The following is a 106,095-nucleotide window of genomic DNA, read 5'->3' as shown; positions in this document are numbered from 1 at the left end:
TACTTATTTACTTATTTCTTTACGTTTTTGAGATATAATTGACATATAACATAATATTAGTTTCAAGTGTGCAACATAATGATGCGATATTTGTATATATTGCAAAATGATCACAATAATCTAGTTAACATCTGTCACCATATATAGAAAATTTTCTTCTTGTCATGAGGACTTTTAAGATGTACTCTCTTAGTGACTTTCAAATGTACAATACAATTTTGTTAACTATAGTTACCATGCTGTACATTACATCCCCATGACTTACTATTTTATAAAAGGAAGTTTGTACCTTTTGACCCCCTTCATGCATTTCCTCCACCCCCCAACTCCTGGCAGCCACCAGTCTGTTCTCTGTTTCTATGAACTTGTTTTTTTTTTTGATTCCACATATAAGTGAGATTATACACTATTTGTCTGTCTTTGTCTTATTTCACTTAATAATGCCCTCAGGGTCCATCCATGTTGTTGCAAATAGCAAGATAACGTGTTTTTTTATGGCTGAGTAGTATTCATTGTATATATATATACTGCATCTTCTTTATCCATTCATTTATTGATGGGCACTTAGGTTGTTTCCATGTCTTGGCTATTGTAAATAATGCTGCAATGAACGTGAGGGTGCAGATAATCTTTTCAAGACAGTGATTTGGTTTCCTTCAGATACATAACCAGAAGTAGAATTGCTGGATCATATGGTAGTTCTATTTTTAACTTTTTGAGGAACCTTCATACTGTTTTCCGTAGTGACTGCACGAATTTACAGTCCCCACAAATGGTGTACAAGGGTTCCCTTTTCTCTACATCCTCACCAACACTTGTTTTTTGTTGTCTTTTTGATAATAGCGATTCTGACAGGTGTGAGGTGATATCTATTGTGGTTTTAATTTGCATTTCCCTGGTGATTAGTGATGTTGAGCATCTTTGCATGTACCTGTTGGCTATTTAGATATCTTCTTTGGAAAACTATCTGTTCAGATCTTGAGGCCATTTTAAAAATCAGGTTGTTTTTCTGCTGTTGATGAGTTCTTTATATATTTTGGACGTTAACCCCTTTTCTTCCATTCAGCAGCTTACCTTTTCATTTTATTGATGGTTTCCTTTGCTGTACAGAAGCTTTTTAGTTTGATGTAGTCCCACTTATTTATTTTTGCTTTTGTTGCGTTTGCTTTTGGTGTCAGATCCAAAAAATCACTGGCAAGAATGATGTTAAGGAGCTTACTGTCTATATTTTCTTTGAGGAGTTTTATGGTTTCAGGTCTTACATTCAAGTGTTTAACCTATTTTGAGTTAATTTTTGTGTATGGTGTAAGATAGTAGTCCAGTGTCATTCTTTTGCATGTTGGCTGTCCAGTTATCCCAGCAACATTTATTGAAGAGACTGTCCTTTCTCCATTGTATATTCTTCTTTCCTTTCTTGTAAATTAATTGTTGTAAATTTATTTATATGCATGGGTTTATTTCTGGGCTCTCTATTCTGTTTTATTGATCTGTGTGTCTGTTTTTATGACAATACCATTCTGTTTTGATTACTATAGCTTTGTAATATAGTTTGATATCAGGGAGTATTTTGCCTCCTGCTATGCTCTTCTTTCTCAATACTTTTGGCTATTTGGAATCTTTTGTGGTTCCATACAAATTTTAGAATTGTTTGTTTTATTTCTGTGAAAAATGCCATTGGGATTTTGATAGGGATTGCATTGAATCTTTAGATTGCTTTGGGTCATATGGACATTTTAACAATATTAATTCTTCTAAGCAATGATAATTTAATATCTTTCCATCTATGTTATCTTCAGTTTATTTCATTAATGTCTTATAGTTTTCACTGGACAGGTCTTTCACCTCTTTGGTTATATTTATTCCTAGGTATTTTATTCTTTTGATGCAATTGTAAATGGGGTTGTTTTCTTAATTTTTCTTCCTGCTAGTTCTTTATTAGTGTATAGAAATGCAACAGATTTTTCCATGTTGAAATTGTACCCCACAAGTTTACTGAATTTGTTTAGTAGTTTAACAGTTTTTTAATGGAGTCTTTAGGGTTTCCTATATATAATATCATGTCATCTGCGAATAGTGACAGTTTTACTTCTTCCTTTCTAATTTGGGTGTCTTTTATTTCTTTTCCTTGCCTAATTGCTCTGGTTTGGACTTCCAATACTATGTTGAGTTTAAATTTATGGTGTTAAAATTACCTGTTGGTTATCTAAGTAATTCATGAAAATAGCATTCTCCTTTTAACAAATAGAAACATGGTAGATAAGGCTAAAAAGTCTCCTATAACCACACCCTGTAACCTGTGCTTCCAACAATCCTGGTCCTTACCACTCTCCTCAGAGGTTATCAGGCTGATGTGTTTTCTGCCAATCTTATTTCTGTGTATGTACCTATCTGTGTATGTTCCTGTAGAAAATCATAGAATTGTGTGTGAGTGTGTTTTGTATATTCAACTTTTATTTATTAAAGATATATTTTGGAATCTCCCCTTATTATTTTGTATGAATATACTTCATTCTTCTATTTCTGAGGTTTCACCTTTGAGTTTAATATTTACTGTAATTTTCTGGTAGGTATAATTTATAGAGTTTAAAAAGTTCTCTTCTATTTTTGATTTGTCAAGAATTTTTGTCTTAAGTTTTAAATGAATGATGAATATCAAATGCTTTTCTTTGCTATTTATTGAGATGATCACATGACTTTTCTCTGTTTTCCTATTAATAGAGTGAATTATAATGACACACTATCAAATGTTGCACCATCCTTGGATTCCTGAGATAACCCTACTCAATTGTGAGTAACACTTTGGTCATACCCTATCGGTTTTTATATGCTTTTGTTGTCATCCCATGTTTATTTTGAAGTATTTTAAAATTTTTGGTTTCATGGCTTGTTTGTAGTTTTATTTCAAGTTTTGGTATTAGGCTTATGCTGACCTCCTAAAATGAGTTAAGAAGTGTTTCCTTCTCTTCTACTTTCTAAAAAAAATTTTTTTTAATATAAGATTGGTGTTATTCCTATATTAAATATTGATAGAATTCTCTGGTGAAACTGTGGGTTTCTAGTTTTCTTTGATAATGAATTCAATTTCTTTTAAAGATGTAGGGTTATTCAGAATTTGTTTCATCTTGTTTCAAGTTTAGTCATGGAATTTTGTTCATTTCATCTAAGTTGTCAAATTTGGTAGCATAAAATTGTTCATAAATATAATCTTACTGTCCTTTTAATGTCTATATGATCTGTAGTGATAATTCATTCCTGATTTTGGTGATATGTTTTCTTTTTTCTTTTATCATTGTAACTGGAAGTTTGTGGATCTTTTCAAAGAAACAGCTTTTGACTTTATTAATTTTCTCTGTTGTTTGTCTATTTTCTATTTTGGCCATTTCTCTTTGTTATTATTTTATATGTCCTACTTACTTTGGGTTTATTTTGCCCTTTTTCTAGCTTCTTAAAGTAGAACCTTAACATCACTGATATTAATCGAGTTTAATATTTACTGTAATTCTCTTCTTTTCTAATATATGTATTTAAAGTTAAAAATTTCCTTCCAAGCATTATGTTTGCTGAATCTTGGGAATTTTGATATATTGTATTTTCATTAGCATTCAGTATAAAATATTTTTTAAATTTCCTTGTGATTTTTTGATCTATGAATTATTTAGAAGTGTTTTTTATTTTATTTATTATTTTCTTAATAACTATGTTTTATTATTTATTTATTTATTTTTGGCTACGTTGGGTCTTCATTGCTGTGCTCAGGCTTTCTATACTTGTGGTGAGTGGGGGCTACTCTTCATAGTGGTGCGCAGGCTTCTCATTGTGGTGGCTTCTCATGTTGCAGAGCATGGGTTCTAGGTGCACGGCCTTCAATAGTTGTGGCACACGGGCTCAGTAGTTGTGGCTCGGTTCTAGAGCACAGGCTCAGTAGTTGTGGCGCACAGGCTTAGTTGCTCTGCAGCATGTGGGATCTTCCTGAACCAGGGCTCGAGCCCATGTCCCCTGCATTGGCAGGCGGATTCTTTTTTTTTTTTTTAACATCTTTATTGGAGTATAATTACTTTACAATGGTATGTTAGTTTCTGCTGTATAACAAAGTGAATCAGCTATACATATACATACATCCTCATATCCCCTCCCTCTTCCGTCTCCCTCCCACCCTCCCTGTCCCACCCCTCTAGGTGGACACAAAGCACCGAGCTGATCTCCCTGTGCTATGCGGCTGCTTCCCCCTAGCTATCTATTTTACATTTGGTAGTGTATATATGTCCATGCCACTCTCTCACTTCATCCCAGGTTACCCTTCCCCCTCCCCGTATCCTCAAGTCCATTCTCTATGTCTCCGTCTTTATTCCTGTTGGCAGGCGGATTCTTAACCACTGCACCACCAGGGAAGTCCCTAGAAGTGTTTTTAATTTCCAAATATTTTGGGTTTTCCTAGATATCTTGTTGTAATTGGTTCTTAATTCTGTTGTGGTCAGAGAACAAGTATGTTTTCAGTTCTTTTAAATTTATTGACTTGTTTTATGTCCCAGGATATGCTCTCTCTTGATGAACATACCAAATGCAGTTGAAAAGGGTGTATATTTTGTAGTTGTTTTGCCTTTAATGATTTACATAAAATTTTAAATACAAATAAATGAGAAACAACAGACAGGCAGACAATTTTCTAATATATAATATACAACAAGCAAAAGGTTAGTATTGGTAGGTATAGAGATGTGCTGCTGTCCAAAATTGCCTTCTTTGCTGATTCTTTACCCCTACTTCCTATTGTTTCCAGTCTCTTGAAATACTCTACCCAACTAAAGATATGTGTGCTGTATTTTTTCATTTAAAGGCCATTTATGCTATTAATCACAAAAATGCCATGTAGGATAGATAAACTTTATTATTAATATCCTTAAAATCCACAAATAGTGTCCCTAAATGGATTGTAACTTCCAGAGTTCAAAATGAGATTTCAACAAATAATTTAATGAACACCTACTGCATCCCAGGCTCTAGTGTAGGAGACAGATATTAAACACATAAATAATATCAGATAGCGATTAGTGCCCTGAAGAAAATGAGGTAGGGTACTGAGAAGGGAGTGGGGTGGATAATTTTGTGTGTGTCTTCTGTTTCCTCCTGGGACTTCACCCTCTTAAGGGTCACTTGGGGTGGGAATAGGGGTAGCAGCACTAGATAGGGTGGCGCCATGTGTGACTGAGACCTAAATGACAAGGAGGCACCAAACTTGGGAAGATCTATGGGGAGAGTCTCTGGATAGGAAATGCAAAGGCACTGAGGTGGGGAAGAGCTTGATATATTCAAGCAAGGAAAAGAGGGCCACGTGGCTGGAACATGGTAGTAAAGGAGAGGGGAAAGGTGATGTCAGGGAAGTGGCCAAATCATGGAGGGCCTTGCAGGTTTGGGTGAGGATTTAGCATTCTTAGTGTGCGTGGGAAGTCATTGGAGGGTTATGAGCAGAGAAGTAACATGATTTGATTCTTGTTTTTAAAAGATCACTTTGAGTGTTTTATGGACAATTAGATGGGCAGTTACCACACAAGGAAGGTTAATTAGGAGGCTAGTACAGTAGTTTAGGTGACAGATAATGATAGCTTGGACTAGAGTGGTAGCTGTGGAGATGGAGAGAGTGGGTGGATTAGGATTATATTTTGGAGGAGCTGGCCAGACTTGATGATAGATTGGATGTGGGAGGGTGAAGTTTTAAAATACCTGTGAGAAATGACAAGTAACTAGTTGAATATCCGTATCTGGAGCTTTGAAATGAAGCCATAGCTGGAGATAAAATTCAGAGTCTTCAGCCAGAGGACATGAAGAAAAAGGAGATGGCAAAAACGTAGATGGATCAGTGACCATGAGTTTTACAAGATGCAGGCCCATGGTGACTTGATTAAAAGCAGTTTTGGTGAAAAGTTTGAGTGTGTTGGGGAGAAAATATGAGGTGAGGAAGGAGAAACAAATGTACACAACTCTTTTAGTAAGTTTTACTGAAAGAGAGGCAGAGAAATAGGGCCAAAGGTGAAGGGAAATTTTGTAAGATGAAAGATCCTATAGCATATTTGTGTGCTGGTGAGAATGATCCAACAGAAAGAAAGAAATTTATATAGATGTATGAGTAATTTCCAGAATAAAGTTTTTGAAAAGGTGGGAGTGGATTTAGAGCATAAGTGGAGAGGTTGTCCTCTGACAGGAGCAGGGATACATCTTCAACTGTAGTAAGAGGGAAGGCGGAGAATGTGTACTCAGTGGATACTAGGGGATTTGGTTGGAGAAAGTTGAGGGCTAAATCTGATGGCTTCTAGTTTCTCACTGACCTATGAGGCAAGATCTTCAACTGAGAATAGTTATAGGGGAATATTGGAGGTTTGAGATGAGAAGGTAAGATTTAAAATAGCCCAGAATTGGAAAGCCAGTCTTGTAGGGAAATGCAGGAGGGAACTGCTGAACTACTTTGAGTGAACCCACCAATGTTTATCTGCTCCTGGGCAAGCAAGGAAGGGTCCTCTTCCCACCCTTAGAGGAGGGCGTTAAGGTTTTTTCTCTGTGGAAAGTGATGAAAAGACTGAGTTTATGTTGACAAACGAGCAGATATTCAAACATTTTATGAATTCTTGGCAGTATTTATCCGCTTAATATTCTTTATGGGCAAGATCAGTAAATAACTAAGAGCTTTGACTTTGTTCAAGAAAGAACTGTTTTTCAAACTATAAACTGGAGGACAGGCTTACTTTGCATGAATCATGATTTCACAGTTCTCTGCTGTAAGAGAGTGGATGTTTAAAGTTAGTGGGTATTCTGGAGGCTATTTGAATAGGTACATCATCTAATGTGGGTAACATAACTGGCAAATATTTATTCATTGATAACTGTGTGCCTAGGTACAGCTTCAAAAGATTATGGTGTAGTTGGAAAAACATATAATTTAGAAAAAATTAAATATTACTATAGAATTTGAATATGAGTTACTGAAGTAAGGAGTGCCTCAAAGAGAAATAGGTAGAAGAGAGGTGGAAAGGAAGGGATAGCATAAATCAGCAGTTCTCAAAGTGTAGCCTAAGGACGCTGGGGGTCCCTACGATCTTTTTAGAGATTGGCAAGGTCAAAGCTATTTTCATAACAGTACTAAAAGGTTATTTGTCTTTATTTCCATTCTCTCACAAGGGTACAGTGGCATTTTCTAGGGGTTACATGATATGTGGTAAGACAGATTGAATGCAGAAGCATATATGAGAATCTGGCTGTCTCTTATTAAGCCAGAAATAAAATAGATTTGCAAAAATATTAAAATGCCATTCTTTTCACTATTTGGGGGGGTTAGCTATTTTTCATAAAGATAAGTTACCTATATTAACATGTAATAGATTTTTAAATTGTTATTTTTAATGAATTAATAAGTAAATATTTAAAAATTTATCAGTTTTAATATGATACAGTAAATATCAATAGATATAACCCACATAAACAAAAGCTCCTTGGGGATTCTCATAATTTTTAAAGGTATAATGGGGTCTGAAGACAAAAATGTTTGAGAATTGAGTGTTAGAGCCACATACTGTGATGCAAAATTTTGAGAAGGAAAGTTTGTGACAAGGCATTTCATTAACTTTGGATATTGAAGTTAATGTCAATTCTATGAATTACAGTAGTATATTGCCTATTGATAAAATTAGACGCAATGTATTTCAAAGTTATTTTGTGCTTTAGGGTCTAAAATACTGCATGAGGGACTTCCCTGGTGGTGCAGTGGTTAAGAATCTGCCTGCCAAATTCAGGGGACACGGGTTCGAGACCTGGTCCGGGAAGATCCCACGTGCTGCGGAGCAACTAAGGCCGTGTGCCACAACTACTGAGCTTGCGATCTAGAGCCCGCAAGCCACAACTACTGAGCCTGCGCGCCTAGAGCCTGTGCTCCGCAACAAGAGAAGCCACCACAATGAGAAGCCCGTGCACTGCAACAAGAGTAGCCCCCACTCGCCGCAACTAGAGAAAGCCCGCGCACAGCAACGAAGACCCAACGCAGATAAAAATAAATAAATAAATAAATTTATAAAATACTGCATGAAATACTTACCTGGCAGGGCAGATACCATGATCTCAAAGGTGGTTTTTCCAGGGCGAGGCTTATCCATTGTACTCCGGATATGTTGACTCCTGCGATTTCCCCAAATGTGGAAAACTCGACTGCATAATTTGTGGTAGTGGGGGACTGTGTTCATGCTCTCCGCTGAAAAAAAAAAAGTAAAAGTAAAAGAAAATAACATACTGCCTAAAAAGGAGAAGAAAAAAATTGTCTCTGCTAGTCTGAATTAGCAAAACTCACCTCTGCCTCCAGCCACTTTACTGCCATCTAGTGGAAAATGATTATAATAAACATACAAATATTTAGGAATGATGCCCCAGAGAGCTGTGTATTAGTACACAGTTCGTTATGGCAGTTTTGAATATATCAACTGGAAGATTCTATGCCATTGGCTCTCAGCTGCTTCTCAGACCAGAGTATGAGATCAAAACGTTTGAGAACCATTGGCATGAGCAAAACTGCAGAGGTGGGAATGAATACTGTGGGTTCAGAGAACAAGAGTGTAACAATCTGAGTAGAGCAAAAATTTGCATTAGGAATAGTAGGAAATAAAATTTTTAGGCAGAGTAAGATCAGACCATTAGGAAATCTTGAGGTAAGCGGTAGGTAGTCATTGAAGGTTCTTAAGCAGAGCACTAGCATGTAGGAATAGTTTGGGAAGCTCAAGACGAACAGTGGTTGGCAAGATGGATGGGTGAATGGCTGGATGGGTGGGTGGGTGGCAATTCAAGAGCAAGGTGGTCTTGAGAACAGGAAACCAGGAAAAAGGCATCAGGTGTCTTTTTAGAGCCTCTCCTTGGTTGTAACTGTTACTCTTGTCTGAAGGGGATAGGAGAATAAGAATGTCCTGTTCTTATTCTTAAACTGAGTCTAAGTTTTTGATTGGAACAATGGAGTTATCAGTGAATTGCCTTAGTTTTTTCAGTTTTCTAAGAGGAACACTGAGCTAACTGCTTATTCCTGAGAAAGAGGTGATGTAAACTCTGATTTTCAGATATTTGGCAAAGTCAGTACACTGTTAAGATCATCCTTTAATTAAAGAAAACTTTTACTCTGCTGCCCTCTTCTGGATGTTGTGTAATTCCGTAAATAATTCTTTCACTGGTGGTCAATTAGTGTAGGCTGAATTGCCACTGAAATACAGGAGCCCAGCTGCAGGAAAAAAAAAAAGAAAAAAAAAGGAAATCAAAGTAAAATACAAAAAAATAAATGACAACAAACCAAAGAATATACAAACATAAATATTTTCCCAATTTTTTATTTTGTAAATTTCTAACCTACAGAAAAGTTCAGTGAACAGCCATATATCTTTTATGTAGGTTCACCAGTTGTTAACATTTTGTAACAATTCCTCTCTCTCTCTCTCTCTCTCCACACACACATATATAAGAATGACATTTTCTACATAATCACATTACCATTGTATCTTTAAAAGTGAACAGTAATTCAATATCATGAATATAGCCCATATTTAAATTTCTCTAATTTCAAAAATACCTTTTATAACTGTTCTTTTATTATTTGTTTTTTAAACTGGGTCAAAGTTAATCTAGTCTAATTTAATCTACCTCTGCTTTTATTTGTTTTTCATGACCTAAAACTTTTATGAATACTGAAATTGAATCAGTAATTTAAAAACTCCCAATAAACAAAAGACCAAATGGCTTCACAAGTGAATTCTACCAAAAGTTTAGAGAAGAGTTAACACCTATCCTTCTAACACTATTCTAAAAAATTGCAGAGGAAGGAACACTTTTGAACTCATTCTATGAGGACACCATCTCCCTGATATCAAAGCCAGACAAAGATACCACAAAAAAGAAAATTACAGGCCAATATTACTGATGAACATAGATGCAAATATGCTCACAATATCACTGGCAAACCAAATTCAACAATACATTAAAAGGATCATACACCATGGTCAAGTGGGATTTATCCCAGGAATGCAAGGATTTTTCAGTATCCATAGATCAGTCAATGTGATACACCACATTAACAAATTGAAGAATAAAAGCCATATGATCATCTCATATGGAGATGATCATAGATGCAGAAAAAGCTTTGGATAAAATTCAACATCCATTTATGATAAAAACTCTCCAGAAAGTGGGCATACAGGGAACATACCTCGACATGATAAAGGCCATATATGACACACCCAGAGCTAACATCGTAGTCAATGGTGAAAATCTGAAAGCATTTCCTCTAAGATCAGAACAAGACAAGAATGCCCACTCTCGCCACTTTTGTACTAGCCACAGCAATCAGAGAATAAAAAGAAATAAAAGGAACCCAAATTGGAGAAGAAGAAGTAAAACTGTCACTGTTTGCAGATGACATGATACTATACATAGAAAATCCTAAAGATGCTACCAGGAAACTACTAGAACTCATATCAATGAAATCGGTAAAGTTGAAGGAAATTAATATACAGAAATCTGTTAGTTTCTACACACTAACAACATAATATGAGAGAAATTAAAGAAACAATCCCATTTACCACTGCATCAAAAAGAATAAAATACCTAGAAATAAACCTACCTACAGATATACAAGAGTCATACTTGGAAAACTATAAGACACTGATGAGGGACTTCCCTGGTGGTCCAGTGGTTAAGACTCTGTGCTCCCAATGCAGGGGGCCTGGGTTCAATCCCTGGTCAGGGAACTAGATCCCACATGCATGCCGTAACTAAGAGCCTACATGCCACAACTAAAGAGTCCACATGCTGCAACAAAAATCCCACATGCTTCAACTAAGACCTGGTGCAGCCAAAAAAAAAGAAAGACACTGATGAAAGAAATTGAAGATGACACAAACAGATGGAAAGATATAGCATGTTCTTGGACTGGAAGATTCAACATTGTGAAAATGACTATACTACCCAAAGCAATCTACAGATTCAGTGCAATCCCTATCAAAATACTAATGGCATTTTTCACAGAACTAGAACAAATAATTTTAAAATTTGTATGGAAACACAAAAGACCCCCAATAGCCAAAACAATCTTGAGAAAGAAGAATGGAGCTGGAGGAACCACACTCCCTGACTTCAGACTATACTGTAAATTACTACAAAGCTATAGTAATCAAAACAGTATGGTACACAGGGAGATCAGCTTGGTGCTTTGTGACCACCAAGAGGGGTGGGATAGGGAGGGTGGGAGGGAGACACAAGAGGGAGGAGATATGGGGATGTATGTATATGTATAGCTGATTCACTTTGTTATACAACAGAAACTAACACAGCATTGTAAAGCAATTATACTCTAATAAAGATGTTAAAAAAAAAACCAGTATGGTATTGGCACAAAAACAGACACATAGATCAGTGGAACAGGATAGAGAATGCCCAGAAATAAACCACGCACTTATGGTCAATTAATCTATGACAAAAGAGGCAAGAATATACAATGAAGAAAGGACAGTCTCTTCAATAATTTGTGCTGGGAAAACTGGACAGCTACATGTAAAAGAATGAAATTAGAACATTCACTAACACCGCATACAAAAATTAACTCAAAATGGATTAAAGACGTAAATGTAAGACCAGATACTATAAAGCTCCTAGAGGAAAACATAGGCAGAACACGCTTTGACATAAATTGCAGCAATATTTTTTTTTGGATCTGTCTCCTAGATTAATGGAAACAAAAGCAAAAATAAATGGGACCTAATTAAACTTAAAAGCTTTTGCATAGCAAAGGAAACCATACACAAAACAGAAAGACAACCTACAGAATGGGAGAAAATATTTGCAAATGAAGAGACCAAAAAGGGATTAATTTCTAAAATATATAAACAACTCATACAGCTTAATATCAAAAACAAAAAAACCAACCCAATCAAAAAAATGGGCAGAAGACCTAAATAGGCATTTCTCCAAAGAAGACATACAGATGGCCAACAGGCACGTGTAAAGATGCTCAGTATCAAAAAAAAAAAAAAAAAAAAAAAGATGCTCAGTATCACTAATTATTAGAGAAATGCAAATCAAAACTACAGTGAGGTATCACCTCACACCAGTCAGAATGGCCATCATCAAAAAGTCTACAAACAACAAATGCTGGAGAGGGTGTGGAGAAAAGGGAACCCTCTCATACTGTTGGTGGGAATGTAAATTGATACAGCCACGGTGGAGAACAGGCACTTTTCAAACTGCTGCTTTTCATGGGTCCCCAGGGCAAGTGAGTCTGCACATGAGCCCTTTAAGAGAAATGTCTCAGTTCTGTACAGCCCTTTGGGTCCCCTGGACGTGAGCTCTGTTGGTTTCCCAAGCCAGACCTTTTGGGGGCTCATCTCTCCACTGCAGGTCCCAAGGGTCGGGGCACCCGATGTGCGGCACAAACCCCTCACTCCTCAGGGAGAAGCTCTGCATTTTTGACATCCCTCCTGACTGTGGGTCGCTGCACTGAGGGTGGGGTTTTAGTGAGATCACTTCTCTGCCTCTGCCTCAATGTGGCCCTTTTATCATTTGTCGTGAAGGAGCTGGTCAGCTAGTTTTCAGGTCTTTTCCAGAGGGAAATATTCCATATGTAGTTGTAGATTTGGTGTACCTGTGGGAGGAGGTGAGTTCAGGATCTTCTTACATGGCCATCCTGGACCACCTGTGGCCTGTAGTTTTCTTTTTTGTAGTGTCCGATTCTGTCTTTGATATCAGGGTAACACTGGGCTCATAAAATGAGCTTGGGAGTGTTCCCTCCTCTTCAGTTTTTTTGAAGAGTTTGAAAAGGATTGGCGTTAATTCTTTAAATGTTTGATGGAACTCACCAGCAAAACCATCTGGTCCTGGGCTTTTCCTTTTCTTTCTTTTTTTTTTTTTAAGAAGATGTTGGGGGTAGGAGTTTAGTAATTTATTTATTTATTTTTGCTGTGTTGGGTCTTCGTTTCTGTGCGAGGGCTTTCTTTAGTTGTGGCAAGTGGGGGCCACTCTTCATGGCAGTGCGCGGGCCTCTGACTGTCGCGGCCTCTCTTGTTGTGGAGCACAGGCTCCAGACGTGCAGGCTCAGTAGTTGTGGCTCACGGACCTAGTTGCTCCGCAGCATGTGGGATCCTCCCAGACCAGGGCTCGAACCCGTGTCCCCTGCATTAGCAGGCAGATTCTCAATCACTGTGCCACCAGGGAAGCCCCCCTGGGCTTTTCTTTGTTGAGAGGTTTTTGTTTACTGATTCAGTTTCCTTACTTGTTATTGGTCTGTTCAGATTTTCTCTTTCTTCATGATTCAGTGTTGTTAGGGACATTGTATTCTGCCCTGATGCTGACATCACTCTCCCCTCACATTTCCTTTTTTTTTTTTTTTTTTTGCGGTACCGGGCCTCTCACCGTTGTGGCCTCTCCCGTTGCAGAGCACAGGCTCCGGATGCGCAGGCTCAGTGGCCATGGCTCACGGGCCCAGCCGCTCCGCGGCATGTGGGGTCTTCCCAGACCGGGGCACGAACCTGTGTCCCCTGCATTGGCAGGCAGACTCTCAACCGCTGCGCCACCAGGGAAGCCCTCCCCTCACACTTTCTTATCTAGATAATACAGTTGTCTTCGGACTTTCTTTCTGCCTCTGGTACCACCCCTTTGATTCCTTCTTCAAGATACTGCTGGAGTGATCTTTATAAAATGCAAATATAGTTGTGCTACTCCCTGCCAAAGATTTTTCAATATTTCCCCATACCTCATTATTCCTCCTCCTTTTCTTTCTTTACCTTTCATCCTAGTTACAACTCTTATCCTCTGAGTATGTCTACGTAGATGTTGTGAGATCTCATTAAGCAAATTGACTTTAAGGGAAAATAGCACTCAGTTATCTCAAAAATAAACTCCAATATGAATTTCAGCATTGTGGGAAAGGAACTTTGGGGCATGAAGACTTTGCCTCTTATGTCATCAGCTTAGCCTAGTTTTATCTCTACAGGTTTGGCAAAGTTCTGAACTGAGGGCCATGGGGCATGGGCCACAGTAATACCAGGTTGATCTCAAGTGATGAGACCGGTTTCAGTTGTGGATGAAGTTCTTTAGTCACAGATCATGCAGAGTACCTACTGTAAAATGAAACTCACAGACTAGCTATACTGTGATGGCATATTTGTTTGTTTTTCTAAGATTTTACTTATTTGTTTTTGGCTGTGTTGGGTCTTAGTTGCAGCATGCGGGATCTTCATTGAGGCATGCTGGATCTTTTATTGTAGCGTGCGGGCTCTTCCTTGTGGCATGCGGGCTTCTCTCTAGTTGTGGTGTGTGGGTTTTCTCTTTTCTAGCTGTGGCGTGCAGTTTCCAGAGCACGTGGGCTCTGTAGTTTGCGGCATGCAGGCTCTCTAGTTGAGGCGTGTGGGCTCAGTAGTTGTGGTCCACGGGCTTAGTTGCCCCGCGGCATGTGGGATCTTAGTTCCCAGACCAGGGATCAAACCCATGTCCCCTGCATTGTAAGGTGGATTCTTTACCAGTGGACCACTGGGAAGTCCTGCATATTTGAATGCTATATACATAGTTTGCTACATGATAATTAGGCTTTAGCAGTAAGCATTTCACATTAGTGCATAAAACTAATTAATTTTCTCTTCATAGGTTAGTTCTCTAGCATCTATAATCAGCATCTCCATTTCCCCCTTATCTCATATATCTCAGAAGACAAAAGTCCTGGATCCAGTTTCCTAAAGCTGAGATTTCACTCTGATTTTCTACTTCATTTTTTGTTTTATAAGCCTGGACCCAGGTCAGAAGTCAAAAAGCAGCTAGTCACACGCCAGATCAAGCATATGAGTTTTGTTTAGCCTACTGTTCCTTATAAAATTTAAAATTAGTTTCCAATGTGTAAACAACAAGAAATTGCATGTAAAATCCAGATCTCTCCAGCTTCTTTTGAAAATTCAGAGGCTTTGGAAACACTGGGCTTTTTTTTTTTCATTCCAACATGGTAACCATGGACCCCGCTTGGACATGAATTTGGCATGAACTCTCAGGTTAGCCAAAAGCTCTGCTAAGGACACTTCTAGGTCCACAGGCATTTGAGTCTGTGACTTTTGGGTCACTCATTCATTCATAAAATACATATTGTGCATCCACTGTGCCTGGTACTGTTCTTAGCCATTTACATAGGTTCTCTTACTTCTTACAAAGCTGTTGTGGGGTTACACGGCTAGCAAGTGGCAGAGCCAGACTTGACCCAGGTGATGTCTCAGGCTCTGTGGTCACGAAGTCCATCATCATCACCTACTTTAAAAGACCCATCCTTTCCTACCTTACGTCTCAATTCAACATGCGATTTTTGCTTATAGCAGAAATTTTTAAAATGACAAACCTAAAAATTGTCATGACATGGAAATATGGCAGTTTGCATACGTTTGTCACTGTGTTCTCCAGTGACTGCAGTATTTCATGCATTTTGTTTTATAACAAGTGAATTACTGTATCAGTTCACAAATGCATTCATTGGCATTTCCATGTGGGCATGATACCCCAACATTTTTCTAGATTCCATCTAACCTGCAGATTTGGTCATTTTGTAAAACTGTTAATATCATTGAAGTAAAATCAAGGAACAGAATTAATTTATTAATTCCTCTGAAACAGAAAGCTTTTCTCAAAGTTAATATTTTCCTGAAATGACTGAAGTGTGCCCTTTAGGGAAAATATCCAGAGCCTATTTAAAAGGTGTACATTTTAAATCACGTTATACAGAAAGTTTAAAACAATGTAGAGACACAAGATAGCTTCTGAACTCACAGTTTTCAGTGACATTACCTATCTTGCAGGGTGATCATGTGAGAAACAACTACTGAGCAGAAATACGAAGGATGAAAGTAGAAAACAGTAACACGCAACCACAAGGTACAATCTAAGACTAAAACTCTGGGGTAGGCCAAGTGAGTTCCCTGGTACAGCCTGAATTGCAGAATGATTGAAATTGCCTTATTTCCTCATTTGTGAAATGGAGTATAATCACTGTTGTAAAGTATGCCTGACAAATAGTAGCTGTTGAATAAATCTTTATTCCTATTCCCAACAGTTTAACATAAGAGGATGGTTTTTATGCTTTTTTTATGTCTGATATAAAAAGAGTTGTATGAACAGGATCAATTAAGTTTAATCTGTGCTGTCTGGGAACAGTAGTAGTATTTATGTGCAAGTATATAACATGTCAAACCACATAAGATTTTTTTAAAAAAGGTATAATTTTCAGTTAATTTTTTTTTTTAAAGAACAATTTTAAATAAAGCTTTCCTTTATTTTGTCAAAAAGCCCTTCAGTGTTGATAGTGGGGTAGGCTGTGCAGTATGTGAGGCCAGGAGTTACGGGGGAAATCCCTGAATCTTCTGCTCCATTTCGTTGTGAACCTAAAACTGCCCTAAAAAATAAAGTATACATACGTGTGTGTCTGGCTTTAGGTAAGCTGGAACAAGGGCAGTCCAGCAGGGGTTGGGGCCCATGCAGAGAAGGCAGCCGACTGAGGTGGCAGCCTAACGGGGATCAGGAGATGGGTTACATGGGTGGGTGGAGAGCTTGAGCAAGTCAGTCAACATATTGAGGCAAATGGGAGCCAGGTTTCTTACTGTCCAGAAAAGGAGTTACAAATATGGAAAGAGGGAAAGCTTGAATGAACCTGGATGGTGGTATATTGAAATGGAAAGGTTAGTGTGAACTCATGGTTTATGTGTGTGTATGGGTAGGTATATATATATATATATGTATTCTGCATACGTATGCAAAAAAACATATATTCTAGCTTTGTCTACCAAGAGGGCCTGGGAGCAGTGATACCCAGGAGTAATGAGTGTATCTAGCACCCAGTTTTTAAATACCAGTCAGGGCTCTTTGGAAAAATGGCTGATCCCAGGGATGAACCAAACTCACGAGATGGGTCTGAAAGTATAGAAGTGTTCAAAGAATAATGGTGGCTTGTCAGTCCATAGAGAAGCTAGCTCTGAGAGGCTCCCAATGGCTAAATGTGACAATTTGAGGAAATATGTGATGACAGTAATGGATTTTATCTCACTGAATAGGAATCCACAAACCCATTTTGATATATATGAATAACAAAGAAGAGAAAGGTCTTCCTTATAGAAAAATGCCCATTAACAGAATACAGAAGGAGTGCAGGAACCAGAAAACCAGTGTCTGGCAACCATCAGAGTAATAATTCAGGCAAGAAAGTTAAGAGCAGAGAGCTAAAGTTGGATGAATAACAAGCTATTTATGTAGCCTCAAAGTGTCACCTCCACAAAATATTTAATATAAAGGTAGATATTAATTATAAAGGGAAAGAGTAACTTTACAGTGGCAAAGCCTTCTCAGATGATCACAGTTTGTATCACCAGCAATGGGACAAACTGACCTTGTATACCTCCGGATAGGAGACACTGAAAAGAACACTGCCTGCACCATCATCTCTGAGATATTCCTGTCACAAATGCATACTCTGAATTGAATCATGAGGAATCACCAAATGCAAATTGAGGGACTTCTATAAAACAGTAAATTAAGGTCGTCAGGGTCAAGGAAGGCATAAGGAATGGTTCTGGATTGAATGGGGCTCAAGAAACATAGCCAAGAGCAAAGCTGATCTTGGTTTGGATCCTTTTGCTATAAAGGATATAACTGGGCTGCTGGCAAAATCTGAATGGGGCTTTTGGGTGAATGGTATATATGGGAGCACTTTGTGGTATTCTTAGGACTTTTTTGTCAGTATGAAATTATTTCAAAATAAATAAAAATAACAACCTTTGTTCAAAAACTTTTATTTACTATAAAGACAAAACACCAAAATAGGTACAAATACTATAAAAGTGGTTCAATGGGGTAAAAATTTTAATTAAAATATCTTGATATATTTAAAATAACAAAGGATACATTTAAGCCAAATTATCTTAACCCAGAGATTTTTTTTGTAACATTTGCTTACACAGTAAGGTGCTAATAGCCCTTAAGCCCTGGAAGTCTTAGGAATCATAGTCATACAGCAAATATAATTTCATTGTGAAAGTGAACTTTGGTAGAAGAAAAATCTATAGGACACCTGAGGTAGTAGAAACTGGAATAAACAGCAGTAGACGTTATTTACAACTTGAGTACCAAATAACATTAAGAACACAAAAATAATTACACATTACAATTTTCAGTCCAGCTTTGATCCAAAGAAAATAAGAATATTACATCACATTTGCATTGAAAACAAAACAAAAAACAAAACACCACAATTACCAGCAAGCTGAGGGAACTGCAAACAAACTCAAACAATGGATTTCTGACATCTAGAGGCAGTCTGAGTTTGAAATGTGGTGGGCATGGTGATCTACAAAGTAATACTGATTAGCTGAGGTTCCTCAGTTTATACAGTTTACATCTCTGTCAGACACAGTATTAATCTGACCAATGATCTTCCAGTACATAAAATGGCAAGAGTGCATCCTTTAAAGCTTGCACATGAGAGACTTGGAAACAATCTTATTAGAACTGTGAAAATTCTAAGTAGTCAAAAAAAAAAGAAAGAAAATACAACACATTTAGAGCTACCAAACTTCACATTTCTGTACTATGTTTAACTCTTCAAATATTGCCAATCTTCCAACCAAAGGAATGTAAAATTTCACTAAGAAACACATTCATATAAAAAAACTGCCTTTTAAAAATTATATGCAATATATCCCTGTAAACTTATCTTGTAACTTATTTTACTTCCAATTTGTGTTGTACATTTAAAATGTACTCTATATAGCTTATTTAGCTTATCCTGAGTCTTTGAGAATAACCAATTTTATTTAACTCTGCAACAATTCAACTGGCTTCTGAAGAGTTAAAACTTAACATCTCAAAAAGCTGTATTAAATACTTAATCAGTACTTAATTTAAAAGACTCACAGAAAAAAGGGTAAAAGAGCTGCCATTTTCCTTCAGGATTCCATGCATCTGAATTCAGTTTAGACAAAAACCATTAGATAACTGTGCAAAATCCAAGGAATTAGTGTGTAAATGAAATTGTTTCACTTATCTTTCTGAACACATTTTCCAAGTTCAAAGCAAATTTATTGTTTAGAAACACTCATTCCTAGTTGAGTAAGTTAATTTTTCTTTATCTATCTATCAGCCAGGCCTACTGTAAAGAGATAATGCATGGTAGAAGGAAAACAGCAGTTAACGTTGTTATCAGTGGTGATGATGCATGATGGATAATTACATACAGAGTAAGACTTAAATGGTGTGAAGTTTCCTACAAAAGAAACCGATACATTAAAAAAATTCAAATACATTTCAAGGTCATCTTGATCTTGGTTGTGAGCTGCATCAGAGAGAACAGTTGATTTTCACTTAATTTATATTTAACCTGCATAAGAAGAGCAGTGACTGACTCAATGAAGGTAGTATTTTATCATATTCCAATTTTAAAAACAAACAAAATTGCATCTATATTTTAAAAAACTCTTGCAATAGCAAGATATTTAATAAACTCTGGTTCACATCTAGTTCTTTTTTTTTTTTTCTGGTTTGAAAAGATCACCTTTCCCTGAATATTAAACATAAATGAAGGTGAAATGAAAATATAGAACCATAATTTCCAAAAACGAAATGAATGGGCCAACAGTAAAATGCACAATGAACCACAATTGTCCAGGCATTTAAAAAGATAAAGGTCAATTGTGGGTCATAAAGAAGTTATCAACTTTTAAAAATATATTTATTTACTGCTACTTATAGCATATTCTGACCTAAAAGAGGCAGATACTGATTTTTATAGCCAGTGACCAAAAAAAAAAACAACAAAAAAACCAACTGCAGAACCCCCTGCTTGTGATCACAATATGAAATGGAAGAATAACTGAAACATTAAAACAGATCCTGAGCCCCTCAGCTGCTAATATTGCTGAAAAAGTGCTCCAAAAAATTATGCTTCTGTTAATTAATCATGCAAACTTCATTGCCTTCCTGTTTACCTAGGGCCAGTTCTTTGAAAGGCACAGTTTACAGTTTCTGCACAAATTGTGGACTTTTGCATACTAAGCTTAGGTACAAATCATGATTTGTCAATCACATACTTAGGTAAGGGTTCCCCACTGATCTTGTTCATAGCTGTTCAGTGGCATGAAGGCCAGCAGATTATCAATGTGGTTCCCCACAAAAGTTTTTTCTCTTGTTGAGCATCCTGTCTCCATTACAGTTTATTTGTATAATTGGCTACCATGTAGTACGGAAGACTGGATGCTTCAGTAGCTCTCTTGATGGAGGTCTGTCCTGAGGTTGAAGTTCTAAACAGCGAAGAGCCACATCTCGTAAACCAGGAGACAAATGTGAAGGGATTGATGGAGCAGTAGTTGCACTGGCAATCTGTAAGAGAAAACACTAGGGTTAAAGTTCTCCACAACTGGAGCTTCTGATACCGAAGTACACGTGCATATATTTCATAACCTCTATATATGCATCCTATACATAGAAGAACTAAAAGTGGGTGGACTTTTTGCTAACACGGTGTCTATGGAAAAACTCATGAATTTGACCAAATACATGCTGATCAGATGGAGCTACAGTTCTCTTTATTGTCTCAAATGAACAAGGCGAAGTGCATCACAATGATGAGGCAGGTGAAATAGTCACTCAGATCAATTCTGCTTTCCTCATACTCTCCAAAATGGTTTGTCCTCTTTCCTTCATTGCACATTTTCTGTTTTTTCAGCACAGAGAGCTATTCAGAGTAAGTAAGACTAAACCTGGCCAGTCAATTTAGTATATCAGAAACACAACTGCACTGATTTTTTATTTTCAGGTGACTGAGGAAGTTATATAAGCATGGGGAGACCTGGAGGAGATTACGGCAGGGGAGAGGTGCTGGGGATCAGCTCGGAGGACTAATACTACCCACTCTGCACAGACTGTGTGTTTTAAGTGCTTTACTCTCAGGCCCAGAGGTAATTCTGTTTATCCTCATAATATGATGTAATATAAATAATTCATCAAGGAGGTGCTATTATTACACCCATTTTATAAACAAGAAAACGGACAGTAGACAGAATAAGTCACATGGCTGTTAAAGGATGGAACCAGGGTTTGGGCCCAGGTCTGTATAACTACAAAGCCCAAGCTTTTACATGAGCACATGTGCAACTCAAATGCTAAAAATCTCAAACATTACATTATTCTCTGGTGGAAGTGGAGAGAATGGATTTGGAAGTTGTCAGAAAGGTAGAACAGCCTTGGCCTCTGACTTAGGTGTGAATTTTTTAAATACAGGAAATAACAGATTAAAAAATTTGTGACAGTACAATACATAAAGAGCTTCAAGTATTTTAATTTATAAGTTTGGTGTGCGTGTGTGTGTGTGTGTGTATATATATATATATATATATACATATACATATATATATGTACATATTAAACCCAGGAGCAATGATTCAGTATTTGCTAATTCAGTGTTCTCAGTGACTTGATAGAGCATGATTACCGTGAATAATGAGAACTGACTGTTCATGCTGCCAACATTCACCACACCATATCAATTCCTGGAGATATATACACATACATTTATTTCAAAGAAGATATGCCTTCACGTTAGATTGATAGGGAAGGAGAACCCATGAAAATTTGCCTTCTGCCAATTTTAGCAGAAAGAAGTAATTTTTATCTCATGATTACCTTAAATATCAAAGCAAGATGATTGGAGTGTTTTTCTGCATTCCAAGGTGGTTTAGCACAAGCCATTTCTATAATAGCACAGCCAACACTCCATACATCACAGCTCCTACCATACTGCTGACCTCTTAGGACCTAAAATAAAGCAGAGAGTTAATTTGGAAATATGACTCATTAGAAAAAGAGAAAGCCATTCTGTAGTTATGGATTCTGGTTTTTTTACTTCAGAGCAAAACAATGTACAAAGAACAATTCCACAGACTACCTGATGTCTCATTTATTTCATTAACACGCTCAATCTCCTATGTGGGACAAAAATATTTTGGAGAATTGTGAGGTTCTGAAGGAGAGGCATATCATAGTATTTCAAAGCCGCCTCAGTACGCGCAGTAAACTACAGAGCAAGAGGACAACCAATTATCACTACATATGAACGTGAAGAGTTCTGAACATAACAGAAGAGGCCGAGTTCAGAATAGCAATTATGCACCTTGGGTTTACTAGAAAACAACTACTATAAATTACTGAATAATTCTGTGTTAGAAATAGGTTTTAATAGATTTGCTTAAAGGCTACGGAAAGGCAGGGATTAAGGGTCTGAAATCAAGGATATCATTAAGACCTTAGTCTTAGGGCCGTGGACTTCTAATTAGTAGTCACACAGTGGATAACACTGCAAAATTATTTGGTGTAATGCTGTCACACAGAACTCCAAAATATTTTTTTTCATCACACTCAAAGCTGCTTCTCACCTCAGGTGCCATAAATGCAATTGTCCCCAATAATTGTCCCTGAAACTCTCCTGCACCAGTTCCTTTTGATGCCAACCTGGCTGCAGCTCCAAAATCAGCAATTCTCAGTCTCTGACCTGTGCTGTCAATTAGCAAATTGGCACCTGTCAACAAAACACAGAGACCTTATATGTTAAAAACAAAAGAACAGATTAAAAACTCAGTAAAATACTACTAATGAAATAGGATAATGACAAAAGAAAGTAGACTGTGTGTCAGAGAAATCTACTCTTCCTCTCAATTCACTTCATTCGTAAAGGCACATAGGTCTCTGCAGTGTAAAAAAAATCCAAAGCCTCAGAGGGAAAATCAGACAAAGCATCAAGGCATAAGGAACAAAAGCAGAGATTTCGTAAAACTTTTAAATAGTAAGTGTTAAACCTTTAATATAATGATTCTTAGCAAAATCTTTACTCAAAGTTCCAATTTTAGTGTAGTTTACACTTTGAGACAAAGCTCTGTTGAAACATACTGACCTAGCCCAATTCAGACTTTATACTGTAATTTCATAATTATAGCTTAAAAAAATTAATGTTATAAAATTACTTGAATGTGTTATATCAAATCCTAAAGGCATTCATGTCAGAAAACCAAAGTTGCTCTCTTTTTTTGGCCACGCAGCTTGCAGGATCTTAGTTCCCTGACCAGGGATCGAACCTGCACCCTGGCAGTGAAAGCACAGAGTCCTAACCTAGACTACCAGGGAATTCCCCGAAGTTGCTCTTTAATAAACTAAACTGCAAAAGATTAGAGAGGATTTTTCTTAAAAGGAGTTTACAGTATCCCAGTTATTTTAAATAAAGCCAGGAACAGGAACCTTTGGGGAGGCAGTAAGTACATCATGAGACCAAGACAGGGGAATCAGAGACCTGGATTCAGTACTTGGTTTGCCATCAATTAGCAGTAAGACTGTGGAAGAAGTCTCAGCCTAAGGAAGGCAGAATATATTACCCTGAAAAGTTCCTTTCACTTCCGATAATTCTAGTGATCTGAGTTACTCAGGAGAAACAATCCCATAGTTGATTTCAAGTTAGAAACTATCAACAAAGGTCTAAGTTTTAAAATTACATTTGTTTTCTGCTTATTGATAATAAGATAATAATTAAAAGAATTCCTACCTTTGACATCTCTGTGAATGATCTGGTTTTCATGGAGATATGAAAGGCCACGAAGTAATTGTTCAGTATAGTTAATAACTACTGATTCCTTGAAGGCTCCATATTTACTGAGCAAATGAGCCACAGATCCCCCTAAACATGTAATAATAATAATTTGTCATAAACTTAAGCCAAAATTAAAATTGTTCATTACACTTTGGTTACATAAGCTTGCACTGCATGAGCTCACATTCACATTTGAAATATTAAATTTATCATCTGCTTCAGAAGTGAAACTGGTTTAAAAACTAACACATTCCAGTAATCTTAAAACCTATCAATTAGGAGACATTTTCATGGAACCCTCATTAACTGGTTTTCTGGAAGGTCAAGATTTCAGAAAGCTTTAAAAGTTAACAATTTTGGATGGAACTCTTCCTCTTATGTACAATTCACCTCTCTGTCTTTTTGACCAAGATATACAAAATCTCTTTCTTAATGATGTAAGTAAACAGTGGTAACATGTTATTTAACAGAAGTTTTGTAAAAAGAATGGGAGGAGCCAGAAGACCCAGAGTTAGGCTTCATATCCTACTGTTTACCAGCTCTGACCTAGGACAAGTCACAAACTCAATAAGCCTCATCTAAAATTGTTTATAATAGTCAACCTATGTACAACCATCAACCCAGGTAACAACCAACATCAGAGAATGTACTAAAGAACTGATTTGTAAATAGAAATACACTCTTCAAACACAAAAAAATAAGAAACCAAGTGCTTGTGTATTCATTACGTCCCAAGTCATTTATTTTACTGTATATACGGTATAATACAAAATAAAACTCAGTCTCTATTTGTTCAAGTAGATGACAAGGTTCAACTTTACGCTTCAGTGCTAGTTTACCTGTTAGTTTTTAAAGCTATATCTTAACTAATTTTATTTTTATATTGTTATGTTAAAATATTTCCTAAATCTGTCCTATTAATGATGGCCAACTGGACAAATATGGATCTTACCATGGCAGGTTTAAAAAAATTATTCCTATAAAACAATGGTACACAATCATTTTAAAAGACACACTGAAAAAGTTTAAAAGTTAGAGGTAATGAATATTTATTTATATTTAAATGAAAGACAAACTATTTACAGTTCATACTACTATGTTGTATGTTGAGGCAATTTACTTTTAGGAATCTAAACTATTTAATAAAAATAAGTGTTCATTAAACGGTTTTTCCTAAATTTAATATCAAGCAAAAGTTAAATCTATGTATCACTATTTGTAATTTAAAACATGAACATACCTGCCATCCATTCAATGAAGAGATTATAATTGCTCTTCTCACATGTGGCTCCCAACATCCTAATGATGTTTGGATGATTCAGATGGCTCATCATTCTTATCTCCTCCCTTAATGCTTCTACTACTTCTTCTTGCTCAGAAGATGTATTTCTGACATACGTCACCTATTTCAGTAAACATGTTTACAAACTTTTGAATTCCGATGAGTTTCTATTTATAATTTTCACTAAAAATCTAATCTAAAATGGACAAACCCAAATTAACTTATATATCAATAGTAGAATGCATTTATGCTCATGGATGCAATGTAGATACTTTATAAAAAAACCAAATCAAACTCTTTTAAAATAATAAGAATCTAACAAGCAGCAGTAAAATATCGGGAGATGAAAGAAGACTGAGACATAACCAATCTTTCCAAACTGTCTGAAGGCAGACTAAAAAAATGAGAAAAGCCCAATCATAAGAACCAACATGACTTAAACATGAAAACTTTACTATGGCCTCGCCATGAGGCTTGTGGGATCTTAGTTCCCCGACCAGGGACTGAACCCGGGCCCCAGCAGTGAGAGCGCCGAGTCCTAACCACTGGACCACAAGGGAGTTCCCAACTATTGTCATATCTTGATAAGCATGCTCATTATAAAAAGTAAACCACAGAAATCCCAAGATGACATTGCACCAGTAACTTTGCTGAAGTAACTTTGCTAATAAAATATAAAAAAGTGCAAACAAAAACTGCAACCTTTATAGGGCCCATCCTGATGTTTCATCTTGATGAACCATGACAATAATCACGCTTCAACTTTCAAATAGAACTCACGATACCTTTGGTGCTGTGGCAACATCTACTTTAAAATTTAGGTTTCTCAGGACTTCCCTGGTGGTCCAGTCGTAAGGAATCTGCCTTCCAATGCAGGGGACGTGGGTTTGATCTGTGGTCGGGGAACTAAGCCCTCACGCCACAACTACTGAGCCTGCATGCCTCAACGAGAGAGGCTGCGTGCCACAACTAGAGACAGAAAACCTGCAAGCCACAACTAGAGAGAGGCCCACGTGCCGCAATTAAGATCCCGCATGCCGCAACTAAGAACCAACGCAGCAAAAAAATTAATAATAAATAAATAGAATAAATACTTAAAAAAAAGAAATTTAGGTTTCTGAAAACTTTAAAAACTAAAATATATACATATGGGGATATATCCTTTATTTGCTCATTTTTCACTTTTATAATTGTAATCATTTATATGCTCACTAGATATTTACCTGTTTAACAGCCATTAAAGTTCCAGTTCCCACATCTTGAGCCTGATAACAAGAAGAAAATGCTCCAAGGCCTATCTGCTGACCTTTCAGCCATTCAGTGTCTTCTCTATAAGGTTGTTTTGCTTTGGTATGTCCTGGTAGAGTCTCTGGTGTCTGCATATTAAATGAGAGCAATCCTTTTACTGTTAAGTTAAAAGAGTAAGAGTTTGTGAAATCAGCCTGGCAAAATATTACTCTTGTTCAGTCTGGCTTCCCCAAATCACCTATAAACTTGACCTCAGAGTGGACAGTGTTGGTGACCAATGTCAAACGCATAAGTGATCACCACTGTAGAATCAACCAGAAGGGCCTCTGAAATAGGCAATGAGTATTTCTGTTCAAATAATGATACAAAAATTGTTGTATAATTAATTCTATGTGAAAACTCTGCTTCTAACAGTTAACTCATATTAAAAGCTGTATTTCTGAATTAGTTTTATTTTAGCACGGCCCGAGGAAACTCTCTAACCTCTTAAAGACTATACTTACATCTTGTTGAATGATGATGATGTCTTCTCCATTTTCAACCTGTAGTTGAGGAACTAGGGGGAGGGCATCCTGAGATGCTGACATTGCCATGGCAATCGCTAAAGCTTCTTCTTCTTCAGCTTCCATTTTTTCTTTGCACTTCTGATTATGATTCATATCATCTTTGTAGGTATCATCATTTTCATCCTTTTCAGGAGACAGCACAGCAACTTCTGACTTAAAAGTTACTGTTGTGTCACTTGAAGGCATAGATGCTTCAAGAAGGTCCTCAATACTGGAGTTGAGCTCTGTATTGACATCTAATCTGCATTTCTCCTCTACTGGGGTGAACACTGTCTCGTCACTAGGTATAACAGCATTACTGCTATTGCTGCTGCTGCCAAAGCCGTCATCACGTTTGGAACTACTGTTCAAATCAAGTGTCATGCTATTTTTTAAGGCATCTCCCTGTTTACTTGTATTACTTGGGGTAGGTCGAGATGGCTTTGGCCTGTGTATATTACTGGAGGGCAGGGGTCTTGACTGAGTAAAGATTGGGGAAAGTTTATCTGAGTCTTTGTTTTCACAACAGTTTCTCTGGAACTGTAGAGAAAACTTGCGCTGTGTTTGAGGAGATGCAGAAGGTATTTTGCAGGGAACAAACCCCTGAGGTCTGTGCTTAGAGACATCTGTTACGGTGCCAGGTGGTACAGATGGGGCAGATGAAGAAGGGCTTGACAAGGCTGGGAACATTAGTTGGGAATGATGAGATAAAGGAGAAGAGTTCAAACACTGACTGTGGGGTCTGCCTTTTGTTTGAACCATTGGCTTTGGCTGCTCCATTGTTGTTGAACTAGGAAGTCCTACTGAAATGCTGGCCAGTCGGTCAGAAATGTCCTCTGAACTGGCACTCAATTTTGAAGCACACAATCCTTTTCCAGTTTTCTCTAAATGGTCTGTGCGCTCAAAGGAACTGTTCTCTGTGGCTTCTGGACAGCTGTTAGGGACTGATGCCTTCAAAAAGCTGTCATGTCGACCATCCAAAGTGTCTTCTATGCCCAGCTGGATGGCCTCAGCAATTTCCACCTCATCTGCAATAGCCATCAAACGACGACGCATCCTGGTAAAATGAGTAGAACTGGAAACATTCAGCATTTCTAACAGTTTTGAAAATACATGGGGTACTGCAGTAACCATTCTTGCAGAACTCAAATATATCCTCCTGGAGAGTTTACCAACCATTGAGTGGGAATTATCAATGGACTGCAAAGCAAAGGTTAAGAGGGACAGCAGCTTCTTATACCTGAAAGAAAAAACACATTCAATTATGAAACAAATTAAAATTACTGCAAAATATATACAAATAAAATGGTACTAATTCACAACTTTTACATTTAAAAAAATCAGTATAAAGGATCTAAAAATTTTTAATTAAATAGCCTAGACTTCAGGTGTTCGCCAATCAAATATTAAGGTATCAGTAACCTACATGTATGCTGTAATTTGAGTCTTTCATTCATCTAAAATGTGTCCTTCTTGGATGGGTGTGGCGGGGGGGCAGTGGGATGGGGTAGCTAAAAGGAGGAAAGAAGTGTATTTTCAGAAGAAAAATTACCTGACTTCAACAGGCTCAGCTTGTGAAACATCAGTACTGACAGTATGAGGGTAAAATTCAGCAGGAAATTCCAACAGCAGTCTATCTATGAGACAAAGGCGGCCCAGGAGTTCTTGCCAGTTGTTTGATTCAGTTTGGTTTCCAAGAATACAATTTAAGACATAATCAACACCACCAATACCAATGGATCCTACAGAAAGGAAAGTAAAAATAAATGAAAAACAGTGATATTAAAATCTAAAACAAAACATGATCAAATGGTTTAAGGTTAACAAAAATACTTGAATTATATTAATTTCAAGAATCTCCCTTTTAGATTAATTCCTATTTCTAATGTTAGCTGAGTCAATTTACAAAATTATTTCAAAATCCTGTAACTGCCCTATTAGAGATTATGAGATTAGACCGTCTAAGGAAAATGATAAAACATACTATATTAATTTTAAGTAAAAAGTTATTACCAGCTTTAAGTATTTCTCTGCCAACGGCCAACTCTCCTGCTTGGCCTTTGCACAATTCCAATAGCGTTGATATAGACAGCTGACTTGTGCGACTAAAAATGAAAGGAAGCAACATCAGATTTTAATCTTGGACAAAATACGTATTAAAAGGAGAGTAGTAATGTAATGCCTTGTGAAAAGGTGGGAAAAAATGTTTTTAGGAGTGTTTGCTTCTCAACCACTAAAACTGCATTAATGATGTCACTATAAGTAATAATATTTATTATTAGGTCTAATTCCATAAATTTTACCTTATCTTCTGTGTTAAGCACAGAATCTTCACTACTGGCTCTTATAAACAGCAAGTATTAAATATGAAACCAGATAAAAGGCTTATTTTCATTATCATATCTTGTTAAAATAAGAAAGAAAAGACTAAGACATTTTGATTTCTGAATTTTCATTAAGTTCTCTTGAATTAAAAACAAAGTCTTCCCATGCAAAACCTTTATATTCTCTTTATATAGCCAGAATGACTTCTAAATATCATAACATCTCTTTACCATATTTCTTATGATGTTCAGTCATTCAAGTGACCAAGTAAACAACCTAACTTTAGAATTTCAGAAAGTGGACAACAAAACAAATGCCATAAAAGCACTGAAATTCTTAGGGGAAAAAACCCTATTATAATATTAAGAAATGAAATGATTTTTCTATGCATTTTTCAAATTACTTGTTAATTTTTTTCAGATATTTATAGTATTCTCTCTAAGCAACAAGAAAACCTCTAATACTTACAATCTGTAGGCTTGTGTAGAGAAACAATGGAGACAAAAGACATACTTTATGAGATGAGAAACAAGTCAAAGTTAAGTGCTTAATTTCTGAGATCCTCTACAGACTACATCATGTGACTTAGGGAGGAAGACAAAATTGGACTAGAAGAGCTCCAAAAGGAGGTAATGGCAGAGGCAAACCAAGGAAGAGTCAGTGCTTCTTACCACCTGAGATCTGCTGGGACACGAAGAGATGAGAACTGCCAAAAAAGTGTTTACTGTGGCTATGCTCATTATATGAAAAGTGGTCTTTTCCTCCCACTTTATGGAAAGGGAAAAAATAAAAGAGAGAGAGAGAACCAGCGGTCTAATAAAAGCATAGCTTGTGCTCATTTTCCCTATCACCATACCCTCATTTCTCTACCTCCAGTTAGGGCTGTTCTCGTTCCTTGCTGATTTTTAAGGATATTGCAGGGATATATGGAATTGTTGTTGTTGTTATCTGACACAACTATCACAGAGTAAAATTCCATCACAAAGAAAATAATGGAATGGGGTTTTTGTTTTTTTGGTCCTGATAATGCAAAGCATGTATAATGATTTTATTGGTTCCTATCCTGTGTAACTCATTCTCTAAAATGAGTAATATCTCATATATCACCTGCTGTTCTTATCAACTGGACTTCAGTTTTAAGAATATTACTTTAAAATAAAAGAGAATCAATCACCATACAATAATGTGGAGGTCCACGCACTTTGTTAGCCTGGTTTTTACTTGCCATTAGCTCTTCCTAGTCCTTAAGAGCTTTAAATGTTACATGTTAATTTCAAATCTCACATTATAAAACAGTATTCAAAGCCTCATTTAGTAAGTATGTATCAAATACTCACTAGGTTTGAGGCTCTGTGCTAGGCTTTCAGGACAAGGCGGTTTGAAGCAGTTCATTTATAGGGCCTTACCTATTGACGTCTGCACACTTGACTAGGATGGTGTCTACAACTGGCCGGAGAAGTCTCTGCAGTTTGATTCTTTCTGCCAAACTATGGCAAGGAGTATATACTAGCATGGCTCTCAACGTTTTCTGGGGGAAAAAAACTGAAGGTCAGTTTAACTACATTTAAAAAGCATCAGAGACAATGGCCTAATCTGAGACAATTTGAGAAATAAAATAATGATAGGAACAGATTATAACCCATAAATAAAATAAGAATCCATGAGTTGATACTGATACAAATAAAAAATTGGATAAATAAATAGATAAGGTAGAAAGAAACTCTCAACTATTTCTGTAATTTTTAAAAGTCTGAATTAATTTCAGAATAAAAAGTTATTTTAAAAAGAAAATGAGGAAAGGAGCCAACTTGAAAGAGCTCCCAATGGCTAAATATGGAATAACTTGGGCACAAAGTAAATGATGATAGTACTGAATTATAACCCATAGAATAAAATAAATACCCATGAGTCTATGGTGATAGAAATAAAAAAACTGAATAAATACATAAATGGGAGAGAAGAGACAGCTCTTCGTTATAGACAAATTCCAATTAACTAATAACGGAGGAATATGGGAAATGGAAGATCACCATTAGAACACCACAGTAGTCATTGCTGTAGGCAAGATCCACTGACAAATGCTAAAATCTGTGAATAGAAACAGGATATTTGCATAGTCTCAAAGTATCTCCCGCAAGACATTTATTAATAGTAATTTTACAGTACCCAGTAGACAGCACCTTAAGCAAGTGATGAAGGATGGCATCACCAATAATAAGACACACTGACATGATATACCCCCTGATAACAATGCACTGAGAAGGGCACATCACCTCTGGTGTTCTTGCGAAAAATGCATAATGTAACCATGAGAAAATACCAGATAAACCCAAATTGAGGAACATTCTTCAAAATAACTGGCCAATACACTTCAAAAGTGTCAAGGTCTACAAAAGACAAGTAAAGACTGAGGGATTGTCACAGATGGGAAAATTAGGGGGGCATGATAACTAAGTGCAATGTGAGATTCTGGATTGGATCCTAAAAGAGGAAAAAGACATTAATGGAAAAATGGGTGAAATATGAATAAAGTCTGTAGTTTAGCTGAAAAGGACACTGTTGGGACAGTTTGGGGATATCTGAATATGGACTTTATAGTCCATAATAATATTGTAATTAATGCTAAATTTTCAGAGTTTGCTGATTGCATGGTGATTATACAGAAGAATGTTATTTATTCTTAAGAGATACATGCTAAAGTATTTGAAGTGAAATGTCATGATGCCTGCACATAACTTTCAAATTGTTCAGCAAAAAATTATATATGGGGAGGGAGGGGAAGGGAAAACAAAGAAGGGCAAGAGGGAGGGGAGAAAGGGAAGGGAGAGCTCTAAGGGCAGGAACCATGTCTGCCCTCACTGTGCCTGGCACACTAAACAACCGTAGAGGAATCAGAATACAGTATCATTCAGAGTCCCTGCACTCTAGGAGCTCATGAACACATTGGGAAACCATGTGAAGTGATAATAAACAACCAGATAGTAAGGCATAAACAACCAGATAGTAAGGCATTATACTGAACAGTCAAATATGTCTGAAGGTTTGTGTTGGAAAATAGTAAGAAGAAAGGGGTAAAAAGTTGAGCCAAGAACACTGGTCTTTTTTCTATATTATGCTGGTCTTTATTCTACAGTATGCTGGTCTTTATTCTATAGTATTCTATAGTATGTTGGTCCCTCAAGATGCTATATAAAAAAAAAGACCACGGTTAAGATAAATTTGGTAAATAATGCATCTTATGCCATGATGAGATTCCCAATGTATATTAACTTATGAAGGTTCCTAGAAGACTTTCAGTGAACAGACCCATTTAACCTCATGTAATTTAGTATTCACCAATTTTAACTGAACACAGAACTCTTTCTTCAGGGAAGAAAGGGAAGGAACTTTTCATAATCCAGCCAAACTTCCACAGAATATGCCTTAGGAAATGCTGTTGAAGAAACAGAAACCTCTATAGGTTTCTGAGCTGGGGAATAAAGTGGCATTTAAGGAATAATGATGACAATTATATTCAATGTTCTCACAATGTACTAGACATTACAGTTAGAGGTATCTACACAATCTCATTTCAAACCTAAGAGGTACATATTTTCATTATTTTATAGGTGAAAAAGATGAAGTTTAAGAGTCCTAAAAAGTCACACTGCTAGCAAACTGGAGAACCAGAATTCAAATCAAAGTCCCTCTGATTTTGACCATATATCCAGATTGCCTAGGCTAGGCCCAGTTTAGCAGATTATCCAGTATCCCAGTTGGGATGATAAATTATGAGGTCACTCAATTTTGACTCCAAACTAATGTTCATAAACACTATACTATACTACCTTTCAAAAAGAAGATTTGCTAGGCATAGTTGTTACAGGATGGATTAGAAAAAGATTAAGAGTGGAAGCAGAGAAATGAAATGAGTTTTAAAAACAGACCAGGGACTTCCCTGGTGGCACAGTGGTTAAGAATCCTCCTGCCAATGCAGGGGACACAGGTTTGATTCCTGGTCTGGGAAGATCCCACATGCCGTGGAGCAACTAATCCTGTGTGCCACAATTACTGACTCTATGCTGTAGAGCCCGCGAACCACAACTACTGAGCCTGTGTGCTGCAACTACTGAAGCCTGCACGCCTAAAGCCCATGCTCTGCAACAAGAAGCCCGCACACTGCAACTAGAGAGAGTGTGTGTGTGTAGCAACGCAGATCCAACGCAGCCAAAAACAAATAAATAAATAAATTTTAAAAATGAAGTGGAAGAATTTAAAAAAAAAACCAGACCAGAGGGCTTCCCTGGTGGCACAGTGGTTGAGAATCTGCCTGCTAATGCAGGGAACATGGGTTTCAGCCCTGGTCTGGGAGGATCCCACATGCCACGGAGCAACTAGGCCCGTGAGCCACAACTACTGAGCCTGTGCTCCACAACAAGAGAGGCCGCGATAGGGAGAGGCCCACGCACCGCAATGAAGAGTGGCCCCCGCTTGCCACAACTAGAGAAAGCCCTCGCACAGAAACGAAGACCCAACACAGCAAAAATAAATTAATTAATAAACTCCTACCCCCAAAATAAAAAATAAAAATAAAAACAGACCAGATAAGAATTATTCTAAAGCAGTGGTCCTAAGAAGAACTACAATCCTGCAGCCTGTTGAACAAAAACCACATTCACAGAAAGACAGACAAGATGAAAAGGCAGAGGGCTATGTACCAGATGAAGGAACAAGATAAAACGCCAGAAAAACAACTAAATGAAGTGGAGATAGGCAACCTTCCAGAAAAAGAATTCAGAATAATGACAGTGAAGATGATCCAGAACCTCAGCAAAACAATGGAGGCAAAGATCGAGAAGATGCAAGGAATGTTTAACAAAGACCTAGAAGAATTAAAGAACAAACAGAGATGAACAATACAATAACTGAAATGAAAAATACACTAGAAAGAATCAGTAGCATGATAAATGAGGCAGAAGAACGGATAAGTGATCTGGAAGACAGAATGGTGGAATTCACTGCTTCAGAACAGTATAAAGAAAAAAGAATGAAAAGAAATGAAGACAGCCTAAGAGACCTCTGGGACAATATTAAACGTAACAACATTTGCATTATAGGGGTCCCAGAAGGAGAAGAGAGAGAGAAAGGACCCGAGAAAATACCTGAAGAGATTATAGTCGAAAACTTCCCTAATATGGGAAAGGAAATAGCCACCCAAGTCCAGGAAGCGCAGAGAGTCCCATACAGGATAAACCCAAGGAGAAACACGCCGAGACACATAGTAATCAAATTGGCAAAAATTAAAGACAAAGAAAAATTACTGAAAGCAGCAAGGGAAAAACAACAAATAACATACAAGGGAACTCCCATAAAATTAACAGCTGACTTCTCAGCAGAAACTCTGTAAGCCAGAAGGGAGTGGTATGACATATTTAAAGTGATGAAAGGGAAGAACCTACAACCAAGATTACTCTACCTGGCAATATTCGATGGAGAAATCAAAAGCTTTACAGACAAGAAAAAGCTAAGAGAATTCAGCACCACCAAACCAGCTTTACAACAAATGCTAAAGGAACTTCTCTAAGTGGGAGACACAAGAGAAGAAAAGGACCTACAAAAACAAGCCCAAAACAATTAAGAAAATGGTCATAGGGACATACATATTGATAATTACCTTAAACGTGAATGAATTAAATGCTCCAACCAAAAGACACAGGCTCGCTGATGGATACAAAAAACAAGACCCATATATATGCTGTCTACAAGAGACCCACTTCAGACCTAGGGACACATACAGACTGAAAGTAAGGGGATGGAAAAAGATATTCCATGCAAATGGAAACCAAAAGAAAGCTGAAGTAGCAATACTCGTATGAGATAAAGTAGACTTTAAAATAAAGAATGTTACAAGAGACAAGGAAGGACACTACATAATGATCAAGGGATCAATCCAAGAAGAAGATGTAACAATTATAAATATATATGCTCCCAACATAGGAGTACCTCAATACATAAGGCAACTGCTAACTGCTATAAAAGAGGAAATCAACAGTAACACAGTAATAGTAGGGGACTTTAACACCTCACTTACACCAAAGGACAGATCATCCAAACAGAAAATTCCTAAGGAAACACAAGCTTTAAATGACACAATAGACCAGATAGATTTAATTGATATTTATAGGACATTCCATCCCAAAACAGCAGATTACACGTTCTTCTCAAGTGCACACAGAACATTCTCCAGGATAGATCACAAATCAGCCTCAGTAAATTTAAGAAAACTGAAATCATATCAAGCATATTTTCTGAACATAACACTATGAGATTAGAAATCAATTACAGGGAAAAAAAACATAAAAAACACAAACACGTGGAGGCTAAATAATACGTTACTAAATAACCAAGAGATCACTGAAGAAATCAAAGAGGAAATCAAAAAATACCTAGAGACAAATGACAATGAAAACATGACGATCCAAAACCTATGGGATGCAGCGAAAGCTGTTCTGAGAGAAAAGTTTATAGCAATACCAGCCTACCTCAAGAAATAAGAAAAATCTCAAATAAACAATCTAACCTTACACCTAAAGGAACTAGAGAAAGAAGAACAAACAAAACCCAAAGTTAGCAGAAGGAAAGAAATCATAAAGATCAGAGAAAAAATAAATGAAATAGAAACAAAGAAAATAACAGCAAAGATCAATAAAACTAAAAGCTCGTTCTTTGGGAAGATAAACAAAATTGATAAACCATTAGCCAGACTCATTAAGAAAAAAAGGGAGAGGACTCAAATCAATAAAATTAGAAATGAAAAAGGAGAAGTTACAACAGACACTGCAGAAATACAAAGCATCCTAAGAGACTACTACAAGCAAATCTATGCCAATAAAATGGACAACCTGGAAGAAATGGACAAATTCTTAGAAAGGTATAACCTTCCAAGACTGAACCAGAAAGAAATAGAAAATATGAACAGACCAATCACAAGTAGTGAAATTGAAACTGTGATTAAAAATCTTCCAACAAAGTCCAGAGCCAGATGGCTTCACAGGTGAATTCTACCAAACATTTAGAGAAGAGCTAACACCCATCCTTCTCAAACTCTTCCAAAAAACAGCAGAGGAAGGAACACTCCCAAACTCATTCTATGAGGCCACCATCACCCTGATACCAAAACCAGACAAAGACACTAGAAAAAAAGAAAATTATAGACCAATATCACTGATGAATATAGATGCAAAAATCCTCAACAAAATACTAGCAAACAGAATCCAACAACACATTAAAAGGATCATACACCATGATCAACTGGGATTTATCCCAGGGATGCAAGGATTCTTCAATATATGAAAATCAATCATGTGATACACCATTAACAAATTGAAGAATAAAAACCATATGATCATCTCAATAGATGTAGAAAAAGCTTTTGACAAAATTCAACAACAATTTATAATAAAAAACTCTCCAGAAAGTGGGCATAGAGGGAACCTACCTCAATATAATAAAGGGCATATATGACAAACCCACAGCAAACATCATTCTCAATGGTGAAAACCTGAAAGCATTTCCTCTAAGATCAGGAACAAGACAAGGATGTCCACTCTCACTACTATTATTCAACATAGTTTTGGAAGTCATAGTTGTGGCAATCAGAGAAGAAAAAGAAATAAAAGGAATACAAATTGGAAAAGAAGAAGTAAAACTGTCACTGTTTGCAGATGACATGATACTATACATAGAGAATCCTAAAGATGCCACCAGAAAACTACTAGAGCTAATCAATGAATCTGGTAAAGTTGCAGGATACAAAATTAATGCACAGAAATCTTACACTAATGAGGAAAAATATGAAAGAGAAATTAAGGAAACACTCCCATCTACCACTGCAACAAAAAGAATAAAATACCTAGGAATAAACCTACCTAGGGAGACAAAGGACCTGTATGCAGAAAACTGTAAGACACTGTTGAAAGAAATTAAAGATGATACAAACAGATGGAGAGATATACCATGTTCTTGGATTGGAAGAATCAATATGGTGAAAATGACTCTACTACCCAGAGCAATCTACAGATTCAATACAATCCCTATCAAATTACCAATGGCATTTTTTACAGAACTAGAACAAAACATCGTAAAATTTGTATGGAGACACAAAAGATCCCGAATAGCCAAAGCAGTCTTGAGGGAAAAAAAAGGAGCTGGAGGAATCAGACTCCCTGCCTTCAGACTATACTACAAAGCTACAATAATCAAGAAAGTATGGTACTGGCAGAAAACAGAGATACAGATCAATGGAACAGGATAGAAAGCCCAGAGATAAACCCACACACCTATGGTCAACTAATCTATGAGAAAGGAGGCAAGGATATACAATGGAGAAAAGACAGTCTTTTCAATAAGTGGTGCTGGGTAAACTGGACAGCTACATGTAAAAGAATGAAATTAGAACACTCCTTAACACCATACACAAAAATAAACTCAAAATGGATTAGACACCTAAATGTAAGACTGGACACTATAAAACTCTTAGCTGAAAACGTAGGAAGAACACTCTTTGACATAAGTCACAGCGAGATCTTTTTTGATCCGCCTCCTAGAGTAATGGAAATAAAAAAAAAATAAACAAATGGGACCTACTGAAACTTAAAAGCTTTTGCAAAGCAAAAGAAACTACAAACAAGACGAAAAGACAACCCTCAGAATGAGAGAAAATATTTGCAAATGAATCAATGGACAAAGGATTAATCTAGAAAATATGTAAACAGCTCATGCAGCTCAATATTATAAAAACAAACAACCCAATCAACAAGTGGGCAGAAAACCTAAATAGACATTTCTCCAAAGAAGACATACAGATGGCCAAGAAGCACATGAAAAGCTGCTCAACATCACTAATTATTAGAGAAATGCAAATCAAAACTACAATGACGTATCATCTCACACCAGTTAGAATGGGCATCATCAGAAAATCTACAAACAACAAATGCTGGAGAGGGTGTGTAGAAAAGGGAACCCTCTTGCACTGCTGGTGGGAATGTCAATTGATACAGCCACTATGGAGAACAGTATGGAGGTTCCTTAAAGAACAAATATAGAATTACCATGTGACCCAGCAATCCCACTACTGGGCATATACCCAGATAAAACCATTAATTCAAAAAGACACATGCACCCCAATGTTCACTGCAGCACTGTTTACAATAGCCAGGTCATGGAAGCAACCTAAATGCGCATTGACAGACGAATGGATAAAGAAAATGTGGTACATATACACAATGGAATATTACTCAGCCATAAAAAGGAACAAAATTGGGTCATTTGTAGAGATGTGGATGAATCTAGAAACTGTCATACAGAGTGAAGTCAGAAAGAGAAAAACAAATATCATATATTATCGTATATATGTGGAATCTAGAAAAATGGTACAGATGCACCGGTTTGCAGGGCAGAAATTGAGACACAGATATAGAGAAGAAATATATGGACACCAAGGGTGGAAAGTGGCAGGGGGGCGGGGTGGTGGTGGTGGTGGGATGAATTGGGAGATTGGGATTGACATGTTTACACTGATGTGGATAAAATTATAAAATTGATGACTAATAAGAACCTGCTGTAAAAATAAATAAATAAATAAAGCAGTGGTCCTGAACTGGGGGCAGTTTTGGCCCTCAGGGGACATTCAGCAATGCCTGGAGACATTATTGGTTGTTATGACTAACGGGAGGATAGGGTGGCCATTGGCATCTAGTGGGTATAGTCCAAGGATGCTACTAAACGTCCTATAATGCGTAAGACAGCACCCCTGCCCCCAACAGATAATTATGTGTCAATGTCAGTAAGTGCTGAGGTTGAGAAACCCTGTTGTAAAGATATATATACTCGTAATGGAGAAAGTCAAATTTTAGCATACAAAATTACAAACAGAACAGCCTCCTTGTCATTCCATCTCACTCATGAAAGACAACTTCTAACAGGTTAAACTAGAAAAACAACTCAGTAATCTATGTCATGGAATCCTCTTTTGTGAAAAGGTTTCTGAATTTCCATACAACATTCATTAAAAATCAGTTCTTTTTTTTATATTTATTTATTTTATTTTTGGCTGTGTCAGGTCTTAGTTGCGGCGCGCGGGATCTTTCGTTGAGGCACGTGGGATCTTTCGTTGCAGTGCTCGGGTTTCTCTCTAGTTGTGGCATGTGGGTTTTCTCTCTCTAGCTGTGGTTCACGGGCTCCAGGGTGTGTCAGCTGTTGTTTGCAGCACATGGGCTCTCTTGTTGAGGCCTGTGAGCTCAGTAGTTGTGGCACGCAGGCTTAGTTGCCCCACGGCATATGGGCTCTTAGTTCCCTGACCAGGGATCAAACCTGTGTCCCCTACACTGCAAGGCGGATTCTTTACCACTGGACCACCAGGGAAGTCCCCCAAATCAGTTCTTCTTAATGTCTAATATCAAATTAATAAAAAATAAATGTCTAATATCAAATTTAAAAAAAATCAAAGTAACTGGTTACTTTGCTATCCCATAAAGAATCTTTAATTTGGTCATGTGTAATGTAAGGCAAACGTGAAGGTATGAATAGCAAGCTATTGCTTTTTTTTGGTTGCGTTGGGTCTTCATTGCTGTGTGTGGGCTTTCTCTAGTTGTGGCGAGCAGGGGCTTCATTGCAGTGGCTTCTCTTCTTGCAGGGCACAGGCTCTAGACACTCAGGCTCAGTAGTTGTGGCACGTAGGCTCAGCAGTTGTGGCTCGAGGGCTTAGCTGTTCTGCGGCATGTGGGATCTTCCCGGCCCAGGGATCGAACCCGTGTCCCCTGCACTGGTAGGTGATTCTTAACCACTGCGCCATGAGGGAAGTCCTACTATTGCTCTTTTAGAGTAGAGGAAAGTAAACAGCATATAAGAAATCTTGACCAGGTTAAAACGAGTAAAATCCAAGTGAAGAGATTAAATGGAAGACTGCAATTTCCTGGGATTATGGAATAAAAAAAAATTTTGGATTTTCCAAAATTAAATTAGGTAAAGTAGTTTTACTGAATCTTAAAAATGATATCTGCCAACCGTCAAAAAAAAAAAAAAAAAACCCAAGAAACCCATAACGCTATGGTTGTAGAATAAAGCTACTTACTAAAGCAGCAACGTACACTTTGTAGACAGGGTCGGCACAGACCATTGACAAAACGTTGCAGCATGCCTCCACCACATCTCCTGAGACACTGGTCTGGGAAGACCCACTGGCAGCTCCAGCACTTGGGCTGCTCCCGCCGTTGCTCCCGGAATTTCCAGTGCTCTCCCCATTTGCCAACAGCAGAGCCCCACTAACATCATGGGAAAGACGTCTGAGAGCCATCTCTCTTACATTCCAGTTTCTAGAAAATAAGCAGCCAACGAGTTCCATTCCAAATACCTATAATCAGACAAACAAAATGAATTCAATGTGAAGAAAAACTGAAGTGTTTTGAATTAAGTATGATTTTTGGTTACTAAAGGAAAATTGGACATTTCTTAAGTCTTCACCATACTATACAATTTTCATCTGTGTCCGTAAGAACATACTCAAGTTTAACTGATAATTAGCAAAACTCCTTAACATTTATTAGCTCAAGTAAAACTAAGAGTGAACACCATTAAATAATCAGATGGATATATATGCATTTCTGTACTCCGGCGCTTACCACAAAACAAAATAAACATATCTGTGAAGAACCTCAAATTTGTATTTGTGTTAAGGTAGTTTACAGAAAAAAAACTGAAGATTAAAAAAAGCCAAATCAAGAAAGGCACTGGGGCAGGTGTTCAAGAGATAAGAGTATTTCTCCTACCAATGATAGTAGTAAGTCAAAGGCTCTTATTTGGTTAATTAGAAAAAATATAATGAATGGAGTGGAAAAATCAAGACTAAAGAAAAACACTGTGTTCAAATCAGCAAAGGATAATGAAATACTTAAAGTGCATGTGATTATAGTCATCATTATCACATCTGCAAAGCCAGAGAATCCCTAAAGAAAAGAAAGGGTGCATGGTCTTGACATTATGGACCAGTTAGCCAAAAGTAAACTTAATATCTAAGATAATGTATCATTTGAAAAAGTTCTAAATATTAGGGATGAATAAACACATTTTTGGGGAAAATAAATCATGACTTTTTTATGTGTTCTGTTTTAAAGTGATAGTAAAGGAGAATAAATCAATTAGAGTATAGTGAATTTGTTGTATGCCTGGCACTGTTAAACAGCATATCAATAAGTCTTAATTATGTCTTATATGATATTCCTAATTTAAAAAACTAGGAATATATAGCCTAGGCCAACCTAAAGCTTAAGCAAAACAAACCTGAACCACTGCCTTGAAAAAATGGCATCCAGTAGCTCAGTATCAAATTGAGAGTTTTCTTGAGGACTCATGAAGGGGCAGGTGAGGGCCTATGTTAAATACCATTAATGAACTAGATAAAATAAATAATATATTTATTAAGTTTGTAAATTTTATTAGATTCCTATTAGGCTGTTAACATGCTAAGAAAAGAATTCAAAATCTGCAGGACTATAATGGTCACAAAAAGAAAAAGGAGATAAATCCTTCTGATGTATAAGCTTAATGAGTTATTGTGTCTGTTAACGAATTTAATAGAATTTACCAGATTATCAAAAACATTTTACTTCACTATAATCTGGAGATGTTGTCTGCTTTTGGATTCTACATATGGATTAAGCAGATAACAACAAAGAAAATCATTAGAATCCAACCAACCAACCGAAATTCCGATTAACTAAGGATGAAAAAGTATTTAAGCAGAAGAGAAAGTAAAGGAATGGAAACTGTCCTTACAAATAAAAATTACTAATACAAGGTAAATACCACATTCTTTTCTTACTCATCCACTCAGCAATTACTGAGTACCTAACATATGCCATGAGAATATGAATAGGAGAAACTGAGTTTAAATAGCAACAAATAAGAAAATGACAAATTCTTGGCAGGATTAAACATTGGAGCAACTTAGCATTAAATGGTTCTAGTGTCTATCCTTGAATAACCTTTTATGTCTGTTAGTTTAGAAAGATGTTTCTAGAGATGGGAGGTGAGATTACAAAGAAATTTTGAAGTTTAAGCTCTATAATAAGTGGCATAGTATTAACATCAAAGGTAAAATTAAAATTTTCAGTGGAATACGAGTCATGATGGAGGCAAGCAAAAGTACTTTCTTAAATTATAAACAACTGGGGAGACAACTACATTAATTAGTCTATAAATGTTTCTTTGAGAAATGAAGAATCAGAACTACTTACCTGAATCCATGGCTCAGCTAAATCTTTATAAGCAGGAGGGATCTGCTGAGTTCCATAATGAGTAAGATTAAAATTGCTCTCTTGATTCCTTCGTTGTGATCCAGCCAAGGGATGCTGCTGTGTGGTTTGCTGCTGTGCAGCTCGCAGGGAAGAAGGGGAATCCACAGGGCTTGACAACTCGTGGCTAAATGAAAAATTAACAAAGCTTGCTAAAAATAATTAACAGATTTGAATAACACTTTGAGAGCATTTTTATTATTAAACATACCCAAATCATTAAGTCATAATTGTTACCTGTAGAAATCATGGGATCTCCACTTAGACCTACAAAGGGGACATATTAAAGGTTCTCTGTTTCTTCTACATTCTTCTGCCCCTGAAAAATTATGGAAAAAAACTTAGAAAAGTATAAATGTTTACCATTAAGTATTTATGTAATAATTGTTCACAATGGCTAGTATAGGATTTATATGGAAGGAACCTCAAAACGTTATATGTTTACCTAAACGCAGGCAAACACGGAAGGTTAAATTATTCTGATGCTTGTAATTGTTGCAAATGCTATTTTATTAAACAAGCTATATATAACATGTACTTTGTTTACTGTTTTTCAAAACATTCTGCCCACTTGATAACCTGGTAATGTTATTCCAAAACTTGCTTTGGCGTTACCCTCTCTGGAAGGCCTGCCCAGACCTTCTTCCACCTCCTTCCCTCCATGTGCACCTTCCAGATCAGAACTGTTTCTAATTCTGTGCACGCCTTCCATTACCATGCGTCACACTTTATAACATTTCTTTGCTCATCCCTAAGAGATCCTAAACTCCTACTTGTTGAAAACTTCTTACAGGGCCTAGGTATACTTCTTTTCTTCTCTCACCAGTCTCGCTGAAGGCCACGTTAAAATCCTAAATAATATAGTTAGCTGATAGAGTAACCATGTTGAGTAAGCACAGAGAGAAAAAGAGCCACATACAAATTGACATGCAATGGTGGTGCAGCTTGTTCCTGCAGCCATCTTCACACACTGTAAGACTTTCTTCATCAAGCATGCCCAACAAGCAAATAGGACACATCTGTTCCTCTTCATCTTTTATACTATAAAGAAGGGGAAACAAAAGCATTAACCACAAAAGAACAGAATTAATGCCATATGCTAAAAACAATTGTGGCTTCTTTAGACTATGAAAAAATTAATTAGAAATTCTTGTTTAGGAGCGTCTTGTATATGAACTATTTGAGAAATATTTCTCTTATTCATATACAGTAATTTTGAATCAGACTCATACCACCACGTATTTATAGGTTGTGGATATGGTTTAACCTTTCCTTGCTATGAATATAATTCAATATATGAACTACAACCTTAGAGAAATATGTATCCCCCAAATTCTGTTATTGTACCTTTTGAATAAACAAACTGCTATAAGATTTGACTATGTACAAACATACTACATGCCAACAGTTTCAAGATTTCAAGTATTAGAAGGACTGTAGAACTCATCTATTCCACATCCTTAAGTATGAAGACCCATCTCAGACAATTTTGGTGCATGTATAGTCCAACTTTCCTAGAAACAAGTATGTCACATTTTTAATGCACACAACCTTTCAACTAGACTTCTAGGAAATAAAGAGACATAATAAAGATATATGTGTGAGAATGTTCACTGCAGAACTATTTAGCATAAGGAAAAAAATCAACCAAAGGAACATCAAAAGAAGGTTAAAAAAATGGTACACCCAGACACTATGAAGCCTTTGAAAAGGATCAGAGATCCATAAATGATGACAAAGAAAAATATCCATAATATACCATATGGTGAAAAAAAGCAGATAACCTGACAGAATTCAAACTTGTATAGAATGGTTCCATTTATGGCAAAATTGTAACTTTATTATGTGTATCTGAATTATACTGTATATATTTGACTATTCCTATTACATACAAAGTGAATATAAAATCAGTAAGAAAAATATTAACAACTCAACAGTGAAACAAGCAAAGAAGATAAAAAGGTAGTTGAAATAAAAAAGACCAATAGCCAATAAATGTGAAAACAGAAGTACAAAATACATGTTAAATTAATAAAGCTCTATCTTATTTTATTTGTCTTTGTGGGGGGAATGGGATAATCTGATTGACAAAAATTAAGTAGGTTGATAACGGCATAGGAAAACAGGCTCTCATATACACGAATGGTGGGAGTAAAAAAAACCCTGAAATTTTTAGAAAGGAATTTGCTAGTATTTCTTACAATACTAAATGTATATATCCATGACCTAAAAAAAACCTGTTTTCTAGAATTCTATCCTTCAGAAATATTTTAAGTAAACAAAAAAATATAAAATTTATTGCATTTAATAGGCCAACAAAAAATTAGGTGTACTAAATGTCCATTAATTATGGCAATGGCAAAATATATTGTGTCACATCCATACAATCTTATATAGCTGAAGTAGTGTATTTTTTTGTATTGAGGAAAATGTTCTTGATATATAAAGTAAAAATTTTTTTTAATTTAAAAAGCAAGTTGCAGATCAAAATATATGTCATGACTATATTGCTTAACAATAGGAAAGATGAGAGAAGTATTGGGGTGTGCGTGTGTCTGCATACCCAGAATGCAGAGAAGAGTTTTGTATTCCTTGCTTTATATAATTTTAAAAGATGTATTAAAAACTGTTAACAGTAGTCATTTTGTGTGCAGCCGAGACTGGAGTGGGAGGAGGCTTGTTTCTATTTTACAGATTTTTGTTTGAACCTTCATGATGTGATGAACAGCTTGTAAAATCAATAACAATAGTTCCATATATATGCTGTCTACAAGAGACCCACTTCAGACCTAGAGACACATACAGACTGAAAGAAAGGGGATGGAAAAAGATATTCCATGCAAATGGAAACGAAAAGAAAGCTGGAGTAGCAATTCTCATATCAGACAAAATAGACTTTAAAATAAAGACTATTAGAAGAGACAAAGAAGGACACTACATAATGATCAAGGGATCGATCCAAGAAGAAGATATAACAGTTGTAAATATTTATGCACCCAACATTGGAGCACCTCAATACATAAGGCAAATACTAACAGCCATAAAAGGGGAAATCGACAGTAACACATTCATAGTAGGGGACTTTAACACCCCACTTTCACCCATGGACAGATCATCCAAAATGAAAATAAATAAGGAAACACAAGCTTTAAATGATACATTAGACAAGATGGACTTAATTGATATTTATAGGACACTCCATCCAAAAACAACAGAATACACATTTTTCTCAAGTGCTCATGGAACATTCTCCAGGACAGATCATATCTTGGGTCACAAATCAAGCCTTGGTAAATTTAAGAAAATTGAAATTGTATCAAGTATCTTTTCCGACCACAACGCCATGAGACTAGATATCAATTACAGGAAAAGATCTGTAAAAAATACAAACACATGGAGGCTAAACAATACACTACTTAATAATGAAGTGATCACTGAAGAAATCAAAGAGGAAATAAAAAAATACCTAGAAACAAATGACAATGGAGACACAACGACCCAAAACCTATGGGATGCAGCAAAAGCAGTTCTAAGAAGGAAGTTTATAGCAATACAAGCTTAAGAAACAGGAAACATCTCGAATAAACAACCTAACCTTGCACCTAAAGCAATTAGAGAAAGAACAAAAAAAACCCAAAGTTAGCAGAAGGAAAGAAATCATAAAAATCAGATCAGAAATAAATGAAAAAGAAACGATAGCAAAGACCAATAAAACTAAAAGCTGGTTCTTTGAGAAGATAAACAAAATAGATAAACCATTAGCCAGACTCATCAAGAAAAAAAGGGAGAAGACTCAAATCAATAGAATTAGAAATGAAAAAGGAGAAGTAACAACTGACACTGCAGAAATACAAAAGATCATGAGAGATTACTACAAGCAACTCTATGCCAATAAAATGGACAACCTGGAAGAAATGGACAAATTCTTAGAAATGCACAACCTGCCAAGACTGAATCAGGAAGAAACAGAAAATATGAACAGACCAATCACAAGCACTGAAATTGAAATCTTCCAACAAGCAAACCCCAGGACCAGATGGCTTCACAGGAGAATTCTATCAAACATTTAGAGAAGAGCTAACACCTATCCTTCTCAAACTCTTCCAAAATATAGCAGAGGGAGGAACACTCCCAAATTCATTCTATGAGGCCACCATCACCTTGATACCAAAACCAAACAAGGATGTCACAAAGAAAGAAAACTACAGGCCAACATCACTGATGAACAAAGATGCAAAAATCCTCAACAAAATACTAGCAAACAGAATCCAACAGCACATTAAAAGGATCATACACCATGATCAAGTGGGGTTTATTCCAGGAATGAAAGGATTCTTCAATACACACAAATCAATCAATCTGATAAACCATATTAACAAATTGAAGGAGACAAAAGACCATATGATCATCTCAACAGATGCAGAGAAAGCTTTTGACAAAATTCAACACCCATTTATGATAAAAACCCTGCTGAAAGTAGGCATAGCGGGAACTTTCCTCAACATAATAAAGGCCATATATGACAAACCCACAGCCAACATCATCCTCAATGGTGAAACACTGAAAGCATTTCCACTAAGATCAGGAACAAGACAAGGTTGCCCACTCTCACCACTCTTATTCAACACAGTTTTGGAAGTATTAGCCACAGCAATCAGAGAAGAAAAGGAAATAAAAGGAATCCAAATCAGAAAAGAAGAAGTAAAGCTGTCACTGTTTGCAGATGACATGATACTATACATAGAGAATCCTAAAGATGCTACCAGAAAACCACTAGAGCTAATCAATGAATTTGGTAAAGTTGCAGGATACAAAATTAATGCACAGAAATCTCTGGCATTCCTATACACTAATGATGAAAAATCTAAAAGTGAAATCAAGAAAACCCATTTACCACTGCAACAAAAAGAATATAATATCTAGGAATAAACCTACCTAAGGAGACAAAAGACCTGTATGCAGAAAATTATAAGACACTGATGAAAGAAATTAAACATGATACAAATAGATGGAGAGATATACCATGTCTTGGATTGGAAGAATCAACATTGTGAAAATGACTCTACTACCCAAAGCAATCTACAGATTCAATGCAATCCCTATCAAACTACCACTGGCATTTTTCACAGAACTAGAACAAAAAATTTCACAATTTGTATGGAAACACAAAAGACCCCAAATAGCCAAAGCAATCTTGAGAACGAAAAACAGAGCTGGAGGACTCAGGCCCCCTGACTTCAGACTATACTACAAAGCTACAGTAGTCAAAACAGTATGGTACTGGCACAAAAACAGAAAGATCAATGTAACAGGATAGAAAACACAGAGATAAACCCACGCACATATGGTCACCTTATCTTTGATAAAGGAGGCAGGAATGTACAGTGGAGAAAGGACAGCCTCTTCAATAAGTGGTGCTGGGAAAACTACACAGGTACATGTAAAGTATGAGATTAGATCACTCCCTAACACCATACACAAAAATAAGCTCAAAATGGATTAAAGACCTAAATGTAAGGCCAGAAACTATCAAACTCTTAGAGGAAAACATAGGCAGAACACTCTATGACATAAATCACAGCAAGATCCTTTTTGACCCACCTCCTAGAGAAATGGAAATAAAAACAAAAATAAACAAATGGGACCTAATGAAACTTCAAAGCTTTTGCACAGCAAAGGAAACCATAAACAAGACCAAAAGACAACCCTCGGAATGGGAGAAAATATTTGCAAATGAAGCAACTGACAAAGGATTAATTTCCAAAATTTACAAGCAGCTCATGCAGCTCAATAACCAAAAAACAAACAACCGAATCCAAAAATGGGCAGAAGACCTAAACAGACGTTTCTCCAAAGAAGATATAGAGACTGCCAACAAACACATGAAAGAATGCTCAACATAATTAATCATTAGAGAAATGCCAATCAAAACTACAATGAGATATCATCTCACACCAGTCAGAATGGCCATCATCAAAAAATCTAGAAACAATAAATGCTGGAGAGGGTGTGCAGAAAAGGGAACACTCTTGCACTGCTGGTGGGAATGTGAATTGGTACAGCCACTATGGAGAACAGTATGGAGGTTCCTTAAAAAACTAAAAAATAGAGCTACCATATGACCCAGCAATCCCACTACTGGGCATATACCCTGAGAAAACCATAATTCAAAAAGAGTCATGTACCAAAATGTTCATTGCAGCTCTATTTACAATAGCCCAGAGGTGGAAACAACCTAAGTGCCCATCATCAGATGAATGGATAAAGAAGATGTGGCACATATACACAATGGAATATTACTCAGCCATAAAAAGAAACGAAATTGAGCTGTTTGTAATGAGGTGGATAGACCTAGAGTCTGTCATACAGAGTGAAGTAAGTCAGAAAGAGAAAGACAAATACCGTATGCTAATACATATATATGGAATTTAAGGAAAAAAAAAATGTCATGAAGAACGTAGGGGTAAGACAGGAATAAAGACACAGACCTACTAGAGAACGGACTTGAGGATATGGGGAGGGGGAAGGGTGAGCTGTGACAAAGCGAGAGAGAGGCATGGACATATATACACTACCAAACGTAAGGTAGATAGCTACTGGGAAGCAGCTGCATAGCACAGGGAGATCAGCTCGGTGCTTTGTGACCGCCTGGAGGGGTGGGATAGGGAGGGTGGGAGGGAGGGAGACGCAAGAGGGAAGAGATATGGGAACATATGTATATGTATAACTGATTCACTTTGTTATAAAGCAGAAACTAACACACCACTGTAAAGCAATTATACCCCAATAAAGATGTTAGAAAAAGAAAAAAAATAAAATAACAATATTTCCATTACAACATAAAGACAAGATTCTGGGGTATTATAAGTAAGCTGCCCAAGATCACAGAACAGTTCGTGGCAAATCTATCATTTGGCTTTAACCTGAGGAGAATATCCCATAACCTACTTATCCCTACAAATTCGTGCTTCTACTAAGCTCAGGCTTTCCCCTGGGCTCAATATTACACTTCTACTATCTTAAGCTATAATTCCTGAAAAACAGGTCTGAGTGACTGACAGCAAATAACAGTTCCCCAAAAAACTTCCCTGAAAGCTGAACAAATATGTCATCAATGTCACGATGTGTGATTCCTGAGCTGAAGCACACTTACTAGTCTCTCTCCCTCCCATTTATCTATCCTGTCTCTCTATCTCTTTTCATAATTATGGAGCTATGAGGAGGCGGGAAAAGCTATTAAAATATGCATGTATTAATGACAAAAATTAACGAAACACTGCAGAAATGATTTACACAACAATCTAAAATAAAAATACTAATGGCAAAGATGACCCAAGATCAAATAATTTTTCAAATAATTACACCAAAATTAGCTTATTCAAAAGACTTAAATACAGGAAAAATAAAGTTCCACAATTTAGTCAAATTGTAAGTGCAACTTATTTCTTAAATGCTTTTCTGACTTAAAAATATTCCATTCTGGGGTATTTTCTGCCTTTTTTCCAAGTACATATTTTGTAAACATTATTCAGATCATTTATCTATATACATGTACAATTTCATGTTAAGAGATTTATCGTAAAAATTCTACTTACTAAACTCTTCAAGTGGTGGCATAATTTTTCATTGATTAGACAGATCCTAACTTCTTAAGCACCCACTTATTGCTGGACATTTGGGTTGTTTCCACATTTTAAGAAACCGTTAGAAACCTCTTTGTGCCCTCTTTTTTGACATTTCAGATTTTCTTTCTAGCAGTTTCTTCAGAAGTAAAATCACTTAAGTAGAGAGCAGGGATTAGTGAACTAAAGGGGGATCAAATTAGTCAACCTTCTGTAAGTAAAGATTTATTGGAACACAGCCACACCAATTCATTCACATATTGTCTACGGCTACTTCAGCTACAAGGGCAGAGCTGAATAGTTGTGACAGAGACCCAATGACCCTCAAAGCCCAAAGTATTTAAAGTATAAAAATGTCACCTGTCATAATACCACCCACTAATAACCATTAATTTTTTTATTCATTTCAATATTTATGTACCTATAATACCTTTTATATATAAAAAATGGGTTCATGCATGACAGTATTATAATCTGGATTTTATTTCATGCCACTCAGTATTCTTCAAAAGCATAATTCTAATGGCTGCATGAAATACTCATAATATAGGTATATTTTAACCATTCATTTGCTGGATATTTAAGTTGTTCCCAATTTTTCACCATAGTACTGTGAGAAACAGCCATATATGTAAGTCTTGTACATTTCTCAAATTAAAATTTTTTTCTTAAAAAAAAAATACATTTACTGGATCAATGACTATAAACGTTTTAAAAAGTCACATTTATTTTTTTCCAGAAAGGCTATACCACTACATACAGTAAAGCATCTTATAAGAACTGAACTGTCGCATTACAAAGGATCTACTAATTCTGTAAATAAATCTGATATATATTTTTTTTTTAAATGAGCATTTCCTTAGTTATTAGGTTGCCTGAACAGTTTTCATGTTTGTCAGCACCCTGAAATTGTTCTTTTGTGGAAATTCTCTTCACGTCCTTTGCCCATTTATGTCCTGGACCATAGGTTTCTGTTTGCAGCTTTTATTTCGTTGGTAAGGTTTTGTTAATTATTTTTTATATGCATATTCAATCTGTCCCAATTCTGTTTTTCATTGTTTCTTATATACCATTTAAAATTAATATACTGCAATAAGATCTCCAGATAATTTTTTTTATTAATTTTAGTCTTAAAATATTTATTTTAGACATAAAAATTTGTGATTACATGTAACAGTAACCTACTTACCTACACAGTATAATCTTAGGAAGATTACAACTTCTTTGGTTTCCCCCCTTGGATACAAAAAATTCAAATGAATCAATAAAACCCCCAAATTATGGCCAGCCCATATTGAAAGGGTACTTTTTTTCATCTTAGAGAGAGAGACTTTCTATTTTAACTTTGGCCACCTGGTTTTAAGCAGTTATTATTTTTTTCCAAAATAAAAAGCTACAGAAATATCAATCAAAAGGAGAAAGGCTCTAGAAGTTTGGGTAAGGAAGCTTGAGAAGTAAAGCTAATTTTTTCATTTATTTAGAAGAGATAACAGGTAAGAGAAAGAGCCCTGAACTAGAAATCAGGATACTCAGGTTCCAGTTCTGCCTTTGTTCAAATGACCTCTTCTGGCTTTATTTATCACTGAACCATGTAAACTGGAAAATCTCTAATGTCCAAAAAAACTCATAAAATTCTCATTCTAAAATCAATTCATTTAATATAAAATAATAAAATTCAAACATTTACTTTTTCCATAGATGAAAAAACTTCTCTCTCAATTCTTTACTTCATCATGCCCTTGTCCTGATATCATCACTTTCTATTCCTCATGAATTTTGAAGTAGTTACAATACTTAAAAGATTGATGGGATGAGAATGAGACTTAAAAGCACTTACACCAGTGCTTCTCAGACTGAGGTTCCTGGGAACACACAGGGGGTGCCCTCGTAAGAGAAGCAGCACTCCTTTCTGGAGTAATTTTTAAGAACCTCATTTTTTCATTAAAGCAATAAAGAAATCTTGGAAAAGAAAGAAAACTGACATGACTTTTTATGATAATACTCTTAATTTTTTCACACCTGTCATATTGGGCTACATCTTAGATCCTTCATGAGTATTCTTATCAGCAACTAAGCAATGGGAAAGTTTGAGAAGCACTGCAGATTTTAATTAACAACTATGATTAACAACTACTGTATCTCTTAATTACAGCTTATTAGTCTCTTTGTTCAGAAGAGCCTGCTTATGTTCTCACATGTAAAATAGGCTGTAATGAGGATTCCCTGAGAGTATCTATATGAGAGAAGTACTGATGTCATGAAATTTAAACATCCTATATTTGAAAGTGATTCTGGATAACCACTTTGCCTTGTACATAATTTATTTATATCAAAAAATTATAGACATATTCTTTATATAGTGCCTCAGGTTCATTATCTGCAAAAGTGATAAAGCCTACCTAATGAGACCAACATATAAGGTGTTTGGCACAAAGTAATGATTGATAAACAGTAGCCACTTTTTTTATACCTGCCACCTGATTTTTCTTGTGAAATGGACATTTATTATATTCTGATATTTAAGGTGCCGTTTTCAACACTGTAGTTTTCAGGACAAAATATCCAAATATATATAGATGACCTTTACTATTTTTTACCCTTGATTTTACCTTGAAAGCCAAGATTCAATAATTATATCATTTTAGAGCAACTTAACAAGTATATATATAAAAATTATCCCTAAAATTAAAAAGTAACACTGGATTAATGCTTTTAATTCCTTAAAAAGTACTAACCTGTTTTCTGAACTAGATGTAGAAGTGCTAGATGATGACAATGTATGAGAATTTGACATGCGTGAAACAAACTTCTGGATGGTGTTACGAGATGGAGCTTTGATCCTTGAGCTACGCCTACTGTGATATTTCTGGAACAAACTCTCAACCTAACATTGAAAAAAGACAGTAACAATGACATTTGTGCCATAATATACATATGAAGAGTTCTAGAGATTGAATTATTTGCCTTTTATTTTCTAAGTTTTTCACAAAGCCAATTTAAGGGCTTCAAAAATAAGAATACATATAGCTTACTAAGGATAGTATTTTTACAGCAGGTCAGTGTTTACTTTTTTTTAGTCTAGAAGAAAAAACTAATTAGTCAATAGACTATAAGAGAACTATTTACAAACATCAAGTAATCCTTACATACCTTCACACCTTTAAAATGACCACTGTCTATTTAAATTTAAAGCTCATGGAAAAATGTCAGGAATATCATAAAAATCTGTTGACAATTTTACTATAAAGCATTTATTAAAAAATTACCTCAAAATTCTTTAAAGTTTTCCTCCATAACATTGGGTCTGAAGGTTCTAGCTGAAACACTCGGAGCATAACAAATAGTAGATGAATACAAAATGTTCCACGCCCACAGCTGCAGTTCTAAAGAGTTTAAAAAAACACAAACCTATAGTTTAGTAAACCTGTGTTCTATTAGAACTCCTAAGTTGATCACTTTTAAATATTTCCAAGTTTATTATACTAAACTTTCTATAATTTTCTTCATTATCCTTATATAATAAGATATATAAGGATACGCAAGAAAAGCCTACAGCTATCTCCATGAATTAATCTCTTATTTTTGGTTTCTTAAAAAGACCAAATTTGTATTCTGAAGTACATTAAATCATAGTAAAACCCTTCATAAACACATTAAGTAAAAGTGTTTATTAGTTCCCAAAATATAATTTGAATTCTCTTTAGTTTACTAAAGAGAATTACACAACTGATCTAAATTTAAGAATGTTACAGTGCATAGAGTTAGTACCACATCCTAATAAAAAGTAAAATGGTGACAATTCCTACCTGAGGCCCAATAAACACCCGGTATTTATTGTCTGGGCTGTCTCCTCCAATCAGGAAGGAGTTGGGCCCTATTTGCTGCAGTAAGTACAGCCTGGCCCGCATCACTTTGTTTACACGGCGGTTTGTTTCCTCAGGGCTGTATGGTGAGAAGCCATCTGGTGAAGGGGCTCTTCGAGGTGGCGTGATTCTCCCGCTCTGAAACTTCACAACATTTAAAAATTAGGGGACTCCCCCGGTGGCACAGTGGTTAAGAATCCACCTGCCAATGCAGGGGACACGGGTTCGAGCCCTGGTCTGGGAAGATCCCACATGCCGCAGAGCAACTAAGCCCGTGCACCACAACTACTGAGCCTGAGCTCTAGAGCTCGCGAGCCACAACTACTGAGCCCACGTGCCACAACTACTGAAGCCAACGCGCCTAAAGCCTGTGCTCCGTAACAAGAGAAGCCACCGCAATGAGAGGCCTGCGCACCACAAAGAAGAGTAACTCCCGCTGGCCGCAACTAGAGAAAACCCACACACAGCAACAAAGACCCAATGCAGCCAAAAATAAAATAAAATAAATAAATTTTTTAAAAAATTAAGAAATGCTTTAAAAAAATAAAAATTAGGTAAATTGCTCACTTCTCCATTAGAAAAAAGTTACCTAAAAAAGGTCATAGCCGACACCATTTTCATATTCTGAAAAAATGCCTAATATATAATATGATGGGACAAAATGTATTTTGCAAATGCATTTGTTTGATATACTCGTTATGAGTAAACTTCTCAAATCTGTCATCCCTGTAACTAATAATAAATCTTTGGCCTAGAGAGACAACCATGTGGTAATTTTACGAATTACCACATAAGTACTTGACTTCTTTGAAAAGTATTATGTAAATCAAAATAAAAAGCACAGAAAATTCGCCTTATAAGCAGGTAAAATGATTTGTTTCTAGTGATAAAAATTAAGCATCCAATTTCCTGGTTTCCACTTAAGGGATTACTAAATGCTCTTTTGTGACTGGTAATTTACAAACAGCTCCATGGAATTCCCCCCACGGTACACTCTGTAGAGAACTAGTGGCAAGTGACTCTTCCCAGATTAAGACATCTCACTGGAGGCTGATAAAAACTCTCCTGTGGTGAGGGTGATATATGTCGCTCTCACTCCACTTCACTGATTCCCCTAGAACTTGGTCTTTCCATCAGTGCCCTCTGGAAATTCTAGTTCTTTTTGATGCCTAACTAAATAGTTAAAAGGTAATAAAAGTTGGCGAGAAAACAAAGCAATTGGAAGCCTCATACAGTGCTGGTGGGAATGTAAAATGGTGTAGTAAAATGGTGTAGCTGCTTTGTGAAACATATGATCTAGCAATCCCACTCCTAGGTATATACCCAAGAAAAATGAAAAGATATGTCCACACAAAACTGTGTACAGAAATGTTCACAGTAGCATTATTCATAATAGCCAGAAGTGGAAACAAAATGCCCATCAACTGATAAGTGAATAAACAAAATATGTATATCCATACAATAGAATATTATTCTACAATTAAAAATGAATGGAGTTATACCACGGATGAACCTTGAAAACATGATGCGAAATGCAAAAAACCAGTCACAAAAGACCATACATATTATATGATTCCATTTATATAAAATGTCCAGAATAGGCAAATTATATATAGTCAGAAAGTAGATTAGTGGTTGCCTAAGGCTGGGGAGAGACTGCTAATTAGCCTCGGGTTTCTTGTTGGGGTGGTGAAAGTGTTTTAAAATTTATTGTAGTGATGGCTACAACTATGTGAATATACCAAAACTCAATGAACAGTACAATTTAAACAGGTGAATTGTACATTATATGAATTATATCTTAATAAAACCATTATTTTTTAACAGGCAATTACTAAAAAGTAAAACAAAACCAAAAACAAGTACACATGCATCTGCTATTGGACTTGCTAAGTATTCAGACTATGGATATTCTCAAAGATGTGCAAAATGATGTATGCATAAAAAATATTTTTGCACCATTGTTTTTAGTAATGGAAGTTAAGAAGGAATATAAATGTCCATTAGGATGTAGTTCACCAAATAAGCCATGATTTATCCCGATAATGAAATGTTAGGTAGCTGTTATAAAGAATGAGGAAGTAACTTTGTCTAGCACATATCCCAAAATAGGTGTAGGGGGAGGGGAGACACAATTCTGTATTTACTTGTGGTAGACTTTTACTTTGAATGGCCCCCATGAACGACACCTCCCAGTATTTACACCCTTCTGTAGTCCTCTACCACGTGGATTCTGGATTTGGGCATGTAACCGGCTTCGGGTAATAAGGCATTAGTAAACATGATGCAAGTGGTGGCTTGATAAGAGCTTCCACGCTGAGATTTGCCCTCTTGAATCATATTTTTTTTTTTTTGGACTTAGAAATTTATTGTCTCATAGTTCCAGAGGCTTGAAGTCCAAGATCAAGGTGCTGGCAGGGTTGGTTCCTTCTGAGGGCTGTGAGAGAGAATCTGTTCCGAGTGCTCTCCTAGCTTGAAACACTTGTTGCAACCCAATTTCCATACTGTAAGAAAGAGATGCCAACAGCCCCCAACTGTTCGAGGTGAAGCACCAGATATGTGAGTGAAGAAGCAGTCTTGGATATTCCAGCTTCTGCAGATGCCATGGGGAGCAGACATAAGCCACTCCTGCTGAGCCCTGCCCAATTTGTAGATTCTTGAGCTAATAAGATCCTGTTTTGAGCAGCTAATTTAAAGGTGTGTCCACATAAAGCCAATAAATACTATTGAGAATTTTGGGCTTTACTGTAAAAATTTTTACTTAAAATTTACTTTTTGAAGTATTTATATGCTTTAACAACCTCGGATGTGAGGAAAACCAAATCTCCCATTGTGGTCACTATATCTCAGTCATTTTGCCATTCACTCATTTGTTCTTCAAGGTTAGAATGTTTAACTTGCTTTCTGCCAGTGGAAGTCTGTCTGTCTCTCTCAGAGGGGTTAGCACCTATCTTTTTATAAGTCTCTTTGATGTCTGGCTCAATACAGAAGACACCTACATTCTCATCTATGCTTCTGCATTCAATCTGCTGTGATAACGGTGTTTTGGTTAAAGTACATGAAGAAAATCTGGCCTCACACAGATATGTATTTGGAAAATCCTTTTCAAATAATGATGAATATTCTTCTTTGATACTACATCAAAGGAGTGGTTTCCTTAAAGGAGGCTGTAATGTGGAATCTGAAACCACATAAACAAACTTTTCCTACTGTTACATTAAATCTCGATGGTTTATTTTATATACTTGGAATGGATCATTTACTAAAGAATGATTTTGTTTCATCATTCACTGGTCATATGGAAAATTCTGGTTCACTAGGTTATGCAGATCTTCTAAAAAGTTCATACATTTCATTGTGCAATATACAAAAAAAAAAATCACATTTGATAATATCACTGGCCTATAGAAAAGTCTAAGTATTGGGAAGCTTTCAAGCTTACAGTGGTGGATATGAGTTTTCCAAAACTCTTAATTTTTGCTTGAATCTCAAATTTTACCACTAGTGAAGAAACATATCAGTTGTTTTCCTTGAAGTGAGTCTTACTTAATTCTTCTTAAGGAAAATGTTCGCCAAATACCCAAGTGAAGAATACAGTTTCTACAGTCATAGCTTTAATTCAGGCAAATTCACCAGCAGTTTTACCCACCACTGTAAATGTTAATGCAGTAAAAGAGGCAAATAACATCTCAGTTTTATTACAAAATTAGTTTTGACCTAATGGACCCACAGGAAGCATCTCAGGGCAGGTTCCCCCAAGCAAGGGTCTGTGGGCCATACTTTGGGAATTGTTGTTCTAATAGACGGCTAGCCAATCTTTTCTGTGTTATAAATAAGTTTAAAGATTGTAGAAACTTAACATATTTGCTAAATCATCAACTTACAGGCACCGGGGAAACTTTTTTTCTCCTTACTCCTGGAGATTCAGATTTCACTGTGCGGCCTGATGGGGAGCTGCCAGGGGAAGGACTGCGTCGGCCTTTGGGAGCTGAGGAAGCAGCGCTTGCGTGGCCTTCTCCTTGAGACTCAGCTGCCAAGGTATTAATTTCAGATCCATCTCCTTTAATAGGGATTGGTTTTACCACCTAAATTAAAATGCCAATATTTTTATTAGTTAAAAAATTAAAAAAATAAGTAAATTTGAACATCAGACTAAGGCATGAGCTCAGTGAGTTTTTTATTATGCAGTATTATACAAATACAACAGACAATATATCAGCTTCTCTTTATTATTACTTTAAGCCATAAATGAAGACTATTTTTTACCCACACAGATTTTAGTCATTTAGGCTTTATCAACTAAATGTTGATAATACATAATACATTTTAAAATGTTGTCATACATGATTTTAGAAGATTTGGAATTAAGATCCTTAGATCCTACCTTAGAGATAAAACATCAAAATAAAATTGGAAAAATTGCTTTTCTTTTTTAAGTACAATGGAAATCTCTAATTAAAGGATTTTAGATACTAACATTAGAGGGCAGTGTTGCTTTAAGCATTACCTCTCCCACTCAACCAAAGGGATTAGTTCTTAGAACAGTTTAAGTTGCTTAATGAGAATAGTTTTAGCTATGTTTTGTTCAATTGTCTAGAAAATATCAAGGCAAATAAAACCACTGCATATAAAATGAAGAAGGAAAAAAAAAGCTTACAAAAGGATCTATTTATGCTTAATTTTTCATTTCCTCCTATGCTTTCTTCCTTATTAGCAGGTAACCCACAGTCACTCACCACAGGGCCTCTCCTGTTTCTCCTTTCCAGCCATTCGTGCTTCCAGGCTGGCATACAGGTTGCCTTCAGTTTCTCCCTGATCATTCGTTCTTCTGGGCGATCGTCCATCTTGTGCAACCCCTTGAGAGTTTCTTTATTCTCCATCTCACGACTAAAATGGAAGGAGAATGAGATTTATATGTGAAAAAAAATTTCCAAGAACAATACGGTTCTATTTCATACTTTCAATGGACATGTAACTAAAAAGATAACTGTTAAAACCCCTAAATGATTTAATCAAGATATGAAAATACCATTGTGAATCACATTATATTGTTGAAATTATAACATGGATAGTGTTGAATGTTGCCTGATAACATGAGTTCAATAATATTAGCCTTTAAAAAGAAAGGTTCTGGGCTTCCCTGGTGGCGCAGTGGTTAAGAATCCACCTGCCAATGCAGGGGACACGGGTTCGAGCCCTGGTCTGGGAAGATCCCACATGCCGCAAAGCAACTAATCCCGTGTGCCACAACTACTGAGCCTGCACTCTAGAGCCCGCGAGCCACAACTACTGAGCCTGCATGCTACAACTACTGAAGCCCGTGTGCCTACAGCCCGTGCTCTGCAACAAGCACCACAATGAGAAGCCCACGCACCACAACGAAGAGTAGCCCCCGCTTACCACAACTAGAGAAAGCCTGCACACAGCAATGAAGACCCAACACAGCCATAAATAAATAAATAAATTTATAAAAGAAAAAAAAGAAAGGTTCTATTTAGAAGGTGCAGGCTTACTAGTAATATTACTGCAGACCTTTGTTTCTAGGTAGTTAATAAAAAGCATCCTAAGACATTAAGCATTGCATTAACAAATACATTCATGAAAACTGCACTGTTTCTAATTACACCATTCTAACATACTCAAGTATATAACAGACAAATATTTAGAAGAGTATTTTACTACTATTTATCCCAGGAATTCCAACAATTTAAGTCAATATAGATAAAATCTGGTGGATATGCTCATTTGCTGTAATCAGCTAAATATTTAATAAGCTAGGTGAAACCTAACCACATCTTCTGTGATCCCACAATATTTTTTCAACACCTCAATGATTAAATTTGTTTTCTCAGAACATGATATAGTACTTGGGGTACTCCATATATAAATAGTAAAAATTACCTGGTACAAACATTTTGACCTTTACTCCATAATATATTGTGGAGTTACCATAATAAAATAACCTGCAGGCTGGTAACTTTTGAGAACTATTTCTACAAAGCCTAATAGGTAAAACATCCACTAACTTCAAAATACACTCATATTCATACATGGATATATGCAACACACAATATATACAGCCATGGGTTTTAAAAGTGGTTCATAAGGAAAGAGTTAAAGCAACTGCATTCTGGGAGAAGTAACAATTTTAAAAATACTAAGCTAACTTCAGTAACTATTTTGGAAATTCTGTAGAGCTACAGAATAGTTATTTCTTTACACTGATAGGAAAAGGAAATACTCAAGGAAATACCAGAGATGATAACTGCAAGCTTACCAAAAAGTCAAATTTAAACTCCTCTAGGAATTTTCCAGCTAATCATAACTATAAAGCAGCAGTATTTGCAAAGAACCAGAAAAAAAAAACAACCCAAAGAACAAGACAAAAAAAACCTACTTAAAACTAAATATGCACTAGAAAGGAAGTAACAGTTAACTGGTTTTACTTAAGCATCAACACTGTGAGGGGAGTGAAAACCAGTATGTTAAATACCTCTGTGCCAGAGACTGGCCTAGATATTTTTAAGTAATGCAAAGAACACTAACATTTGAAACTTGCAAAGGGGCATTAAGACCGTATAGTAAAATATTTCCACCACACAGGTACAAAAACTGTCACAAAGAAAGAGGCAATGTGGGAGGGAGGGAGGGAAGGAGGGAGGGAAGAAGGAAGGGAGGGAAGGAGGGAGGAAGTTGATTTTATTATTTACTTAAATAATAAAACACTTAAGTGTTTGGCTGTTATTCCTTCCCTAAATATATCATGAAGTGTAAATGTTAGGGGTGGTCAGAGGAATAGGGAGGGACGAGAGGCTAAGGAAGGAAGGGAGGAAAGGGAAGGGGGAAAGTAAGGGAGAGGGAAAGAAGGCGGGGAGAGTAGAGACAGAGCAATACTCTCTCAAAAATTCATCCTGCTCAGTCAGTACTTACCCAGGGAAGCTCAGATTTATAGGCAATCAAATTCATGGGCTGACTGCATACTACAAATTCACTTACAACTCTGGTTTGAAAAGCACTTTCCCCCCTGTAACAATGTTGCAAGGCATGGCTTAGGTTCCCAGGCTAGTAAGTCCCGTTGTAGAACTGCAGTGCATTTTTACACCAGATGGTGCAGCACTCCCTGACAAAGATGCTTATCTTCCCCTGGTCCTAGATGTCTCTCCTCCCCCAAATTTGTTTTATGAGCATCTCTTCTCAATTCTGTATTTTCAGTGTCTTTTCCCTAGTACCCGCTCAAACACACAGAGAACTCTCCTTATCTAAACAAATCTTCCTGGATGATGTGGCTTCCTTAAAGTCAGTATGATTTTCCTCTTTCCTTTCCACTTGTTTTCAAAATACTATCATCTTTCCAACCAATTTCTTATTATAAATAATAGAGGATAAACATACTAGTAGCTCAACTTCTGCACACATCTAAGATTATTTCTTTAGAATAAATGCCCTGAAGTGGAACTGCTGGGTCCAAATGTACACAAAATTAAGCCTTCAGGTAATACTGACAAATTATTTTCAAGAAAACATCTTCCATTCAAAACACCCAGGCCAAGTTGCCAACTTAGTTGGTCTGAACTAGCAACAGCTTCTTCACTTTGAATCTTACTCCAATCCAGGCTTCACAGAGCAGCCAAGGTCACCTCCCCCATTAAAACCCTCTGGTGGCTTCCCCCTGGGCTTAGACTAAAATCCAGAATGTTATGGCCTGTGAGGCCCTGCATCACCCAGTCTTACCTCAACTGAAGTCACCCGGACCGCCCACCCCCTTCTGTTGTTTCTTTCACTGACTGGCTCCAACATCTTTCCTGCTCGGGTTTTTTGCACAGGCTGTTTCTTACTTGTCTACTTTTTACCTTGTTCATTTCTACCCACTCTTTGGCTTTTCTTCAACTCCTTACAGACCTTCCCAATCTCAAATTAGGAATCTCGAGTTCCACTCTTTCACAGCTCTGTACTTTTGCTTTAAAGTGCTCATTGCAATTTGCAAACCTATAAACCACCCCCTCCCCAAAATGTAAGCTCCACAAAGGGAGGGCACGTTTCATCCATGGCTATACAACCATCTAACAATGTTGGCTTACAGTAGGTATTAAAATAAATATTAAATGATCATTTACTAACATCTTTGGCAGCTGTAAGGATCTTCCTAGTTTTAAAATTTAATGATTACTCATGTTAATCTTTTTACAGTTCTGTATTTAATTAAGACTCAGTTTGTAATTTAGATCTTATTCAGTAGAACAATTTTTATTGTTCCTAAATTGATCTGCAAATATAAACCTAAGTGTTTTTTCTAATGTCTTCATAAGTAATAACTATATATCATTAATTCTAAAATGTGTATTTTTTCACATTAAAAAAAAAAAATTTACCCCGCCTAAGGAAGGCAGCTAGGACCCTCAGCGTGTCTTCCTGGAGCCCCGGCTCTTCCAAGTCTGCCATGGGGGCACCTGGTCCCCGGCCCCATTGTCATCTCCAATAAACTTGTATAAACTTTCCTTTCTTAGTTCAACTTTCCCATGCCTGTGCCTCACATTTTAATATCTCTGAAATCTGAATGCCTCTTAGAATCAAATGCTGTTACAATTTAATGGACAGGGTTTTAAAAATTTCTTCATGGTACAGAAAATAATGGTACAATTTATAACCAATGGAATCTTAGATTCAATGAAATATACAGTAAATTCTATTCTACATGCCAGAAAAAAAAAAAAATCATACCTACTTAGCTTCATTTATCTCTGAAAAGAAAACCAAACTGGGAAGAAAAACAAGTTTTTCTTACATACTTACCGTTTTGTTATAACCTTAACATATAGTCTTCACAGATCAGACATAAACAGGGTTTTTATTTTTACCAGCTATGTGTGTATGTCTACATGTATATAGCAGTGATTAGGCATCTTATCCAATTAATATCATAGCTATAGCAGGAAAGTTGTTTGTTTGTTTTTTTTAAACACAAACTAATCTAAACAGATAGTTGTAAAATCACTGCGAGATTAGAGGGCCTCTAATCCATTTTGGTTAAACATGAATAAGAGAGTTATTCTTGCCCTATCTATTACCTAGAACCATACTTCTTATTTTAACTAAAATAGTAGCTTGTATATTTCTGACTTTTTAGCAAAACAAACATATATATTTTGAGAAACTACTTTGAAGACCTAATAAAATTTTATTCAGATAACTATGAGAAACTTAACATTGTTACAGATTAAGCTTTATCCTCCTTTCCTATTTATTTAGAAAACATGAGGTTTCTTGCATTTTTTGGTTTCTAAACATTCCTCAGAATGCATTTGTGACTGACCTAGAGCTTCAAAAAACCTTTTTCCCCTGAGGTTAGGTTTCTAGTTTAGACTCTTCCTAGACCTACAGAATTTACCTGCTATAAAACGAGATGCTTCAATGGCCCCTTCTCAGTGAAGCCACTCAGTCCTGCCTTTATCTGACCCACTGTGGTACCAGCCATTGTTGATGAGACTGCCACTCTTGTAGCTCTCCCCCACCTGTTTTCTAGGAGATGATTTTTCCCTAGTTCTGTTTCTAACACTCTGACTAGCCTCACTGGTATCATATACTAGACCCTCTTCCTGGAACCCCTTAAATGCCAGCCATTGCCCTCTTCTCACAGCACTAAAATACTCTCTTCTTAAGCACACCAAGATATTTCACATCTCTCTGTCTTTGCAGATGATTTATATCCTGAAAGGAATACGCCTTTTGTCATCTCATATGCCTTCAGTAAAGAATTTCCTACCGCCATTCTACAGCAGTTAGCCATTCCCTCCCCGTATGCTAGTATTAATTATCATAGAGCATAAACTCAAGTATTTGTTTAAACATCTGCTTCCCTCACCACACTGGGAGCTCTTCTGGGACAGGTTGCCACATCTTATTCATTCTTCTATCATCAGTGCCAAATGTCCTGGACAGGCCACAAAAGGCACCCTACAAGAAGCCAGAGGGCCTATCCAGCCATAGCCAATTCCTCTTCCCAGGGTGGTGTCTGACACCCGGGGCACCATGCTTTATATATTTGAACCCATCCTGAAGTCCACAGCTGGCTGGTGTAAGAATGTGCCCTGATCCAAACACCCTCTACGCTGGATGGTGCTATACATCTTCACCAGACCTTCTCTCTATGGGAGTTTGAGCACAAGATACATGGAGAGTGTTATGACAGGAAGAATGGCATCAAAATAGAGAAAAAGAGCAAAGTAGTAAATAGGATCAATGAGACAGAAATAAGGCAGAAGAGAGAAATCAGTCAGAAGGAAGATGTAGTTAGCGACAGGGAGAAGGGAATAAGCAATGAACCTAAGAGTTGTACCTGGGTCCCTGTCCATGATGTCAGCCAGCTGGAGCTACTTTTACACATACCTCCCCACGTGGTGAATCACCATGTTCTCCAGAGGCCACATGTATGTGCAGAAACTTCACGGGTCCTTTATTTTGCACTGAAATAAACCCTAACATGTCTCTCTTCCCTGCAACCCCGAAGAGCCGGATGAAAACACTAACTCAGCACATTCCCTGGCACACAGAGGACATTCGATAAACACTGAAAAACAGAATCCTACAAGTTTACTATAATTTCTTTAAGGTATTTCTTAAATGGTTCATCTTTAGCATGAAAATATAATGTTAGTCAACAACTAGTGATTGGAGAAGTAACTGCCAGACTTATGTCATAACAGAAAAAGTGAATGTTATGTGTCAGGCAAGGTGTTAGGTGCTTTACGGGTATTAACTCATTTCATCTTCCCGACAACCCTATCAGGTCTTTACCATCTGAGGTCTGGAGAGGCTGGGTTACAAGCCCAGGGTCACACAGTTTTAAGTGGTAGGAACAGGCTTCAAACCCCACTCAATCTGACTTTGAAGCCTGTGCTCTTCACTGGTCTAGCAGGTCACTGTCAAATCTGATTTTGTCTTTACAGCGAGTCAGCATCAGATATCTAAGTTGATATCTACTTGATGAGGATTCAAAGAAGTTTAAACAAGTTTTTTAAATGGTGACTTTTGTTATAAGAATTAAAGAAGCACATTAATTTTATTCATTAGTAGAGTACATCACTGTAATAGGAGTAACAAAGAGTATAATGATTATATGAAACCCTTCTGGAAATTAATGGGGTTTAACCTTAGTATACATAAAGATTTCCAGAACAGTTTAGATTATGGATAACTTTATTTAGGGAGAATCTCAATTCTCTCAGTGTCCAAGCAATCTCAAAGAACACTGGAAAATGCACTGAATTATTTGGGACAGGCACAGTTCAGAGCCACCCAACTGAGGTCTGCTTGGGAAGTTACCTTAGCAGCAGGAATTCACATACTAAAACCCACAAGCTTTGTTACCAAGAGGAGAGAGAGCAAGGGAGGAACTATCTCCCAAAACAAAACTAGACCACTCTGGGACCCTTAAAATTTAAGTTGCCAGGCAAAAGGCGAGAGAAGGAATGACTTCGGAAAGGACGACGAGAATGTGGTGAAGCATGAAGGCTAACGACAGAGGCTAACCATCCCTGCCATCGACAGGGCACTGTGCTGACAGGGGGCATCTCAGTCAATTCTCATGAGAGTGGGACTCTTAACTATCCCACTGTCAGGTAAGAAAAAAAGCAGGGAGGTTATGTGTCCAAGGTGATAAAGTCTGTGAAAAATACTGGATTTAACTCAGATATGAATGATTTCCAGGGCAAAAGCAAACTTAGTATTTACAACTGCTTAAAATTCATACACCTAGATCTGAGGCCAAAAAATCTGTATCTCAGTGGTGGAACAACTCTGTTTTTCCTTAAGATAATTTCTCCAGAGATATATTGTCATTGGCAACTGCTGGCCTTTTCCCTCTTCTGAGCAAGAAGGATTAGATAAAATCATTGGTAAGGCCAACCCTTCCATCTTTATGTAATGCAACATTTACAACATGTCTAATTTTACATAAGAAATAATACATAAAAGTGGCTCACATTATGAAAATTAGTCCCCAGAAGATTTCATTCCAGGTTGTGCTCGGTAATGTTTGGCCCTAAGAACTAAAGATGGCACAACTCCTATTTATTTTTACCAATAAACAGGCAACTACTTTTTTTTCCCTCAATACAGAGTAAATATCCTCTCTTTAGCACAACAAAGGACTGTTGATTTCTTAATATGGGTATGGCCATGGTATAATCAGTTTTGTAATATGTTGAATCTCTATCAGAAATCTTCATCAGGGTGAGAAAAACTATTTCTAGTATTGTGTGCAAACCTTCCTATTTAGTCCTTTGAAGGATACAGGCACAGAATTTCATCCTCAAAAAGCTCACGTTCTAGTTAACTACATCAAAAATTAAATAATATGGAGGTCAAATAACAAAGATGACAATATAGCTTACTATCAACAATGATTACCAGCAGTTTAATACCACCTTAGTTATTCTGATTGATTCATATTTATAAATTATTCTAAATTGTCTTGCACATACTAAAAATCAACTTACCTGATATCAAGGATTCCTTTCTATTAAAATATCACCCCATTTGAGTTTTAAGATTATAATTATTCTCCACTAAAAATTACAGAATTCTGAAAAGTAGAACATGGTATAGAATCGTGATAAGTATGTTTGAAATTAACCAAAATTAAACCAAAAAATTAGTGGATAATCATACTGCAAATACTCGCTCTCTAGCTGACCTAGGTCAGCCTAGACAAGGAAAGTGCAAGTTCTTTGAGGGCAGGTCCTTTCCCCTGGCATGTCCTGCAGCCACAAACAAAGCACCCAGAGCAACAGATGCCACGGACTTGATAAGCAACCAATGATTTGGAGTCAGAGCAGCTGGTTATCACTTCAAATCAACAAACATCTGGGAGGACTTCCCTGGTGGCGCAGTAGTTAAGAATCCACCTGCCAATGCAGAGGACGTGGGTTCAAGCCCTGGTCCGGGAAGATCCCACATGCCACGAAGCAGCTAAGCCCGTGCGCCACAACTACTGAGCCTGCGCTCTAGAGCCTGCGAGCCACAGCTACTGAGCCCACATGCCTAGAACCCGTGCTCCACAACAGGAGAAGCCACCACAAGGAGAAGCCCGCGCACCGCAATGAAGAGTAGCCCCCGCTCGCCACAACTAGAGAAAGCCCGTGGGCAGCAACGAAGACCCAACCCAGACAAAAAATAAATAAAATAAATAAATTTTAAAAAAAAACTCATCAGGAGGAAAAGATAATTCAGACAGCTCAAACATACAGCAAATTCAGGAGGGAAGTAGTTATGTAGAGACAATCAAGTATATGCAATGACTATTAAAATTGATAAGAAATTTAAAGAAAATTAAAGGAAATAAGATGAATCAAGTCAGTAATCAAGTTAGGTTAGTAAGGAAATGAATATCCTAGAAGATTTAGCAATTTGAAATAAAAAATATTATTTTTTAAAAAGTAGTCAAGGAGGAAAACCAGAGAAGGTGAGGGCAGGTGTCTCTTCAAGTGAACACCCCTCATGTGTGGGCATAAAAGAAAACAAATCAGACTAAAGTGAAACCAACACGTCAGTTCTATAATGTCTTATGATTCAAGTTCAATGAAATTCACTGACTTGTCACAAATTATGAGCTGAAATTTGATGGCAATATTTATGCAGACAAGTGAAAATTATAAAAATAGAACTAGACAGAAATGAGTTTTGTGATTTTGTAAGATTCATCGTGTCACAAAATATATGAATATCTTAGTGACAGAAAAACTGAATGCAGTTCTGTTACCAATGATAAAACAAATGGACTGAAAAGTTGCTAGGTTACTTAAACTAAATATTTTACAAAAATACTTTATTTACTCATCAAAGTAATCACTTCTGTAACAAAATTTCTAAGTAGTACTATTCTTCTATCCATCTTCCTATGGGATAAGATTCACACTATTCTTTTCTTCTCACTCATGAACTCAAGAAAATCTACAGGTTTAATGTAAACTATTTTTTAAGAGTCATTGTTTACAGGGGGAGTTTAAAACCAATATGGTTGCATTTCTCATTTGTTCCTTTCCAATAAAAACCCATGAAAGCTTCAAATACTTTTTACTCTGTAAGCCTGTATTCTTTTAATATTCAGTGCTAAAAATTCCACTGTTTATTCCTTCCTCTGTTGTGTCCTTGATAACTGACGAAGAACCTTTAGAAACTTTGGGGAAAAAATGGGACGTATGAACATCCTCTTCTTTAATTGTTGAATATAGATCAGTAAGCAAGGAAAAGGATGCTAATTTTTTACAGTATTTGGCTAAATGTGTATTTGCTTTCAAGAATTCCTCTTTCATGCTACTTGACAAACCTAGGGTTGGGAATGTGTAAAAGACAACTGATGCATAAATGTAGGTGAGCTTTTATACTACATTACAGAAGTATATCGGAACTCCCTACACTACTACTATTGGGGCAGTTTTCAGAAAAGCAATGTGTCCTGTCCTCCATCTAAGGGCACTGGTACATAATCCATGGCACAAAGCAGGTATTCCAGGGGGAAAAGATGGCTGCTCCTTCACCATTTTGGTTTTCATCAAAAAGCTCCCAAGTCAGTGTTATGGGGGGCTCTGATGTATGTTTTTCTTTGGAACCTTCTCCAATGGGTGTGTGATTACATTTTTACTAAGTCAATTATCTTGAAAGAAATGTGGCAGCTTCAGTTTGAATATTCTAAAAGATCAAATGAACAAAACTAATAATTGCTAAAGTGGTATGTTACTGCACATTTTCCCTCCCACAGTTTAAGAAAAGTGGTTTAAAGTTAAAAATGTAACATTTTGAGTACCTTCTGTGTTAATAAAAACCCTTGGACTGTTTTTAACATTCCCAGATTAATGGATGAGAAGGCATATAGTGCTGAAGTAGAGCACAAAGCCCTCTTACAGCCTTTTTGCTAGGAGAATGATTTCTTTCAAACCCCGTGGAACAGCTAGCACTATTTCTACAGTACTTCCTCCTAGCTGGTGGAAAGGCATGTTAACTGGGATGCTCAGAATGAGGAAGAATGACTTCCTGACAAATGTAGCTTTTCTTCTCTATGCTTTTAATGCTAGAAAACCACTCTGTTCAATGAATGTTGGCACGCCTACTACGTGTAAGCTCTGGGCTAGGCAACAGAGATACAAATACGAAGTGGGATAAAGAAAAGTAAGACAGGATCTCTATCCCTCTAGGCGCTTAGTCTAGCAGAACAGAGAAAACAGATGCCAACCTTGCTATAATAGATGTATTTTAATATATCATAAATAGTTGCAAGGATGGAGTGGATCTCCATCTTAATTTTATCTAGGAGAGTCCTAGAAAGATCTACAGAGGAGGTGATGCCTGAATAATATATATATATTTTGTGTGTGTGTGTGCGGTACGCGGGCCTCACTGTTGTGGCCTCTCCCGTTGTGGAGCACAGGCTCCGGACGCGCAGGCTCAGCGGCCATGGCTCACGGGCCCAGCCGCTCCGCGGCATGTGGGATCTTCCTGGACCGGGGCACGAACCCATGTCCCCTGCATAGCAGGCGGACTCTCAACCACTGCGCCACCAGGGAAGCCCGCCTGAATAATATTTAATGAAAGAACAGGACTGGCAGGCTTGGAGCCAATGAAGGCTGAAAGATTTTCTTGACAAAAGAAACAGCTCTGGTGAAAATAATGTTCTATAGAATATTAAACAGTTTATGATTCTGCTGTTTAGGAAACACTAAAATAAACACGTTCATTTAAAGACCTATGTGCATCATATTTTTCCAAGAGGGAAAAAAAAAAGAAGGTAACACAGTATTCCTTGCACTCATTTGGCACAGAAGTCCTTTAAGCAAAACATCTTTGACAGAGTAGTAGTGGTCCTTAGAGAGAAATGTGTATGTGATCATCTCTATATCCTTTCTGGCTCAAATGAGTCAATAGGTCTAAGAAGAAAAATCCAGAGAAGAAACTAACACCAGCTGTTTTAATGTCTTAATATAAGGCTTCACGGGCTATCATAAAATTCAGCAATTGTCTTTAGTGCAACTAAGCCTCCAAGAATCAAAATATGTGGGAAAAAGATCACCTGACAGCCAGCTTGAGATGAGTAAATTCACCTGGTACAAACTCATCTTAAGAGAAGTGGATATCAGACATACAAACGTGGCCCAATCTAACCACTAGCAGAGGCCAGAGTTTGTCACTAAGATTTGCCCCAGGCCCAGTCTGCTCACTCTCTGCCAAGGACTTAGGTCCGGGGTGAGGACAAAGAAGGTATCAGCCAAAAAAACAAAGCCAAAAACCCGATAAGCCATTTGCTCTAAATAGCTCTATATGCCTAGAGGAAAGCCCCAGAATCTGAAATAAAAAAGGGGCCTGGGGCACGGTCCTCACTTCACTGCAAACCCCTGGAGCTCTGGCACAGTGGAAGCACTCGTGTGTCTTCAGCACTGATGACAGCACTCCTGGCAGTGACTGGTGGGAAGCAGATGAGGGCAGAAGCAGCATCAGTGCTCAGCAGAGGCAGTGAGACCAGTGTGGCTGAAAGAGGCGAGGGCAATGGCCGAGGAGGCAGAGCTGTCCGGAGATGGCTACAGGGAACTGACCAAATTCCTTCACTAGTCATGCCAGGCCCACACTGGGGAGTTTAGAAAGTATGGCGGTGGGGTTTGTTAGGGGCATTGATGGGGCAATGGCCACCCAAACCAGTAAAATCTTGGTTGTATACACAGCAAAATCAAAAGGGCTTCTTATTCAACAGAAATGACATAACTTGAAGGACATGTTCCTAGGATAGGGTGGATAAAGAAGTCATACCACAAACATCATCAAGATGGATGGCATGGTGATCAGTGGCATGAGCTCTGGAGCTAGAATGTCTGAGTTAAAATCCAAGGTCTGACACCTACTAGCTGTATGGCTTTGTCCCAAGTTATTTAACCTCTCTGTGCCTTTCACTGTTTTAAGCCCTTAGCGTATAGTTCTCATCTCACAGTTTTAAAATGAATGAACATGGATGAAGCACTTAAAATAGTGCCAAGTATATGGTAAGCACACAATAAATGCAACTACTACAACTATTACTATGATCATTATTTATGATCTGCTACTCTTTATGGAGACCTCCTCTGAACTGGGTATCATGCTAGGTGCTATCCTTACAGGGGCTCCAACTCTCACACGAGGCTACAACGTTAAGTAAGACACATTGTCTCCCTGTGCAGACAAAGAAACTCTTACAGAAAGATAAGTAACTTGACTAAGGATCCACAGTAAGTGGGAATTCTTTGTTTCAAAACCAGGTCTCTCTGGCTTCAAAGCCCTGTGCTCTTCCTTCTAGTCTATGTTACACATAATTTCTTTTAACAATATGTTAGTTGAAAAACAGATGAAAATAGCAAAATACAACTATTTTTTTCTAGTTACAGGAGGTAACAATGTTGATTAGAGACATCTGGAATGTGAAGACTGCCAAACAAGGCTACTACGTGGCCCACTACCGGTGGGGTGCAAGGAGGGAGGTGAGAAGACAAAGGAGGAGGCTCCAACTGTGTCTTTAATATTCGTTTCTTTAAAGCACAGATACCCAATTGCAGCAAATATGATAAAATATTAACATTTATTAAATACAGGCAACGGTTTTATGGCTGTTCGTTATATTATGCTCTAATATTTTCCCTCTGTATGGCTGATATATTCCTTAAAAATAAACATGTGCTACTGAATTACTCTTCTCTACACTGTGGGAGGCTTCACAAAACCAAAGAAAAATAACAGGACTGGGGAGTCTTGAGATTAAGAGCCAAGTCATAACTAGGCCATTAGCCAGCTACATAATCTTTAAGCGATTCACAACCTTTCTGGAATTCAGGAATTTACCAAATCAGATCAGACTACAAGATTCAGGGCCATCCAGAATGAACATGATTCATTTATTAATGCCACTATGTAAATGCTATAGTTCTGTGAGGGAGAAATAATATCAAAAAATATAAAGCTCAACAGGATCCACAAACTCCCTCTAATTGTTGTATCTGGAGAATACCTCCCAACAGTTTATTTGTATAAAATATTCTTTGTACATCTATAATCCAGTGGCTCCTGGTGTTTTAAAATGTGAGAATCCTTTCTCAACATTACCAACACCATAGAACAAATACGGATCCACAGACCCTGTGAAAACTCAGACTAGAAATTACTAAACTTTTAGACTCAGTACCCCCGATAGGCACTATGATAAAAGCAATTCAAATCTAATTATTAAAAGGGTATGTATTATGTACAAGGGACTCTATCAAAGCTCTCTCAGAAAGATAAAACAACCGTTAGGAGAAACATTCAAGAAAGGAGAGACCACAAAACATGGATTTCAAGGGTTTTTTTTTAAACACTGAAAACATTAACTTTTCTAGTTTTTTTTTTTTTTTTAAATGAAAGAACCACAGATTTCTCTTCCTTAAAAGACACATAACCATTTTGCATATTTAAGTGCTCTGAGTCAAAAAGATGTGAAGTAGTAGCCTGAAATGAGAAATGAAGCATGGTGGCTTTCTGGCCAAGTCTCAGCTTCAGTTGTGACAATGTTCCAATCTGAATTCTAACTCCCGAGTCCAGGGCTCTCTGCGGCCACAAAGCCTGCTTTTCCCATAATGTAGTATCATCATTTCAGAAATGCTTAATCTGTGTCAAGTCAGAGAGGTGAGAGTTTGCTTTTTTTAAATGGAGAAAAGCTGGGATACAGTGTTAACATTTAATGAGTCATTCTGACTGCTAATATGAAAACACAATTACTGCTAAAATTTTTTTGCTTTTGTATTACTAGAAAATCATAATATTTTCAGAGAATGCTTGCCATTCAGCCAATTAGTACTCCTTATTTAAGTAACATGAATAGATGTCACTGCAATTTATTTACTTATTTATTTTACTTTTAAGATCTACTCTCTTAGATGCAAATTATTCTTTAAACTGAAAAAAAAGTGACATCTTTGGTTAATTACATCTGGTATTTAGGACATAAGCTTGACATATTTGGGTTAGACAACTTAAACATTTTATATGGAATGAATTTTAATACCTTACACAATATATTTTTTTGGTTGTTGTTTTTTTTTTTTGCGGTACGCGGGCCTCTCACTGTTGTGGCCTCTCCCGTTGCGGAGCACAGGCTCCAGACGCGCAGGCTCAGCGGCCATGGCTCACGGGTCCAGCTGCTCCGTGGCATGTGGGATCTTCCCGGATTGGGGCACGAACCCGTGTCCCCTGCACTGGCAGGCGGACTCTCAACCACTGTGCCACCAGGGAAGCTCTATTTTTTTGTTTTTGACTTTAGGATTTTAATACAAAATATCATCCCTCAGTGGGCTGTACGATTAATCTGTCTACATCAGCAAGTATAAATCAATTTAGCATACAGTTCACCTCCTTTAAAAAAAATCACTCCCTACTTGCACAGTCCAATAAACAAGTGGAAAAGCTGGAGACAATCGATGCCTAGCAATGTATTAAGCCGATATACCACAAACGTGCCAATAAACTACAAATAATGGCCACGTAAATTCTCAAATGAAATCTTTTACTTCTGATACTGGTGTGTTTGCTAGTGTTCATGTTCTCAGCCTTTCACAGATAAGAACTACCGAAAAGTACCACGTGGTTTATTTTGAAGTAGGTATTTGGATTTGAACCTCAGGAATCTCCCCAAGTGACCTATGGCCAAGTTGTGATCCAACAATCTCTGTACTAATATCCCCTGGGAGACTGAGGTCTCCCCAGTAGATCCTGACCAATGTCATAAATTCCTCAATCCCTTTCAATTATTCCGGAATAATTCCTATTCACTGAGTGTCCATACACCCATCTTAAAACAAACAAAAAACCCTTCAGCTAGAGAATACATTAAAATAATGGGAAGGTTTTGAAACTTGCAAAGAGCTGAATCATGCTTATGTTTAGGTTTTGTTTCTACAGTTGGTTTTGGAGGCACAAACTCCCTCTAAGAATACTAGCCACCCTAGTTAATCCATTGGAAGATAGGATCAAGAGTGAATCTAACTTCTTTGTTCACTGTCTGGCATAAATTACCTATTGGAATTAATTATAGTACACAGTTGGAGAAACCAAGGATTCAAAGTGAAACAGAACATTCTAGGAATGGAATGGGAGGAGAGAAAAAAACCTTCATTCAATAGGTGGCACTCTTTCCTTAAAAATGTAACTTAGGCAATTATTAATATTAAAGATGTCATCTGCCCACAAATACCTTGAAAGAGAAGCCACATTAATTCCGATATCCTGTCCCAAATACAGTCTGAATCATTACATTCTGTCTTCCTGAATAATGTCTTCTCATTTCAATGGAATTTTGCAGATGTTCATAAATATGCTAATTTCTTTTCACTGTAGCAAAAGCTACAATTTAGGAGAACCAAAGAATCGCATTTATTTTAAACTGGCAGGTTTTGACTTACAGTTTAGCCTGATATATGCTTCAAAAGCCATTCTTCCTAACCATTTTCTAATTTTAAAGACTTCAATTATAAAAGAATAACCTGAATGGAAATGGGGCAAAGAACTATACTTGTACTTTATAAATTGTATTATTGTTTTCTGTTTTAAAACATGACAGCAACTCTTTCATAAGCATGCATATTAATATTCTTTTTAATTAAATAACTGACTAAGGGCTTCCCTGGTGGCGCAGTGGTTGGGGGTCTGCCTGCCGATGCAGGGGACACAGGTTCGTGCCCCGGTCCAGGAGGGTCCCCCGTGCCGCGGAGCGGCTGGGCCCGTAAGCCATGGCCGCTGAGCCTGTGCTGCGCTATGGGAGGGGCCACAGCAGTGAGAGGCCCGTGTACCGCAAAAAAACAAACAAAAAAACTGACTAAATTCATTATCATTCTGGCTGAAACTCAAAACTTTTACGTTGAAAAACAGAAACAATGTTGACAATTAATAAAATGTGAGTTTATCTAGTATACAGAAGAAGCAAAAAATAAAAATAAAATTTGTCTAATTTTCCTTAGGTATATCCTGTGGTTCCCACCTCATCACAAGTTCTAGGGTCGTCCCTTCCTTGGAGAAACTATCCCAGAAGCTGCCTTCAGCCTTCCCCACTGGTCACAGCCCCTCTAACTCAGTCGGGGCGGGGGGGTCCTTCCTCAGTCCCAACTCAGCAAATAGCACTCTGTTATAATGGTTTCTTACTTGTCTGTCTCCAACATTTGACTGTGAAATCCTTGAGAGCAGAAATGAGTCTTAACTTTATGCTCCTTGCCCTAGCAGAAAGCTTGGCATATGGCAGACACTCAATAAATATGTGCTGAATAAAGGAACAGATTGATCTTTCCCCTCGGGCTGTGTTTTTTCTTGATGGCAAGGCCTATGTCCTACTCATCCACCACTCTAACAGCACTGACTCTGAAATGCCTGGTACTTGTACACAGCAGGCGATGAGGAAGTAACACCCTTCCAATACGAAAGATCTCTAAGATGTAAATAAGCTTCACTGAGGCCTTTGTGTAAACTAACTCCCCACCATAAGTTTTAGGAACACTGCAGAAAGAGAAGAGCTGGGAATACCAGCTGTAGTAAGAGTGACAGATTTCACCCCCAGTAAAACACTGAGATGGTCAGTAAAGGAAGCCCAAAACCATAAGCTTAGACACATGTATTTCAGTGGAAAAAACTTTTCCATAACTTTGGAACTTGTCCATATCTCTAATTTTGTTAATACCTATTGATTTTCCTGTAGTTAACAGGAAGAAAGAATTCTAAAGAAAATCCCAAAAGATTTTGTGCCTGGGAGGGACGAGGCAGAAGACAAGACTACATCCTATTAGGAAGAAACCTGAGTGGAAGAAAGGGAACTAGCTGAGGAGGTCAATGAATGGGGTGTCTCCAGCGAAGGGACAGCGCTAGAACCCCCAATCCAGACTCCTCAAACCTGGATTCTCCTAGTTTGGAGGGGATACGGCTAGCAGGATGCATTTGAAATCACAGCATAAGCATGAAAAAAATAAAGCATCTACTTCTAGAATGTCAATTTTATTCCAAGATTTGGGAGAGCGCTGCAGTGACAGTTTTGTGTTAAAAATACAAATACGAGGCTTCTCTGGTGGCGCAGTGGTTGGGAGTCTGCCTGCCGATGCAGGGGACACGGGTTCGTGCCCCAGTCTGGGAAGATCCCACGTGCCGCAGAGCGGCTAGGCCCGTGAGCCATGGCCGCTGAGCCTGCGCATCCGGAGGCTGTGCTCTGCAACGGGAGAGGCCACAACGGTGAGAGGCCCGCGTCCCGCAAAAACAAACTAAAAACAAAAAACAAGTATGACTAAAACATAAAACTCAAATGAATTAAGGTAAACTATGAGACTAGGGACTTGAATCAATTTTGTTCAATGTTCCAAGTAAGCATTCCCAGAATGGCAGGCTGCAGAGCATGCTCCCGGGTCCTTTCTCTTCAACAGAAGTTTGCCGAATGGATGTTCACCAGTAAGCTAAAGCAGCTGTTCTCAACAACTTTCCCACAATCTGACGATCACATATGTATGACAAAACTTCAAAAATTTGTTTAGGGGACATAAACAAATGTTTATCAATGGCACAACCACTAGCGACATATAAGTAACAAGTCACCCTCTACCTGAAGCAAAGATAAACCGCCTAAGTGCCAAAGCATCAGCCATATCTCTACCACTTTCCATCCAAGAAAGTCTATCAGTTATGCAAGATAATAAGCAATATTTACAAGGATATTTCTAAATATGTCCTAAATTATTTTTCTAAAAAGAAATCATTTTAAAACTCTGATATTTTATTATTACTAAGAAAGTACTCTTGGGTTACCTCCCCAGACTATCGCCACACCCACACCTTCGACATCAAAATCTGACTGGCTACCAGTCAGGTACACATGCTGCCTAAGTTAAAATGGGACCTGGACAGTATTTCCATAAGGTAACTACTAACAGCAATTAGGAAGAAGTTAGAAAAATCCAAGAGCCACCCGGAAGGCTTGGACAGAAAGCAATCCTCTGAACATCTGGTGCAGGGAGGTCACTTTAGTGTTCATGTCATTCTAAGGGAAGGCCATAAAACATGAAAAAAAGTGCAAGCAGAAACCATGAAATGGATTCCAAGAATACTTACAACCATGTTTCTGTGAAGACATAATCTCTGTGGGGGCAGGGATTTTTGTCTGTTTCATCACTGCTATATTCCTAGTGCCTGGCATGTAGCCGCTTCTTAATAAATTTGCCAGGTGGATGAATGTTTTGTTACACCATGAGCAATAATAATTTAAACACCGAGAAAACCCCTACCAACGTATTTCATAACCATGGCAAACTTCATCACAGACTGGCTTCCTATTCACTATGCAGTCAAGCACCCTCCAAGCCCCTCCCTTAAGAAATGTCAGTGTTCCAGGAAAGCACACTCACTACTTTAACAACAAACCTCCCCTCTTATGCTCCGTCTCTTCAGCCTATGAGCATCCTCCCTTCTTGCCTTAAAACAAAAACCAACCCAACCAACCCCAAAACGCTTCCCCGCTTTTGCAAATCCTTAGGCTTCTGCCTCTCTCCCACTCCGTCCTCCTCCAGCTTCTCAAGAGGAGCCTGGGCTTCCTCACTGCCCTGTCATCCCTTAAGGAAGCTCAGTGGCTCCAATGCTCAATACTCCACTAATTCTGGCCTTGAGGCAGTCACAGCTACCCTTGCATCCTGCCCAGTGGCATTACTACTGCTGACCATTTTCTCCTTGGGTAAAATAGTCTCCTCTGCCTCTCAGGTATCATTTTCCTGCAGGTTCTTCTCTGCTCTCTTCCAGGAAATCCTGGCATTGCTCGGAGGAATCTGAGCTAGAATTCCCCACTATCCTTTCAGAGGTATGGATATAAGCCGGGGCCTGCCTATCAGGAAATCAAAATTGCCCATAGGAAGTCCCCATTCATTCCTCAATTCTTGGCCATTGTGAGAGATTCGGAGAAACCCAAGACTGAACTGAGCAAAGGCACCATTAAAGAGAAGCGTCTCAGCCAGGAAACTTCAATCCCAGAGGTGGAATTACTATCAATGTAATAAGATATAAAGCTAAGCATATTTTACTTTCTACACGTTGTTTTCTTAAAAGCTGTATATAAATACAACACACACAATAAAACCATTTTCAGGAGTCGGACACAATCATTCTTGATTTTTCTGGGGGGGTGTCAACTCACGTTTTTATTAAGAGGGCTTTCTTAAAGCGCAACAGTATTTCTTTCTTCATCTTTTTTCTTCATTGCCTACATCATTTGTACCCTAAAAGGACAATCAACAGGCAGCATTCATGAAGTTGTCTCATATCCAGCGTGTACATGAAAATGGTCAAACCCAGGTAGAACCTACAACTACTCCTCAGTTTTCTCCAAGAGTTTCTCATGAAACTAGCTACTGGTAATCAGTAACTAGCTAGAGAACACAAGAACTGAATTATCTTGTTACCTACCAGCTCTTATCTGGGGATAACTCAGTTCCTAGAACAGTAGTAGCCACATGGTATATCAGTAAACATTACTGAGTTTGGAATGATAGTGAAACTTTCCAGAAGCAGCACATATGTAAGATTTCTAGGACTGCAAACACATTACTACTGTTATTTAAGAAACAAAATAATGGAATATTAGAGACCCAGTTAAGGGCAAAGATATTTATCTTGCCTTAAAGGAGATTTCAGTTTTACCTGAGTGACCTTTCTGTAGTTAAACTCAAAGATAATCTCCTTTGTTTGTTGGGGAGGCATAGGGTCAGGGAAATTACTGAATTCTCTCAGAGCCACTAAGCTCTTTTAATTATAGAAGATGGCTGCTGAAGACAAAATACTTGATAGGCAGGCATTCGTTAACTTATATTACTAGTAGAGAACAAATAACAGTAAGAGAATAAATGAACTGAAGCCCATTTAGGCATACGCTATATTGGATGTGTGCCTTAGAAATTAGTATCTTTATTCTAATGAGTAAACAGGCACAAACAACATTCAAAACACACCAATTAAAAGAATGCCGAAGTCTAAATTGAGCTTTAATTTGAAACCACTGGAAATGAAAACTAGCTATTATTTTCATGACCCATTTATTAAGAGCTCTAACAGCTATGTTTAGTTGTAAACAAATAAATTTTAAATGCCTGAGCTACCCAAGGCAGCTACCTCAGAGCATGCAATAGGACATGCAGGTGCGAGCCTAGGAGAAGCCCAGAGGAGGGAGCGTGTGTATATACAGAGCAGAGGGTCAGGAGTTTTCACTCTGCCTATTGCCCCCTAACATTTCTGAGGTATTCCCACCAGCTGTAAAATGGGAAGATGCCTGTGTCGCAGGGCGAGGATGAGACAGCCTGTGCGAGCACTCTGTAAAGGGTGAAGGCTCCACAAGTGTTAACATTGACCATGCACTCCAAGCACATCTCCCATTCTGCTGGCAAAGGTGTGCGCATGAAGGACCCTGAGCCTACTCTCTTTTCTGGTACAGTAAACATACTGAAGTCTAAACTTGTGTTTACAACTGGTCTTCTTTTATAAGAACTTCACATAACAACGAAAAATGTTAAAACATTTCACTGATGCTTCCTGTATATTTTGGAGGACCTAAACAGCCAAGACAGGGAAAATGAGTTAATAGACAATGAAATTTGTTCTCTGATATAACTCAAACCCATCTCCTGATTTAAAAAAATATTAAAATATGCATAAAAGATTACCATAAGGTTAAAGAGCACAGTCTTGGAGTCAAACTGCCAGGGTTCACACCCAGGCTTCACCCACCCACTAGGTGCCAGGTTACCTCACCTCTCAGGGTCTCTGTTTTCTCATCTGTAAAATAGGAATAAAAACCGCACTTACTTCACACGGATAGTACAAGGCTTAAAATGAGACAAGCTATATAATGTACCAGTGTACCAGGCACAGAGGAAATTAACTACTATTGATATTTCCAATAAGACAAGCACAGCAGGAGAATGCAGCTAAACTAGGATGGACTAAGGTGAGCTACGCAGGGGCACCCTAGCCCCACACTGCACTTCAGTGCTCAATGACGGAACCTCTCTAATGCCACTCTAAGAGTCAGGAGGTTGTACTCTTGAATTCTAAAATACTGTGACCATAAATCCTAGGGCTTTATTTATTTTTTTTATTTAATTTAATTTTTTGGCTGTGCCACGTGGCATGTGGGATCTTAGTTCCCCAACCAGGGATCGAATCTGCACCCCCTGCACTGGAAGCATGGAGTCTCTGGACCACCAGGGAAGTCCCTTAGGGCTTTATTTTCACCCTTTGAAAGTAATTTCATATCCACCATCTCATTCGATCTTTTCAAATTCTGGTAGTAGGAAAGGTATCATTATTTCTAATTCACAGATGAGGACAGTCAGATTCAAAGCAGTTAAATAACTTTACTCAATGTCCTGCAGAAGTGGTAAGATAATACTGGAGACGGGCCTGATGGGCCTGAGCCAATGCCAACACTTAGTCCACCACAATAAGCAGTCGGAAAGCAGGTTAAGTACCTTTCAACTAAAGACACCTGGCAATTCCCTATCCAATAGTTACAAGGGAGAAAGAAGGAATCAGATATGTCCATAAGGAACTCTTGAATTTGGACTGCAATTTGAGTAGGCTTTTCATTTTACCTGAGACAGTAAAGACAGAAGTTTTGCATCAGAATAATTTTGGTTTTTAAAGTATTATCCACATTATCTCATCTTCAAGTAGCGCTACTTGACTACTGAGAGGTCAAAAAAGAATTCTCATGGTTATTAAAAAAAAAAGAATTCTCATGGAATTCATTTGTTTCTAATTTTTTTATTAGTCCTACATAAACAATCATAGATATTTTGAATAGACTAGAATGTTCAAAAGTGTTTTTTTTAATATTTAAAGTTCTAAGGGAAACAAATGGTCAATGATTCTAAATATTTAATAAGTGTGAAAGTTAGCATGCTACCAATTTTTTGAAATGGCAGTCTAAAGGCCCACTTGGTGGTTAGTCGAATTAAACTTTAATTACAAAATGAACAACTAGGAAAACTTAAGTTACAAATCAGGGGTTAAAGCTAATTTAGGCCTAGGTCTTTGTGGCCCACCTCCCTCTCTCAGAGTCTAACTACCTTGGAAGCAGCCCGATGAGGTTTCGGAGTTCACTGGTTCTAGAGACTGATTTCTAGCTGCCACCACAACCCGCCCTTCCTGCTCTCCATCCCATTCCTGACCTGTCTCCTAAAAAACGTCCCGGTGGCTGCTTCTATGCTCCAGCAGGCAAGAACAGTTCAGCATCCTGTTGAGCCAGCCTTATTCAGGAGGAGCAGCTCTTAGAGACATCTGAAATGATCCATGCCAAGGAATTCACCCTGGCTTCAGCTGCAGCACAGCAGTGGATCCCTCTGCTACCCAGGATCCAACATGAGCCTAGTGATGTTTCACTTCCCAGACCTATAGGAGTGACTCCAAAATAGTTACTGGGCTGTGATTCTGAAATTATAGCAGCTAAGAGTGCTGATGTCACCATTTCCCCCATGACAATTACAGGTGACATAATCCTGGAGGAGAGCTGGTGATGGCTGTCAGATCACCATAGTGACCACAGTCTCTGAACCTCAAATTCACACACATGATCCTAAGAAACCAAAATTTTATCTCATTTTCATGGGTAAGAGTTGTTGGAAGACAGAGCTGGAATGCTGAAGTTTCAATGGTTTATGGAAAGAAGACAGTATTGTATTTAAAAAGATTTGACACGTGGCTGCCTAAGCATATGGTAAAGAATGAATCAACATTTTAAATATATTATTCCTTACGTAAAAACTTTTTACAAAACTTGTGTGTTATTTTCAATGTTTTTAATGTAGGCAATCTCCACAGCACACTAAAAAAAAAAATCCTAGATTAGGTATCTAAAAAATGAATAATTAATAGTATGCAATTTTCTATGTCTTTGGGCTAACCTTTGCCACAGATTTAAAAACTCTCTGGCTTTTAAATAAAATGTATTTTTTTAAATGTATCTTTATTGGAGTATAATTGCTTCACAATACTGTGTTAGTTTCCTGTTGTACACCAAAGTGAGTCAGCCATATGCATACATATGTCCCCATATCCCCTATCTCTTGAGCCTCCCTCCACCCTCCCTATCTCACCCCTCTAGGTGGTCACAAAGCACCGAGCTGATCTCCCTGTGCTATGCGGCTGCTTCCCACTAGCTATTTTACATTCGGTAGTGTATATACGTCAATGCTACTCTCACTTTGCCCCAGCTTTCCCCTCCCACCCTGTGTCAAGTCCATTCTCTATGTCTACATCTTTATTCCTGCCCTGCAACTAGGTTCATCAGTACCATTTTTGTTGTTGTTGTTTTAGATTCTATATATATGCGTTAGCATACAGTATTTGTTTTTCTCTTTCTGACTTACTTCACTCTGTAAGACAGACCCTAAGTCCATCTACCTCACTACAAATAGCTCAATTTCGTTTCTTTTTATGGCCGACTAATATTCCATTGTATATATGTACCACATCTTCTTTATCCATTCATCTGTTGATGGACACTTAGGTTGGTTCCATGTCCTGGCTATTGTAAATAGGCTGCAATGAACATTGTGGTACATGTCTCTCTTTGAATTATGGTTTTTCAGGGTATATGCCCTACATTCACAAGAAATGATATACCAGGGCAGGGGTAACCCAACAGTATAAGGACGGGAAGTCAGCCTAGGAGTAAAAGTATGGTATAGGTAATCTAAAGTGTAAAGCAGATTTGATAAAAAATGCAAACCCTATAAATGTTCAATAAATAATTTATAAAATGAGATTTATTTTTAATAAAGAACAGAGAAATATAGGAAAAAGTGTGAATGCACTGGCACTACACGAGCCTTGCTACAGCACAGAATTCTGTGTAAGTTGCTTACTGAAGACCCTGTAATGGCAAGTTCCAGCACAACTTGTCAGCATGGAATGAAAAGTCAGTACTTTAGCAAGACGTGTGTGTGTGTGTGTGTGTGTGTGTGTGTGTGTGTGTGTAGGGGGGAGGTGGCAAGTCTATGTGTTGGGGACTGGGGGAATAAGAAACAAAAACACAACTCAGAAAAAACAATTTCATCTTGGCTCAGTGCATGGCTGACCATATTTTCTACGTAGATAAGAAATTTCTACTAATTTGTTTTTAGTAATTAAAATACATTATTTTGGTGAATCTTCAACAAGAATAAAGCATTATATTATACAATGTAATTCTGAACACATTTCTTTTTCAAGTTGCTGTACTTAGAGATAAGCTGACTTTACACACTAATGGTTTTATATGTTATCACCAAAACTTGGCCTAGGAAGTAAGAGGGAGAATAGAAATCAAGAAGTTCTTGAACATAAACCTTTTCTCTTCGATGCCAAAACTGCCTTTATGGACCTAAGTGCCAAAAGGGAAAGCTTTGTTCTCATGTGTTTTGGGCATTATTTAAGACTCTCCTAGCAAATCTTCTTGCAGTGGAGGGAATGTTCTACTATCCACTTATAAAACTGCAGGATGATTTCAGTTTGCATTGTGCAAATGACAGTCTAGCTGCCGTATTTATTGGTGACAAAACCTATAGCCAGTTACCATAAGCAGTCACGATAGGATGGAAGAATGGTGCTAAGGCAACCAAGGCTCAAAAGGACTTTGCTCTATTTCTTATCACAGCCTTGTCTGGAAATCACGTGCTGGTAGCATACAGTAAGTGCTCCCAAATATCTGAATAACTGATCACAACAATCAGAATTAGAGAGCTGTGTGGGTTTTAATGGAAGGAGGAAGGGTCAAGTATTCTTCACTACCAGGAATCTAAAACAGTAATTACTGTTGGATGTCCGGGTGCTCTGCGATGAATTATAAGCAGCTTCAGTTCTATATATGAAGAATAGTGACGGGCAAGAGAGTTTTGTGTGAATATGCTTCAAATTGGTGTAACCACAATGATTAAATCAGTTTAAAAGTTCAATTCCAAAACTATTTGAAACTCAAGATTTTCTACCACTTGAGCCCCAAATTACTAGATTAAAAAGAAAAAAAATTCATAGTGAAATTCATACTTTCCAGCAACTGCCAACTCTATATAAATCACGTGAAAAGAACTCCTGAAACAGAACGAAATCTGAATTTTCACAATTAGGAAACAATACAACTGTCTTTTAAAAGTTTTAGTTAAACAAAAGAGTATGCATACACATGCATGTTTACAAAAAGGTCTTTATAAACATAGGAAAAAGTCAAAGGATTGCTTTGCTTATTACAGGCTATCCCTAGGGAATGTCCTTTCCTTATATAATTAAAGTTGAGGAAAAAAAGATAGTTTTTAACAGCAGTAAAGTTGCTAAAAATTAGGCGTAAAAAGTTATTTTCAAAACTACTCTCTAAGCATATTTGCTAAACACAAACATGCAAATGACCTTACCCTAATTTATTTTCTCCATTTTGCAAAATACTGTTCTCCCAACAGTTATATGCTTTCTAAAAAATACTTCTCATCATATAATGTCAGGTAATAAATATGATTATCTCTTTTCTGAGCCTTCATTGCTTTTCATTTGCATTTCTTTTTATAGTTGGTACCCAGCTTTAAAATTTCAAGAGTTTATAAGTTCAAAAATCTACTTGTTTTAATAATTAGAACTAAATTTAGCCACAAGAAATAATTTTCAAATTAAAATTTTGGAATATAATTTGCTAGAGCTTGAAGGGAACGAAAAAATTATGTAAGCCAACCTCTTCTTTTCACAGATGAGAAAGAGACCCAGGGGATCAGCCTTAGGTCCTCACAAAGTGATGAGAACCCTCATTATGTCCTACCGATGACATGCTTTATCCCACATCACATAATTCTGAAAGTTGCATTTTCCATTATTCTCGTTAATAATTTCAAAATAATAAGGAAAATATACTGCTCCCAAGATGATGCATAATCTATATAAATTAATGGTAACTAGTTAAATTAATGGTAACTAGTAAGGGAACTGTGAGTCTCTTTACCTCATCCTCATCTGTACAGTCAAGGTTTAAGCAGTGAGTCTTCATAGTTACTTGCACTTACATTATAGACAGTTAATTTTTACTGAGTGCTTTTCTGGGTTAAGAACCGGACTTCATTATCCTGTCTAATCACCCCCACTCACCCCATTTTCAAGATGAGAAATGTGAGGTTCAGAGAAGTTAAGTGACTTCTTTGGAGTCCAGCGACAGTAAGTGCCTAAGAGGACCTGACTCCTCGGGTCCAGCATCCTCATCACTACCCTGTGCTGCCCCGAAACGTAATCGTGCAGTTCCAAAACACATTCATGACCAGAGTGGATGGAATTCATTTGCCTGATTACATTTCCCAATCTGTGAGCCTCTGAAACTATGGGAAGCTATTGGAAATGCAAGAGCCACACAGCTCCCAGACTGTGATCTCAGACTCAGACTGTCTTGCACCAGCTTTGATGTAACTCCCCCTTTGGGCCTCCTGACCGACTTCCTAGGGCACTGTAGTTACTTACCGAACTACAAAGGCTTTTTATTTTGTCCCAGGCACAGCGATCTAAGGATTGCCCAGTGGCGGCAATGAGGAGGCAGGGAGCTCTGCATGGTTCTCTGGCCAGAGCCAGGAACCCTACCCCAGGCTTGCCTGCTGAGCCTTGTCTGCACCCTGCTCCCACCCAGACAGGGCTACCTGAACTATACTCACAGTTCTCCTTATCAGCGCGCAAGCCTACCATGGACTTCCGGGCCTGTGTGTGTTCTCCACCCAACCCCACCCGCAGGCCACAGTCTCCCTCCAAGTCCCTTTCACTTGTTTAACTCCTTGGCATTCTTCACAACTTGGTGGACCTCCCAATTCCCAGAAAACCCTCCCTATACCCTCCTCGTTCCCAGCTGTCACCAGGCAGTCTGTTACCTTGTTAAACTCCTTCATGGGCTTCCCCACTGCTGGGTCCCCAGCACCTTGGAGCCTGGCTCACAGCAGTCACTCCAAGAGTGTTCATGAAGGCATGACCCTGCCCGTGTCAGGAGCGATGACAGCACTGACCATGGGCATTCATCCTGGCATGTTTACTACTCTGCCCTTTCGTTTTTCTAGAAAGAGCACCCACAGACCAGACAAAAAGATTTGGAATGACCCTCCATCTGATGTGCTTGTTTTCCTATAACCTATCAGCTCCCCGGCACCTTGCCCGTGGAGGCTGCGCAGCTGACATAAACCTTGTGATGGGTGTGCCTAGGCCACAATCAAGCTCTGTGCGTGAAGCATTTGAGCATATTTGTTCTCTGACTTGAGATGGTCTTGGATTATTCTGGATGACAGCAATACAGTCGTCCCCCAGTAGCCACGGGACACTGGTTCCAGGACCCCCTGCGGATACCAAAATCCACAGATGCTCAAGCCCTTATACTATAAAACTGTTGAGTACCGTCGGCTCTCGGTACCTGCGAGTTCTGCAACCTCAGATATGGAGGGCTGACTGTACACTGCTGGGCACCAAAATATCTTCCTGCCTCTGAAATTTTAACACAAATTAACAGAAAATCTGATTCACTTTACAATAATGTATAATTTAAAAAGAACTTTTCGTAAACACTTGTTCAGTCAGACATGACTATGTATGCAATGACAGAGGAAAAACTAAAAAGTTTTAAAAGTGGGATATCTAACTCAGATACCAAGGAACTTTAAATCAAAGAGTTCAGCAAAATTCACAATACAGTACTGACTTCTGTAAATAGACACATTTATATTTAGTAGGATACCAATAATTCTTTATTGCAGAGGGAATAAAAACATATTAAAAAGTATCTCACAACGGAGACAAAATGAGTGTTCCAGACAGAAGAAACAACATTTAGCCCATTGAAAGAAAAGAAGAGTTAGCCGGGGAAACAAAAATGTGAACATAGCACTGAATGACTGGAGCAGGGAGTTCTGGAAGGGGGAGCTGAGAGGGGAGCAGAGCCAATTACCAGAGCTTCTGAACTACACTAAGGAGTCTGGACTTTATGCTCAGGATGAAGAAAAGTTGTTGTTTTTTTTTTTCCTCTGAATTCATTTATCTAAAGATAGAACACAGCCATTTGAAAGTGTGGAACACAATATCAACACAGAATAAAGTTGGGGAATTAAATTGAATTGTTACATTTCCTTTACATGAATAAGTATCTTAAGAGAAACAATTGTAGATTTTAAGATTTATTAAGACACTAATGACACAAGTAACTAACAGTATCTAAGTTGAGTGATACTGCTTGATTTTCAGGTTGAAAGATTATAATAACCTATATATTTCAATTAGATGGCAGCAAATGCAAAAGCATCTTTTGAACTGTATAGTATACTGTAAGCAGGAGTTCATTCTACAGCATTTCATCATTCTCCTGGCCTCAGTTTGTGTGTAGAAGGCATGCTGAACACCAGCAATTCAAATCACATAAATTATCCACCACTCACAAGGTGCAAAATCTATTATGCATATATTTGAAAAGAAATTATTTTTGAATGCCAGAAAAAGTGCCAATTCTTTCTGATGGACTTGGGATTTCCCAGCTTTACCACTGATTAGCTATCTGAGCTGTTTAAGCCTGTGTTTCAGTTTCCTCATTTTTAAAATGAGAAGACTAGATTAGATTTTTGTCTACTGAAGTGTCAAGATCAGACTTGCATCATAGAAGCCTCACTCTACCTGCAGTGTAGAGAAATGACTGAGGAGAACATGTCCAAAAGCCAGAGGCTAATTAGGAAGAAGGTTTGCAAGAACTGGGACAAGGTGACAGAGGCCTGACCCTGGGTTAGCAGCTGCGTGGGTGGATTCCAGGGCTAGCAGACAACTGGCAACAATAGAACTGGACACTGACTGGAAGCTGAGGGTGAGAAAGCCAGAGGAGTAAGAGCACGGTGATGAGGGAGATGGTGACAGGAATTACCATCGGCACCGCAAAGGACCAGGAGATCTGAAGGGGAAGACAGAGAGGCTGCAGAAGACAGGGATTCAATTCGGACACTGTGCCGGCTGTAGTGCCTGGCAGAGCTGTACCTCCTGGTGAAGCTATCCCAGAGGCTCTGTCATTGAAGCCAAGATATTTTAGGCACCAAAATATTAATAAGAACGATTCAGCAAAGATACAGCTAATAGTCTTCTGATAGATCTTCTTCTCTCTAGTCAATGACATTCTTTTAGAATCTTCGTACAAAACTTGAAATGTGGTTATATAGGAATTTAGGCCCTTGGTGCAAGAACAAGATCTAAAGAAATGTATCTGGGAACTTTGAAATATTTGAAAATCTAGTATATGATAAAGGGGAAACTTTTAATCAATAAGCAGTGCTGGGACACCTAGCCAATCATTTGGAGAAAATTAAGTTAGGGCCCTGTGTCACCCCTTAAACTTCATACAGATAAGAGATTTTTTTTAAAAAACCTAGAAAAATAGTATTAGAAAAGACTGGTGAATTTTTATAATCTTGCAGTAGGGAATAATAATAGCTATTACTTATACAGTGTTTGCCATGCACCAAGCACTGTTTTAAGAACTATACAAACACTTTGTCCTCACAACAACTCTGAAGTAGTATCTTCATTTTATAGTTGAGGAAACTTAAGTGCAAAGAAGTTAAGTAACTTCCCAGATACACTACTTGATAGTGGTGAAACTCTGACTAGAACTCAGGCATCTGTACTCTGAACCACTACACAACCTACCCTCTCTAGAAGGCAAGGAAGGGAGGGAGGGAGGAAGGGAGGGGGGAGGGAGGAGAAGGAGGGGGGAGGGAGGAGAGGGGGGAGGGAGGGAGGAGAGGGGGGAGGGAGGGAGGGAGGAGAGGGGGGAGGGAAGGAGGGAGGAGAGGGGGGAGGGAAGGAGGGAGGAGAGGGGGGAGGGAAGGAGGGAGGAGAGGGGGGAGAGAGGGAGGGAGGAAGGGGGAGGGAGGAGAGGAGGGGGGAGGGAGGAGAGGAGGGGGGAGGGAGGAAGGAAGGGAGGGAGGGAGGAGAGGGGGAGGGAGGGAGGAGAGGGGGGAGGGAGGAGGGGGGAGGGAGGAGGGGGGAGGGAGGGGGAGGGAGGGGGAGGGAGGGGGAGGGAGGAGGGGGAGGGAGGAGGGGGGAGGGAGGAGGGGGGAGTGAGGGGGAGGGAGGAGGGGGAGGGAGGAGAGGAGGGGGAGGGAGGAAGGAAGGAAGGGATTGAAATTTGAAGGAATATTTAAAGCTTTATAGAAAAATACTATAATTGAAATTCATAACACAAAAGTAGAAGAAAACAATTCCAATAAATGTCAGAGCTAATATTCTAATATACAAAGGATGCTTAAAAATCAGTAAGAAAAAACAAACAATTCTCTCCCATGTGTGAAAGGAAATACACAAAAGAAGTAGGAAATTGTTAATACACACAAGTTGTACTATGATGCTAAAAAGCTAAGAAATGCAAATTAAAATAAGAAAACATCTTTCATCCACCACATTGGCAAAAATGAGAGACTGATAATATCCAACGCTGGCAAGAACGTGGGGCAATGCGCACTCTCACCATGAGAAAAATGTAAACTGGCAGTGTTTTACAGGGCAATTTGGCTATATGATAAAATTTTTAAATATGCATGTCCTTTGACTCAGCAATTTCACTTCTGAATATTTATTTTACAAAATCAAATGCACAAACATATGAAAATGTAGGTACAGTGGTAGTCACTACAGCTCGATATAACAACAAAACAATATAAATGTCTAAAACTAGGAAACTGGTTAATGAGACAGGCAAATGATAGAATCTACGCAGTCATGGAAAATGACAGCTCTATGTTCATCATTAAGATAATGAACAAAATACTATTAAGAAAAAAGCAAACTATATAGCAGTCTACATAATACTTTTGTTCTTTTGTTAAAAGATAAATAAAGTAAAAAAATAAATTCTTCTGTTGCTTTCAAAAGGACTGTCTAATCATTTTATTAATGAAGTTTAATTCTATAAATTCTGAATCCCAGAGAAATCATAAGGACCTTGTATAACAGTGTGGAGGTGCCAGTGTACCAGAATAATTGAAATATATTTTCAAAATTCAAAATAAATTTATATTAAGACACTAAACCTTCTCCAGGAATATGAACATCTACATTAATATGTCACATCTTTTTTAAAATCTAAGGTTCAGTGAAAATAATTTTATTTATTACCCAAGAAGAATTTAAGAATACCAATAAAATCCAGACCATAAATAACAGGTAGAGCCAATTAATTATTTTGAAAGAGAAAAAAAGAATTGTGAAATGTCTTTTTCAAAACACTAAGCATCTTAAGAGCATGTGAACATCAAGAATCCTTTCACAAGTAGCCATCTTATTAAACCAAAGTCCTTGCAGTAATTAAATAACTTGGTCAACATTGCAAAGCTGGCGCTTACTGCCTGACTTCTCAAAGTCTAGCTAGGAGAAAGGGCAGTACATACTGGTGGTGGTGATTAACTATCAAGCATTTTTTAAAAACTGCAGGATATAAAATGACTCAGGCCAACAAATAAAGCAAAACGATTTTCCCACAAAGCCAATCCACAAGACATTTGTAATGAGCAGCACCCAATTTCATGTAATTCCAAACAGCACTGTATTTATTCAGCATCATCAAGGCTACAGGACGACCCCTTCCAGATAATTTAGATGTTTACCACTCAGGATCAAAATACTTTCTAAAACTATAAACACAACAACCTTGCAATAATGAGCCACAGTAATCAGCATTACAAAAAACAAAGCCAATCATATAACCCTGATCACTCTCATTTTACAAATAAGGAAGCTGATGCCCAAAAAGTAATGTTGGAAAGTGCTGTGATTTAATAAATTTATAATCTTAGAGGCAATCCAGGTATGTGGAACCTAACGTTCAAACACCAGGTGGCCCCAACTGCAATGTTTTAATGTCCTCTTATCTCTCCCTTTCTCCTCCCTTCTCTCTCCTCACCTGTCAGGTCTCTGCTTATATGCTGCCTTCAGGGAACCTGTCTCTTGCTCACACTACTCGCCTTCTAATTGGCTGCTTTTAATTGCTGCATGTTAGGGACACCAAATGGACAAGACTGCAAGAATAATAACTTAAATAAATGTCAGTGAATTCTGAGTGAATGCCCTTGGAACTCTTCTAAGTGTAAAATCAAAGAACTTCAAAGTGCAGATTTTGTTACAGGCCCTTTGGCAGCTCAGAGCCTTTTTTACTTACTTCTTAGTGCTAAACCATGTTCTAGATAAGGGAGGCTGCCAGGTTTAGTTACCACCGGTAAATCGTTTTCTGTTACGTGGGTTCTTGGCTCCTGAAATCTCATATAGTACTTGTCTAGCAAACCTCTTCTTTAATGCAAATGTGAACTATTTATCCCAAGTTGAATTATTATCAGTAACAAATTAAATTTTGGATGAAGCAGGGTTATTGGCACAAAAATCCTAAAAGTGGTACCCTAAGTTTAGATAACACTGAGAACTCGGAAGAAGGAATCATTATATTAATGCATAACACCTTCAGGTGTATATTTATTCATATATATGCACACACACATGAGCCCACACATATACTCTCTCTCTCAACTCCCTGGTAAGAGCAGGAGAACTAAATACACATAGCAAACACTTCTTCCTACAGCATATAATCATGCAATATAGCTATTTCCTCTGTACCACATTAAGCTGTCCTACTTCACCTGAGGCACTTGGTGTGTTTAATAGTCCAGATACGGCCTAATGAATCTATCACAAACCGACAAGGCTTTTGCCATTTAACCCCGTCTTAGCTAGGTCCCAGACTACATCTGACAAAGGGGAAGAACAGATAATCCATAGACTAGGTTGAACTTGCCATGTCATTATTACCCTCATCCATTTAGTCAACAAATATTTATCGAGGGTCTACTCTGTGCCAGGCATTTTGCTAGGTGCTGGGTTGCTACCAGCCAAAGGCTCTGCCCACTCAGATTTTACAGTCTTCCAGGGAAGGCAGCCATTCACCAAATGACATAACAAATATAAAATCACAACACTGACAGTAGGGACACTGAGCTACAAAGCCAGTCTGGGAGATCAGGGAAGGAAGGCTTCCCTGACAAAGCATCAGTGAGCTAAGACCTGAACACTGAGGAGCTGGCTCGGGACTAGGCACAGTGCTCCTGGCAGAGGGCGCATGCGGTGCGTGCAAAGGCCCTATGGCAGGAGGTGGTGTGCTGAGTCTGAGGAACTTACGGCAATCCTGCAGAGAGCAAGGGCGAGCGTGATCAGAGATGGGCCTGGAGAGGCAGGCACGGGCTAAACCAGGCAGGGACTCTGTGGGGCATGTTAAGGATTCTGTGGTCTTTATCCAAATGGAAAGCATTTGAAAGTTTTAAAATTCAATTTAATTTACTTCTCTAGAGGAAAATTGTTATAATAAGATTTACATTGTAAAATGATCACTCTGGCCACGTAATATGGAGAACCAACTGGAAGGGAGAAAGTAGGAGAGAGTGAGCAAGTTAGAAGGCTACTTACTATTACATTAGTCCAAATGAGAGATCACGGAAGGTGACTAGGGATGTGATAATAGATGAAATCACCTGAAGACCAGAAGTTGTCAAGGACAACCCTAGGTTCTGGTTCTGCCATTTCATGAGCAGGGAATGTATTAGTAGGGCAAGGTACAGGGAAAATCCTAAATTTGGTTTTAGATATCTGAGTATGGATGTGTCATGTAGACAGGTGTGGCATTTAGGAGAGATCATGGCTAGGAAAATAAACTCTGCAATCATTCGTGAATGGCCAAAAATTGATCTAAATGCATTAATGAGCCTGGGGTGGGGGTGGAAGACAGGGAATGACAGAAGGCCTGGGCCTGAGTATGTTCTAATATTAATGTTCAAGAAGATGAGGAGAAGCCATTCAGGAAGGGTTGCCACAGGGTTAAGAAGAAAATCAGCAGGGCTTACCTATCAGCCCAAATAACTAGACACTCAAATACCAGAAACTCAATTTTCTCAATATCTGACAGTTTATACATGGCTCCAATTATTTTGTAACTACACTTAGTTATTGAACTAATTACTGTTTGGTTTACATTATATAAAACTGGTCATTATTATTAACTACTGCTTGCTAAATACCAACTACTGCTACAAAATACCAAGCAATGCACAAAAACTCATAAGAAATAGTTCCTGCCTTCAAAACCTGCCTCAAGCTAGATTATGATTAAAATCACATCACATCACAGTAAGTCATGAGTCAGTGTATCTTCTTATACACTTATGTAAAAATAACCACTTTGGGAAAATGAATTCATCCTAACACTCATGTGCATCCAATATTCATGGGTGCTAGACATTAGCCTAGGTGCTGAGCAATGACAAAGAATAAGACAGAGCTCCTTGTCTGTTAGCAGTTGATATTTAGTATTCAGAACGCTGTAAGACCAGTTTGAAGATTATTTGATGCTATATCAGTCGAATGGCTATTTAGCAATAAAGAAAGGTAATAATCACATCTTATCTGTCAAGAGTACCACCTCCACCCACCACCCAGTATCTACCTTCTCCTTGCTCCGCATATATTCATCATCATCATGCTTACATGTGATAAACTTAGTAAACACACTAACTACAGCACTGTGTGAGCTCCGGGCACTTCCTCCAGTCTTCAAGAAGTCTGACTGTCTCATCAATAATTCCCAGGTGACAGATTGTACTTACAGAAACACACGCTTGGTGGGTCTTAAGAACCTGAAGAGCTCTTGGCAGTCTACAACATCTCAATCTATTAAACCAAAACTAACCAGACTAGTATTTCAAAGGACTCAATCACTAACAGTACAGAGCTCCTCTCCATACCAAACATACCTAAACCAACCAGGATATGTCATAGAGTAAATGAAGACAAGGGTATCTTCTTGATTATCTTACATCCTAGAGCATATTTTACATTTCCCAATGTTGTTTTCTTAACTAGCAGAGTTGCTGTTACTAATAATAAAGTCTCAATTCTAAAGCCAGCATTGGTAGATACTCGTTTTCTTGCTCCTATACCCCCATTTTAATTTTCTCTTTCAAGAAAGACAAAAATCATGTCTGAACTTGCAGTTCCATACATATACCTCCTAAGAGTAGGCAGAAATAGTTTGAAACTAATCTGTATCTGAATTCCTGTTGCCATTGCTGTGGAAATGGAAAAGCTACAGCATATATCTGTCCTAAGAAAAGGTAAAGAGACCAAAGGGAAAGAGCAAAAACTAGCAGACCAAATGTACAAGCAGGAAGCAGAACAAAGCTACCACCCTTAACTACAAACCTAGAAGGTCAATTAATTCCTCAGAAAGTTAGTGAGGTACTACTGTATTCACTGCAGGAATACAGTGTGGAATGTCATGGGTGAGATTCACAGCACTACTCTTTAATCTGGATGCCCCTCTCTATTCCTATCTCTCTTACAACGCTTAACATGGTGGTGTGAAACATGTTCATACTACAATCTGCCAACAGAAACAGAGGCTGTGCGTTGATGATATTTTTCTCTACCACCCAGAACATCACCTTGCAGAGGTTCATAAATGCTGGATGCATGAAATCTAAAACAAGTACAAAGGGATAGGGTCTAGCTATACTGCAACAGCTTGTCTCCATGTGTGATGATTAAAAATAAATATGTGATATTATTTCAGCTTCTTTATTTCCTTCCACTTACGATGTAAACAGCACAAATCAAGGAACCTAAGAAACACTCAACACTAATCAATTATTCTCCCTGCCTAACATGCTAAGGTGATCTAAGCACAGCTTACTTGTATTACATGGATGAGGCCAGGTTACAGAAAGCTATGCATTACATACACATCAGGAGACAAATGTATTAGCAGTGGCACTGGGTAGAAACCTATCAATTGCTTATTGACTCTTGAAGAACAACTTTCTCCTTCAAAATCATTAGTTAATCTGATTATTAACTTGAAAAAGAAAATGGAGACATTAGAGAGTGATGAAAAGAAATGGACTGTGGAGTGGGACTAACTTAGGTTTGAATCCTAGCCTGTCTTCTACTTGTATGATAAGGGGGCTTTAGCATTGCACATGAGTTTCCACCTCTTGAAAACAGAAACTACAATGCACTGGAAGGCTGCAGCGATGATGAAATGAGATAATATATATAACTTGCCTGACACACAGAAGGCAAAAAAAGTGACTATATAAAAGGTATCTAAATGCATCTCTATGCTCAATGTACATGTTTAGCCACAGCAAAAAACCTCTTATATTCTTGCAATAAGAACACCCAACTCATCTCACTGCTTTGCAATGAGCATTTGTAAATGAACATTTAATTCTGTTCCTGATTATTTCTTTCATGTTTAAAAATGTTCTTAAATTATTTCTTAGAGACAACTTGGGTTGATTCCTAATACTGCACATTTCCTCACATTAATCTTTTACCCGTTTACATTTTAAAGTAGCTCTAATTTTTGACTCAGGATATAAAAGGAGGCCAAGACTGAGGAAAACAACCAAGTCTAAGGAATATACTTGGTATATCTGATATAGCAAGGCATTTCAAGGTTAGAAGTGCAATATACTGCAGCTCTTAAGTAGCCTCTGGAGACTATTACTTTTCCATGCCACGTTCTCCTATTGCCTTCTTCATAAAGAAATAACTCTCAACCCAAGAAAATAGGGTACAAAATGCAAAAGTTGTGCCTTCTAACTCAGAGCACTTCTGAATGCCCTACATTTTTCCTCAGGGGAATCCACTCCCCATTAACTGCCTTGCCACCCCATCATTTCTTCTTCTGGAATGCTCACAGCAACTGTCAAGGGCTGATCAGCAGACAGCCTAGGCAAGCTGTAGCTGGTTCTTCTGTTCTTGTTGAAACCAAAGAACACTCCTTTCATTCCATATTTTGGAATCTTTATGTCAATAAGTCCGCGACCATTTCTAAAACATGCAACATATGCTTGAGGTGCTACAGGAGATGTGAAAGAATACAAATGAACAGAGCTACTTCCTGTTTTTTGTATCTAACAAAACGGAGTTATTATAGTGTATTGGGGATAATATATTAAGGAATGTTGGTTAACCAGTCACCCTTGCCAAAATCAGATATGAAAAGACAACAAAAGTTGGCAACAATTCTAGTTCTGATATTTCTTTTTCAGAATTATATTTAATAAGGTTAGTCTTTGAAGAATGCATTAATTTCCTTACCTAATTTAAAACAGAACTTGGAGACAATTCATAATTACAAAACTTACAAATTCATGTAAGACTAACTTATGTAACTACCTCTATTGTTTTATAAAATCACCAACTTAACTTTTTTAAAAACTTGTTTTTAGGTAATAATGTTCCTATACCTCCTCTAGTAAAAATTCACTAAGTTATATTTATAGTCTAGCAGCTTCTAAAAGGAAGTGAAAGCTAAGGGCTCTATGAGGATATAAAAGCAGCCTATGAAATAGCTTTAGTTTTACACAAAAACTAACATTAACAAGTACAGCATATCTTGTTCTTTCATGGGGCCAGCAAATTGATAGTTGTTTTTTTTTAAGTTACAAAAATAGAATGGAGTAATTATATCTACCAACTCACAATAGCCTGTTCAATGGAGAGTAACACTGTAATTTCTCTTCAAAGACCGTAAATAGGAAGAAAAAGCCCCTAATTCTGTAATATAAGGAAAAATCCCAAACCCTTGGGCGCCACTTACAGGCAAAAAACTTCCACTGATTTCAGTTACTAACCTGTAAAAGAGGGATGTACTTAAAATCTTGTTTTAATATGAGCATTCTTTATATAAGTTATACTACAAAAATGTATTTTCTACAATTTAAATTTCTACATCCGAAGATCAAAAATTGGAGGAAATTATGAAATTAAAAATCTCACAGAATTCTCTTTAAAAGAATACAATAAGTCTTTAAACAGAAGGGGTCTCCAGACCTATAGTACCACTGAAACAAAAATATTTCAAAATCTCAATGTTAGATTTTCCTCCTGAAAGTATGAATGCAACTACTGTCAAAAAAGTAAAGTTCAACTGAGATTTTACTAACTGCTTACAATCAAAGTGTTTATACCAATAGAATCAAATGAATTTCAACCCCATTAACAAGGAAATTGTAAAAAAAAAAAAAAAGTCACTATTTCAAGAGGAGAGGGAATCAACATTTTACTATAAATGAAATGTTTAGGTATAAGATTTGGGATGAACAAACAGCATTCTGGCTAGTGACATTCATTTTAAAAAATGATTATGCTGATTAGCCCATAATTTCATATACTGTGCAATTATTATCCACCCCTTAAGCAAAAGGGGGGAAAAACCTAGGTTACAAAATGCAAAAATTAAGCATGGATTACTCAGTACCTGAATTCTATCTGCTTACACCTTCGTCCTCTTATTTTGTGTGGAGACAACACTAAACAACATCTATATGTTAATTTTACAGTAGTTCCTCTTCTGCTATATTCAATAGCTCATTAAGATGACTAGAATGCTGACACTTGCTAAACTATTTACTGTATCCAAAAATTCGGTCTCATGAGAACAGACAAAATTAATCTCTCAAATTTTGGGTTTAATATTTTTATCTGGAGCTCACTTGTAGTAACAATTGCCTACAACGAATTATCCTAGTCAAGTTTTAATCCAATCTTCCCAGGAGCAGTAGTGTGGAGGAATAACCCTGTAAGACTAAGTTACATGGACAAGAGCACACAGAAAACTACCACAGTCACAAATCTTTCCTATCAATACTGCCATGGCACAGTGCTGACCATATTTTTAGTTGTTTTTTTTTTGGGGGGGAGGGTTGAGGCGGGGAGAGGGAAAGGGGTAACTTCCAAGGAATCAACGAACTGTGGTTTTAAACAATCAAGTTCCCCCCAAAATCACTTCAGATAATTAACCAAAGCCAATGAGTCCTACTGTCAAATTCGTTTCACAAGGGAAACAAACCTAAGGCAGTCTTTAAAATACTCAGAATAAAGGTCAGGAAACCCTATAGGGAAACGGGTGACTATCACAAAAACATTTCCAGCAACTCAAAATACCTCTCAAACTTGTGCTTTGCATACACTAGTCAGATTCTTTTAAAAACAAGGATGATGGCTGTCACAGTCAAAAGAACTTCCTTAAACATAAAAATTTCCAGTTGCCAAGAAGGGTCAGGCCAGGAACGGCTGGTCTGAGTTACCTTACAAACACCGTAGCGCACAGGCAGTACGGCTCTTACGGAGCCGGAGCCACAGCACTGTGTCCCCTGGAAGCCGGCAGTCGGCGGCGGCCCGCGCAGCTGCACGGAGCAGGAAGTACCGCACCCGCGCCGCGGTCCCCAACCACGCCGGAGAGGCTGCGGGGAGCAGTCACCACCGCTTTGAAACTGAATGGCTGACACATCCGGTCCTGGCTCTTACACCACTCCGCCAAATGCAAACCTCAAAGGCCAAATTCAAACTCCAAACAGAAGTCACTCAAGTCTTAGTGGTGCAGTCTTCATTCCCAAGGACATTGGGGGACGCAATCAGAAAACCCCACGTCCTAAAAGACCGCAAGCCCCCGAGCATTTGCAGCCGATCAGCCCACACCGCTTTGACAGACGTTACGGAGCCGTCCACCCGGAGCCCCCTGCGGCCGCGCTCCGGGCGCGCAGCCTTCGTCCCAGCCCGGCCCCCGGTACCTGCCGAGAGACTGCCTGTCACAGCCGCGGGGACCCCACCGCTTTCTCCGCCGCGCTCCGGCCCCCCCACCCCCGGCCTCCGGCAGGGTTCCCCACCTACCCCGCCCACCTACACCGCCCGCCTGCAGGGTCGGGCCTCACCCCGGCGCCCCCGAGGACTCTCGTCCGAGGTCGCCGCCGCTGCACGGCTGCCCGCCTCCCAACCCGACCCGGAGGGCAACGCCAGGGTCCCGCTCCGGGGCTCCTCGGAGAGTTCCGATTCCGGGAGCCCCCAAAAGCCAGCCCGGGCCCCCACACCTTATCTCAACCGGTACCCGCAGCGCGGCTCGCACGCCTGTCACATGTCTGCAAACAATAACAAACTCTCCCGCATGTCCCCGCCCCGGGCCCCCGTCCCGTCCCGTACCCCAGGCCAGGTCCGGGGCGCCGCCCGACGCCGGAAGGGTCAAAGGGGGTGCCAGAGGGCTCCCGGCGAGCGGCGTGCAGCCTCGCTGCGCGGATCCCCGGGACGCCCTGCGCAGTGCCCGGGGTTCATTCATTGCCCTCGCCCGCCCGCCCCCCAAGTCCCCATCGCGCCCCCGGCCGCGCTGCTCACCCGGCTGGGGCCGCCGCAAGAGGCGGCTCGGCGGCGGGCGTCCGCTTCTCCCCGGGCTCGGCCCCCGCGGGGCTCGGGGCGCCGCTGTCCGGTGCGGCCGCCGGTTCTGTAGGGTGGGCGCCGCTGCGGCTCGCGGCTCCGTGGGGCGGCGGCACCACCACAGGCTGGAAACCGCTCCCGCCAGCGGCCGCGTCCGCGGGCTCCGGCGACGGGGAAGTGGAGGACGACGGCGGCGAGGCGGTGAGGAAAAGCGGCGGCTCGGGCAGCTGGTCCAGCTCCACACTCCGCACTTTGCGCAGCTGCCGCCGCCGCCAGTCCGCCCGTTCGCGGCCCCCACTGCCCGCCTCCCGCAGCAGCCCCGCGGCTGCCGTGGGCGTGCTGCTTGCCTTGAGGGCCCCTCCGCCGCCGCCTGCTTCGGGGCTCGCCGCCCCGGCGCCCGGGAATCCCGAGGACGAGGCGCGATTCCCCGCCGCCGCCGCCATTTTCTCTCGCGGGCTACATTCGCTTGGCCCCTGCGAGGGAGGGAGGGGGCGGGGAGAGTGCAGGGGGCGGGCGGACGGGCGGGCGCTGCGCCTCTAGCGTAAGGCCGCCTGCGCCAACTGCGTGAGCGCGGCCCTCTGGGCGCCCGGCAGGGACTGACGCGCGGGCGCGCGGGGTTCAGTGGAGGGAGGACAGCCGGCCGCAGGTTGGTGGGGGGCCGGCTGTGCGCTCCGTCCTGCGCGCCGGCCGGCAAGGTGGGCTCCGAGGTGGCCGCCGTGGGGGCGCGCTGCGGTTTGCGCGCCGCACCCGCTGCGCCGCCAGGTAGTCCCGGGCTGCACCGGCGAGAGGAGGAGCTTCGGTGGAGGAGCGCCGCTTCCTCTCCGCCGCAATCTCGGCCCGGCTTGGCCGGGGCTCGCCTCACGGGAGCCGCAGTTCAAACTTCGGTGTATGGGCCGTTGAAGAGGACGCAGGCAAGAGGGTCTGCAGCCTGTCATTCGCATTGCTCGTTGCAGTGGGCGTCGGGGAACCCGGGCGCGGACCAACCCACCCCCGACCCCGCCTCCACTCCGTACGGGGCGCGCAGGTGGCGCCCAGGGCTGTCGCCTGCTGCAAAGCGAAAGAAACCCAACGTTCAGCGGCCCTAGTTCCGCGCACCAAAAAAAACAAGTTTTATAAAAGCTTTCCTCATCTTTTGCCCACCCCCCACCCCCCAAATCATGCTACAAATAAAAGTTTCCTGGAATATCTTGTTCAAAACCTGAAGTCACCGATTGGGACACTCTTCTCACCCTCTATCCCGCCCCCGGCTAGAGAGAGACAGGAGCGGGCGGCGGGGGTCCGGGGGATCTCTATAGATTTCTATTTTTTCCTCCGGTGTCTTTGGGGAAGGCAGCGATATACAGGACCACAGAGAGCACGTTTGGGGAAGGAACCAGGAAGTGTTTGCTATTGTCATCCTCGGCCAGGTTCTGGCCCTCCCCGAATCCTATGCCTTTAGCTGCACGTCCCTCTTCCCAGCAGGGTCGGGCCGCCGTCCGGGTTCCCTCCGCCCCCGCCCCTGCAGTGCCCGAGCTGCCTAACCCGGAGTTCCGAACCCTTCCAGTCCCTGGGGGCGTCTGGCGATAAGGTGCTTTGGAATGGAAAAAGCACCATTTACATGTTAATGATTTTCGACCTTTCTTCAGGCTTCCGTGTCGCGTTTATTTCTCCCCTCCCTTCTCTTCCTCCAGCCGGTTTGTCTGTGATGAGAAATCTCCCACAACCCGGGAGCAGAGTCCCTAGATTTATTTTGTGAAACAGGAATTAAGGCGGGGGCTGGGTTGGGGGGGGAGGCAGAGGGCTCCTCAGGAACAGAAAGGAGAGCGGTATCCTGTCAGTATTCATATATTTCGACAGGAGTCTAAACTGTCTACAAAATAATTCCTTTGATTTTTTTGGAAATAGATAAAATGAAAACCTCCTTCCTGGCTATAAATGGTAACTGAGGAGGATGGTGATATCCGAGGGATTTTTAAAGCGGGTTCAGATTTCATATTAGCTCAGTGTTTTGAGTACTGCAACATCTGCCATAAGATAGTTTTAGATAATTACATCCAATGGCACAAATTTTGAAACTTTAGATAAATCTGTTAAAAGTTTAAGTCTACATTTAGGCTATAATTATACACTCTTTTAACGGTAGCCAAGTGTATCATCCAAAGAAAACAGTAGTTATTTCCCAGGTCTTCCCGGATTGCCACACCCACCAAATCCTACATTGGAAAGGATAAACTTTTTTCTTTCCTATTTAGATCAGAAAACCTTTAAATTTGCACACACATATTTAGGTAACTGTAAATGAGAAAAGTAAGTAGACGCCTTCAGCTTTTCAAAATTGTTCCAGTTTTGAAGTTTGGCCACAGTAGAAAAGTGGAAATGGAATTCCAGCAAAACATTTACTTTTGCCTCTTCATTTGTACAGTGATGAAAATGGAACCAAGTGAGAGGAGCACCAAATACAACACTGTCAACTAGCCACAGTTCTCTGACCTCCATCCATCACACCACCATGGAGAAACCTTAAGTGCTGGTCTTTCATCTAGCTTTTGGTACTTTGAGTCATTTTCCCCTTAATCTTTTTTTTTTTTTTTTTTTTTTTTTTTTTGCGGTACGTGGGCCTCTCACTGTTGTGGCCTCTCCCGTTGCGGAGCACAGGCTCCGGACGCGCAGGCTCAGTGGCCATGGCTCACGGGCCTAGCCGCTCCGTGGCATGTGGGATCTTCCCGGACCGGGGCACGAACCCGTGTCCCCTGCATCGGCAGACGGACTCTAAACCACTGCGCCACCAGGGAAGACCAATCTTTTTTAAAAAATTTATTTATTTATTTCTGGCTATGTTGGGTCTTAGTTGCTGCGAGCGGGCTTTCTCTAGATGTGGCGAGTGGGGGCTACTCTTCGGTACGGTGCGCGGGCTTCTCATTGTGGCGGCTTCTCTTGTTGCGGAGCACGAGCTGTAGGTGCACGGGCTTCAGTAGTTGTGGCTCGCAGGCTCTAGAGCACAGGCTCAGTAGTTGTGGCGCACGGGCTTAGTTGCTCCGCGGCATGTGGGATCTTCCCGGACCAACGCTCGAGCCCGTGTCCCTTGCATTGGCAGGCGGATTGTTAACCACTGGGACACAAGGGAAACCCTTCCCCTTAATCTTTTATGTAAATATTCATGTTGTCATCATGCATCTATACACCGACAAACTTTTTTTTTTTTTTTTTTTTTGTACGCGGGCCTCTCACTGTTGTGGCCTCTCCCGTTGCGGAGCACAGGCTCCGGACTCGCAGGCTCAGCGGCCATGGCCCCTGGGCCCAGCCGCTCCGCGGCATGTGGGATCCTCCCAAACCGGGCACGAACCCGTGTCCCCTGCCTCAGCAGGCGGACTCTCAACCACTGCGGCCACCAGGGAAGCCCCAGACATTTTTTTAAGGTAGAAAAATAATCAAAGGACATGCTTGACTGAAAAGGGTGTTCCTCCTCTGCCATATGTTGATACAACGTATTTTTGAAGAGATTTTAACCCATCGAATTGCTACCATAGTTTTTGCAGCTTAAGCATGGTTAAGATTCTAGTTCTAGTTTGGTGCTGTAGGAGCCTGCTTTATATTAATGCATAAAGGCGTATGTCAAATTGCCTTAATTTGATTTCTTTAATGACATAATGGTGTCTCTTCCAAGGTTGCTTGTACACTGAAAATTCCGGTTCCTATTTCCAAGCTCTTTATTTCTATCCTCACTCAGATACAAATGTTGCAGTGATTTCATTTTCTTTGTTTCTATCCTCACTCAGGTACACGTGTTGCAGTGATTTCATTTATGCCATGACAGCTATGGTAACCTTTACGCCAGTGCTTTACAGATCACTGCTTCCACATAGTGCTTCTGGGATCCCTAAGTCACACTTCAGTTCCTACATCACATTCATTTGGAGGATCCAGTTTAATATTGGTGCATTTCCTCATCGTGCATAAACATCACTGATATTAGAATGAATGGAGTTAATATGCACTGGCAGAAATATTTCAGCCCATGTATCATTCATCATGTGTTTATTAAACACCTATTACGCACATGCAAGAAGTTTTCTTCTTCTCTGGGAATATTGTTGGTTGTTTTTCATATTTATAAAAGTAAATAAATAAAACATTCCCATCTGCAAGTATTTTTATTAGTGGGTATTTATCAGGCTGACTCTGATAGAATTTCAGATCCATCAGTGTGTGTGGTTTCACTCCTCTGTGAGATCTATGTCTTAGGTAGTCATAGAGAGTAAGAAGATAACCTTGAGAACAGAGTAAAAGCTGGTGTCCTATCAGAGTTATCAATATTATTATGGAATACTTGCAGGAGAATTGGGGCTGGAACTTGGTTTCTCTGTGCTCTTTCCAGATGCCATAATTCCCAGGTATTTCCAGATGTCCTAAGTCAGGAAATCTTGTCATTTATGGGATAGTTGTCCCTCTACAAGTACACTGTAGGTGACATTATAGTAAAAAGTTTCTTAACAAGCCTTCACTTAGCTGACTCATCCAATAACAGATACCTGTCATTCCTGGTGTGGTGTGCAGCAGGCAGAGGGATGCCACAGCACAATGAATGCTCATGACACCTGCACACCAGGTGAGTTATGGACCCCAAGAGAATCCATCATATTTTTTCACAAATCTGACTATACCTGTTATAACTATCCTTATGGAATTTAATTAAATACTATTAAACATGAGTATGTAAGTGCAAAATGAAAGTTGTTCTAATGAAAATTAAGTTAAATGCTTTGAAAGAATGAATGAAGGTGAGACACAGAAGAATCTCTGTCACATTAGTTGTGGGTATGATGATTGTGAAAGATTGGGGAAAAAAGCATTCAAATCTGTAAGAACTTTGCACGTATCTATCAGCTTTCACTTTGCTTGAAAGAGATTAAAAGTGAAAATTGTCAACGAGATATGGGAGAAAGATACATAGGGCTCTGAATAGTGGACCCACACTCAAAAGACCAAGGCCCTACAGCCAAATACTGGTTAAAACCCCCCAACTATACAAAACAAAACCCTGTTATTTATGTTTTAGGCTAAAAGAAAATATTTTATATTATATATACATATATTCATATATATGAGATTCCTTTTCATTAACCAGCCATCTAAACATTTTGCATGTATTTACTTGTATTTAAAATCAGAAACTAATTTTATGGTAAATAATGAAAGCCAGTTGAATTGGGATTTTTATATTTAAAAATACAACTCCAACTAATGAAGTTTCATTTATCTCACAGTTAGCAAAATTCTGCTTACCTTTACAACTCTGCACTGATTCTTTGAATTCTTTGCATGAGCCGTGTTGCTTGCTTTTTTTTGATGTATGATGAGATATTCTTTTTCCATTTAACTTTTGTGTCTTAATCATGACTATCATTTTTGCAAAACAATATTTGAAGACTTCCTGTGTTTCCCCAAGGTCCTCCTGTAATATTCAATTTCTTTCTTTGAATCAGTGTCCTTGTTGGTTTTCTCTTCCTTTGTGGTCCACTGATCCAACTCTGCTAAATCCTATGCTGACAAGACTTTACATGTAATCTGGGAAGTTTAGTACCACTTCCTGTGGCTTAGTCAACTTCTGCATCTTTTGCAACATTTGCACCTTCAGTTTGCAATCGATGTGCATTGTTTTGGGGTCCAAACTGCTAAAGATGTATACAAAATTGGCATCCACTAGAACAGTGCCGCCTGATAAACTATAACGCAAGCTACAAATGCAAGGCACATATGTAATTAAAATTTTTCTAGTAGCCACATTAAAAAAAACTAAAAAGAAACAAGTGAAATTAATTTCAATAATATATTTTATTTTACACAATATATCCAAAATATTACTATTTCAATATGTAATCAACATTGTAAAATATTACTAATGAGATCTTTTACCATTTCTTTTTGTACTAGATCTTTGAAATCTGGTGTGTTTTTTACTCTTCAGAACATCTTGAACATCATTTGAGCCACATTTCAGGTGCTCAAAAGGGCACATGTAGATAGTGGCCAGTGTTATCAGACAGCACAGCCCTAGAGCCGTTGTACCTAAGACTTAGGAGTTTCATGGACCATTAAATGTCTGGTTAGGCCAGATTAGTGTATAATTTTAAATATCCACATTTATATGTTCAGGAAATAAAGAATCACAATAGATATAAATTGGTAACATATAACTAATATATTAGTTAACTAAGTATATTAGTCTTTAACTAAGACTAAGTATAGTCTTAGTTATAACTAAGTATATTAATCTTTCTACTTCCAGCAGCTAAATTTTCAAACAAATTTCAGGCACCATTGTCAGCTATCTTTCCAAACTACGGTTCTGATTCTGTCCCATCTCCTCAAACTCTTTAGTGGTTCTACATTACATACAGTATAGGGTCCAAATTCCTTCTTTCATTCATTCAGTGAGTATTAAATGCATTAGCTCCTATGTGATGGGCACCATGCAAGGCCGAGGGATGTCACAGAGATCAGAGTAGACCTACCATCTGCCCTTATCACACTCCCAGTCTACCACATCCCTCTGCCTCCACCATTGACTGTTCAGTTCTCAACACAGCTCACCCTGTCCTGCGCCTGGGCTCCAGCCACAGATTAGGAACAGATCACGCTCTCTTACCTCCATGCTTTCACCCATGAGCCCTCTTCTTCTGAAAACACTTCCTTATATCCACCCCACCCCCAAAGTCTGGACACCACTACCCCTGGGCCTGGCCCATTCCTAACATTTGGAGGGCCAGGGTGAGTACACATGAAGGCCCCATACAACATTTTAAATTAGTTAAAAGTCAAATTGTAAACCAACAGTAAATAAAATATGTTCTAGGCTCCTACCTGGATATATATAAAGACAAATTTGAATGTTACATGTAAAGTTGTGATTTTTATATGACTGGCAACAAAATATTAAAGACAAT

The 106,095-nt window shown here is 38.5% G+C and overlaps 1 protein-coding gene across 1 annotated transcript; it reads right to left on the bottom strand.

Annotated features, from left to right (window-relative positions):
• Positions 1–17,796: 17,796 nt before the first annotated feature.
• On the bottom strand, positions 17,797–99,630 carry MAP3K1 (mitogen-activated protein kinase kinase kinase 1). Its single transcript, XM_082651460.1, has 20 exons — positions 99,134–99,630; positions 58,597–58,747; positions 57,745–57,945; positions 53,804–54,004; positions 53,264–53,380; positions 52,733–52,881; positions 43,295–43,416; positions 42,613–42,694; positions 42,319–42,502; positions 40,158–40,436; positions 30,454–30,575; positions 28,736–28,827; positions 28,275–28,464; positions 26,681–27,962; positions 26,153–26,305; positions 24,888–25,050; positions 23,603–23,734; positions 22,446–22,588; positions 21,697–21,828; positions 17,797–20,394 (listed from the first exon to the last, which is right to left on the bottom strand). Exons 1-20 carry the CDS (start codon positions 99,613–99,615, stop codon positions 20,245–20,247), a joined length of 4,527 nt encoding a protein of 1,508 aa, XP_082507586.1. The 5' UTR covers positions 99,616–99,630; the 3' UTR covers positions 17,797–20,244.
• Positions 99,631–106,095: the final 6,465 nt, after the last annotated feature.

This window comes from Grampus griseus, assembly GCF_964374135.1.
Source record: "Grampus griseus genome assembly, chromosome: 3".
NCBI classification, from domain to species: domain Eukaryota; kingdom Metazoa; phylum Chordata; class Mammalia; order Artiodactyla; family Delphinidae; genus Grampus; species Grampus griseus.
The sequence above is the reverse complement of the archived record's forward strand: the minus strand, read 5'-3'. Positions and strand labels throughout refer to the sequence as shown.

Excerpts from the sequence above, each read along its gene's own strand:
- MAP3K1 (XM_082651460.1), bottom strand. The coding sequence starts at position 99,615 with ATGGCGGCGGCGGCGGGGAATCGCGCCTCGTCCTCGGGATTCCCGGGC. Across the intron at positions 58,748-99,133 it reads CTTGCGGCGGCCCCAGCCGG|TCGTGAGATGGAGAATAAAG; the intron begins GTGAGCAGCGCG and ends CTTCCATTTTAG. Across the intron at positions 23,735-24,887 it reads CTTCATTGAATGGATGGCAG|GGGGATCTGTGGCTCATTTG; the intron begins GTATGTTCATGT and ends TTACATGTTTAG.